Source organism: Phaenicophaeus curvirostris, chromosome 15 (assembly GCF_032191515.1).
Source record: "Phaenicophaeus curvirostris isolate KB17595 chromosome 15, BPBGC_Pcur_1.0, whole genome shotgun sequence".
Classification (NCBI taxonomy): domain Eukaryota; kingdom Metazoa; phylum Chordata; class Aves; order Cuculiformes; family Cuculidae; genus Phaenicophaeus; species Phaenicophaeus curvirostris.
In genome coordinates this window covers 21,048,875-21,157,572 of record NC_091406.1, presented here as the reverse complement: position 1 = coordinate 21,157,572, position 108,698 = coordinate 21,048,875, and the positions used below count along the sequence as shown (strand labels likewise).

Below are 108,698 nucleotides of genomic sequence, written 5' to 3'. Positions count from 1 at the left end.
TGAAAAAGAAAATGCCCCCTTCCCAGTGACTGCAGATCTGGTTGATGATAAGAAAGCAGTTAGTGATGTATCTTTCTTAATCACCATACAGAGTATTTGAGGGGTTGGGCTTTTACGATGCTTTTGTCTAAAACCTCCTTTATTTCACAGAGTTTTCTTTGCTGTGTCCTACTCCCAGTCACTTGTTCCTGGAGAGGCTCCTGTGTCATCAGGTGGTTCATCGTTGGACACCTCTTCTACAAGGTTAGAGGGGACGAATCCTCTGGTGCCGTCGGTCAGCTCTCCCACATACCAACCACCTTCATCCACATCTCCAAAGATGTAAACACATTGTCCGGCAACAAGAGGAAGCTCCAGTTCCGGCTGCTCATTTGGACCATTGAAAGGATCATAGCTGTATCGAGCTACGAACGCTCGAAGCTTTGCTGGCTGTTTTTTCATAGCCTCCAGGAGGATGGACTCCTTGTCTGCTGCCAGGGTATCCTGGGGCAGCCTGGAAGTTAAATGGTTGGATCTTTCCAGCTGTTCCAGTTCCGGAAAGAGCTGCTGCCATTGTTCATTAGGCTTCAGAAAGCAATCATTCAGTTCACTCAGCTGGGCTTGAACCACCGGCAGGGTTTCTTTCTGTTCCCTGCATTCTTCTGTCTGAGCCCTCTGCAAACACACGCCTTCTGATTTCCTCTGGAGTGATAACTTTGTGTCCTCATGCTCCTTCTCCAGTTGTACATTCCTTTCTTTCAAGTCCTGCTCTGCCTCTTCCAGCACCTCTGCCACCTGCATGAGTTTCCTTTTCAGGTCAGCATTTTCAGCAAGAAACTCATCTATCAAATCCATCTGGTTACGGAGATGAGCATTTTCTTCAGCCAGGTGGGTGTTTGCAATTTTCATCTCCATGAGCTGCATCTTCAACATCACATGCATTCGGCGGTAGGTGCTGCCATAGGCGTCCTCTTCACCTGCAGCCACTTGGGCCCAAAGCTCCTGAGGAACCTCCTTTGTGAAATCGCCCTGGTTGTCCTGTGAAGCTCCAGTTGCTTCTGCTCCTACAAGCTAAGGGCAAATATTCTCTTAGCTCTCAAGGCCAAGGCTCACCCTGCATCATTCCTGCAAAGGATCAGGGGAAAAAGGCCAAGGAACCATAGAACCACAGATTCATAGAACAGTTTGGGTTGGAAGGGACCTTAAATACCATCTAGTTCCAGCCCCTGTGCGATGGGTATGGACAGAATCACCTCCCTCGAACACGCTTCTTTTGATGCAGGCCAGGACACGGTTGGCTTTCTGGGCTGCGAGCACACATTGTCAGCTCATAGAATCATAGAATCATAGAATAACCAGGTTGGAAGAGACCCACCGGATCATCGAGTCCAACCATTCCTATCAAACTCTAACCCATGTCCCTCAGCACCTCGTCCACCCGTCAATTAAACACCTCCAGGGAAGGTGAATCAACCCCCTCCCTGGGCAGACTCTGCCAGGGACCAATCACCCTTTCTGTGAAAAATTTTTTCCTAATGTCCAGCCTAAACCTCCCCTGGCGGAGCCTGAGGCCATTCCCTCTAGTCCTGTCCCCTGTCACTTGGGAGAAGAGCCCAGCTCCCTCCTCTCCACAACCTCCTTTCAGGCAGTTGTAGAGAGCAATGAGGTCTCCCCTCAGCCTCCTCTTCTCCAGGCTAAACACCCCCAGCTCGCTCAGCCGTTCCTCATAAGGCCTGCTCTCCAGCCCCTCACCAGATTTGTTGCTCTTCTCTGGACTCGCTCCAGAGCCTCAACATCCTTCTTGTGGTGAGGGGCCCAGAACTGAACACAGGATTCGAGGAGCGGTCTCACCAGGGCCGAGTCCAGAGGGAGAAGAACCTCCCTGGACCTGCTGGCCACGCCGTGTCTGATCCAAGCCAAGATGCCATTGGCCTTCTTGGCCACCTGGGCCCCTGCTGGCTCCTGTTCAGTCACTGTCAACCAACACCCCCAAGTCCCTCTCCTCCAGGCAGCTTTCCAGCCAGACTTCTCCTAGTCTGTAGCTGCTCAGGGTTGTTGTGCCCCAAGTGCAGGACACGGCACTTGGCCTTGTTAAACCTCATCCCATTGGTCTCAGCCCATGGATCCAGCCTGTTCAGATCCCTTTGGAGCCTCCCGACCCTCCAGCAGATCGACAGTTCCACCCAGCTTAGTGTCATCCCCAAACTTGCTGAGGGTGCACTCGATGCCTTCATCCAGGTCATTGATACAGACACTGAACAGGGCTGGACCCAGCACTGAGCCCTGGGGACACCACTTGTCACTGGCCTCCAGCTGGAGTTAACTCTATTTCCCACCACTCTCTGGGCCCTCCAGCCAACCAGTTTTTCACCCAGGAGAGTGTGCGCCTGTCCAGCCCAGAGGTGACAGTTTCTGAAGCAGAATGCTGGGAGAAACTGTGTCAAAGGCTTTACTGAAGTCCGGGAAGATCCATCCACAGCCTTTCCCTCATCCAGCAGCCGAGTCACTTTGTCATAGAAGGCGATCAGGTTAGTTTGGCAAGACCTGCCTTTTGTGAACCCGTGTGGACTGGGCCTGATCACTCGGTTCTCTTGCATGTGCTTCATGATCGCACTCAAGATCACCTGCTCCATGACTTTCCCTGGCTCATGTTGAGCTTCTCATCAGCCAGCACCCCCAAGCCCTTCTCCTCGGGGCTGCTCTCTATCACATCATCTCCCATCCTGTACTGAAATCAGGGATTGCCCCAACCCAGCTGTAGGACCTTATGCTTGGCCTTGGTCGATTGCTGCTGGCACGCAGCTGGCCCGGGCGTGCGCAGGAGTTCCCTGCAGGGCACCGACCTGAGCAGCATTTACCTGAATGTGGTCAGGCTCCTGGTGCGTTTCAGGGAATTGCTCCCACTGAAGTTGGAATTGTTCCTTCTCCCTCTTCAGTTCCTCCGAGGCTGTACGAAGCCTTTCCAGTTCGAGGTGGAAGGAGAACTTCTGCAGCTGCAGCTCCTCTCGATCCCTTTTGAAGTCTGGCCACGCTCTGTGGTGCTGCTCATTTTGCTGGTCAAGGTGAGCCTTCATCGCCACCAGCTCCTTCTCACATATTTCAAGTTCCTCCCTCCTGCTCTCTCTGTGGGAACCGGACACCATCGATTCTGCTGACAGCAGGGAGGTTTTTTTATGACCGTTTGCCTGCTTCTTTTTATGGGAATGGATCCACCAGCAGCCAAGAAGTCCCACTGCTGCAGGTACAGCATAGAGCACCACATTGTGGAAGCAGAAATGCATTTTGCAGACCCTGGGCTGATCTCTGGAAGGAGAAACAGAAACCATGGTCAAACGATCATGCAGAAGGTTACAGGAAGGTTAAAGTTGATAAATGCCTTCAGGTATTTCTGTTTGCATGAACAGGGTGGTTTTCCATCCTCTCTGGTAATTCCTATCTGCTCTCCCAGCAGAACACACAACAAGAGCTCCAGCAATCCCTAGACACTGGTCACCAGGGTACTCATCACTTGCACTTCACCTCACCCTGATGCTGGAACCAATTTCCCCTTCTTTCTGTGAGTTCTCTGGATGTTCCCGGCTTCCTGCACCCAGGAAGGTCTGTTCTGGGGACCATCTGCTTCTTGTCTCCAACAGAAGAGAGATGAAGACAACTCCCAAGTGGCAGCCCCCATGCTCTGCGTGGATAGACCCTGCAGCACTGCTGCTCCCTGCCTCCTCCGCCTCCTCCCTGGAAAGGTTGCACTGTCAAATCTCAGAAGCAGTAGCAGTCGAGGCTGGAGTTGAAGTCCATCCTTACGGATCACAGAGCAAATGAACAGGCAGCTAAATTGGAATGGAGCTTCAGCTGCCAGGCCAGGATGCCTCCGTACAAACCCTGCAGTCAGCAATGCAGCACTTGGGAAAGAAATACGATCGGGGAGAGGGAGCGCCGGGCGAGGCTGGCAGAGTTAAACCAGAAGGGGAAGCCTCTGGGCTCTGCATGTTTCCCAGCAGGATTTATCCAGAAGTCATGAAAAGAGGAGCTGACAACACTGTGAAGAAATAGAGGCCCTTCCATGGAGATTAAAAACCGAGCGACGACTGCACAGAAGCAGACCTGACCTACCCTTCACGGAGACAGACTTTCCGTTCCAGTGGAGCTGGCACCGGGCACTGCAACAGCCAAACCACAGCCAAAATGCTTTGGTTTTCACGCACTGAGAAAGGTGCAGGCAGCTCCCAGTGGTGAGACCACCTGCGTCCTCCAGATCGTCCTGGAGAGTGAATCCAGAGTGTGCTTTGCCCTGGACAGCAGAGATGTCTCCAAGGCAACAGGTCAGCATCACAGAGGATGATATCACAGAGGCCGTAGCCCGTGGCCAGCGTGCCACTGGCCCACAAGCCCGTGCATCCCACACTCCGGATCAGGAGTTGCTGCAGAGAGAGGAGCAGAGCCCCACAGCTCCCAGTCTGCTGGGTTAGAGGCACAGAACAGGCACCGCCTGGCCCTGACCATGCCGTGCGTCCACTACAAGTTCTTCTCCAGGCTGAACTATGATACCGTCACCTTCAGCGGCCTCGACATCTCCCTGGGAGACCTCAAGCGCCAGATCATGTCTCGGGAGAAGCTGAAGGCGTCCAGGTCTGACCTGCAGGTCTCCAACGCCCAGACTGGAGAAGGTGCGTTGGGCGGTGGGTGCAGGGTTCAGGGACCCCCAGCTGGCAGCATTGCAGATGCCCCGCAGCAGCCACAGCTGTGGGAGCCGCTCTCTGCTCTTTGTGGGTCGACCCCAGGCAGCGTGAGTCAGCCTGGGGCCCATCCCACTGGCGGGGAAGGGCACGGGAGGGCAAGTGGTGCTGGGGATTAAGTGCGCTGGGAAGTGATGATGGGATTTGGCCATGACCAGGAGCTGTGACTTGGGCTGTGTCCTCGCAGAGCTGTTCTTTCCTGGTTGCTCTTCTGATCTCCAGATCTTTCCGTTACACACAGGGCAGGCATAGGAAAACACGTGGATGCTGGGCGACGGGGATTGCTCACAAAAGTTTTTGGCTCTAAAGATAGAAGAAAAAACTAGACCAGGAATTTCTACCTCCATGGGATGTTTGGAATTCTTACATGTGGACGTAAAGTGTTGGTTCTTTAGAACTTTGTCTAAAGAGCTGGTGAGATGTTGCGATGACCTAGGAAACCAAATGGATTTTGGGTGAAAGAGGCCAACTTGTTCTGATTGTTGGGAGTCCTCTCACCTGCTCCTTTTCCCATCAGTCACCGCCCTTTCTCCTAGAGTTTGGAACTTCTCTATAGGCCATAGGCAGCTGCCGTGCGATTCCTGAGGGGGAAGAGCAGGAAATGGTTTCATCTCAATGATTACTCAGTTTTCTGAAGAAGCACTCTGTCATATGGAACTGACAGTGAAATGTGCATTTCAGTGCTGAGCTGGTGTCTTCTGTGCAGGGTGTTTTGGTCTGAGAGAGGTTCCTGCTTGTAAGAACAATGTACTGAAAAATGGGGTACAAATTGTGAAGTGTTCATGTTTTGTGTGTGATCTCTAAGCAAGAGCACCCCAACAGCTTGGTTGGAGAGACGGTGCCTTTGGTTTTCAGCCCTTCCTTCTGATTCAGTGTTCAAAGGTCAGAGCTTTCAGTATTCCAAACAGTGGAGCAGATCCCAGGGAATGGCTGCTGATGGTGCTTTCAAATATTCCATCACATCCAGCCCGTGTGATTGCAGCATAAAAACCGTTCTTCTGGAGTGTGCTTTGCATTTCAAGCCAAAGCAGTTTCAAGTCCAAGAGTCTCAGGCTGTTGTTTTCTTTGGGCTCTGTGTAAATACTGTCAAAAGGCTTTCCTCGTGCTGAGATGAAGGTGGTGTAAGCCAAGGCAAATCCTGCAGAGCTTCAGGCCCACACCATTCCCTAAAGGCTTTCAGAGGCTCTCGACATCAGTGATTGCGTTTGATTCTCTCTGCTCTGCAAAATGTGAATGGGAAGAACTCATGGTGTTTAACTGGGACAGCTGATTGCCTGAAGCTCAGAGAACTCACCCGAGGTGGCATCAAATTGTGCTTCTCTGTCAGTAAAGGGGTTCTCTGCCGTGCTCTGGAATTGCACAATAATAGACATTCGTACCACCTGACTGATTTTTTCTCTGTATTTATGTTGCTTTCAGAATACACAGATGAGAACACCCTGGTTCCCAGGAACTCATCGGTCATCGTTAGAAGAATCCCTGCTGGAGGAGTTAAAGCTGCCAGCAAGCCCTCTGTTCCGTGAGTTTCCCTACAGCCTTGGGTTCTTTGTAGTGGTTTCCTTGTTACCTTTCTGTATGGAGATGAGTTTCCAGAGGCGCTCACACTGTGTCTTTCTTGTTAAAGCTGCGGTTAATTGCTGCTGTTATGCGGTGGATTTTAATGGATCTCTACCAAAGCAGACTTACATTTTTAGTCCTGCTGGGGCATGGGGTGCCAACTCCATCAATGGTGACTTTTAAGATGGTTGTGTTGGGTTGGATCTTGGGATTGGTTGTTCTGAGACCCAATTGGTAGATCCTGTTTCCTCTGCCTGGAGGGGTTCCTTATTATGTGTCTTGGCTTTCTTGCTTTTATAGTACAGACAGGACGGCATTTGAGTGTCTCCTTGCTATTTGTTCCCATCTCAGAAGAGTCTGATAGTCGTGTTTGGCTATTTCTGCTCCTGGAGGAGGGGGTAGGGTATGGCAGGTATTCCTACACCCCAAAGCAGGGGAGTAGAGGAAAGACCAAGGGCTGCCAGCTGGTGAACAACACAAACACAAAATTTCATTCCTAAGGCATTCCAGCGAGTTCCCTAAAGACAATATGGTTTAGACAAAAGAAACAGCATCCTTAAGTCTTTTGCCTTTTGTGCCAGTATGATGGAGGAGTAGGGAATTCTGTCCGAGCTTGAAAATCACTGAGCAGTTTAGCACCTTGACAAATACTCCTGGTTATCTTCCTTGGACTTTTTTTACCCTGAGCTGACATCTGTGCTCCAGGTTTTAATTCTTTATTCCTGAGATTTACGGAGAACGGAGAATTGTGTTATTGATTGCAATTACAGATGTTCAGGACTGAGTATCAGATTATTGCTGTCAGTGATGCATTCACAGAGCCCTGTTCTACCTCAGCGACACCAGCAGGGTTTGGATGGTCCTGTTTCCCAGCCTTCTGACAGATCTCCCCTTTCCAACACAGCTGGGAGATATTTTTAGCTTGCGGTTTTGCCATGTCTTAGTGGTGTCGGTTCTCAATCAATGAACCCTAGAGATGCTGGTCTCTGGATGTAAACTGGGGGCCTGTCACTGCAGTGGTTGTTGCAAGGCTTTCAGGCACTCCCTAGGAAATCTCAACACTGCAGTGTTTTGCTTATAAAGAGAGCCTGGCTCTAGGGTTCATTTCAACACGTGTACTCAGCGCTGTCCTGTCTGTGCATCCTCTGGGTCTGGTTGGATGGTCTCTCTCCGGGTCCTGCAGTGCTGCCCTAAAATGCAAGAAGAGGCACTGCTGGCATCAAAGGTGGCTTTGTTCACGTAGCAAACTTGCACTTGGAAGCGTCCAGACCACCACTGCTCCTTCTTAGAAACTAAAGGGCTCTGCCTGGTACCTCTTTGTAATGGTTGATGATTTGAGAACACAAGCTGTCATACAGACTTCATGGTTTCGCTATTAATGTAGCAGAGAGGAAACACTGGAGGGCTTCCTCTTGCACTGTTCTGAGTCTGTCAGTCTCAGAGCCATTAGTGAAAAACCAGAAATGGCACTTGGGTTTGTTTTGGTTTTTAGTTGCACTGAATGCACCAAGAGAGAACAGTTTCTGCATGTGAATGAATTTCCACATTCCCTGAATCATCAGAACATAGTGTTTGATGCGCAGGTTTCATAATGGGTATTCACTGCTATATGTTGGGTACAAGCGTGTACTTAATTTTAAGATCTGATCTCCTTTCTTTCTTCTTTCTAGAAGTGGAACGGAGCCAGTACGTGGAACACCAAAAGCATCACACTTCTCTCCACATTGATTTCTAAATAATGAAGCCTTGTAGGAATTCTCCAAGCATGAACTTATATTTTCCAGTAAAACACAGAATATGTTGTAAATAGAATAGATTGAATTCAGCACCACAGAAATGGAGAAACGCCATCATTTGCACCGTTCACATGTGAATAGTGGTATTTGTGGCTGGCAATGTGACAATGCATTGTATTTCACCCAGACTATGCTGGAATATTCCTTGTATGGCTCTGTGTCACATGGGGAAGGTGCAATTGTGTTTAGGTCTTGCAGGTTCAAGGTTTGCACAGCTGAACACAGTCCCATGCTCTGCGTCTGTCTGTCTGCATCTGTCTGTCTGTACAGCTTCTGCTGTTCTTTTTTTCCTGGCCACTCAGATGGTTTGGAGTGGTCTTTTGCCATTTGCACACTGTATCACTCAGCTTTTGGTTTTCAAGACTACTTTTGCATGATGGTTTTTGAAGAGGATAACAAGCCCCACAGAGGAGCAGTTCTTGCTGCATTGATGCTATTTTGTCTTAGTTCACCAGCGTGTGTTGAAACACCAATCCCATGTCTGTAAACAAATAAATGGAACTATTTTAAAAAATACATTTTAGCTGAAAATGGGCAGCTGCCTCTCTCCTTCGACTCCAACGCTGCTGTGAGCATTTGAAAGGCGTCCCTCTCTGAGCTGTTGTGGAGCAACGAGCTGATCTGAAGCTGGTGTGCTTATTTCAGCCTCTTCTTATTAACCTCACAGCACTCTTACACTGCCGGAGGTTTGGGCTTTGTTGTGAACAAATACAAATGACACCAGGCTGGAAATGCCTCTTTCAGTCCCACGCAGAGGATACAGTGCAGGCTTTCAGAGCAGAGCAGAGGTTCTCTGTGGCTGTGTTTGGGTAGTAGAATTTGACTCTGTGTTTGATTTTCTTGACACAGGCTTATGACTCCTCGGCACCGATGGCTTTGGCCAAACTGATTAAGGTACATAGATAATATTCTCATTAAAGGCTAAAAAGAGTTTTTACTTCATATTTTTAGATCTGATACTGTGCTCTGTCACTGAGAACTACTGCAATGTGCACAAAACTTTTTAAGGATTAAATTTATGTGTTTTAACTTTACAATGAGTGTCTGTTCTGATCCTGCCCTGTAACAAGCAGTTCCCAAACTGGGAAGAGAGAGGGGGAGAACCTTCTCAGCCTCAATGTTGTGTTGCAGTATTCCTCATCCTCAGGACACAAAGCAGCAGCACTGCAGAAGCTGTTCATGGGTCTTCATTAGTTTCATTGATTTTGCGTTGTAGACGAGCCCAGTTGTTACAGCAGAATTGAACTGGTGTGAGTGATGGACATTTTGGGGGCAGGGACACTGCCCAGCCAGAAAGAAGCATTGCTGGAGCTTGGACAATGGCCTGGCTATTTCTGAATTTCTAGTCATGACAGTTCTAGATCCCTTCTTGGAATGTGGCATGATTTCATCAGTTGTAGGACACAAACTGCAGACAAGGCAATGGGATTTGTGTGGCCGTGCACTCTTTGAATGGTGTCCCTGTCCCTCCTTGTTCTCAGGAATGCACCAGTGTGTGTGTGGCACGTAAGCAAATGTGACAGCAGCCGAGTTTTGCTGTGCAGCCGATTGTGGTTTTTGCTCTACAGAGTGTGACTTTGTCTGGGGCAGCACCAGTGATCGCTCTGCAAGAGCAGGCGCAGGGCTGGCACGTTAAATGACGAGTCCGTCGGGTTGCAGAGATGGGAGAAGGCAGAGCTCAATGCAGAGGAGTGTTCCTCCTGCTGAATAGGAAGTTCATTCCAAGACTGAGAAATCTCTTCCCACTGGAAACTTCTTCCCTCTCTCACTGCAGAAATGAATTGGGGTACATTTTGGGGAAAGGAACAAAATTAATTATTTCAGAAAAATATAGGAGCGCAAGGTAAAGCAGCTAAACCCTGTGAGTGCCTCTGCCCTCTCGAGCACGAGCTGGCTCAGAGAGGAAGCAATGGGTTGTAAAAGGCCAATGGCACCTTGGCTTGGATCAGAAACAGTGTGACCAGCAGGTCCAGGGAGGTTCTTCTCCCTCTGGACTCGGCACTGGTGAGACCGCTCCTCGAATCCTGGGGTCAGTTGTGGGCCCCTCACCACAAGAAGGATGTTGAGGCTCTGGAGCGAGTCCAGAGAAGAGCAACAAAGCTGGGGAAGGGGCTGGAGAACAGGCCTTATGAGGAGCGGCTGAGAGAGCTGGGGGTGTTTAGCCTGGAGAAGAGGAGGCTGAGGGGAGACCTCATTGCGTTCTCCAACTACCTGAAAGGAGGTTGTGGAGAGGACGGTGCTGGCCTCTTCTCTCAAGTGACAGGGGACAGGACAGGAGAGAATGGCCTTAAGCTCCACCAGGGGAGGTTTAGGCTGGACATCAGGAAAAAAAAATCACGGAAAGGGTCATTGGGCACTGGCAGAGGCTGCCCAGGGAGGGGGTTGAGTCACCTTCCCTGGAGGTGCTTAAAGAACGGGTGGACGAGGTGCTGAGGGGCATGGTTTAGTCATTGATAGAAATGGTTGGACTTGAGGATCCTGTGGTGGACGAGGTGCTGAGGGGCATGGTTTAGTCATTGATAGAAATGGTTGGACTTGAGGATCCTGTGGGTCATTTAGAATCTAGTGTTTCTGTGATTCTGTTACAAGATTTTTGTTTTCTATTCTTCTCTATTCAATGCCAGCTTTGAATGTGGGTCTATTCCTAGGGTTTTTTTATGGGTTTGGATGTGTTGTGTAAACCTTTTTTGTTCAAACACATCAGTCAAGTACCTTTAAGGACTCCTGTCAGTGTTATTGGAATGATTTCATAGATGTTGATCTGGATTCTGTTACTGCTGAGGGAAAACAATGTCTGTGAACCAACAAGGTGTAAAATGTTGAAAGGTGTTGCTTGCTTTTGTGAGTGAATGTAGGCAGAAACAAAACCCAGAGTGGTGGGTCTGAACGAGCGGTATTTGAATGTCCAGCTGATACGCAGTCACGCCCTTAGACCCTGCTTGTACTTGGACTAGTGTGTAATAAAAACAACTTTTGAATACATAAGCCTTGAAGGAACCAGCTGGCTTCAACAAGTGGAAGACCCAGATCTGCGTAAGGTTCCTGTTACGCTTTGTGTGTGAAAAGGACACACACAGCTGGAAACAGGCCAGGTTCTGTTGTCCGTAGTTAAATTACTGAATAGGATGAAGTTCATAGAGGAGATGTGCGCCGCCTGCAGCACCTGTTGGGCAAATTTCTACTGAAAGGAACTTTTGTCTTGCTGAGGATTGTAAAATGTTTGATTCCTTTTAATGCTGCCGTGAATGAAGCTGAGTTCTGGCAAGGGAAATGACTCCCTCAACTCCTCGGTTGTGTCCTTTGAATGCTGCAAAATGTAAATACTGACACTTGCATGCATCTTTCTGGGTTAAATGGCACAGTGGATGTCTGCTCCCTCAGACAGTCCGGATCTGAACAGTCAGTGTGAAAGTACTGGATGGTACCATGTTCTCCATACGTAGCTCCAGTCCTCTTGGAAGAAACCAGGGTTAGTCACACAAGTCTTTATGGAAGGGGCAAACCCAGCCTGAGGTCCTGAGTGTCCAAGGATTCTCTTTGCCCGTAGGTGAGCAGAAATAGAACCACCATGAAATGGTTTGAGGGCTCCCAGAACATCTTCAGGATATCTCTCTTGTATGTCAGCAGCTGTTTCCACACAACTTCATCTCACGCTGTGCTGCTTTTTACAGGGTGGGGTGAGTTGTGCTGGCTTTGTCCGTGTGGGTTTCAATGTGTGTCTAACGTGTGTCCAATGATTCCTTGTTTCACAGACGGCCAACCTAGCCGGCGCTGACGCATCTGAAGAAGACAAAATAAAAGCGATGATGATCCAGTCTTGCCAGGACTATGACCCCATCAAGTAAGTGTTGATAATGTCCAGTCTGTCCTTTGAAGATGATGTAAAAATGGTAGAGATCTTTGTTTGATGAGAACAGACACATACGTAGCCATGTTTTCTTTTCTTCCCCTAACCTTTTAGTTACGTGAAGACACCTCTGTCATCAGATACTTGGTTCCCTTGTGGAAAACCTGGCCACTCCATCAGGAACGGCCCAGACGATGGGGTAAGACTGCAGGGCACTTCTGGGGTCACTGAGCTTTGGATTTTCTTACCCGGGCAGGGAGGAAACAAACCCATGACCTGTTCTCGTAAGAACTATGTCTCCTGGGGTTGAGGACAGAGGTTACACCGAGATGCCGCAGAGCCCTTCAAAATTCAAGGGATACCTTGAACCTTTATTCCACAGACCGTTCTGTGAGCTGTCATGGGGTTCTTAATCTATTTCCATATTCCTGGAAATATGTCTGGTTTTAGCTCTTTAATTACACTTCAGGGGTTTTAATATTTGTTGTAAAGCCAAGATGTTTCTGTTGACCCTGTGAACTGAATATTTGCATGTTTTAATTACCCAAGTCTCTGGGTGAGTGTTGGTGCCCTTGCACATCAGTCACTGACTGCAAATGCACGAGGTGTGACTTCAGCCTTCGTACAGAGTTGGGGGATATCAGTCCCTCCAGGGACGGATTCAGAGCCCCGGTTTCAGCTCTTGCTCAGAACTGCGCTGTGGAGGAGGAGCGGGTTTGTGTCTCTGCTCTGAGGGGAGGATGAGCTGAGGAATATTTCACCCTTAAGAACATGACATTAAGCCAAGGAACTCGACTGAGTTCAAAACACTGCTCAGGCCTTGGGAACGTCCTGTCTGTTACTACCTTTAGGAAAAGAGGTCTTTCAGTCTCACAACCCTTGTGCTGTGTAAAAGGAGAGGATTAAGGGCCTTTGCTGCTGGCAGTAATCATTGAAATATCATTGGCAGCGTGAGTCGTAAGACGAGATCTGTCTGCACTTCTGTTCTGAACAGGGCAGACATCCTGGGTCTGTTCCCAGAATGAAGAAGCGCACAGGAATTCCGAGGAGTTTCCTGATGGAGGTGGAGGATCCCGACACAAAGGGGGCTATGCTGACAAACACTGGGAAATACGTCATCCCAATCCTTAATGCGTAAGTAGGGAATTGATTGGACTGAGCAAAAGGGGAGGAGAGAAACCACGTGCAAATGTCTGAGTGGGAACACACCCGAGCTGGCCAGCGTCTGTAAACGCAGGGGAGGAAGCATTGGCATTGTCTCTTAACCTGGGAGCCTGGGACACCTTCTGATCTTACAGGCACGGGGGCTGCTGTGGCTGCCCTGGGTGCTGGGTAAACTCGTGGAGCACTGAGGATTATTTCTGCAAAACATGCCAGTGATGCTCACAGTGGAGTCGCTCTCTGGGAAAGTGCATTTTACTTCTGGTTGCTGTTTCAAAGGCATCTTGCAAAATTTAACAAAGGGCTACTGGACTGAGATTGCCTCTCCCTCTGGCTTCTGTCAGATCCCACATTGAAACAGGCTGAACTGCTTTTGCTTCTCCTTGGTGGAGAGTTCTGCAGAGGGAAAACAGTTCCCGGCTCCATGTTCTAGTGCTTAGGCTCTACAAGAGGAGGAGAAGCTGACTGCCTGTGTTTTTGCAGGCTGATGTGGAGGGACTAGAATTCCATCCATTCTCTTCCTTTGATAAATGCAGAGCTTGAGGAAGTTTTCCTTTACCTCTCTAGAACCTTTTTCTTTTTCCTCCCCCACCTCCTCCAGGGAAGCTTATACCAGAGAGAAGAAGAAAAAGCCTCCCTTGTTACCGGTGGAGCCATCCTCCACCTCCTCAGATCCTGTTCCAGAGGAACAGCCACCGCTGACACCTCCACCTCCTGCCCTTGTGGCTTTCAGACCTCCTGCTGCTCTGGTGAGTGTCCCTGGACTTTCTCCATCTTCCTCTCGGTCAGTTGGAAAGGCACAGAAGTTTTATTTCAACACATGCAGTTATTCTTGTATTTCAGCAGAGCTTGTTTTCCAACTGTTTGCATTTATTCCCAAGGGCTCTCCTGTCCAACTCCAACCAGCAGCATCAGCACCAGTTCTCCCAGGCCCCCAAGGACAATCCATGCCCACAGCTGGTGAGTGACCATCACTGCAGGATTGCTGTAAAAACATTATCTTCAGTTCAAATGAATGAGGTCTTGTTCTTTTTCCTCTTCCCAAAGCTCATCCCAAGCAAGGCAGGAGAAGGCGCCCAGCAGGTGGAAGAGCAGGCTGGGAACCGTGAGTACCTACAGACCCTCACTCTCTTACTGTTTGTATCCTGTGACAGGAGGCCATAAGACAGAGCCTCTGCCACAGCTGATTTACAAGGGAATAATTGTGCACAGTTGTGGAGAATGCAAGTGGTGATTAACTTTTAAATGGCTTAACTGGAATTGGCTTTCAAAGAGAGGAGGTGTGCTTGCAGTAAGAGTATTCAAGCTAAACCTCCAGTTTAGCAGGACTGAAAGGAGGGCTCTGGAAAATGAAGGCTTTTTGAGGAAAACGTCATTCCTTATAAAAACTACCTATAATTAAAGGATGAGATGGAAAGCCACGCCTTTGAATACTGGCTTGATAGGGCTGAAGGTATCAATCTCCCGATCAATCACTTGGTTGATACCAATTGAGCAGATACTTGGAAAAGTCAATGCTGTTCTTTTACGAACATTTTTGAATGTCTTCAATTCAGCTGTTTCAAATGGCTAAGGTGCTTTCTCTCCCCTGGAGACAGAGGGTCTGGTTTATCTCTTTATTGACTTGTGATCTCCCCTATGCTAAGTACAGGGGGAGGATCCTGTCCCTGGTCCTGCTGGCCACAGCGTGGCTGATGCAAGCCAGGATGCTGTTTCCCTTCCTTCTCCAGTGAGAGGACACTGGATACGTAAAGAGGAGGACATATTTTTCCCAATGAAATTGCATTGTTGTTCATTTTTGTGTTCTGATAGCGGGTTGGGCTGCAGTTACACTAACATGTGTCTGACATAAGCACAAGCAACTCAGTCTTTTTCCCAAAATTATTTTGTTGCAGAGGGTAAACATTCCAAACTGAAACCGGGTAATTGTTATCCTAAACCTTTCCCTAAAAGTGGTAGGAATTCTAAACTGTTTTTGCTTAAACAGGATCTTCCCCTCTGGCATTTGCAGGCAGGGAACACATTCTCATACTGGCCAGGCTTTTTTCCTTGGTGGCTTTTTGTAATAAAGGTCCAACTTGTTTTAACAGGGAAACAAAGAAGTCCAACCTTGACAAATTTACAAATGAGTTTCATGAGGAACCAATGGAATATAAAAAGATTCCAAAGGCGTGGAAACATTAAGTTTGCAGGTAACTACTTTCTGTGTCCATAACAGAGAGGCAGAGTTTCTGGAAGAATCAGGAAGAGCCCTACTCTGCCTCTCGATCGTGAGATGGAGTGGATGATCCAAGGGATTAGCAGGGACAGGCATTTCCTATGGAGGTTGCCAGCTCAAACGCGGCAGAGATGACGGCTGACAGAGAGTTAGAACATGGCAGCGGTTGTTAAGGAGCAGGCGTCTTCTTTTCCTGAGTCTTCTCTGTAACAACTAGCAGGAGCTGGAACCTGAACAGGGGCAGTTGATGCATTTCCTGTGTCTGCCTATGACCTCAAAGTGCTTTGGAGGAATCACGTGATAGAAATCCTCTTCGTCTCCCTTTATCTCCCGTGGTTCTCTGCTGCTGTGTCTTGTAAGCAGAAACTGAAATGTTATCGAGTTCTTCAGTTGGCAGCAGCGCTACGTCAGTAGCTTTCACAGAGGCACATGGAGAGAATAAAAGATGAAACATGGGAGGAAAAACATGAGGAGAGGGACTCTTTGGAATTAACTTTTTTTTTCTTTTCTCTTGTTTTTTTTTTAAGGTCCAAGACTCCCTCTAGTGTTTCATCTCTCTCCAGAGGTTCATATTCCTACTCTGAGTTCAGACCAGGTTCTCCCTGCAGTCACTCCTACTCCTGAGCTTTCAGTCGTTCTGAATCTCATTCCAACTCACCATCTCCACTGTATCGTTGCAGGGGTAAAGGTCACAAATCTGGCACCAGGTCCAGAACCCATGGTGATCCCTGTTCAAGATCAAGGTCATCCCCCTACAGAAGACACCGTTCACGGCCAAGGTCTCCCCTATTCAGAGGCCACTCTCACCCTCAATGAACAAGACCTCAAGGGGAAGGAGAGAGGAATCATTTTAACAGATATGCAGAAGTTCCAGCACACAATACGAAAGCTCAGAGTGGCAGAGCTGCTGAGTTTAGAGATCCATTGTCAAAGGAAAGATACAGAGAACAGGAATGTAACGATACAGAACGGTACGAGCAGTTTTGCAAGGGCTGGCCTGTTGGTGCTTTAATCTCAGGGATACTTTTTTTTTTTTTTGCATTTAATAAAAATGTTATTATTCAGGCATGTTATTAATTAGGACCTTATTTCAAACAACAAACCACACACAGTAGAAACAAATCGGATTTGGTGTGTTTTTAATTAGCTATGTTGTGTGTGACGAGCCTTGTCATGTCACTGGAAATCAGCTTGTTTAGCCAATGCAGTCAACAGCTTCTTGCACCTTTGTTTTCATCCTCCTATTGGATGCATCAAGAAGCTCAGGGAATCAGGGTGTCCCCGGGGTGGGGGTGGCCATGCCAGGGATGTTGCTCTGTGCGCATCGGCCCTAAATGTGCTCACACCGTGTTGGCCCCACGAGAAGCTGCATTGCTTGGCCCCCTTGGCTCAAGCCTGCATCCTTCTCATTTCCAGCAAGGGGAGAAGGTCTATCTCAGGTATCACTTTGCCTGGAGACCCCGGGCAGTGTGTCACGCAGAAGGAAAATGGCGAGAACGTCAGCTGAAAGAGTTTGGACTGAAAAGGAAGTGCAAACCACGAGCTGGCAGGACAGTGCTGGCTGGAATGAGGCCCAAGCTCCGAGTCCTCTGGAGGTTCAGCCACAGTTGGCAGGGCTTCTCACACAGGTCACCAAGGAGGGGAGGGTGTCGGAGGGAGAGGAGCAGAGCAGAGTTTCCAAAGGCTCAGTCTGTGCCCAGCTGCAGGACTGACATAAAACCCAGAGACAGCCACGTCCCTTGGGCGGGCAGAGCCAGGTCACCAGTGCAGGCGCAGCCACGACACTCTCGGTGCTCACAAGCACAGCCGTGGTCAAGGATCCCCTGAGCGCTGCCATGTCCCCCGGTGCCCCTGCCTGGATCCCAGCCCTCTCGCCCACCCCACGGGTCCCCTGCTCGCTGGCTGCTCCGTCCCGGTGCTCCCTGCAAACAAGCAGCCCTCACGCCTTTCTCCCACAGGCACCCCACGCTCGCCCATCTCCCCAGGGGCCGGCACGGACCCTCTGCCACCTGACAGCCCAGCACGGACCCCAGCCCCCTAGAGCCCAGCTGGCCAGACTGAGGCTGCTGCTGACTGCACACGCTCAGCCCATCCCACCAGTTCTGGGCAAGGGGCAGACCCTCACAGAGCCTCTCGCTCGCCTCACTCAGCCTGGGGCCCCGCACGAGGTGGGTTTTGGAGAAACACCGACCATGACTCGCCCCAGGAGCTGCACTGGGACCCACACCTGTCCCTGACACAAGAAGCCAGGGCTCCGTACACACTCTGCTTGACTTCACCAACTGGCAGGATGAGGCTCCCATGATCCAAGAGGAGGTGGTCAGAGCCTTGCTAGCCCGACTAGACCCACAAGTCTATGGGGCTGGATGGGATTCATCCAAGGGTATTGAAGGAGCTGGCGGATGTGCTGGCCAAACCCCTTTCCATCATCTTCCAACAGTCCTGGAAGACTGGGGAAGTCCCACTGGACTGGAGGCTGATGTTGTGCTTGTCTACAAGAAGGGTCGCAGGGAGGATCCAGGGAACTCCAGGCCTGTCAGTCTGACCTCAGTGCCAGGGAAAGTCATGGAGCAGGTGATCTTGAGTGCGATCATGAAGCACATGCAAGAGAACCGCGTGATCAGGCCCAGTCCACACGGGTTCACAAAAGGCAGGTCTTGCCAAACTAACCTGATCGCCTTCTATGACAAAGTGACTTGGCTGCTGGATGAGGGAAAGGCTGTGGATGGATCTTCCTGGACTTCAGTAAAGCCTTTGACACAGTTTCTCCCAGCATTCTGCTTCAGAAACTGTCACCTCTGGCCTGGACAGGCGCACACTCTCCTGGGTGGAAAACTGGTAGGATGGAGGGCCCAGAGAGTGGTGGGAGATGGAGTTAACTCCAGCTGGAGGCCAGTGACAAGTGGGGTTCCCCAGGGCTCAGTGCTGGGTCCAGCCCTGTTCAATGTCTGTATCAATGACCTGGATGAAGGCATCGAGTGCACCCTTAGCAAGTTTGCGGACGACACTAAGCTGGGTGGAAGTGTGGATCTGATGGAGGATCGGGAGGCTCCAAAGGGATCTGAACAGGCTGGACCGCTGGGCAGAGTCAAATGGGATGAGGTTTAACAAGGCCAAGTGCCGGGTCCTGCACTTGGGGCACAACCAAAAAACCCCTCCTAGGGTGAAGGAATCAAGTTTGCAGCAGGCTCTGGGGTGAAGCACTCCAGCTCCCAGCATACTGTGGGCTGAGGAACTGAACCTTCTGCCGCACTGTAACGGAGAAGCACTCCAGGTCCCAGTGTGACGTGTGGTTAGGACTCCAACTCCCACTATTACACGGGCTGAAGGAATCTTCCTGGATGGAATTTTTTCAGACTTTGATTCTGAAGCATGTTACAGCTTGTTGAGGTGGATCACAGATTTAAAATAGATGCTATCTATTCATCAGTTGATTAACCATTTATTCATCCATTGATTAACAAAGCAATTCAGAGATATTCAACAAGACTTGCTCTACCAGATCTATAACTTCACTTCAGATCCAAAATGGGCAAGGTTGTCTGCTCTGCCCCTCAAGCCTTTCCAGCCCACGGGAACTGCAGGAGCTCCCGCATCAATTTAAAGAATGTCACCAGCTTGCATAGTGGTCTGACATTCTGCCATCTGCGACTCTGCAGCAGTAAAAGTGAAGGAGAAAGTGAAAAATAAAGCAAAATCAAACAGATTTGCATCCTGCAGAGAAACTATTTTCTTATCTGCCTGTCTATGTTTTCCAGGCCCTAAGCCCACAGAACTTTCAAAGCAAAGGTAAGTAAAGGAAACTTGCTGGCAGAGAAAAGAAGAATGAAAGTGGCAAGGTTCAGAAGGCTATGAGAATGTGTTGGCTCTTCTGCTTGTTGAAAACCAGGGCTGAGGACATGGCAGCACATCACCCACAGTGTTAGAAGCAGGTAGAACCAACAGTGACGAAACAAGGACAGAGAGAGCAGGTGAAGGTCAGATCTAGTGTCCTACAGGAAAAGGAAAAAGAAGCAAAAGTGAAAACTAACTGTGACATTCCCAATAGGACCAGGAAGACCTGAGAGACGTTAGAGACAAAGAGCAGATGTCAATGTTATTATTGAAAATGCACTTTGGTATCTGTCCAGAAAAATGCCAGGGGAACACCTTGTGCACTAGCAAAAAAAAGAAGAAAGGAAATATCCAGTGATACCAGGACAACAGCAAGGCAGGAACAAGAAAGCATTGCACCGGCTTTCTGCAGGCTGGTGCTTTTAAAAAGCATCCAGAGAAGGACGCTGTGAAGGTATCCAGCTACACCTACTTAGCAGTGAGGTGTGACCCGAAAGGCACCCTCCCTGCACCTGTACGACCAGCAGCACAGCGAGATGCGCTGCCAGCCACTGGAACGTTCGCTACGAAAAGTCTTCCCATCTCGGGACACTGCACTGTTCCTTTGCGTGCTATCAGAGATCCCCGCTGCTGAGACAGGATCGGGTCAGTGGGTTGGTAAGGAGAAGCTCTACCTTCTTGGCTTTGAGCAAGCTGTTTGTGCAGCTCTTGGTTCTGGGCACTGAAATGGTCCTTCTCAGCCTGCGTCTTGCTCAGCTCCAGCTCCAAGTCCTCTATCTTATTCCTTGCATCGTTCCGGAAGAGGGAAGAAGAGACGTCTCGCCTCACAGAACTACTGCTGGCAGGAGACAGACAGGTACAGTCATAGAATCATGGAATAGATTGGGTTGGACCTTAAAAAATCATCCCGTTCCAACCCCCTACCACGGGCAGGAACACTCCCACTGGATCGTTCTCCTTCTCTCCCCCCAGGGCTTGGCTTGGCCCCGGCAGCGGCATCGCTGTGCTCTTCCCCTTCCACCCTGCTCTGGGGGGCAGCTCATTCCCACCTCCCCGGACGCAGATCACAGAACCATAGAATCCCCAGCTTGGAAAGGACCCACCGGACCATCGAGTCCGACCGTTCCCATCAGTCACTAACCCGTGTCCCTCAGCGCCTCGTCCACTCAGCCTCCCTGGTGGAGCCTGAGGCCCTTCCCTCTCCTCACGTGTTGACTACAACTCCCGGCATGCCCCGCGGCGGACTCGGACTGCCGGATCCCGTGGCGAACTACAATTCCCGGTTTGCCCCGCGGCGCTTCCGGTCACCGCGCCGGAAGCCTGTGTCTCCGCTTCCGGCCCGGGGCGGAGGGTCCCGCGGCGGGCGGTGCCGGGCGCGCTCGTTGCGGCGGCGCCGTGGGGCCTCGGGGCTGGTTCCTCCCCTCGGTTCTGGGGCTCCGGCCCTGCGGGGAGCGGCCTCCGCCCGGCCCGGCTTCGTGCTGCTGCTGGCGGGCGGCCTGGGCTTCGGGGCCCTGGGGTGTTCCGGGCACCCGGACCGGCTGGGGCCCGCGGGCTGCGCTTCCCCGCCTGGTACAGCAGCTCCGCCGCCTGCAGCCCCTCCCGGTGCGGCCCTGGGGCGGGAGGAGCCGGGCCCCCCTCTCCTCCCTCTTCCCCGACCCCGTCCTCATCCTCCCCTCTCTCTCTGCCCTCGTCCCCCCCTCTCTCTCTACCCTCGTTCCCCCCTCCTTCTCTGCCCTCGTTCCCCTTCCCGCCTCGTCCCTGCTCTCTCCTCATCCCCCTGTCTCACGTTGTCCCCCCTCTGCCTTTGTCCCTTCTTTTTACCTCATCCCCCTTCTCGCCTCATCTCCCCTCTCACCTTGTCCCCCTTTCTTGCCTCATCCCCCCGTCTCTCCTCGTCGCCCCCCGTCTCTCCTCCCCGTCCTGCCCTTCTCTGCCCTCCTGGCCCCTCATGCCTGCCCCGTCTCCTCCCTCCCCAGCACAGCCCTGCTGACCGGCCCCTTCCAGACGTGCTCCGGGATCTACCCCAGCATCTTCAACCCGGACTCACGGGGGCTGCCGCTGGCGGAGGTCGCTGTGGCCGAGCTGCTGAAGGCCGAGGGCTACGCCACGGCCATGGTGGGCAAGTGGCACCTTGGCTTGGGCCAGAACGGCTCCTTCCTTCCCACCCACCAGGGCTTTGACCACTTCCTTGGGGTGCCCGACTCCCACGATCAGGTGAGGAGCTGGTGGGCATCCAGCGGGAATGGGGAGAGAGCTTGAAGGGATGAGGGAAAGGCTGGGGATGGATCTTCCTGGACTTCAGTAAAGCCTTTGACACAGTTTCTCCCAGCCTTCTGCTTCGTAAACTGTCACCTCTGACCTGGACAGGAGAACGAGGAATCCTCAACAGGAGAAGGAGATGGAGCTGTTGGAGCAGGTCCAGAGGAGGCTAAAAAGGTGATCAGAGGGCTGGAGAACCTCCCGCACGAGGAGAGGCTGAGAGAGTTGGGTTTGTTCAGCCTGGAGAAGAGAAGGCTCCGAGGAGACCTTAGAACGACCTTCCAGTACCTGAAGGGGCTCCGAGAAAGCTGGGGAGGGACTGTTCACAAAGGCTTGTAGTGACAGGACAAGGGGCAATGGGGATAAACTGGAGAGGGGCAGATTTAGGCTTGATATAAGGAAGAATTTCTTCACCGTGAGGGTGGGGAGGCCCTGGAGCAGGTTTTCCAGGGAAGCTGTGGCTGCCCCATCCCTGGAGGTGTTCAAGGCCAGGTTGGATGGAGCCTTGGGCCGCCTGATCCAGTGGGAGGTGTCCCTGCCTGTGGCAGGGGTGGAACTGGTTGACTTTGAGATCCCTTCCAACCCAGACTCTTCTATGGTTCTATCACTGTGCTGAGCAGCCAGGACTTGCTCCTGGGGTTGCTGTTCCCACACTCAGGTCTCCATTATCACAATGTTCTTGGGCTGCTGCTTTCTGCAGCTTTGCCAGCTTCTCTAGGTCAGGAGCCTACTGAGGAAAACTTCTCGCTCTGTGTCTCCGTGTCTTCTCATGGGGCTCAGCTCCTTTGTGCCATTGCTGAGAGACGGAGCTCAGGAACAAACCTCCTGTCAGCAACGGATACGGTGGAGGGGCTGGAGAACAAGTCTACTGAGAAGAAGCTGAGGGAACTGGTGCTGTTCAGCCTAGAGAAAACGGGGCTGAGAGGAGACCTTATCCCTCTCTTGCTCCCTGAAAGGAGGTTGTAGCGAGGTGGGTGCTGGTCTCTTCTTCCAAGTAACAAGCAACAGGATGAGAGGAAATGGCCTTAAATTCCACCAGGGGAGGTTTAGATTGGATATTTTGGATATTAGGAAAAATTTCTTCGCTGAAAGGGTTCTCAGACGCTGGTAGAGGCTGCCCAAGACAGTGGTGGAGTCATCATCCCAGGAGGTGTTGAAAAGACAGGGAGATGAGGTGCTCAGGGATCTGGTTTAGTGGTGGACACGGACGGTTGGACTCATTGATCTCGAAGGGCGTTTCCAACCAAACAATTGTAGGATTCATCTCGTGGGGGTTGTCACTTCTCTCCACGTCCATGCTGGGCTGCTCACTGTCCCCAGGTGAACTTCTGCGAGCCCGAGGAAGCTCTGGGAGTTTGCGTAGCACTCTTCTCTGCCCTTTTTCCAGCACACACACTACCCCCAGTTTGCCAGCCGGGAGTACGCGGGGCAGTCACAGCGTGGGCCGTTCAGGGACGCGCTCGCGGAGTTTGATGGCTCGGTGGGAGAGGTGCTGCAGGCGCTGGAGGAAAACAGTCTCACCAACTCAACCTTGGTGTTTTTTACCTCCGACAACGGGTGAGTGGCCTCAGCAGTGGATCCTGCACTTGGGGTACAACAACCCTGGGCAGCTCCAGACTAGGAGAAGTCTGGCTGGAAAGCTGCCTGGAGGAGAAGGATGTCGGGGGGTTGGTTGAACAGGAGCCAGCAGGGGCCCAGGTGGCCAAGAAGGCCAATGGCATCTTGGCTTGGATCAGACAGGCGTGGCGAGCAGGGCCAGAGAGGTTCTTCTCCCTCTGGACTTGGCACTGGTGAGACCGCTCCTCGAATCCTGGGGTCAGTTCTGGGCCCCTCACCACAAGAAGGATGTTGAGGCTCTGGAGCGAGTCCAGAGAAGAGCAATGGAGCTGGGGAAGGGGCTGGAGAACAAGTCTGAGGGCCCTGGGGGTGTTTAGCCTGGAGTAAAGGAGGCTGAGGGGAGACCTCATTGCTCTCTCCAACTCCCTGAAAGGAGGTTGTGGAGAAGAGGGAGCTGGGCTCTTCTCCCAGGTGACAGGGGACAGGACAAGAGGGAATGGCCTCAAGCTCCACCAGGGGAGGGTCAGGCTGGACATCAGGATGAAATATTTCATGGAAAGGGTGATTGGTCCCTGGCAGAGGCTGCCCAGGGAGGGGGTTGAGTCACCTTCCCTGGAGGGGTTTAAGGAACAGGTGGATGAGGTGCTGAGGGACATGGGTTAGTGACTGATGGGAATGGTTGGACTTGATGATCCGGTAGGTCTCTTCCAACCTAGTTATTCTATGATTCTATCTCGTACCTCAGTGCTGCCCAGAAGAGCCCAGTGTGGGCCCGCTGACAGGTGGAGGGTTGGTGCCCTGCTCCGTGCTGGACTCTGGTGGCACAGAGATGCTCCATCTAGCTCTGCACGATCCCACCGTGACCTTCCCTGACTCTGTGTCTCACAGCATCCATCAGCTGAGGAGCAAGGTGTCAGAGGAGCACGAGGTCATCAAGAAGAAGGAGCTGGAGACTGATCCCAAGGCCTCCTATGGCTACGGGGGCAAATTTGGAACAGAGCGAGACCGGATGGATAAGGTAACAATCATAGGAGGCTTCCTTGGGCCCTAGTGGGAAGATCTTTTCCTCACAAAGGATAGGAGCATCCCTGAATTGTGTCCTGGAGACCTTCCATGACTTCACAGATTTGCACATTCTAACCATCCCATAATCTGTATTTGCGATTTATTTGAATCCATGGGTGTAATTTATCTCTCCAGCTTCCACTCAAAGTTCCCCTTAGTGAAGAAGGACTTTCTTCTGGCTTGTTTTGAACCTGCTGTGTAACAATTAAATCTGGTGCCTTCCTACGTGTGCTTGGAGAACTAATGACTAATTGCCCCTCAAATTCTCCATTCCAGATCTCTATCATCTCCCCCAGGGTGAAGCCGTACTTCATATTCCCTGTTCTCACATCAAATCTTTTCTAATAATCCTCATTATGCTTCTTCCCATGCCTTTCAGCATTCAAGACTTCAATTTTTTCACAGCGAGTAACAAGGAATAAGGGATAAGACATGAGAAAATAGCCTCAGGTTGCTCCAGGAGAGGTTTAGATTAGATGTTAGGAAAAAATTCTTTACTGAAAGAGTGGGGAAGCATTGGAAGAGGCTACCTTGAGAAGCAGTGATGGAGTTTCCATCCCTGGAGGTGCTCAAGGCCAGGTTGGATGGGGTCTTAAGCAGCCTGGTGCAGATGGAGGTGTCCCTGCCCACGGCAGGAGGGTTGGGACTGGATGATCTTTAAGGTCCCTTCCAACTCAGACCGTTCAATGATTCTATGATTGTATGCGCAGGACCTACATTTTCAGGATGTGCTTTATCAGCTTCCCTGGGTGCTTCGTTCTTTTGATTAGCACAAAGTTTGCCCCAATGTTTGATTTAATATTATGAAATTTGGGCATTGGCAGAGGCTGCCAGGGAGGTGGTTGAGTCACCATCCCTGGAGGAATTTAAAAGATGGGTGGATGAGGTGCTGAGGGACATGGGTTAGTGACTGATGGGAATGGTTGGACTCGATGATCCGGTGGGTCTTCTCCAACGTGGTGATTCTGTGAACTGTTAGTTTGCTTAGTGTGATGTTCAGAACATCACCCTGTCTTGCAACACTTTCTTCTCAGTGCGCGGTGGGCCGCGAGTACGTTCCTGAGGTCGGGAAGCACTCCTCACAGACAGATGCAGCCAAGGGCTTTGGAGGGAAGTGCGGAGTCCAGCGGGACTGAGCTGACAAGGTGTGTTGGACAAGGTGGCCGCAATGTGTCCCTTTGCTTAGTCCTGCTCCTAACTGCTCCTGGAATCCTGTGTTCAGTTCTGGGCCCCTCACCACAAGAAGGATGTTGAGGCTCTGGAGCGAGTCCAGAGAAGAGCAACAAAGCTGGGGAAGGGGCTGGAGAACAAGTCTGAGGGCCCTGGGGGTGTTTAGCCTGGAGAAAAGGAGGCTGAGGGGAGACCTCATTGCTCTCTCCAACTACCTGAAAGGAGGTTGCGGAGAAGAGGGAGCTGGGCTTTTCTCCCAAGGGACAGGACGAGGGAATGGCCTCAAGCTCCACCAGGGGAGGGTCAGGCTGGACATCAGGATGAAATATTTCATGGAAAGGGTGATTGGTCCCTGGCAGAGGCTGCCCAGGGAGGGGGTTGAGTCCCCTTCCCTGGAGGGGTTTAAGGAACGGGTGGATGAGGTGCTGAGGGACATGGGTTAGTGATTGGTGGGAATGGTTGGACTCAGTGATCCAGTGGGTCCTTTCCAAGCTGGTGATTCTGTGATTCTATGACTCTTGCTTTGGCTTTATGTCCTTGCCTGGCTGAGTTCCCACTGTCTCCCCAACCACCCTTGCCGTGTTACGTTTCTTCCTTGCCCTCTCGGCCTCCTCTGTCTCCTGCTGCCACAGCCCCCATGACTCACACTTGCTTTGTGCACCCATTCTAATAGACTCTCATCCTCCATGGTCCTCATGGTGCTTCCTACCATCCACTCTGCCCCTTCCAAACCCCATTTCCTGGCTTTTTCCTCTGTCCCTGCTGCTCTTCCTCCTCCTTGGAGCTCCTCCCCGGTGCTGCTCCCCATCTTCTCTCCCTTCCCTCACCAACCCCATGCTCAGGGCACCATTTCACTCCGTGCACCACCTCAGATTACTCCAAGGGCTTCGGTGGCCGCTACGGCGTGGAGAAGGACAAGGTGGACAAAGCAGCCGTGGGTTTTGACTGCCAGAGCCAGGCGGGGAAGCACGACTCTCAGAAAGGTGAGCTGGGGGAGCCCAGTGCTGCAGGCAATGTCAGGACTGGAGCTTGGGACTCTTCTTAGTGGGGCCGTGGAGCACTTGGGGTTTCCATGAGTGGTGGAAAAGCCACAGGGAGCTGTTGGTTGCTCAACGCTTGGAGCAAGGGGATGGGACAGGTGAGGAAAGCCACTGGATGAAGAGGAGCAGCAGATTTCTATGGGCACAGGGACCTCCTGGGCAGTATAGAGACTATATGCCCAGAGAGGTGGTTGAGTCCCCTTCCCTGGAGGGGTTTAAGGGATGGGTGGATGAGGTGCTGAGGGACATGGATTAGTGATTGATGGGAATGGTTGGACTCGATGATCCGGTGGGTCTCTTCCAACCTGGTGATTCTATGATCCTATAGTCACCAAAGGGAGGGTGCAGGGAAACCCAGGTGGTTGCTCATAGCAGGTGGCATCCCAAAAAGCTATCGCTGCAGCCACCAGTGGGGAAACCTGGACTTGCTCCATGTCTTTCTCGAAGTCCTGGGCAGGGAAAACTGTTACACCTGAGCTTCACAGTGCTGCTACTTCTCTCTTTCCCTCCCTTGTTTGTTCTGTTCCACGCCACGACCCGGATGCCTGCGGCTGAAGATTATTCTGTGGGCTTTGGTGGGAAGTTTGAGGTCCAGAGGGATTGTCAAGACAAGAGTGCCCTTGGCTGGGACCACCGGGAGGAACTTCAACCCCATGCATCCCAAACAGGTAGGACAATGCTGCCAGAGCACGATTTCCTTGGAGCACACACAGACCTAGAGCCAGTGGTTCATACCTGAGAGAGTTCCTCCTGCTGAAAGCCGAATGTAGACACCACGTTGTGGAACCACCAAAACACAAGCATGAGCTTTTCCAGAGAAGGCGCATGCTTGGATCACTGGGGGATATTGAATGCAAGACCCTGAATCCAAGCTTCCTAGACCATATTGTGCTTTCTCAGATAGGTTCGTTCCTGGTTATAAGCTCATCGGACAGGTGAGTACATGGGAGCCAAGCAAAGCAGGTTCTAGGAGCAGCTTGACTGGCTTCTCATCCCAGTTCCTGGAAGCAGATTTGCCAACGTCCAGCACTGAAACCTGTGCACTTCATAGAATCACGGAGTGGTTTGTGTTGGAAGAGACCTCAAACCCCATCCAGTTCCACCCCCTGCCATGAGCAGGGACACTTCCCACTGGATCAGGTTGCTCAATGCCCATCCAACCTGGCCTTTGAACACCTCCAGGGATGGGGTAAAAATTTCACTCAAAGGAATTAAGAATAAGCCTTAAAAGCTCTTGTCCATATAATTTTGCGTCTGTTACCTCTGCTTAGTTCCATGTGTGATAAGAGTAGAATCATAGAATTGCTTGGTTGGAAAAGACCTTTGAGATCATCAAGTCATAGAATCATAGGCTAGTTCAGGTTGGAAGGGATCTTAAATATCATCCAGTTCTGAGCCCCTGACATGGGCAGGGACACCTCCCACTGGATCAGGCTGCTCAAAGCCCCATCTGACCTGGCCTTGAACACCTCCAGGGATGGGGCAGCCACAACTTCGCTGGACAACCTGGGCCGGTGCCTCATCAGTCTTATCAGGAAGTCCAACCTTTTTTTTTTTTTTTCCCATACAGACTATTCCAAGGGGTTTGGAGGCCGCTATGGGGTCCAGAAGGACAGGGTGGATAAGGTAAGACCGCGTGCTGCAGCTTGAAATTGTTTCCTGCTCATCAATGCTCTTTGCGTTGCTACAAGGGAAGAGGCTTCGAAGCTGGAGATGTGATCCCAGCGCTGCGTGTGCACTACTGCAAGGGAAAGGGAACTCGTGTGGTTTAAATAGAAGAGGGTGTGGAGGAGTCCAGTCTGGGGGAACAGTTTTTTTTCCATTCTCAGCTGCTTTTGAACCATTCCACTCTCAGACTGAACCATCACCCACCTCTTTCTCTGGATCACTGAAGGCTGGATCCCACCTGCACTTTCGTTTTTGTATGAAAGTAGATAAAACCACTTGATCCCACTTCTTTTTTGCTGCAAACACCCCAGGGGTCATAGAATCATAGAGTAGTTTGGGTTGGAAGGGACCTTAAAGCCCATCCCGTTCCAACACGTCCAACTAGATCAGGCTGCCCATGCCCAATCCAACCTGGCCTTCAACATCTCCAGGGATGGGGCAGCCACAGCTTCCCTGGGGAACCTCTACCAGGGCCTCGCCACCCTCATCGTGAAGAATTTCTTCCTAATGACTAATCTAAACCTTCCCTCTTCCAATTTAAAGACATTCTCCTTCATCCTACCACTCCAGGCCCTTGTAAGAAGTCGCTCTCCAGCTTTCCTGGAGCCCCTTCAGATACTAGAAGGCTGCTCTAAGTTCTTCACAGAGCCTTGTCTTCTCCAGGCTGAACAACCCCAACTCTCTCTTCTTCATGATGAGGGTGGGGAGGCCCTGGCACAGGTTGCCCAGGGAAATTGTGGCTGCCCCCTCCCTGGAGGTGTTCTAGGCCAGGGTCCAGAGGAGGCCACAAAGTCAGTGGAGGGTTTAGAGGGAAGTCCTATGAGAAGCAGCTAAAATCACCTGGTCTGTTCAGCCTGGAGGAGGCTGAGGGGAGACCTTGCCATGGTCTAGAGCTTCCTCATGAGGGAAGAGGAGAAGCGGGCACTGAGCTCTTCTCTCTGGTGACTGTTGACAGGACACGGGGGAATGGCAGGAAGATGCCAGGGGAGGGTTAGTTTGGATATTAGGAAAAGGTTCTTCTCCCATAGGTGATGGAGCACTGGAACAGCTGTCCAGGGAAGCCATCACGGCTCCAAGCCTGATAATATTCCAGAAGCATTTGGCCAACTCCCTCAGGCTCATGGTGTGAATGTTGGGGTTGTCCTGTGCAGGACCAGGAGTTGGACTGGATGGTCCTTGCAGGTCCCTTCCAACTCAGGACATTCCATGGTTCTGGCCTCTTCTCCCAAGTGACAGGGGACAGGACGAGAGGGAATGGCCTCAAGCTCCACCAGGGGAGGGTCAAGCTGGACATCAGGATGAAATATTTCATGGAAAGGGTGATTGGTCCCTGGCAGAGGCTGCCCAGGGAGGGGGTTGAGTCCCCTTCCCTGGAGGGGTTTAAGGGATGGGTGGACGAGGTGCTGAGGGACATGGGTTAGTGATTGATGGGAATGGTTGGACTCAATGATCCAGTGGGTCTTTTCCAACCTGGTGATTCTATGATTCTACGATCTCAGCACTGTCCTTGCCTATCAAGCTGGACCATTCTTTTGCTTCCCCTTGCAGAGTGCTGCTGGCTTTAAGGAGATGGTAGCTCCCACCTCCTCGTATGAGAAAACAAGACCAGTGGAGGCAGGTGAGACAACTGATAACCAACTCTGGGCTTGGTGGGAAGCTGTGAGCCCCGTGGTCCCCCTGTGGCACGTGCTGTGGTGGGATATGGATTAACTTGCTTGGAGGGGCAGAAGAAGGTGGTTGAGCTGCATGTTTCTCCGGGAGAGGCAGAGATCTGGGTTTCTCCTGGATGCTTGGTGAAAGGGAGCCACTGCACAGGCTTGATCAGCTGTCTTCTCCACAGGAGCTTCCAGCGGCCCCGGCAGCCTGCGATCACGCTTTGAGAACATGGCTAAGTTAGCAGAGGAGGAGAGCAGAAGGCAGGCGGAGGAGGAGCGAGTGAGGCGACGGGCTCGGGAGAGCCAGCCAGCTCGGTGGAAGGTGAGCCATGGCCATCCTGCGGTGTCCTCCAAGGCTTGTGAAGCAGACTTTTCCTTTCAGCTCCATCTCCTTCCACCTGGTCTCTTTACAGTAACCTCCTGCCTGAAGTGCTTCCCTGCAACTGCCAGGGTCTTTGCTCCTCTGCTTCTCTCTTGTGAGTCCTCATCTGGAGGACTGTGTCTAGTTCTGGAATCCTCAAGAGGAGAAGGAGATGGAGCTGTTGGAACTGGTCCAGAGGAGACTCCAAGGATGATGTGAGGGCTGGAGCATCTTCCATATGAGGACAGGCTAACAGAGTTGGGGTTGTTCAGCCTGGAGAGGAGAAGGCTCCAAGGAGACCTTGTACTGACCTTCCAGTACTTGAAGGGGCTCCAGGAAAGCTGGGGAGGGACTGTTGCCAAGGGCTTGGAGTGATAGGACGAGGAGCAACGGGGATAAACTGGAGAGGGGCAGAGTTAGACCGGACATCAGGAAGAATTTCTTCACCATGAGGGTGGGGAAGCCCTGGAGCAGGTTGTCCAGGGATGCTGTGGCTGCCCCATCCCTGGAGGTGTTCAAGGCCAGGTTAAATGAGGCTTTGAGCAGCCTGATCCAGTGGGAGGTGTCCCTGCCCATGGCAGGGGGGTTGGAAGTGGATGATCTTTAATGTCCCTTCCAACCCAGACTATTCTCTGATTCTGTTGAACTTCACAGTTGTCACCAGATTTTCCCTTCCAGCACACAGTCAAGGATGTGCCCTCACCTAGCCATGGTCTCCTGCGCTTTAGCCTAGGCTCCCTCTTGCCTCTAGTATCATAGAATCATAGAGTCATAGAGTCACCAGGTTGGAAGAGACCCACGGGATCATCAAGTCCAACCATTCCCATCAGTCACTAACCCATGTCCCTCAGCACCTCGTCCACCCATCCCTTAAACCCCTCCAGGGAAGGGGACTCAACCCCCTCCCTGGGCAGCCTGGGCAGTCTGTCGCAGATGGATTGTGAATGGTCCGTGTTTATACTGCCAACCTCATCTAGGAAGCTGTGTCTCTAGGTGGGCAGATACTGACTTAGGCATAGTGCTTTCTGAAGTTGTGAGCCCATCGGGCTATGAGTCATACCACACAAAGTTGAAACTCATCTTCTCCTTATTTCTGTGCAGAAGAATGCTTTATAACAAACGTTACTCCGAACTCAGGGGGAACTAAGAGAAGCCTCCCAGCAGCTTAGAGCAGCTCAGGCAGGAGATGAAAGAGCAGCGAGAGAAGGGGCAGGTAAGTCTGACTAGAGGCTAGGTTGAAAGAACAGGCAGGTGGCAATGGGATGTGAGCTGCGAGAGCCAGCTAACAGAGCAAAGGGAAGTAACAAGAAATTGCAATGCGAGTTGTAGGGCTGAGAAGGCAAGGACAAATGCAAGCTGGGCAGGTAATAGATAGAGAACAGCCCTGCTGGGAAGGGTTTTGGGTTGCTTGGGGATGAGAAGCTCAACATGAGCCGGCAGTGCGTGTTTACAGCCTAGAAAGCCAACCATATTGTGTGCTGCATGCATACCCAAAGCATTCTAGGATTCTATGATTGTACTTTACTGCAGGCCCTGAAAGCACAGAGCATGGTAAGCTCCAGTGATCAGCAACAGGAAGGAAAGGTTGCAACAGAAGCAGAGCTGGGTAGAAAAGCAGAAAGAGGTGGCTGAATGAATGTGATGTTGAGACAGAAGGACAAAAATGTTGTAGCTGTTGGCAGGTCCCAGTAACACATTCTCCGCTTGTGTTTATAGAACGTCACAGAAAAGCTGCAGACAGAACTGCAGGGAAGTCAGAGCGAGATCAAGGCCATCAAAGAGGAAATGAATATCCTAGTTCAGCAGAGGAATGCTCTGCAAAAACAAGTGACTGAAATACTGATTGGTACTCCAGTCCTCAAACAGGCAGTCTCTCCCCTTCGTGCCTCTCCATTGCGGAGCAGGCTCATGGGGATAGCCCTCTGACTGCCATCATAGTGTGGTTTCCATCTCAGCTGGTCTGAAGGAGACTTACTGGTCAGCAGCTGCCCTGGACAAATGGGCTCGTCCTTTTGCTTGATCACCAGCAGTCATCAAAATGGATTTCTGCTGGCCAGTTACTGCTAGCCTTCTTTTCTAAGGTGGTTCCTCAGACAGATGTGGTGACCCACTTGAGTTTTTAAACAAGTTGGCTGTATCTGTTGTCAATCTGGTACTGCCACAATGGGGTGAAATTTAAAGCTGTTCTTTTCCTCACAGGATATGATATGACTGACAGTGACAAGCTGTAGTATTTCACTACTTTGTTATGTTTTACTTCAGGTGGAAGAGTTGTCATTTGAGCTTGCAACCTCCAAAGAGTCCCAGCAACTGATTTGCCACAAAGCTTAGCAAGATCTGAATGAGGCACGGGAAGTGTCAAGAAAGAAGATGCTGGAGGCTGTGCACCTGCAGAAGATCCTGGAGGAGAAGAGGAGTCAATGGGAGGAGGTGGAACGTCAGAACAGGGAGCTGCAAGCATGTCTAAAGTCCCTGGAGATGAAGAAGAGTCAAGGGAAGAAGTGGAGCATCACAACATGAAGTTTCAGACTTCCCTAAAGGTCCTTGAGAGTGAGAATGCCAGGTAAATGGAAGCCTGTGAGACTCTCCGTTCTGTTGAATGGGTTTCCTCTTTCAGATCTTTGCATATGTAAGTGGCTCTGGCAGCATTTCCTAAAAAGCAGAGTTCTGAACTCTCCATGCAGATGGGTTTCGTCCTCTTGATGTTGTGTTTCATTTTCTTTTCCTTTAATCCTCCAGTTAGAGTTTCCCTGAAGACAGTGGCTTTTGGAGTAGTCCTAAGAGTTTATTAACTATTATACCATGTAGTAATGAGTTGCGTGCTCTCTCTTTCAGACTGAATCAGTCTCTGAAAGAGAAAGAAGTGAAGGTCAGAACCCTGGAAGAAAACAACCTTGCCCAGCACAAGGAGGTGTCTCGGCTTCTTTCTGCTATTGAGCAGAGCCCGCAGCAATATTCAGATGACAGAAGAGAAATACAAGCACTCCACAACCAGGTAACCTATGCACTAGCATCCTCTTCTCCCGGGACATGGAATAACACCTTCAGGCTGTAGGCCCCTCTCTGTTTCCCCTCCCAACAACACACGCTCCTTCTTATTTTGCCCAGTCTTTGCCCATTGAAGTCAAGGCTGGATCTGCCTCTATTCTCCCCTGTTCCTTGGTGATTCTTGGTATTAAATCTCTGAGAATCATAGAATCATAGAATAACCAGGTTGGAAGAGACCCACCGGATCATCGAGTCCAACCATTCCTATCAAACACTAACCCATGCCCCTTAGCACCTCGTCCACCCGTGCCTTAAACCCCTCCAGGGAAGGTGACTCAACCACCTCCCTGGGCAGCCTCTGCCAGGGACCAGTCACCCTTTCTGTGAAGAATTTTTTCCTAATGTCCAGCCTAAACCTCCCCTGGTGGAGCTTGAGGCCATTCCCTCTTGTCCTGTCCCCTGTCACTTGGGAGAAGAGCCCAGCACCCTCCTCTCCACAACCTCCTTTCAGGGAGCAATGTAGAGAGCAATGAGGTCTCCCCTCAGCCTCCCCTTCTCCAGGCAAAACACCCCCAGCTCTCTCAGCCGTTCCTCATAAGGCCTGTTCTCCAGCCCCCTCACCAGTGCAGGACCCAGCACTTGGCCTTGTTAAACCTCATCCCATTGGTCTCAGCCCAGCGGTCCAGCCTGTTCAGATCCCTTTGGAGCCTCCCGACCCTCCAGCAGATCGACACTTCCACCCAGCTTAGTGTCATCCGCAAACTTGCTAAGGGTGCACTCGATGCCTTCGTCCAGATCATTGATAAAGATATTGAACAGGGCTGGACCCAGCACTGAGCCCTGGGGACACCACTTGTCACTGGCCTCCAGCTGGAGTTAACTCCATCTCCCACCACTCTCTGGGCCCTCCAGCCAACCAGTTTTCCACCCAGGAGAGTGTGCGCCTCTCCAGGCCAGAGGTGACAGTTTCCGAAGCAGAATGCTGGGAGAAACTGTGTCAAAGGCTTTACTGAAGTCCAGGAAGATCCATCCACAGCCTTTCCCTCGTCCAGCAGCCGAGTCACTTTGTCATAGAAGGCGATCAGGTTAGTTTGGCAAGACCTGCCTTTTGTGAACCCATGTGGACTGGGCCTGATCACCCGGTTCTCTTGCATGTCCTTCAGGATCACACTCAAGATCACCTGCTCCATGACTTTCCCTGGCACTGAGGTCAGACTGACAGGCCTGGAGTTCCCTGGATCCTCCCTGCGACCCTTCTTGTAGACGGGCACAACATCAGCCTCCAGTCCAGTGGGACTTCCCCAGTCTTCCAGGACTGTTGGAAGATGATGGAAAGGGGTTTGGCCAGCACATCCGCCAGCTCCTTCAGTACCCTAGGGTGAATCCCGTCCGGCCCCATAGACTTGTGGGTCTAGTCGGGCTAGCAAGGCTCTGACCACCTCCTCGTGGATCATGGGAGCCTCGTTTTGCTCCTCTAGCTCCTGGGTTTGTACACAGACGGAACGACTTTCTTTACAATTAAAGACTGAGGCAAAGAAGGCATTAAGTACCTCAACCTTTTCCTCATCCCCTGTCACTGGTGTTCCTTCTGTGTCCAATAGGGACTGTATGGTCTCCCTAGTCCTCCTTTTATTATTTATATATTTATAGAAAGATTTTTTGTTATCTTTTACAGACTTTGCCAATCTGATTTCTAGCTGAGCCTTAGCCCTTCTGATTTTTTCTCTACACAGTCTCACTTCCCTCCTGTAGTCCACCCAAGAGGCCCGTCCCCTCTTCCAGAGCCCATAATCATTTCTCTTCTTCTTGATATCACTCAAGATCTCTCTGTTCAACCAAGCTGGCTTTCTCCCCCGCCGGCTCCTTTTCCGGAACATGGGGATGGCTTTCTCCTGAGCTGCTAGGATTTCCTTTTTGAAGAGCTCCCAGCCCTCCTGAGCTCCCTTGCCCTTAAGGACTGTCTCCCATGAGACTTTGCCAACCAGCCTTCTGAAGAGTTCAAAGTCTGCCCTCTGGAAATTTAATGCTACAGTCCTGCTAACCACCCTCTTCACTTCACCTAGAACAGAAAACCCCATCATCTCATGATCACTTAGTCCTAGGCGTCCACCTACTGCCACATCCCCCACAAGGCCTTCTTTGTTCACAAACAGCAGGTCCAGGAGGGCACCCTCCCTTGTTGGTTCATTCCCCAGCTGTGCAAGGAAGTTGTCTTCCACGCACTCCAGGAACCTCCTAGACTGCTTCCTTTCTGCTCTACTGTACTCCCAGCAGATATCAGGAAGATTGAAGCCTCCCACAAGAACAAGAGGCATTGATCTAGAGATTAACCCCAGCTGTTTATACAAGAGCTCCTCAGCTGCTTCTCCTTGGCTGGGTGGTCTGTAACAGACTCCCATCACAAAATCTACCTTCTGGTGGGCTCCTCTGATTTTAACCCACAGGCACTCAATCTCCTCATCGCCACAATCCATCTCAATGGTGTCCAAGTCCTCCCTTACAAAGAGGGCTACCCCGCCTCCTCTCCTACCCTTCCTATCCCGCCTGAAGAGTTCGTACCCACCATAGCTGCACTCCAGTTATATGAGTCGTCCCACCACGTTTCTGTGATGGTAACAACATCATAGGCTCCTTGCCCTACGACAGCTTCCAGCTCTTCCTTCTTAATCCTCCAGTTCTCCCAGTCAGATGGGTGTTCAGGCGGACCAGTGACCCGGTGTGGGTTGCAGGCTGGAAGATCTCTCGCCTGTATCTGCGCCCACGAGACACAGAGTGGTGGCTGTTTCCTCAGCAGGTGAATCCCTCCCCCACACCAAATCCCTCTGAACGTGCACAGTTGCCAGCAGATCCAGGCAGGTGTTTTACATTAGCACATAGATTTGAGGACACGCCTCGACTCCTGGGTTTAGTTCTGAGCCCCTCACTGCAAGAGGGACACTGAGGGGCTGGAGCGCGTCCAGAGAAGGGAACGGAGCTAGGAAGGGTCTGGAGAACAGGGGCTGTGGCTTGTGTTTAGCCTGGAGAAGAGGAGGTGAGGGGAGACCGCATTGCTCTCCGCAGCTCCCGAAAAGGAGGGTGGAGCGAGGTGGATGTTGGTCTCTTCTTCCAAGCGACAGGTGATAGGGCAAGAGGAAAGGGCCTCAAGGTGTGCCAGGGCAGGTTCAGGCTAGATATCAGGAAAAATTTCTGCACTGTAAGAGTTCTTGGCACTGTCAGGGGCTGCCAAAAATATCTAGACACACCTACTCAACCGAAACAAACTCTCCTGTGTCCCACTAAGTGACCTAGAACCTCTCATTTATTCTCCCGTTGTCCCTCCTCACTCCTCCTCAGCCAGGCTCCACCTTGCCCTTTCCATGGCTCCCTTCCACCCTTACGAGCCATTCCCCTCCGCAACAACCCCCGTGTCAATCGTGGCCTTTGTTCAGTGGTTGGTACCATCCTCCTGGATGGATCCACCCGATCCACCCAAACCCTTTCCATGGTGATGGAGTCCAGCAGCCAGCCTGCCGTGGGGTGAACAAGGCCACCTCCCAGCCTGCTGTGGAGTGAAGGACACCAGCTGCAACCCTGCAGGGGTGTGAAGGAATCCATCCCCAGCCATGCCGCCAGATAAAGGACTCCAGTTCCCAGCATGCCGCCAGGCTAAAGATGGAATATTTTGAGACCTTGATTTAGCAGCAACTTTCAATTTATTGAGGTGGATCACAAAAGTAAATTAGCTACTCTCGATTAACACTCAATCATCAGTTGGTCGACAAAGTAATTCTAAATTGTTCAGAATGATTGGCTAGAACTGAATCAAAAACTTAACTGCAGATTCAAAACTGGCAAGGGTCATTGCACCAGATCTTATCCATCGTGCTGCTCAAGCGTACATTTCCTTTATGGACTTCAGGATAGCCTGCAGCAGATTAACCAACTTTTTTATCTTCCGTTGTGGAACAGGAGAGGGTGTCTTGCCCGCGTGTGTTGGCTGTGAGGTCGGTGCAGCCGCCCCTGCTGGGTTCATCCCCATCTTCACCAGGATCCAGTCTAGGAAGTGCTGCGTGGAGGTGTAGATCCCCGGCCGACGGACCCTGGCACAGCCTGTTCCCCAGCTGGTCAGTCCCACCAGCCAGAAGCGGTCCGAACGGCGCTTTTTGCACATGAGAGGACCCCCGCTGTCCCCCTGCAGCAGAGGAGAGAGGATTGTGGGTGCTGGGGGGCCTCCGGCAGCATGAGGGCCGGCTCCCCCTCTCCCAGCAGCTGCCAGAGCTGTGTTCCCTCCACAGAAGGGCTCTGCTCCGCTGCAGGAGCTGGCAGAACCCGCTCTGGGAGGGGGTCTCTGCACGGCGTGACCCTGGCTGTGCGGCAGAGGGATGTTCCAGGATTGGCCCCTGGACCTGAGGGCGGCCAGGACCGCTGGGTGGGTTTTCTGGGCAGAGCCTGGAAGATGGGGAAGGGGAGGTGAGCCCCACGAGCAGTGGGATGGTTTGCGTGGCTGTGCCGGGGCTGCTGGTGCCGCTGGGCCCCGACTCGTCGCCTGCTCCTACCTGACAGGTGTCGATGCCGCCCTGCGGGTATCCCGCACACAGGTTGTGGGGGTGGATGGCCCCGCGGTACCACCCGCTGCTGTTGCAAACGCGGGTGTCGATGAGGGGCACCTGGGCCTCCTGCAGCACGTGGGAGGTTCCGGCTGTGGGCACAGACAGAAATGAACATCCAGCGGCGCGTTGCCAGCTCTCCTCCTGCCCTGCCTGGGGTCGGCTTTGCCTCCAGAGAGGATTGTGCCGGTGTATCCCTCCCGTCTCGCCCTGGGGAATGGGGCAGGACCACCCCTCCAGGGGCAGACGCTGCCTCTCGCCCCTGCTGCCGGGACGCCCAACCCACCGCCCCAGGGTGCCAAGTGAGCGCTGGGGACACGAGTACATTTGGGGAACTCACATTCCTCGTCGGTGGCGCCCCAGCCGCTGACGTAGCAGGGCGTGAGCTGCGACACTCGGATGGAGGCGTCAGGGAGGCAGGCGAGCTGCACGTGGGAGCTGCACCGGACGGGCTGGTCCAGCTCCAGCAGGGCAATGTCGTTCCTCTGCGAGGTGTCGTTGTATTGTTCATGAACAACGAGCCGCTTTATGCTCCGTACTTGAGCCTCGGGGCCCAGTTGGGTCAGATCGGTGACACCGGCCACCACACGCCACATTTCGGTGCTCCTGGAAGGCAAATGGAGAGCGGGGTGGGAGGGGGCACAGCCACGCGCTGCAGCAGCCCAGCAGTTCCCTGCTTTCTCCTTTCCAGGTGGGAGAGGAAAGCAGCGCTACGGAGCGACGAACACGGGGCTGGAGGCTGCCAGCGTTGCAGGGGAGTCCCTGTTCTCAGCTCCTCCTTACGTGGTCCCGGTGAAGCAGTGGGCGGCCGTGAGGACCCAGTGTGTGCCGATGAGGCTCCCTCCGCAGACGTGCCCTGTGCCGGCTTGCCAGGGGCTCTGGATGCTGACGATCCAGGGCCAGGCGCCCGGCTGGGCATCTCTGCCCCCGACGACACGCGACGTGCCAGCATCATAATCCATGGGCCGGTGTCCGCAGGTCCTGTGGAAACCAGAGGCTCGTGAGTGCCCTGCCGGGTGCCTCGCCACCGCTGGGGCTGAAGCTCGGCCGCCTTCCCTCGCGATGCGGCCAGGGAACGCCGTGGGGCGGGCGGGCATCCCCCCCTGCCTCAGCTTCAGCCCTGCAGAGGAGCTGTGCCAGCCCTGGGGAGCCGTGTTGTGGCCACGAGGGACCAGCGGGCGCCCTGCAGGGATCCCCACAGCCCGGGACACTCACTCGCAGGTGTCCCCCGTGCCCTGCACGGGCCGGCACAGGGCCAGCAGCACGAGGACGAGGAGGACGCTCATGCTTCCAGCAAGACGTGGCACAGCGACAGGCGAGGGCTTCTTGCCACCAGGCAGCAGCCAACAGATGCCCGCGGCGCTGGCGCTGCCGGCGATGCCCTTGGCCTCGGGATGAAGTCACAAAGACGTGGGCTGCGGGCGCCCGGTACGGTGAGCTTGGGGCAGGGGGGCAACTCGGGATGTTCCAAGCAGAAGGGGAGGCAGGAGCTGGGGTCGGACGCCCCTGACAGACCCACCGAATGGCGGGTGACGGGGGGCAGCCGCCTCACAGGTGGCAGCGAGCAGGGAAATGCCACACACGGCGGCACGGCCTCTCTGGGAAGGGCGCTGCCACCCTGCTCCTGCAGCCGGCTCCCACCAGGTCCTTCCCCCAGAGCATCCAGGACAGGGCTTCTACAGCTTCTCTGCTTAACACATTGCTGGTTTCAAAATGGATTTTTGCAATGTGTGTTTTCAGCCTTACACTGCAATAAATCACAGCAATAAATGATGCGATGACTGAGTTCCTTTTCAGATCTAAATTTTCTTTAAAGATTGTGAGACACTGGGCTTGTGAGAATTAATTGAGAAGTTTTGCTGCAGCTGCTTTGTATGTTGAATTATCTCATCGTACAAAGCTGTCTTGTAAGATGTAGCTGGCTTAGGTGAGGAGATAACCTGAAGGGAGTGCCTGGATGTGGGTGGGTAATTGGGAAAAAAAACCCAAACCAAACAACATTGTTTGATTTACACGGTTCTTTGTCTGAAGTCCTGGGCTGCAGTGTGGGCAGCAGGGAGGGAGTGATCCAGCCCCTCTGTGCCTCTCTGGGAGACCTCGTCCGGAGCGCTGTGTCCAGTGCTGGAATCCTCAGCGAAAGGAGGAGATGGAGCTGTGGGAGCGAGGCCAGAGGAGGCCACGGAGATGATATGAGGGCTGGAGAACCTCCTGTACGAGGACAGGCTGGGAGAGACGGGGCTGTTCAGCCTGGGGAAGAGAAGGGAGACCTCAGAGCAGCTTCCAATAGGGGGAAGGTCTCCAGGAAAGCTGGAGAGGGGCTCCTTGTCAGGGAGGGCAGGGATAGGATGAGGGGGAATGATTTTCAGCTGAGAGAGGGTAAATTGAGGTGAGATCTTTGGGCAGCAGGGGTGGTGTGAAGGGCTGAGAAGCCCCTATCAGTCCAGGAGTGGGCGGGCACCTGTGTGTTGCACCACCAGACGAGGAGCAGGAGCCCATCTGAGCCCTAAGAGGAGGGTTGGTGGGACCAGACTTGTCCCTGAGGACAACTGGCATTCCTTCTCTTCTTCTTCCAGTCAGCGCTGGGCTTTGAATACAAGGGTGAGGTGGAGAAACACTCATCCCAGAAAGGCAAGTCCATACCCTGTACCGTCTGCTGTGGGGCAACTTCTTTTGCTATCGCCCTCCTCCCACTTGTTTCAGAGTCCAGTTCCAAATTGGTCACTCTTGTAGCCCCATTCCCCGCTGTCCCGTCACCACCCTTTTTTACCCTCCACTGGTCTACGTTTGGCTTTGACGGGAACTGTCACTGTCCAGCTCCACATTCTGGTCTCTAAATTGGAGAGATAAGGAGTTGACAGATGGACCACTTGGTGGAGAAGAAATCGACTGGATGGTCCCACTCAGAGAGTTGTGGTCAATGGCTCAATGTCCAAGTGGAGACTGGTGATGAGGTCTTGATGGACCTCTGTATGAGGATAGGCTGAGAGAGTTGGGTTTGTTCAGCCTGGAGAAGGGAAGGCTCCGAGGAGACCTTAGAGCAGCTTCCAGGACTGAAAGCTGGGGAGGGGCTCTTGATCGGGGAGGGGCTCTTGATCAGGGAGTGCAGGGATAGAACAAGGGTGGATGGTTTTAAGCTAAAGTAGGAGAGACTGAGATAAGATCTTAGGAAGAAATGTTTTCCTGTGAGGGTGGGGAGGCCCTGGCACAGGTTGATCAGAGAAATCATGGCTGCCCCATCCCTGGAGGTGTTCAAGGCCAGGTTGGATGGAGCTTGGAGCCCCTGATCCAGTGGGAGGTGTCCCTGCCCATCACAAAGGGGTTGGAACTGGATGATATTTAAGGTCCCTTCCAACCCAAACCATTCAATGATCCTATGAAATGTGGGTTTCAGCCCTTGCTGCAGCTCCCAGAGTCCGTGGTTTTCATGTTTTCATTGTAACAAAGGTAAATCCCACAACAGGTTTCCGATTTCTTCTGTACTTTCAAGGGCTCAATATTCTCATTCACAGACCTTTTTAGAGACTGGAAGACCACAGGTTGAAGTCTTTGATCTGGAGATGCCTGAGTAGGGGGGTGGCCAAGCTGTCATTGCCCGAGTCATCCCCCTCACCACAAGAAGGATGTTGAGGCTCTGGAGCGAGTCCAGAGAAGAGCAACAAAGCTGGGGAAGGGGCTGGAGAACAAGTCTGAGGGCCCTGGGGGTGTTTAGCCTGGAGAAAAGGAGGCTGAGGGGAGACCTCATTGCTCTCTCCAACTACCTGAAAGGAGGTTGTGGAGAGGAGGGAGCTGGGCTCTTCTCCCAAGGGACAGGATGAGAGGGAATGGCCTCAAGCTCCACCAGGGGAGGGTCAGGCTGGACATCAGGATGAAATATTTCATGGAAAGGGTGATTGGTCCCTGGCAGAGGCTGCCCAGGGAGGGGGTTGAGTCCCCTTCCCTGGAGGGGTTTAAGGGACGGGTGGATGAGGTGCTGAGGGACATGGGTTAGTGATTGATGGGAACGGTTGGACTTGATGATCCGGTGGGTCTTTTCCAACCTGGTGATTCTATGATCCTATAGTCACCAAAGGGAGGGTGCAGGGAAGCCCAGGTGGATGCTCATAGCAGGTGGCATCCCAAAAAGCTATCGCTGCAGCCACCAGTGGGGAAACCTGGACTTGCTCCATGTCTTTCTCGAAGTCCTGGGCAGGGAAAACTGTTACACCTGAGCTTCACAGTGCTGCTACTTCTCTCTTTCCCTCCCTTGTTTGTTCTGTTCCACGCCACGACCCGGATGCCTGCGGCTGAAGATTATTCTGTGGGCTTTGGTGGGAAGTTCGGGGTGCAGAGGGATCGTCAAGACAAGAGTGCCCTTGGCTGGGACCACCGGGAGGAACTTCAACCCCATGCATCCCAAACAGGTAGGACAATGCTGCCAGAGCACGATTTCCTTGGAGCACACACAGACCTAGAGCCAGTGGTTCATACCTGAGAGAGTTCCTCCTGCTGAAAGCCGAATGTAGACACCACGTTGTGGAACCACCAAAACACAAGCATGAGCTTTTCCAGAGAAGGCGCATGCTTGGATCAGTGGGGGATATTGAATGCGAGACCCTGAATCCAAGCTTCCTAGACCATATTGTGCTTTCTCAGATAGGTTCGTTCCTGGTTATAAGCTCATCGGACAGGTGAGTACATGGGAGCCAAGCAAAGCAGGTTCTAGGAGCAGCTTGACTGGCTTCTCATCCCAGTTCCTGGAAGCAGATTTGCCAACGTCCAGCACTGAAACCTGTGCACTTCATAGAATCACGGAGTGGTTTGTGTTGGAAGAGACCTCAAACCCCATCCAGTTCCACCCCCTGCCATGAGCAGGGACACTTCCCACTGGATCAGGTTGCTCAATGCCCATCCAACCTGGCCTTTGAACACCTCCAGGGATGGGGTAAAAATTTCACTTAAAGGAATTAAGAATAAGCCTTAAAAGCTCTTGTCCATATAATTTTGCGTCTGTTATCTCTGCTTAGTTCCATGTGTGATAAGAGTAGAATCATAGAATTGCTTGGTTGGAAAAGACCTTTGAGATCATCAAGTCATAGAATCATAGGCTAGTTCAGGTTGGAAGGGATCTTAAATATCATCCAGTTCTGAGCCCCTGACATGGGCAGGGACACCTCCCACTGGATCAGGCTGCTCAAAGCCCCATCTGACCTGGCCTTGAACACCTCCAGGGATGGGGCAGCCACAACTTCGCTGGACAACCTGGGCCGGTGCCTCATCAGTCTTATCGGGAAGTCCAACCTCATTTTTTTTTTTTCCCATACAGACTATTCCAAGGGGTTTGGAGGCCGCTATGGGGTCCAGAAGGACAGGGTGGATAAGGTAAGACCGCGTGCTGCAGCTTGAAATTGTTTCCTGCTCATCAATGCTCTTTGCGTTGCTACAAGGGAAGAGGCTTCGAAGCTGGAGATGTGATCCCAGCGCTGCGTGTGCACTACTGCAAGGGAAAGGGAACCGTGTGGTTTAAATAGAAGAGGGTGTGGAGGAGTCCAGTCTGGGGGAACAGGTTTTTTTTCCATTCTCAGCTGCTTTTGAACCATTCCACTCTCAGACTGAACCATCACCCACCTCTTTCTCTGGATCACTGAAGGCTGGATCCCACCTGCACTTTCGTTTTTGTATGAAAGTAGATAAAACCACTTAATCCCACTTCTTTTTTGCTGCAAACACCCCAGGGGTCATAGAATCATAGAGTAGTTTGGGTTGGAAGGGACCTTAAAGCCCATCCCGTTCCAACACGTCCAACTAGATCAGGCTGCCCATGCCCAATCCAACCTGGCCTTCAACATCTCCAGGGATGGGGCAGCCACAGCTTCCCTGGGGAACCTCTACCAGGGCCTCGCCACCCTCATTGTGAAGAATTTCTTCCTAATGACTAATCTAAACCTTCCCTCTTCCAATTTAAAGACATTCTCCTTCATCCTACCACTCCAGGCCCTTGTAAGAAGTCGCTCTCCAGCTTTCCTGGAGCCCCTTCAGATACTAGAAGGCTGCTCTAAGTTCTTCACAGAGCCTTGTCTTCTCCAGGCTGAACAACCCCAACTCTCTCTTCTTCATGATGAGGGTGGGGAGGCCCTGGCACAGGTTGCCCAGGGAAATTGTGGCTGCCCCCTCCCTGGAGGTGTTCTAGGCCAGGGTCCAGAGGAGGCCACAAAGTCAGTGGAGGGTTTAGAGGGAAGTCTGTGAGAAGCAGCTAAAATCACCTGGTCTGTTCAGCCTGGAGGAGGCTGAGGGGAGACCTTGCCATGGTCTAGAGCTTCCTCATGAGGGAAGAGGAGAAGCGGGCACTGAGCTCTTCTCTCTGGTGACTGTTGACAGGACACGGGGGAATGGCAGGAAGATGCCAGGGGAGGGTTAGTTTGGATATTAGGAAAAGGTTCTTCTCCCATAGGTGATGGAGCACTGGAACAGCTGTCCAGGGAAGCCATCACGGCTCCAAGCCTGATAATATTCCAGAAGCATTTGGCCAACTCCCTCAGGCTCATGGTGTGAATGTTGGGGTTGTCCTGTGCAGGACCAGGAGTTGGACTGGATGGTCCTTGCAGGTCCCTTCCAACTCAGGACATTCCATGGTTCTGGCCTCTTCTCCCAAGTGACAGGGGACAGGACGAGAGGGAATGGCCTCAAGCTCCACCAGGGGAGGGTCAAGCTGGACATCAGGATGAAATATTTCATGGAAAGGGTGATTGGTCCCTGGCAGAGGCTGCCCAGGGAGGGGGTTGAGTCCCCTTCCCTGGAGGGGCTTAAGGGATGGGTGGACGAGGTGCTGAGGGACATGGGTTAGTGATTGATGGGAATGGTTGGACTCGATGATCCAGTGGGTCTTTTCCAACCTGGTAATTCTATGATTCTACGATCTCAGCACTGTCCTTGCCTATCAAGCTGGACCATTCTTTTGCTTCCCCTTGCAGAGTGCTGCTGGCTTTAAGGAGATGGTAGCTCCCACCTCCTCGTATGAGAAAACAAGACCAGTGGAGGCAGGTGAGACAACTGATAACCAACTCTGGGCTTGGTGGGAAGCTGTGAGCCCCGTGGTCCCCCTGTGGCACGTGCTGTGGTGGGATATGGATTAACTTGCTTGGAGGGGCAGAAGAAGGTGGTTGAGCTGCATGTTTCTCCGGGAGAGGCAGAGATCTGGGTTTCTCCTGGATGCTTGGTGAAAGGGAGCCACTGCACAGGCTTGATCAGCTGTCTTCTCCACAGGAGCTTCCAGCGGCCCCGGCAGCCTGCGATCACGCTTTGAGAACATGGCTAAGTTAGCAGAGGAGGAGAGCAGAAGGCAGGCGGAGGAGGAGCGAGTGAGGCGACGGGCTCGGGAGAGCCAGCCAGCTCGGTGGAAGGTGAGCCATGGCCATCCTGCGGTGTCCTCCAAGGCTTGTGAAGCAGACTTTTCCTTTCAGCTCCATCTCCTTCCACCTGGTCTCTTTACAGTAACCTCCTGCCTGAAGTGCTTCCCTGCAACTGCCAGGGTCTTTGCTCCTCTGCTTCTCTCTTGTGAGTCCTCATCTGGAGGACTGTGTCTAGTTCTGGAATCCTCAAGAGGAGAAGGAGATGGAGCTGTTGGAACTGGTCCAGAGGAGACTCCAAGGATGATGTGAGGGCTGGAGCATCTTCCATATGAGGACAGGCTAACAGAGTTGGGGTTGTTCAGCCTGGAGAGGAGAAGGCTCCGAGGAGCCCTCGTACTGACCTTCCAGTACTTGAAGGGGCTCCAGGAAAGCTGGGGAGGAACTGTTCCCAAGGGCTTGGAGTGATAGGATGAGGAGCAACGGGGATAAACTGGAGAGGGGCAGAGTTAGACCGGACATCAGGAAGAATTTCTTCACCATGAGGGTGGGGAGGCCCTGGCGCAGGTTGTCCAAGGATGCTGTGGCTGCCCCATCCCTGGAGGTGTTCAAGGCCAGGTTAAATGAGGCTTTGAGCAGCCTGATCCAGTGGGAGGTGTCCCTGCCCATGGCAGGGGGGTTGAAACTGGATGATCTTTAATGTCCCTTCCAACCCAGACTATTCTCTGATTCTGTTGAACTTCACAGTTGTCACCAGATTTTCCCTTCCAGCACACAGTCAAGGATGTGCCCTCACCTAGCCATGGTCTCCTGCGCTTTAGCCTAGGCTCCCTCTTGCCTCTAGTATCATAGAATCATAGAGTCATAGAGTCACCAGGTTGGAAGAGACCCACGGGATCATCAAGTCCAACCATTCCCATCAGTCACTAACCCATGTCCCTCAGCACCTCGTCCACCCGTCCCTTAAACCCCTCCAGGGAAGGGGACTCAACCCCCTCCCTGGGCAGCCTCTGCCAGGGACCAATCACCCTTTCCGGGAAAATTTTTTTCCTAATGTTCAGTCTGCATGGTTGTACAGGATGATCTTAGAGGCTTTTTTCCAACCTTAATGATTCCATTGCTCTGGACCTCATTCGAAAGTCCTATTTCTCCCAAGTCAGAGGCGATAGGATGAGAGGAAATGGCCTCAAGTTGTGCCAGGGGATGATTAGATTGGATATTAGGAAAAAATTATTTCTAGAAAGAGTGGTGAAGTGTTGGAAGAGGCTGCCCAGGGAAGCGGTGGAGTCACCATCCTTGGAGGTGTTAAAAAAAATAGATGTGTTGCTTTGGGACATGGTTTAGTAGGCACCATGGGGTTGTGTGGATGGTTGGACTTGATGATCTTCGAGTTCTTTTCCAACCATTATGCTTCTATGATTCTGTGAAGGGATTGAGGCAATCTCAACTTCTTTTCCAGCAGGAAATCCCACAAAGAGAGAAGGACCACACAGAGGCAGCGCTGCCCACCGTGCCAGCAAGGAGAGCTGAGCAAGAGAGACCTACGTCATGGGGACTGCAGGTACCGAGGGGGGCTGAGGAGAGCCATAAAGGGAGCAGGCAGAGGGCGCTGTGATTTACAGGTTGTCCTGCTGAAGGAGGAAGCTTGGTGCAGCCGTGGCATGGGAGAGGCTTTGGAAGGATGAAGGAGAAGCATTGGGATGGCGATGGGATATGCTGCTGAAGGGAGTGGAGGAGTCTCCATTCCTACAGACCTTCAAAAACCACGTAGACGTGGCATTTCAGGACATGATTTGGTAGACACAATGATGGTTGGACTTGATGGTCTTAGAGGTCTTTTCCACCCTTAACAATTCTGAATAGGCTGGACCACTGGGCTGAGACCAATGGGATAAGGTTTAACGAGGCCAAATGCCGGGTCCTGCAGTGGTGGGGGAACAACAGCCCTGGGCAGCTCCAGACTAGAAGTCTGGCTGGAAACTGCCTGGAGGAGAAGGACCTGGGGGTGTTGGTTGAACAGGAGCCAGCAGGGGCCCAGGTGGCCAAGGCCAGTGGCATCTTGGCTTGTATCAGACACGGCGTGGCCAGCAGGGCCAGGGAGGTTCTTCTCCCTCTGGACTCAGCCCTGGGGAGACCGCTCCTCGAATCCTGGGGTCAGTTCTGGGCCCCTCACCACAAGAAGGATGTTGAGGCTCTGGAGTGAGTCCAGAGAAGAGCAACGGAGCTGGGGAAGGGGCTGGAGAACAAGTCTGAGGGCCCTGGGGGTGTTTAGCCTGGAGAAGAGGAGGCTGAGGGGAGACCTCATTGCTCTCTCCAACTACCTGAAAGGAGGTTGTGGAGAGGAGGGAGCTGGGCTCTTCTCAGAATCACAGAACAACCAGGTTGGAAGAGACCCACCGGATCATCGAGTCCAACCGTTCCCATCAAACACTAAACCATGTCCCACAGCACCTCATCCACCTGTGCCTTAAACACCTCCAGGGAAGGTGAATCAACCCCCTCCCTGGGCAGCCTGTTCCAGTGCCCAATGACCCTTTCTGTAAAGAATTTTTTCCTAACGTCTAGCCTAAACCTCCCCTGGCGGAGCTTGAGGCCATTCCCTCTTGTCCTGTCCCCTGTCACTTGAGAGAAGAGGCCAGCACCCTCCTCTCTACAACGTCCTTTCAGGTAGTTGTAGAGAGCAATGAGGTCACCCCTCAGCCTCCTTTTCTCCAGGCTAAACACCCCCAGCTCTCTCAGCCGCTCCTCATAAGGCCTGTTCTCCAGCCCCTTCACCAGCTTTGTTGCTCTTCTCTGGACTCGCTCCAGAGCCTCAACATCCTTCTTGTGGTGAGGGGCCCACAACTGAACACAGGATTCGAGGAGCGGTCTCCCCAGTGCCGAGTCCAGAGGGAGGATAACCTCCCTGGCCCTGCTGGTCACGCCGTTTCTGATCCAAGCCAAGATGCCATTGGCCTTCTTGGCCACCTGGGCCTCTGCTGGCTCATGTTCAGTCGCTGTCAACCAACACGCCCAGATCCCTCTCCTCCAGGCAGCTTTCTAGACAGACTTCTCCTAGTCTGTAGCACTGCATAGGGTTGTTGTGCCCCAAGTGCAGGACCCGGCATTTGGCCTTGTTGAACCTCATGCCTGTTCAGATCCCTTTGCAGAGCCTCCCGACCCTCCAGCAGATCGACACTTCCACCCAGCTTAGTGTCGTCCGCAAACTTGCTAAGGGTGCACTCGATGCCTTCATCCAGGTCATTGATGAAGACATTGAACAGGGCTGGACCCAGCACTGAGCCCTGGGGAACACCACTTGTCACTGGCCTCCAGCTGGATTTTGCACCATTTCCCACCACTCTCTGGGCCCGGCCATCCAACCAGTTTTCCACCCAGGAGAGTGTGCGCCTGTCCAGGCCAGAGGCTGACAGTTTCTCAAGCAGAACGCTGGGAGAAACTGTGTCAAAGGCTTTGCTGAAGTCCAGGAAGATCCATCCACAGCCTTTCCCTCATCCAGCAGCCGAGTCACTTTGTCATAGAAGGCAATCAGGTAGATTTCTTTGTCATAGAAGGCCATCTCCCAAGGGACAGGGGACAGGACGAGAGGGAATGGCCTCAAGCTCCACCAGGGGAGGGTCAAGCTGGACATCAGGATGAAATATTTCATGGAAAGGGTGATTGGTCCCTGGCAGAGGCTGCCCAGGGAGGGGGTTGGGTCCCCTTCCCTGGAGGGGTTTAAGGGACGGGTGGATGAGGTGCTGAGGGACATGGGTTAGTGATTGATGGGAATGGTTGGACTCGATGATCCCATGGGTCTTTTCCAAACAGGTGATTCTATGATACTATAATAGGGCTCCACAGCACCTTGCGCTGCGAGATGGGCTCTTAGAGATGCACAGTGTGGTGGTGGGACAGTAAGCTGTAGCTAAGCACGTGGGAGAGGTTGAAATACGCAAGCCATGAGGGTCTTCACGGCAATCCCAGTTCAGCACCGACCTAATGGCTGAGCTGTTGCCTCGTTGTGGGGAGGAGGATGTTCTATTTGTGTCATGGTAGCATGAAAGGCACCTGCAGTAGAGCGGGCTGTGGCAGAAGCTCTGTGGTCATGGGAGAGCTGCTTGCAGTGGATGCTTTGCAGGTGACCTTCCAGTCGCTTTCTCACTTTGTGGCAGGAGACAGAAAGGGAGGATGAGGAAACACCACCCGCTTTGCCATCAAGACCAGCAGATCTTGGTGAAGAGCTCTCTACAGGAGGGTGCTGGTCAACATCAAAGCTCATACAAGGTGTGGGAGCTTTCTACTGCCATCCTGGCTTGGGTGGAGAGACACAAGGACACAGCTGATTGTGCAGCCGTGTCCCCAGGAGGAGAGGGCAGGCTCTGTCTGGAAGCAGCTGAGATACTCTCAGGGCCCCAGAGGTGTCACAAGGCTTCACCAGCACCAGAACTGGACCCCAGACCAACAGGAATTAGAGCTGCTTTGGTTTTGGAGAGCGAACCTGAAGGTGATTCCCGGATCTGCTTCGAGCAGCCTAGCTCTGTGGAGAAGACAAGCTGTCTCCTGCAGATCCTCCTCTATTCCAGCACCAGATCTGGTTGGGTGGATTGCTGTATTTCCCTGTGCAAGGACAGTCAGAAGGGTCCTGCAGCCACAGAAGAACCAAGATGTGATTTTCGTCAGGGTACAACAGCAGAAGTTCATTCCTACTCCATGAAGAAGAGCCCAGCGAAGGGTTGGAGGGATGGGAGGAATAGAGGGATGGAAACTGTTGGTATGGGGCAGGTTTTCTACCTTTCAGTTACGCGTGTTCTTCACCAAACTGTGTCAGATAAGCAGGATATTGTAAATAACCATAGATCAAGCCTGCACACCTCTTAACAAATAATTCACTCCTTCACTAATTAAACTGGAAACCTGTAAATCATAGAATCATGGAATGGTTTGGGTTGGAAGGGACCTCGAAGCCCACCCAGTTCCAACCCTCCTGCCATGGGCAGGGACACCTCCCACTGGATCAGAGTGCTCAAAGCTCCATCGAACCTGGCCTTCAACACCTCCAGGGATGGGGCAGCCACCACTTCCCTGGGGACCCTCTTCCAGGGCCTCCCCACCCTCATCGTGAAGAATTTCTTCCTAGTGTCTGATCTAAATTTTTCCCCTTCCAATTTAAAGACATTCACCTTATCCTACCCCTGTAAAAAGTCCCCCCCCAGCTTTTCTGGAGCCTCTTCGTGTCCTCAAAGGCTGCTCTAAGTTGTCCCCAGAGCCTTGGCTTCTCCAGGCTGAACAACCCCAACTGTCTCTTCTTCACTGTGACGGTGGTGAGCCACTGGCACAGGTTGCCCAGGGAAATTGTGTCTGCCCCATCCCTGGAGGTGTTCAAGGTCAGGTTGGATGGAGCCTTGGGCAGCCTGGTCCAGTTGGAGGAGTCCCTGCCCATGGCAGGGGTGGAACTGGATGATCTTTAAGGTCCCTTCCATCCAACCCAAACTATTCTGATTCTTTATTGGCCCTTTGGTTGAGAAGTTTAGTTGCAGCATGAGTGTGGGTGTGTGAATGTGTATGATCTGTAGGGTGTTGGAACTGAATCATCGTTGAGGTCCCTTCCAACCCAAACCGTCCTGTGATTCTCTGAAGACCTCCAGCCCCTGGAATCACCATTCTCTTCTCCTCTCCCTCTTGTCCAACCAGGCACGGGGTCACCCTTTGGAGTGAGTCTTTCCCTTCGTGCCCGGGATGGAGACCTTGCCTTGCCCAGGAGACAGAATGAGGCTGAAGCAGAGTTTGCTGTGAAAACTATATATTCCTACACAGAGAATAGACTAGAAACAGCATCCTAACCAAACACAACCAGTCACCGTAGGCTTGGATGGGGAGCTTGAGGTGGGAGGGCAGGACCAAGCAGGTTTGGGACCTCAAGGCTGCCTGTGAAGCAGAAGCCAACGGCCCAGCACAACGTGGTGGTGGCATCATTCAGCCTGCCCTGTGTCCTCTTCCCCCTGTTCTCAGGTCTTTTGACCTTTCAGGACCTGCAGGAGCTCCTTCACCTGCGAAGGGACCATCATCCACCCCCAGTGGGTGCTGACAGCCGCCCACTGCTTCGTCAATACCCAGTAAGGAGGAGCAGGGGACAGGGAGATCCCTCAAGCCCTGGCAGATGCCCTTTTTCTGCATCCAGAAGAAGGCTGGCCTTGTGTCACTGCATCCCAGATAATCCTCCACATATCTCTCACTGATGTAAAAATTGTCACAGACATCACAGATGTCACAAATGTCACTGATGTCACCATTGTCACAGATGCCATAGTTGTCACAAATGTCACTGATATCACCATCATCAAAGATGTTACAGATGACACTGATGTCAGAAAAGTGACAGACGTCATCGATATCACTGATGTCACAATAGACACAGACAACATAGATGTCACTGCTTTAAAAATAGTCACAGACGAAATAAATGTCACTGATGTCACAATAGTCCTGATGTCACAATAATCCTAACCCTAATGACCCTAGTAACATGCTAGTATTCTATGGTGGTTACCTGTGATCTATGTCTTTGTTGGTAAAAATGCTGATAATGACTTTTGTACGTTCTTCTTACTAGTTCAAAAGAAAGGCCTGAGTTTTCTGGGGAAAAGACTTCTTCAAAGTCTCAGCATCTGAAAATGCTGAGGTTTCAGCTATTTTAGCTATAAAATGTGAAGTTACTGAATCTGAACTATGCTTACACTAGCTTATGGCAGGTGAATAAAATATGTATGGAAAGCTATGAACTAGGTAGGGCTTTCCACAAAACCAGTTTTCCTGTCTTTCATCGTACGTGAAAGAAGAGAAGTCTCCAAATTGCACAGATATTTTACTGCTCTAGGAACTGCAGGGCATTTTGAAAGGCTAGAACACACTTAGCTTGATTTGTAGTCTAGCGAGTGTACAAGGTAATCACCAGGAAGGTCTGTGCATGGTCTCCATACTCAGTAAGATCTTTAGACATCTTAGCTGTCAAGGTCCAGCAAGACTCTAATAACCTGCAAATGAAAGATTCTCAAGGGTACCTTTAATAGGATCTAGGGAGTCTGCATCCTTGGCATAAAATCCATAAAGCAATTAGGGTTTTGGAAAGTTAACTGAAAGTAGACTCTTGGGAAAGTTCCCTGACACCTTCCATTATAACAGACAAAGCTGTGCAATTCTGTGAGCAGCCTGGGCTAGAAGCTGTGCAAACACTGTGTGATACCAGAGACTCTAAAATCGAATTGTTAGAAGAAGTTGAAATGTATGACACTCTGAAAGGCTTTTGTTGTGGTGCATGTGGTTTTGTTTTTTTTTTTTACTCCAGTCTTACTTGAGGAAATGGTCCTTTATCTTGCTGGTAAATTCTCCTATAAAATAGCAAGCCATGAAAGACCCTGGATGGTTTTCTAAACAGCTACAAAGTGAAGAGCACCTCACATTTCTCAATTTAACAAAATGTACAAAAAGTGAGGAAAAAGAAGAAGAAAAAAAGCACAGAACCAAGTTGAGTAGGATTAAGGACTGATGGTGAGAATGGTCCCTCTGCTTAGCTACAGGAGGTGAAAGGCCAATGGGATGTCACTGAGTGGCATCTAGGTGCTCATTTTTGTTGCACCACTTGCTTCTCTGCTCACCAGAGAAGACAGCAGCAATGGCTGATGCTGAGGAGTGGAGGGAGTGAGGCCTTGATGCTTGGCTGTGATGGAGCTGTTGCCTTCAGAAAAGAGACCTGATTCATTCCAGTCTTATCTTTGAGCAACATCTAAGGCATTGATGAAGAGCTGAGCTCAGTTTCCCACTTTGTACCAAACTGCACTTCATGTTGCAGTGGTGTGTGTAACACTAGCTGTGAGCTACTGCTCTAAAAATGTTATTGTAGCCTGTGTATTTTACATTATATTTAAAATAATGATAGTATATCACAGTAACTGATACAGTATTTAAATTACAAGTAGCTTAATGCAAGGCTACTTTCAAAAAAATGCACTGACTCTTCCCAGCTATTAATGCTCTTTGCTAGGAAAGTTCTTCTTTTCGCACCTGTAGGAGGAAAACAACTGAATCTACTACCCTCTGAATATAGGAAAGAAAATATCTTTTAACTGGAAGAGATTTGATTACTCGGGGCTACAGTAATGATCATTTAAAAGAAAAAAAATCATGTTTCTGGCCCTTTTCTGAGTCCTATTGTAAAGTGGAGGAATGTTTGCAAAGTATTCGCTGTAGACTACAAAATTTAGATATTTCATATGAAGCCTCAGTGCACAGCTATTGCATAAACATCGCTATTACTCTGATCATATGGATATTGAACACGACCATCCCAAGCCCCAGGCTGACGTGATTGTCAATCATCACATTAACTCAGGAGTTAAGGCTACCTGTTCCTTGTGTCATTCATGCAGGCTGGTGGCAGTATCGGAATCTAGTTGAACAGAATAAAGACTGTGTTATTTTCCTTGTGTGGATGTTTGTTGTTGTGGATTTTTTTAATCCAAACCTCCTTCTGCCCTTCGAACAATGAACTGTCTTAAGTGGAAAGGCACGAAGCAAAGGCACAGGTGCTTTATCTAGTCCTAAATTTCCACGCACACAACAAGCCATGTTCAGCTGAATGAGGACTGAAACTGGTATTTAAGCTCCTTCTTGTGTCTCCTGTCCTAAATTAGTATTACCTGTCCAGCGTAAGCTTAGAGACCCCTTCTCTAAGGCAATATTAGGGCAACGTTACCCAAGGGGATAACAGTGACTCCAGAAGCAGCTGTTTTGGTTCCTTGGTGTAATTTGTAAGCTGGAGGCAGGGGATAACCAAAACATAAAAAAAACCAACCCAGCACCTTCTTTCCTAGTTGGTTTTTTTTGGAGAAGGGAAAGATCGAGCTTCAACTCTGAAGCAGCCAGAGGACAAATGTGCAAAACTTGTTTGTGAGTTACCCTGAATTTTATAATATTTAGATGTGTGTGATAGCTCTATTAATGTCAGCTAGCAAGGCGGGACGGCATTCTTCCAGAGTACTTGCTTTTTTTCCTCATTAGCAAGGAAGAACTATCAATCTTTTTTTCAGATATTATGTCCAATTGAAGCTGCAGCTTCTGCATGATGTTTTCATTTCCAGCTCCTCAAAAGGATCAAGGATAAACTAAAGGGCCTCCTGTGACTTGCTTATAACCTCTGGGACCGATTTTGGAACTTGATAGTTGGGGTATTTTTTTTCCTCTCCAAATATCTTAATGCTTTACAGAATAGTGTTTCAGACACAAGCTGATAAGCCTCCTTTCCTTTTTTTTTTTTCTTTTTTTTGGCCTTTTTTCTGATCAAAGCATCTCAGCAGAATCTCTTTGATGTACACCTAGTTCCAGCTGTATCATAATCAGTTTGACACACTAAAAAGGAAAAAAGCACTTGTGGAAAAACTAATTTTCCAAATGAGACTATTTTTCACTCAAGCAACAAAGCAGCACACAGGGCAAAGGCTTAAACAATCGGTGTTGTTTTGATTCCATGCTCAGCCTTCAAGGAAAGGAGCACTTAACTGAGATATTTTCTGTTTTATTCCTGCTGCCTTTTTTCTGAAGGTTCTTCAGAACTTAGGTTAATACTTGGTTATGTTATTAGCCGTAAGGAATCATTTTTGGTCAATGTTTTTGTGGCATATTTGTATGCATTTGGTAATCCAACAGTGAGAATTGCTTGGTTAAAAATACTAATAAAAGGTAGCTGAAACAGTTCCATATCCTTCTTATGCTGAGGATTTTAGAACTGGACACATTACTCCAGACGAGGCCTCACAGGAGAGGAACAGAGGAGCAGAATCACTTCCTTTGACCTGCTGGCCACACTTCTTTAGATGCAGCCCAGGATACTGTTGGCCTTCTGGGCTGTGAGCACACATTGCTGGCTCATGTCAAGCTTCTCATCGACCAGCACCCCCGAGTCTTTCTCTGCAGGGCAGCTCTCAGTCACCTCATCCCCCATCATGTACTGAAAACAGAGATTGCCCCAACCAGGGTTTATGACCTTGCACTTGGCCTTGTTGAACCTCAGGAGGTTCTCACAGTCCCACTTAAGTCAGATACTTGTAGATACTTAGACAAAAAGGAGGAAAGAACATAACTGAGTCTTCTAGTTTTGATTCTAAAGGTTCTACAGCCATGGGAAGCATAAGAGCCAAATCTAAGAAAAGTATGGGCTGAAGAGCACCAGTTAGTTTAAATTGCAAGAGGCATTTCAGGTAAGGTTTCCTTTTTGGATCATACCACGGAGCAGCAAGGAGGGGCTGCTGAAAAATTAAAGCATCACTTGGGGAACAGAACAGCCATGAAAAAACAGCGCTCCGAAAAATTCCAGAGCACAGGATATTCCGTAGAAGAAAGAAAGGAATCCAAGGGAAGAACTTTAGCTCTGGGGAACTTTGATGTCTAGTGCTGCACCATTCCCAATACCTCACTGGGACCAATTCCCATGAAAAATGGGGTGCAATGCAGCCCTAGCAGGATATTCCAGCCACAAACACAGTTTGATTCACTCTTGGCTAAAACCAGCGCTCTCCATGGAAAGAAAATAGGACATTTTAGAACTTGTTCTCTCTTCCACTTCCAGTTGCCAGGAGACGTGTGCCACACGGTGAGGTCACAGTGAGGGGACCAGGCATCACAGTGACCAGCAGGCACTTGCCGTGGTGCTGCCCAGGCACCGAGGCTTCAGACGCCGCAGTCCTTCATCCCACTGACAGGCAGGACTCAGTCTCGCTGGTCAGGGAAAGGGCTGAGGCTCAAAGCTGCACCCGAGCTCAGCCAGGAGAGATAACCTGAAGTCACCATCACCAGACTCATCCTCTGACTCGGATGAACCAGAATGTGCAGGTTCCACAAAGGGCCAGCACCACTTCTCCCTGCACCTTCCTCAAGAAGCTCTGGAAGGTCGTCGTCAGCCGTCACTTCCAGTCAGTCTGGTGGGGAGACAACGGAAACTGCGTGGTGATCGCAGAGAATCTCTTTGAAAAGGGAGTGCTGAGGAAGAAAGGACCCCATGGGATTTTTGAATGCGAGTGCATGGCAGACTTTATCGCCCAGCTTACCCTCCATGGATTCAAGAAAATGGAAGAGGATTCTAGCATCTCCCTCTCTGTTGAGGAGCTGAGAGCAATAACAGCAGCAGGACAAACACTGGGCAAGGTAAGAGAGTTCCTCTCACTCAAAAGAATCCTCAGGAAAGTTGATGGGGTGAGGGCCCCATTCCGATAAAATAGACCTTTCCCAGGCAGCCAGTGAGGATGGGGATGGGAGCACATGGACCAATTTGGTCTAAGGTTGTTTTCAGGAATTCTCCATGCAGGAATTTGCCAGTGCAGAAGTGCTGACCAGAGGGATTTGGTTAGGGATGTGAAACACCATCACGGTCCCATCGCTTGGGGCTCTTTTCATGCTCACTCTGCACCTGGCTGGACCAAGAGTTCCATTCTTCTTGTGGCACTTGCTAAACGCTGACAAGACACACCTCGGCATCATGTTATTCCCGACATGTCCATTGCACGCTGAGAGGGCTGAAAACCAGTGGTATTTGAGGTTCTCCAACAGTTCTCAGGCTTTGGAAAACTTTGTTCCTCTGCTCCCAAAAGCTGAGAATTCCAGTGTGGTCATTCCTTAAAGAAGCTCAATTCAAACATTTGATTCAGCTGAACCTGGAGGTATCCAAGCCCCAGGGAGCCCTTTGTCACAGCCAGGCATGTCTTTCCTGATGCAAATGATTGACTAGGGAGTCTTGGTTTTGCCCTTTCCAGGAAGGATGGCACTGACTCTTCTTCTTTCTTTTCTGCAGCTGCACTGCTTCTACAGCCCCTTCTTCCACAGAGATCACCCTGACCTCCTCAGGATGTGCAGGGAAAGCCCTGGGGAAAGAGAGCGAGCCCCGGCTGCAGCCCCACGGAGCCCAAGGAAAGGGGTCAAATGCAAAAGAAAGAGAAGAGGTGATGCTCTGGCAGCGGCAGGAGGTGCAGAGGAGGACAATGGACCCCAGACCTGTGCAGCCTCCTACCTCAGAGCAACCAATCCATGGGCTGACCCTGACGCCCCAAGCACCAGTGCTGGTCCAGTCCCAGCCAAATGGCACCGCAGCCACAGCCCTGATGGCATCCAGGACGCAGCTCAGGATCCGTCCATAAATTCATCCCAGCCCTGCACACGTCGTACCTCAGCAGACACGGAGTCCCCTCGACTCCCAGCTTTGTGGCTGAGGTCATTTCCTTGGTTGGATGGCAGGACTGACCAACTGCAATCCCGAGCTGCAAAACGTGCGAGGGATGGACTGTCAGCACCTCGTTCCATTCCCATGAGATGGCCACCGCATGGCCAAATGGCAGCAGGAATGGAAGAGGAGAACGACCTCCAGAACTGTGCAACACCCAGAGGCACTGCAAGTGAGCCATGGGCTGACCCAGATGCCCCAAGCACCAGTGCTGGTCCAGCCCCAGCAAAACGTCACCGCAGAAACAGCCCTGATGGAGTCCAGGAGGCAGCTCCAGCTCGTCCTTCACCTCCACCCCAGCGCCGCTCACCTCCTGCCCCACTCTTCATTGGGCCCCCTCCACGACCAGATTGGTGGCCCAATCCCGATGCTGGGCAGGCACCCAGGAATGACCGGATTCCATTCCGCCCTCCAGAGCTGGCGAGGGATGGACCACCAGCACCTGGTGCCGCTCCCCGGCCAACACCACCGCGCCGCCCAGCTCCAATCTCCCACCACTGCCCAACCTGCTTCTGTCCCCCAAACCCCCCGGCTGCCGGCAGAGGGGATGGACGTTAGTCGGGGCTGGTCTAGAAACAGCAGGAATCTTTGGAAGTGACTGATGTAGTTTTAGAGACATGTTAATCTAGGAATAAGTAATGTAATGTAATATTGTTTGGTGTCAATAATAAAGCTTTTGAAGTTCATTTTTGTCATGAGCCTGCATTTCTGTATGGGGTTGTTGTTACCTGAGTACCGGACCCAGTGATGATATGCGTTAGTCCCCATCCTGTAGCCCTCAGCGCATGAGTCCAACCACACCGAAGTCCCTTCAGAGTCATCTTTTCCTTGAGCAGATTGATAGTCCTGCCCAACTTGGTGTCACCTGCAAATGGACTGAGGGAGCTCTCCATAGTCTTTAATATTGATAAAGAGATTAAACAGAAATAGCCCCATCACAGAACCTCTGCGACACCCCAGATGACTGGTTCTGACTTGTGAACCCTGCTCACTCTCTGATCTCCGATTTCAGATGCTGGCAGCTAGACGTATCCATACCTTTGTTGTGTTCCTTATAAATAGGTGCAGAGAAACACCCAGATGTCAGAGGGGTAACAATAGAAGTGACAGAGCAACGAGTAACCTTCACTTCTTCAAGCTTGTCAGATCCATGTCCTAACATCCAGAATAATAACTTCTTTCCAGCCTCGAGCCATTCCCCTCACAGATGTGCACATCGCTGCTGCTAGCACCCTGGGTCCTTTCTCCTATGACACTTCTCAGGGGCCCCGGTCCATGAAACAAAGAGAAGGGTTGAGTTTCTCTTCTGTTCCTGGGCTCTATAAAGCTAATGAGATGGTTTAGCCAGGTAGCTGAACTTGCCTGAATTCTGAGACATTCCTGGGATTTCTGTGGGGCTGGAGAGGGACAAGACTCACTCCCTGCGAAGGGCTGCAGCGATTTTGCAGGCCACGAAGCCAAGCGGTGAGTCTGTTCGGCGTGAAGCGCTAGAGATCTGTCCCATAGCTCACCCACCTACGTCCCAAGCAAGTCCAGAGAAGCCTTCCTGGCTCTGAGGAAGCCTTCAAACCCCTGAACCTTGGCTGGTCCTACAGCACTAATTTTGCATAAATGCCTGATGCAATACGGTGTCACATTCTCCATCCTGTTTTTTGGCTCCGGCTGGCGAGGCAGCCAGTGCAGACCATCTGCACCGTTCTTCCTCCTCGCCCTCTGCACTCATCCCCAGCATGCTTTCTCTTGGGAGTGAAACACCTCTTCTTCTGCCCTGGAGCACCGTTCCGCCCATCCGACCTTCCTGCGAGCCAGGAGCTTCCACAGCTGCTTCCAAGGACACGAAGGCAGAGAGCTCCCAGCTCCTGCTGGCTGTCACTGCCAATCCTCCCGCCAGCAGCCATTCGGGGAAGGAGCGTTGCCATCGCAGGCAGCAGCCAGGGGGCCAAAGCCTTCCAGGAAAATGTAATCGCTTCCAATACGCACAAATGCAATAGAGAGGAGAGCTTTGTGGCTAGAGATTACGAAGCCCAGAGGCCACATGTGCTCAGCAGCTCTCTTCCGTCTGGAGCAGAGCAGGGAGGCTGGCAGCTCCGATCCATTCTGCTGCTCGCCTGGAGCTGTTCCATGCCAGAAGAAGAGTGTGGACCATTCTCTGTCAACACGGCCGAGCCAGGCTGAGCACAGATCCTCAGCCTGTGAGGGCTGCTTGGCTTCTGGCTATCAGCTGGGGCTGGGGACTGAGGGGAGAAGGCTGGATCTCCGCAGCCTTGACAAGAGCAGCTCAAGTTTTCAGATGAGTTGTTCAGCTAGAGACACCTTCACAGCAGCTTTACACTTCGGGTTAATCATCTGCCCAAGAAAGAAGATGTAACAAGCGATGCTGTTGTCCTGCTGCGCACCAGTCACCCACAGGCAGGAACCGAAGGGCCAGCAGCATCGAGGAGCATCTCTTATCCGAAAGGTGCCAGTGAGCCCTTGGTACCCGGTCTTCAAACAAGTATTTTACATTCTGAATTGCGGAAGCTGGGAGCTGACTGCAGCTCTCCAGATCCCTGGACCAACCGCTGCAGTCGGCCCCTAGTTAAGAGCAGCCTCACCGTGTGTGACAGAGCATGGAGGTCTCCTTCCCTTCTACAGAACAGGGTCTGCTCAGGATGGGGTCAACAGCAAAAGGATTGTCTGAAAACCCATCTTTTTGGGAACTTGTGTCCCGCATGTTCCTCCAGAGCTGTTTGTCTGTCGCTGCCAGCTGCTGTCACGCTGGTTCTACTGCTCTGGTCCATTTGCTGTGAACCTGGAAAGAGGAAAAGCTTTTGCCTCCTTGGCTGAGAGATGATGCCAGCTAGCAGGACAAGGTGGTTTTCTCCTGTGTCATCCTGAGTCAAGGTGAGGGAGGTGCCAACGTCTGAGATTTCATAAGGGATTCCACCGGAACTTGTCTTGGAAAGTGAGAGTCTAACGATGCTCATGAGATTAGTCTCCTTTCCAAATCTGATTTCAAAGTATTCATCTTTTTGAAAAGTTTCATGATAATTAGCTTCAATTTCCAAACAAGAGGTCAGTTGAACTGGAAAACAAATTATTTTTTTCTCCTTTGAGAACATCAGAACACTTTGAGCAAAGGGTTTCTGGTTGCCAGTGGCCCTGAAACAGAAGAATTATTTCTTCTGTGAATACAGCGCCTTGTGTGAGCCAACCCAGAGAGAGTAGGATGGTAGTGACGTACTGGGTAAATATGCCTACTCCAGCTGTCCGTGGTGTTAATATAAAGCAGTCACAAACTGCATAATCCATGTGACTGCCTTAAGATCACCCTATGTGTAAGGAGTGGCTGAGGTGGCAAAGAGTAAGCAGTGCAGTGCAGGGTTTTGCAGAGGATACGGACATCACACGACCAATATGATCTAGTGAAGCCGTTTTATTCTGAGTTCACAACACATTTATACCCCTCTTCAGCAGAGGCAGCCGTGGTGTTACAAGCTGATTCGTCAGTTCTCCTTTAGCAGTAAACAATCATTGTTTACATACATTTTTATGCTTTCCCATGAGAAGCGGCTCTGTGAGCGCTCTGGTCTCCAAAGGAACAAGTCAGGGACTGCCGAGGGAAGCTTCCCGTGAGAAACGAGAGGAGAACAAGGCAGAGCAACTTTCTAATGATACAGAGAGGAACCTTAAAGACAACGTGTCCTCTACAGTAACTAATTCTTTTACAAGGCTGGCTTTATTCAGGTGCAGAAGCTGGGTTGTGCACGTCTAAATATCTGTGCCCATTTTGATCTAAAAACTCCTCAACATTTAGAGCTAGCTTCGGGATATGTAAAGTAGAGTTTAGTTCCACTCTGTGAATAGACCCTAAGTTTAGCATAGTTTTGTTTAGTGGCGTTTTGTTTTGTAAATTGATTTGTTCTTCACCTGAAGTGGAAACAGTTCAGCAAACCTCAGGATTTGCAAGCAGATTGTGCTGACTGTGAGGATAAGTTTGTGGACTGAGTTTTGTATCTGCTGAAACTATATCAAAATATCAAACAGCAAGCTAAGATGCTGCTGTTGCTCATTTTACTTTAAGTAAAAGTTCCTGCAGAAGATCAGACTAATTAAGGCTGTCTCCAAGGACCTAAAAAACACACAATCTCGACCTTTTCAGGTGGAAGTGCAACAGAAGTTTGTGCCTGAATTTTCCTTTGCAGAACCAGCTGCGTCAGAGACCTGGTAAGGAAAATTTCAGGTGATTCTATAGGATGGACACAGGAGTTTAAGCAGGAGCTGTGGTCCATCAGGAACCTTGGCTCCCAAAACACTACCGATACAAATATAAATCATCTCTCTTGTTGGCACCACCCCACTTTGTATTAGTAATTGCTTTTGGTATATTTTCCCAAACAGCTTCTGGATATTTTCCAAATATCCCAGAAGAATGTAGTATATACTACTTCTGTACAGAGAGCCACGGAGTAATTTAAGTTGGCTACGATCTCTGCAGGTCCTGCCCCTGCTCCTTTCACAATTTGATTGGGTTGCTGAGTGCTTTGATTATTCAAGTTCTGATCATCTCCAGGCTGGAGACCCCACAGCCTTTCTGGGCAGCTCATTCTCCTGTCTGATCTCCCTGATCAAATAATCTGAAGGTTATTTTCTTCCTCTGTGCAGATGGCATCTCCATTCCTGCAGCTGGTGTCTGCTGCCTCCTGCCTTGGCTGGGCAGCTCTGAGAAGAGTCTGGCTGGGTGCTGACTGCAACTACCCACAAGATAATGGAAGAGCCCGCCAGCTTCCCTGTTTAGCCTGTCTTATTTGCTGAAGGCAAGGGAAGCCCAGCTCCCACAACCTCTCCTGGTGCGCCACGGGCCCCAGTTCCCTGCCCAGTTTGGTGACTTTCCTCTGCTGCACTCCCTCCAGTCCGGCAGCAACATCTCTCCTGTGCTGGGGAACCCACAGGTTCTACTCAAGAGTAAATCTCTTGCTTTTGCTTTCCAACATATGTTTAAATTCTTTCAGCACAGAATTTATTTCTACCTTCACTCTGCATTTCTAAGTGGTTTCTGTCCTTAGAGTGAGGTCAGTAGTATTTTTTATTCCATCTCATAAGTTTGGATTTATTAACAACATAAGGGAAACTATTTTTTCAACCCTTACTCTGGGTTTGATGCCTGGGAAAAGAGACAAAAACTTGTTCTTTTCTGATCCTGTGTGGTCATGTATGATTTGGGCCCCACTAACTCCTGCAAGGGAATCCTACACTGATTCCTCAACCATCAGTGACAGTTGAAAATAGCAATAATTATGAATAGCTTTCAATGCAAAATGTGGGCTGCTTCTCTGTGTTTCAATTCCCAGTCCCTCTCTAATCTGGCATCCAAGCAGCTGTAACCACCTTATTTTCTAAAACTGGGAGATTCAGAAGGTACGCAGGACATCTTTTAAAGGTGAGAAAAAGCAGTTAACCAAGTAGCCCCATAATCTTTAATCATAATCTCCATTATTCTGACACTTTGCAAATATTTTTGGACATTCAGACATAAAATTTATATTGAACTAACAAAGATTAATTTGGTCTTCTGTTAGAAGAGTATAATAAAACATGAGAAAATTTATTTTGATGGGCCCAGGTGTCTTCTAAAACATACAAGGACTCCGTCCTTTTACTGTTACTTTCCGTATGTTCTTAAAGAGAAAGGTCAGACATGAAGGGAAAAGGGAAGAATTAGGAGAACTCCAGCCAGTTTGGGAGATCTGGTTTTAGTGGTGTTTTGTTAGGCTTTTCCCTGGGATGCTGAGTAATTAAAATAATAACAATGGGAGACTGAGATGGCAGCTGATAGTTTGAGCCTGGGGGGAGCACCAGAGCCGGGCAGCTCAGCCTACAAAGCTGGGGAGCAGCCGTGCTTCTAGGGAGGCTGTTTCTTCAGCTCTTAGCGAAGTGTGCTGAAATTCAATATATCTCTTCAATGAAACTTTGGAGAAATAAAGGGCTTGATGCTTCTGACTGGAGATAAATATCTCTGCTAAATGACCTGATCTTAGACGGTTAGAGGGCTGCAGTTTAAATATCAGCACTCTCAGGCTACTAGAAACAGAGACAGCATCATTTTGCCTATCTTAGATGGTCTCAGCTGAGGAAACATAAAAATACAATAACTACTGGAAATCATTTGCTCAGCAGGGAACTACTGAAGGTCGGCTCACTCAGGGGTTTTTCTTTGCGCAGCACTTGTTTAAGCAGAAATCTTCCCTTCCATGGCTGTGTTTAGTTTCCACAGTTGTTAAGGCTTGCAAGTGATCACAATTTTTCCTTAATCGTGAGACAGATTTCTTTTGGGAACCAGTCATGGATTTCCAAACCTGGAATAGAAATTAATGTCTCTGAACATTATCTAGTGTGGTGGTAGTGAGAGTATTGTTATGCAGGTACGGATTATTTATCCAGAATCTCATTGCTACCTGTATTTGTAGTTTTTTTAGCATCTTCTAACAATTACATTCAACAACTGGTGCAAATACTGATTGAACCTAAGGAATTAATGGTGTTGCTTCCACGCCTGTCATGCGAGAGCAAGCCTCTATCTCCGTGGCAGCTTTGCCTGCTCTTCAGCTCCAGAAAGTACCTTAAACTTTCATGTGTCAGCATGAAAAAAATCCTTTGATCTTTTAAAATGTTAACCTAGTTTTGGTCATCCAGGAATACTAGAAAAATACACCAGGGCAGAGTACTGGTCCTGCACGTAGAAATTTAGCCAGGGCTTGTAGCAGAAACCTATCATCTCCTGAGCATGAGATGCTCAGAAGTCCACTGGGCAAAGAGCCCCAGCAGCTTCTTTTGCAACTGGGTGAGCAGTGCCTGTAAACATTTTACCATACTAATTACTGCATTAATATGTAAGTATGCTAGGGTTGGTCAAAGTAATCAAGAGCCTGTAGCTTCCATGTATAGGATTCCTGGAATGCCTGCTTCTACCACAGCTAGATGTCAGCATTAACATTTAGGAGACTCTGGTTCTCTCTGGGCGTAGACTTCTGCCAGGGTTAGAAAGTTACTCTGATGTCTTGGACCTTCTGGGAAGTGGTTTTTGGAATGATCCAGACTAAAGGAGCGTGAGGGTCTGAAGCACTGCAAATAAAGGTCTCCCCAGAGGCGTGTGCCTGAACTGGATGAAAATGGATGCTTCCTGATGCCTCTGCAGTCTGACGCAGGTCAGGGTTACGATGCAGGATTTTGTCCTGCAGAGGCTGACGAATTTGAAGGCTTATTTTCAGAAAGATTGTAAAGCTGAATGGAGAATTGTTTCCAAAGGGTTGCTAAATTTTGCATCTAAGTGGACTCTCAGCATTAATGAAACCATTAAGGTAGGACTCGATCAGAGGAAGGACAGATTTAGGGTGACATTAAACTAGCTCCCACAGAAATACCACAGTTTCAGTCAGGAAGTTCAGATGGCTCATGACTGATCTTCAGATGATTTGAGTTATGGTATTTTTGATCTTTATTTTAGTGCATGACTTCTAGCATTTCAAGGTGATGCATTGTTTTTTAATCTAGTAGAGAAATGAATAAATTAAAATCAATCCGGCCTATCGTTGGATCTGGAGATTGCAGCAATGAAATGCATTAAGTTATTTTTGTTTTCCTATCAGAAAATACTACTGGCTAAAGAAAGTGCCAAGTAGAATTTTGCAAAACTGGTTTACCCAGAAGCTATAAATTTTCATGTATATTTTTTTTGGCTACACAAAGATTGACTTAAGTAATAATATAAAATGAAACAACAATGTGCTTTCTTTTGAAAGTCAGTAGGAAAAAACTGAGTACTGTTTGGCCTCATTAAAAGAAAAAATAATGCTGATGACAGACTTGTGTGGGTGAAATCAGAGACAAGGAAGAGAAGTCACATAAAAACTGCAGATTTTGTCTGTTGTTTTATCTTCAGTTTCTTTGTTATGCCACTAAAACCAGCAGTGCATATTAAGGGAGGATACTGGTGTTTCCTCAGAAACATAGCCTTTAAGGTTAAATACCAGCAGAACATTTATCCAAGACATTCTTATTCCTTGCAAACTTGAAATAATTTGAAAGATCCGTGGCAGACCTGACTGTACTGAATGTCACAGCAACACGGAGCTAAAGCAGGAATTCGGCCTATAAAAATGAAGAACATACACACCATTAGGACTCGGAGTAAGCAATTCACAAGGTTATTATGAAGGCTGTATTTTCCATTTTGTCAGAGAAACAGCAATGTTTTTAAGAGTATTGAAAACAAAAACAAATGTAATTTTGATTTAAGCATTTAACTAAAGAATTTTGGTGTAAGTGGGAAGAAGTATGTCTTCAAATACTTTTCTAATCATTTGTACCAAATAGAATTTAGTAAAGCACTTTCTGACCGCAGTCTGCTTTTTCAAGTCTTCTGGTCAACTAGATAATATTCAAAGGTACTTTGTAAAAGTAAAAGTAAAATGCCTAGAATATGTGCTTTCTATTTCCATGACTTGCATGCTGAATGGCATTTGGTATCAGTAAGACTATTCTTCAGATGAGAGGGAAAAATCATACGGTTTAGATTAAAAAAATACATTGTTTACGCCCTTTGGATGACTCCTGACTTCACTAAACAACCTGATTACTCAAGTAGTTCAAAATGTTTAATTTCTGTTTGACAGTAATTTTCATCTGTCTCACTTAAAGTAAAACCGCAAGCACCTGCCAACAGGTGAGCATGGACTGACAGCCAAATGGCCAAAATGCCACCTGCTGCTGTTTAAATAGATAAAAGAGCCCGCGATGTGTTGATTGTGAACAGAAAATGGACAGACAGGGAATTTTTTTCAACAGAGTGAATGTTTTCCAGAGTGACCAAACATCCAAAGAAATAAATAGTAAGGCATTGCACGAGGGACAGGAGCTCCTGTTTGTTTCATGATGTGAGGTCCGCTGCCCCGGCAAGACAAGTGGGCTATTCCTCCCAGGAAAAAAAGGCCTGCAAAGCCCCATTTGAAAGCTCTGCTGTGCAGCCAGGCAGGCAGCGTGTCATGTATGATAATAAAACCTGTTTGCCCTGGAACATGGTCTGCACAGATGATGTTTTAAAAATTAAATAAATCTGGATGGTTCAGGCACTTGGACTATATATTTACTAGATAAACATTCAAGATGGATTAGAACACAAAGTATTTTATTTCTTGTTATTTCTTTCCGCTCTGTTTGTTGTTTTACTGCTCTTACAAAAAAAGCATGCGCCGTGGGAAGGCGTGCCCTGCGTTTATGCTGACTGCCCCCAGGAACCCTTACTGGCTTGTGTGTTTACCTCGCACACAAATAAAGCACATACAGATTTGAACTCTGTCCCTTGGATACTGCTGGAAAGAAAAAACAAGTCACTTTGGCCCACTCTTCCTCAGAGATTTGTCTTATTTAGGCTCTCAAGCTGCATGCAGTATGTTTTCTGGAACACAGAGCCTGATTATATCAATCATAAGAAGGGCAGGAGGACATACGTAATGCTGTTTGTCTATCTTGCAGCTTGGGAATTGTCACCCATGCTTTTTGCTCCTCTTTCCTCTTGTCTCACGTTTTCTCCTGTTTTTTCCTGAGATTTGGTTTCTGATTCTCTGCAGCAAGAAGCAGACAGCATCCAAGCAGCAGGCTCACAATGGAAGGATGCACATCACATAACAGAAGAACTCATTAACACGGGTTATTGTAGAGGTCAAGCATCTAAATGGATTAAAAAGATTACAGAGGTTATGTCCACTGTGGGCTATCAAATGCGGCAACGTGGTGTCACTTTGCCTTGTAGGTCCCTGTATCTATTACGCACAGAAATGTATACAAGGAATAATCCTTTTTGTGCCATTTCTTTATGCTTTTCTGAACATCTCTATTACTTGTCATTGAGAAAAAGGGATGTGCTTGGATCAATCTCTGCTGTGTTGCAGTAAGCCTCTTTCTCTTGCAGAAGATCTAGTCAAGCTAAATCTGAACTTCTACAGGCAGTCCTATATTCTTCTGTGTGACTCTTTTCCTAGTCATTCCCTATGGTCTGCATAGGACAGCTTCTAACTGAACATGCTGCTTTTGGTAACCTCTGTCCTTAAGTGCTCAGTTCCTAGGTCAAAGCTGAAGGTTTTGCTGGGTGGAAAGATCCCCAGTGTCAGCAAGAGCAGGCTTATTCTGAGAGAGAGGATGAGCTGGGACCCAAGGGTCACACAGCAGGGCAGTCACCCCAGCAAGCAGGACACAATCCCAAAACACCAGGGGACACAGGTGAGTCGCTCTTAGGGTCCACTGACAGTCCCTCACATGTGAGGTAATGCAATAAATCCAGTGCCCACCAAGTGATACCAGTCAGGAGCAGCAGGAGTTGGGGCTCAGGACATGACTACAACATCGGGCTGAGGTTCCTCTAGGAAAACTAGTCATCGTCAGGACAGCAAAGGACAAGGCTAGGTATGACCTTCACCTTCAGCACAACTCAAACCCCTGAGCTTAAACAAGCCATGAGAATAATCTGGATGGGAGGAAGACCAAAGTGAATGTGGCCATAATAACGAAGGTCAGCTGGTAGTCCAGGTTCATTTGCAGAGTTAGCCCATTGTCTCAGGTATTGTATTTTGTTGGTTGGTTTTTTTTTTCCTTTTCCTGATCATCAGTAGGATTCTAATATAACTTGGAGGGGTAGATGAAACCGTGGTAAGATTAAATGACATAGATCACAATCTGAGTAAAAATGATGTGGGTCCTTGTGACACTTGGGAGATGAATTCAAGCTCCCCATGCCCTTTTAGCAGACAGAGTTATTACTGTCTCACTAATCAGTAAAAGTTACATAACAGTGTGTGTTAACAGTCAGAAGGAAGTCTGCAATAACCAAATAATTTTACTCTCTGGGAATTCTAAGTCAATATCTGCAGCAATAATAGGCAAATAGTAACAATTAAAACAAATGGAAAAAAAAACCAATGAAACCTGTAACCAGTCTGAGCGAATGTCTTAAACCAAGTTCTACACTTTTTTGTATTCAAAGGATTTTCAGGCATGTGTGTTAGCTCAAATCAGAGTAAATTTAGCTTGTGTTTCAAAATAGAACACCACAGCATATTTTGACATAAATTCTAACAACACATTCAACATTTAATAGAAGAAGAGTGACTTCTTTGTAATGTCCAGAGAGGTTTCTACATCTGTTGTAAATAAAAAAAAAACTAACATAAATAGCTTCTGTCACGTCCACTACATGATGACTGATTTTTTTTTAACACTAGTTTTAAAAATTAACATGCAATTTTGTGACAATTTCAGAGACCTAGTAACTGCTTAATTTTAAATCTTAATTGATCAAGTAGTTTTCACTCTATCCAGACCTTTCAAAGATCTTATTGCATATAAATAAGGATTTGGTCCTGTAGTGTGGCTGTAGCTCCTGCAGAGGGAGATGGGGATTTGGGGATTTGGACACTCTCAAAATCGGGACCGTTCTCTGGACCCGATTACTTTAATAACTGTCTACTGCTTCGTAAAGGTCTCTGCTAAAGTGGATTAAATCAAGAAGTCCAATGATGTAGAAACACAGAATGGTGTTTCTGAGGTTCATCCAGGAAATCTGAAACTCTTCTGATCTGGAAACACTGCAAATCTTGGGTGAGTGTTTTTGTAAACTGCTTGTTTGTTTTTATAGGAATTGATACCAATGTTTCACATTACAGCCTGGAGAAGAGAAGGCTCTGGGGACACCTTATAGCAGCCTTCAAGTACTTAAAGAGGGCTTACAGGAGGAAAGATGGGGACCGGCTCTTTATCAGGGGGTGAAGTGATAGGACAAGGAGGGGGAATGGTTTTAAACTAAGGAAGGATAGATTTAGACTGAAATTTTTTACAGTGAAAGTGGTGAAACAGTGGAACAGGTTGCCCAGGGAGGCAGTAGAAATCCCATACTTGGAAATATTCAAGGTCAGGTTGGATGGGGCTCTGAGCAACCTGATCTAGATAAAGATGTCTCTGCTTCGGCAGGGGCTTGGACTAGATGACCTGTAAAGGTCCCTTCCAACCAAAGCACGTGAGTCTTTTGTTCTATGATATGGTACTTTTCAGTCATATAGGACTCTTGGTTGTACCATACAAGAGTTTGATAGCAGCTCCTTAGGTAAAGATGAATTCTGAGAATAGGCTTAAGATTAAGCATCCTTTCTGTCAGTTTCCCCTGAAATTTCCCCATGTCAAAATTGTTTTGCTGAAGTCCTTTAGCTTCTGGCATGTTAGCTCTTACATTTTACAAACAACACAGTAAATAATATTTTTCTATAACTTAGAGGAGGAACAAATATATGTAGATGGGCAGACAGCCATACTCAATGAATATCCTATTTTTTTTGCTGAGAAAAGCAAAAGACTGCTGAGAAATTCTGTACATCTGGCACTTAAAACACAGAGAATGTCTTTCTGTGTTAAAAACCTTTCTGAGTGACTTAGAGCTCAACACATAACATTAAAAATAGGGACCAACATTCTCATTATATTCCTGTAGGATTAGGTGCTGAAACATCACTGAAGACCTGGTCTCTCTCGCCTATTTCTTCAAGGCTTTGAATATGTCTTTGAGTGAAGTTATGAACTAAATGTATACAAAATATTTGAGGAATTGTAGCCTTTCCAATTCCCAGTACTGACTTATTGCTCCCTCACCCTCAGGTTGAACCAGCACTTCTGAGCTCACGATTTAAGTCCCTGCAAGGTATAAAAAGCCAAAGCAAGAGAACTAAACAAGATGATCTGAGACTGCAGCTTTGAGGATGAATAAAAGAAGTGTGATAAGCATATACTTCGGGAACTACATGGTAACATACTGTCCTGCCTTGATTTTGAAATGTCCATGCACTTCATAAACACAGTATTTCTAATCACTTCCAGAACAGTAAAGGGAAAAAAACCAGAAGAACTTCTTTCTCTTCTTGCCTGCATAGATCTTAAGGATCAAATCAGGTAATAGTTAAAATATTTCCAGCCCCCAAATTAAATCTTGGAAGGGAACACCAACAGATACAAGTTAAACAAAACACCTGGACACTTTACTTCCCAAGTTACTGTGCTCTATACTCTAGTTCAATAAGTTTAAATAGGAAAGCACTTGTAGGCTGATAACTGAGCTGTAGGGCATATGTGCTTCGTGAAATCCCACCATAAGCACTGTTCAAGCATAAATCTACATAAATACAACAAAGCCTTAATCAGAGTCTTCAAGAGAATGTTGGGAAATGTACTCAAGTCCTGGATAATAATGCTCAGCTATTATTTCACCTTTCTTTCTTCTTATTTTTCCCCTCTACGCTCTCTTCTGGTGAGTTCTTCTCTTCCTTGCTGTCTTCCTCATTTCTTTTGTTCTGTGCAGGGTTTTGTATCACATGTGTTGAAACCACAGTACTTAAGACAAAAAAAATAAAAATCTCTGTCTGATGCTTTAGTCAGCTTTCCTTTAAGTGTTGTCCAGTTACAGTTTTCCCCTCTCACTTCTGCTTGTCATGCTTGTTATTTTTTAGAATAGTGTATTTTGTCCTGCCCTAAAAAGCCATAATTATGCCATTTTTCAATAACAGGACTCAATTTATTTTGCATAATTGTATTTTAAGCTTGAACATATTTAGTTTCCATAGCCTATTTCAGCTAAGAAACACCTACCCGGTTCTAGTTTTATTACTTTAACTGCTACTAGCTCAACCCAACCTTCTCTGACAACACAGAGTCAAAGAGCAGCTGAGATGCACAAGCATCTAGGACATGGAAACAGCTTGTTCAGGGTTCTTTTTGAAGAAAAAAAAAACAACTCATGAGGAGCCAATGAATTAAAACATCTTAAACATGAATGACTCATGCAAAGTTAGAATTTCTTCTCTGAAATACACTGAACTCCTATTTTTTGTTGGGCTTACAGCATGCATGTTCACTAAATAAGCATTCTGTTCAGGTAGATCTAACACAATAATTTAAAATAATCCATGTCTGTGCTTGATAACAGTGGAACAAACAGCAAGAATCCTGCAGCTAGCACGCTCTTTTCTCAGCACACATCTGTAGGAAGCATTATTTCAACAATGCTTCTCATCCTGGACTTACTTGCTAGCAACAAGGCAAGATATTTCAAAACAACCCTACTAGGCAGCTAATTTGTACCAAGATCTGAAGCTTTAAAAAGGCTCAAGAAAACTTGCACAGCCACACAAGTCTGAAACTACTGATGTACTTTGCTGTTACAACCCGTGAGCAAGTAAACCACTGAGATACCCACTGCAAAGCCGTTTGTCACGTACGCAGCTCTCACAGCAGACAAGCAGGGCCCATGGAGCACCAAGGGCTGCACCCTGCAGCATATGTGACTGCTTCCAAGGCTCCCATGAGAGCCACACAACACTTCATGCTCATTTCACTACACGTCCCTTGGTCCTTGCTCTGCACCAGCAGCAGCATCCTCTCCTTGCTGCAAGGGTGCAAACAAAACAAGCCTGCAACAGAGGAGTTTGAAAGCATTCCTCGTGGATACACAGCAGCTCTGTGGCCAGCTGCAGCAGCAGTTACTTAGCGGCTTAAATGCATTTTGCATAGGTCTCTGTCATGTTGCAGACAACATTCTATGAGCAACCAAGGATGATTTTTTATTTTAAAGCCATTAAGGAGCGACATAAATGATGATAATAATGAATCCTCTTCTAGAACTGTTGCATTTGACGGCTAACTGAAATCTGTGGAGCCATTTGCCCAGTGCTTTCAGGATACTTCCATGCACCCGCACCCAGCAGCAAAGCTGCTCCCCAGCGCAGAAGCAGCAGTTCCTGCTACAGCATCTCCGCTCCCCATAGGAGTTTTGGTACTGGAACACCCCTGCACTGAATGCTGTGTCCACTGCAGCCCCTACACAGTGCCCAGAAGATGAGATCGGTCCTAAAAACACAAGAGACTTCAGAAAGGAGAGTTTACTGATCTGCTTAACCCTTTAGGTGACAATTTCACAAGGACAAAAACAGGTTGTCCGGCTTGCCAGAGCACGGTACGCTGAGCAATCACGTGAGAGCAATTAATATTTGTCCAGCATGCACTGCACACCATCTCACTTAGAAGCTTATCAGCAGTCTTGCAAAGACAATCAATCTCATCTAGCTTGCTGAGTTTGAGTCAGAAGCTCCCTTTAAATCCCTCTTAACAGTCAGTAAGATTCCCGAGACTTGTATATGTGCAAACAAGTCAATTTTATTGAGAACAATTGATTACAGCAACTCATGACTAAATAAGGGTTTGGTGGTGACTGGGCATTAGATACTGTTTGCAAAAATACACTGAAAGTCAAGCACCTGAGCACAGATCAGAGCGATATGCAAGTAAGAGATAGGTAGTTAAAGTCAAAGTATAGAGAGATACTAGTAATTAGTTTGATGTAAAGACATACATAACACCACTGTCTTCCTCTAGATGACTCTCTTGTAGGGGAAGGCAAGATGAGGTCCTACCCACCGGCTGATCCCAGAAGTTTAGATGACATTTTCCCCTCACAACTTTCCCCTTTGTTTACATTTTTATAGCAAATTTCACCTTTGGGATGCAACCCTGCTGATTGGTTGAGTTGTTGTTCTCACTTTGCTTGCCAAACCTAACTGTGAATGCTGAGTAGGAGAGGCTATGGGAATGGTTTGTCAAGGAGGAAGGTAGCCTTAAGTGTAGGGGTGTATTTTAGTATGATAATGATATTACAATGATGTTATAATGAACACAGGTCACCTGGAGGGCTGGATTGTCAGAGCAGCAGCTGCAATTAACCTTGGAAAATAACTGGGCATTTGTACCACAGCCCTTGCAAGGGAATCGCAATCCTTGCTGACAACAGGAACTGGCTATGCCTGTCCCCAGACATCCCATCCCCCACTTCACAGAGCGAGATACCCTTGCTACCTTCTTTTCTGACGAACAGTGTGCTGTCCCTGGCTGTGCTGCATCTCCACTAACTTAGCTTTTAAACCCTTGTACTCAGCCTGCTGGGGGATTTGGTATTCAGTCCCATTTCTCCTCACATTTCGCTTTATTCCCACAAGCCTCTCCTCTGCCCAGGGGAGTTTTGGAACTGGAACACCCCTGCACTGAAGGCCATGTCCACTCTACTCCCTTCACATGGCACATAAGACCAGTTCTGCTTTTGCTTTTTCCCTCGTCCAGTTTCAAATTGAAAAAGGCCAGAATTACAGAATTTAATGATGCAGATACATACCCACTTTTTAAGCTGCTAATATTCTCATCTAAGTCACTTAAGGAGCTCAAGGGCTCATACCTTTTATTGATCGATCTCACCAAATGCTGCAAGGTATTGGTTCTTAACACGGCAGCTTCAGAGCTGGATGTGGAATCACACGTGGAAGGCAAAAACCCCTAACACTATAAAAAGTAGCCAGCAATGAAGTCTGGAAATAAATGCTGTGTGGATTCCTGTGTTCAGAGATCAAGCCAGCTCACTCCTGGCACACCTGATCTCAAACCTCCCCCTGTACGTTACTGTGGCAATAATCTTCTGCAATGCTGGGAGTTTGGCATTTGCAAATAATTTGCAGGCAGATGGTTGTGGAAAGATCCCGAGACCAGTGGGAATCCTACAAAAATCAAGAAGTCCAAACTTGGTAGATTGTGGAAAGAACAGTAAAAAAGGAATCTTCTCCAGCACTTCTCCTGAAAGTCATTTCCCCACTCCACTCCTCCGATGGCAGCAGGGTCTCCACTCAGTACTCATCCCCATGGTGGAACAAAGACATTAAGAAGAGCAAAACTAGAAGTTCCTTTTATCTGTATCAGAGAATAAAGGCAACACATGAGAAAATGGCACCAATGAAGTAAGAGCTAAGCTTTTTATTTATTTCTTTTCCCAAAATATTTGAGAGAAACAAACTGAGACAAGATGTTCAGGAATCAAAGGTCAGCTGGCCATTCTCTAGACCAGTATTGCCAGCGTTCATAAAATCCAGAAAGGAGGAAAAAATCTGATTTATTACAGGTCACCAGTGCCTTTGGGAACAGCAGGCTACCAACTGCTTATGGGCATAAATTGACAAAGAAATCAAAGACATGTAAATGAAAATATTGTCTGCAACATTGAAGAATACTCAGCTCAACCCCCCCAACAATTTGCAGATCACCTCTGGTTTGTTACAGGCACGACTTTGTAAGATGGTTGATGTAACTCAATCCCACCATGAACTTCCAGCAGTCTTCAGAGGAGGCAGCTCTGGACAATGGAACAGATTTTAAGCCCTGTATTTTACATAACTTCTGATGAGCACTTTGCCACACTAACATTTTCACTATTGCGGCCACAAAACTTCACTTGAAAAAAGTTTTAAAAACCCAAATACCACCTCTCTTTCAGCCCCTCACTGAAAACTGTTATAGCCACTGTTTATGGCCCCAGGACACACTGAGAACTAAACCCAGGTGAAGCTTCACCTCCTACAACAAACTTGCATGGGTGCCAGTTAGAAGATACATAATTGACTGCATGTATTTGATAGAGCACTAATGGCACGAACAAGTTGTCCATTACCTTTCTTGTGACACATTCATTATAGTTTTTGCTAAAACTTCTTTGAAAGCTGACTTGGGGAGGGGGGCATATCATTAGAAAAATATTGGTTTAAGCCAGAAATCCATACTTGCTGACTTGCAGTGCACTAGAACGTTTCCAGGTACCAGCTCACCAGCAGAAGTCACTGCAGCAGGATCTTACCAATCTGGCCCATATCCTCATGCCCTTTGGGTCTCCGTAGTGCAGTCTGCACCGCAGGCTCTTACTTCAAATTCTAACATCTTCAGACTAGAGCCTGTGCTGTGGAAAGCACCTGCATAAAAAAATGCTTCCAACAGGCTCCAACAATGAACTTCAAATAAAGAAAAAGAAGAAAAGCAAAAAAGCCCATACCAGCACAAACAGTACCGATTGCTATCTCCATGCTAATCACAGCAGAGGAACACAATTCATGAGTCCATCTCAGTTTGCCGAGTTGCAAAGGCTTGCTCAAAATAGCAGCTGAAAGCAATCGTAGTCATTCTCCATACCAATACTTCCCTGCCAGCTCGGCAGCCATGGGGAAGCCTTGGATTCGATTATTCCCTCCAACAAAACTTTTGCAGAGACTACAAGAATTGCTGAGACCTCTCTCTCTTCAAGGGAATTATTCCACATGCTGCTTTGCTTGCAGAAGTCACTTTGAACTTAGCAAGTTTCTCCATCTTCCACAGTGCTTTTGGACTAACATCACCAAGTAAGGAAAATCATTATTTTTCATAGAACTAAGTCTCTTCACCCTTAATAAAAAAAAAAAAAAAAGCCAAAGCACACCCGTCACACACATGCAAACACTGCAAAGAATTAACACAGAAAATAGTTTATTTTCTACTCCAAGGGATCTGAATAACAACATCTCAAACTCATCAGAAACAAGCTTTCAAGTAATACTGCACGGGACACACAGTAAAAGTACACATCTAGCCCTCAAAAAGAGCTGGAGACTCCTGCAGACAAGATGTACTTCCTAAAAACACTGCCGAAGGTGAAAATCCAGTCACAGGTAATATCATAGAATCATAGAATAACCAGGTTGGAAGAGACCCACCAGATCATCGAGTCCAACCATTCCTATCAAACACTAACCCATGTCCCTTAGAACCTTGTCCACCCGTGCCTTAAACACCTCCAGGGATGGTGACTCAACCACCTCCCTGGGCAGCCTGTTCCAGTGCCCAATGACCCTTTCTGGGAAAAATTTTTTCCTAATGTCCAGCCTAAACCTTCCCTGGCGGAGCTTGAGGCCATTCCCTCTTGTCCTGTCCCCTGTCACTTGGGAGAAGAGGCCAGCACCTTCCTCTCTACAACCTCCTTTCAGGTAGCTGTAGAGAGCAATGAGGTCTCCCCTCAGCCTCCTCTTCTCCAGGCTAAACACCCCCAGCTCTCTCAGCCGCTCCTCATAAGACCTGCTCTCCAGCCCCCTCACCAGCTTCGTTGCTCTTCTCTGGACTCACTTCAAACCTCAACATCCTTCTTGTGGTGAGGGGCCCACAACTGAACACAGGATTCGAGGAGCGGTCTCACCAGGGCCGAGTCCAGAGGGAGAAGAACCTCCCTGGACCTGCTGGCCACGCCGTTTCTGATACAAGCCAAGATGCCATTGGCCTTCTTGGCCACCTGGGCCACTGCTGGCTCATATTCAGTCGGCTGTCAACCAACACCCCCAGGTCCCTCTCCTCCAGGCAGCTTTCCAGCCAGACTTCTCCTAGTCTGTAGCACTGCACAGGGTTGTTGTGCCCCAAGTGCAGGACCCGGCATTTGGCCTTGTTAAACCTCATGCCGTTGGACTCAGCCCAGAGGTCCAGCCTGTTCAGATCCCTTTGCAGAGCAAAGGTTTATCAGCTCATTTGGTTTAGCAGTTCTGCAAATGAAGTCTCTGTCCCAAAGAAACTCCTCCCAATACTGAGAGGTTTTGTCTAAGTAAAGATTTCAGGAATCTACCTCATTACAATATCTTACAGTAAAAATATTTGATGCATTATAAGGCATCTTCCACCTCTCCAAAAGAAGGAGAGAAAAGCAGAACCTTCGGATATCCAAAGAAAGTGAGCTGGACTAACAGATGGCACAGGCTTTGTTCCGATCAACAAGGCTCCACCAGATCACTGCCATGCTACTCTTCACGCGTATCAGGATTCAAGTTCACTTTGACACAGTGCAAGAAAGCTACTGATTCCCAGCAGTAGAGATCTTCCTGTATTTGTGTATGAAAGCATCCGTCTTTCCAAGCCTAACCCCACAGACACCATATGGCACCAGAGACCCAAATCGTGTCTGTCTGCTGCTGACAGAAGCTTCTTCAACACCGTTCACTGAGGAGGAAGCGTTCCCATCAACATTCAGGGCTTTTGCAATGGCAGCTTCCCTCGTGCCATCAGAAACGACAATAGGAGAGTCACTTTCGGCATGCTTGGCAATGCCACTTATGGAGATCTTGGCTCAGCAGCAATACAATAGTGCCTCCAACACTCAGCACTCTGGCAATTACAGGAAAAAGAATAGGTTAGGTGTTCATTCTGCCTGACGTTCATTCATCTGTGCAGAACTCAACACTGCTGGCACTTCAGATGGCACTTGCATCCAACAGAACGCTAGGCACGTTAATGCTCAAGGCTCAACTCGATAAACTACACCTCCAAATGGAGTTTAAACTCCCTATCTTCATAACTCTTCCTAAATGGGAGAACTAGGTCCTGTCCTAACTCCCAAACTTTTTTGGCCTCAGGAGTTCTTTCCACTGCATTAGCAGGAAAGGTAGATTCTGTTTTCCCCCTCTTGATAGTATTCCAAGGACTGAGGGGAGTATCGATTTCAAACACTGGTTTTGGGTTGCATAAGCCTCCACCACTCTGCAAAGGAGCAGCTTCCCAGGGCAACAAAAGGTTAGTAAGGCAATTCTGAAGCTGACCTTTCCATTTGGAAACTTTAAAAGGTCTGTTCCTTCTCTGTTCCACTGATCCTTAATGGTTTGCAAACTCAGGAAGCAGAGGAAAATTCATCACTGTGTGTAATCCAGTTTTCACAGTACATGGCCAAACACGACACTTGGCTTTGAAAGAGGGGAGAAAATAGGACTATCCTTGCTCTGTTCACAGCAAGTGGATTGAACAGTCTTACTCGTGGGGCTCTCACAGTAACTGTCCCTTCCTCATTTCCACATTCCCACAGAAATATTTTGCTTAGAGTGGCCCAGCAGAGCAAATAAGAGCAGACTACAAGCAGAATCCAAGGGAGTGCTGGTCACTGTAAGCTGACACAAGGTTGCCCTGCTGTTCTGTGGAGCTACCACACCTTCTCCTCCATCTTCTCACTGCATTCCTGCATTGCGTGAGCAAAATCAACACTGCTGAAGACCAGTCCTACAGAAAGGACTTTCAGCCTTTCAGCCAAGAAAAGAAATAAAGAAGCAGATGGTTTGAACTGCCTGATAGAAGCAGCCTGCTATTAGTTTGGCTGAACTCTGCTACAAAACAATAGGGTGAAAGATGAAAGGAGGCATCGAAAAGCAGACCAGGTGGCCAACTGGATATACACTAACAGAAAGGAAAATTTATACCACCATTTTCTGGTCTGACATCTTTCTTGCCAACAATATAGGCTAGTAAAAGCTTGATTGTGAACCCAAAAGGAAAGCCTATGATTTTATACAAGCCAACCTCAACGGAGACGCTTTATCCACCTGGCCGTGCGTTAAGTTCATCTAGGTGATCCTCTCCTCTTTCTCCTTTCTGCCTTAAGTGTATTTGTGAGTGTGACTCAAACATTTCACCATCATGCCTTGTAAAGAATATTTGCGAATGTAGCCCACACATTCAATTGCCCACACAAACAATGAGACTATGGGTTCTCCATCTCTCAGGATGCTCAGAACTCGACTGCACAATGCCCTGAGCAACCTCACCCAGCTTTAGGGTTAGCCTCATTCCCAGCAGATGACAGGACTAAAGAGCTCCAGCAGTCCCTTCTCACCTAAATCCCATTGTGATTCTATGCCAGCCTTTCCAGAACTGGCAGGAGATGTTTCTTGGACCATTCTTGGATCAACACTTGCAGCACAACAATTTTATAACAATTTTATCTACAAATGGAAGGACAAGTTACCTACAGTCCTTCAAGACATGCAGAAATAACAGCATCTGATCAGTGACAAAGACACCAGTTACTTGTTCAGTGTCAGAAAAGCCTGACATCAAAGTACTGTCCGTTATCCTAGAAGCTAAGCACAATCACAGCTTTTAAAGAAGAAATAATGCTATATATGTTCTTACAAAAAACACCTAATATTTCTTACAGTTCTGATAAGAAATACATTGCAAGTTTAAAAAATATGAACACTTCGTCACCCGGGCACCGGGAAGAACATCCAGCTCTTGCCTGCCGTAAATTTCACAAACGACTAATTTAGATTCAGGCTTTGAGGTCCAGAGTAAGGTCATTAAATTATTATGTTCTCCCCTGATTAACTCATGAACTCAGAGCACGAGCAGGAGAGAGTCTTCCAGGAGAAAGGCATCGTCATTTAAGATACTCGTACTGCAAAACATCAACAAATTGGCTGATCTTAATGCAATTACTTGTCTGGTAAATAGAAGTTACAAGCCACTTTTTATCTGTCCTTGCTGTCTTCCCATAAGACAAAGAATTCTTATATAGTATGTACACTTTGTGGCATTCAAAAATTTACCATTCAGATAGACAACTACTGCCCATGTCTGACAATTATTATTTTCAGTGTCTTCTGCTGAGTATATTCTCACCAAAGTTCCTGGGAGCAGGAGGCAGGGAGGGGAAACCAAAAATTATCCATTCTCTAGAACTACAGTCACTATTTGGCTCTTTTATTACGAGGTGGCTCTACTACACGTAACCTCAAGAGATCCTGTGTTACCTGTGTAATCCTAAAACTACAAAAAGTTTCCAACATGTATCACTTGGAAAGCCTACAGACATACCTTTCACAGAAGCTTTAAGTCAGTCTTATCCATTAAGGCTGCAGTCCTAATATTCTCATCTGCACCTTCTAACTGTGAATCACTTAGATCAGCACCCCAGTAACACGCTTCCTGTTCAGAGAAAAAGAGAAAAGTCACTTTGATGGGAACCAGGTGTATTTATTTTATAAAGGCTTCTCAGAACTGTCTTGTTGCACACCTCTTCCAAGATAAACCCCTTGCTGGGAGATCTACCACCATTATACAGAGCAATACATAGACACAGAGGACAGAGAACTGGGTGAAGTTTGAGCACTCTTGACTCTTTCCATATTCTGGTCTGCTCAAGACACTTGTGACTTACAGAAACATTGAGGCTCTGTACTAACAGCAAGACCCCAGCTGGCTACAAACAGCCATGCTGCCTCTAATAGTGCCAACTGACTGTACCGTCCCACTGACACCTCTGACCCCAGGATAAGTCGAGGCACTTTTAGAAGACCATGTCTGTCTTCCACAAACCCCACGCTTCCTGCGGAGCAATGTTTGTCCTAAACCGCTCTCAACAACTGCCTAGAAAGATCAGTTTGGTTCTTGCTTTACAGTAACGGACTGTGGTATAACGGTTGCACAGATTTTTCCTGATGGAACTACAAGTTGCTTGACAAAGGTCCTACCTGTTGCTACTGTGATACTCACAGGCCACTCTTTAGCAGCTTCCAGAAGTATCGTTCCTTGCCCACACATGGGATCCAGCACAAAGGCACCTGCCTGCGAAAATAAAGGGGTTATTGCATCTCAAGCAAGACAAACTCCTCTCCCAGGACAAAGTTTACTACTGACGTATGGATCGCCTGCATATTCCCACTGAATGCAGGGTAAGTAAACATAAATATTGGTTTTCCAGGCCCAACTGGCCTGCAAGAGAACATAGCAAAACACATTAGTAGTTTCACTAAAGACAATGCATCGATGTATCTAGCCCTGAGGTGATGTTTAGTGGAAAAGATTAAAAGTGGACTGCAGACAGGTATTGGTACCAAATCAATCTGTGGAAAATATCACACTTGCTTCTATTTTCCCTCGGAAGAGCAACCCCGAACAAAACTTGAAGCCTGGACAGTGAAAAAACCTGTGAATCCTTTTCCTCATTCATGCCTTAGAGAATGGGACTCTACAATCACCACACTTCTTCAAAGCTCCCTGCTCCTGCCCTGATAAGCAGCAACCCCTCCATCATTTGGGACTCTACAGCTTTGCCAAGAACATTTGGCTTACCCTGATTTCAGCCAGAGATGCCGTGACCCATGCAACTGCTGACCGCAGCCCTGCTGCTTTGATATACTGTCTGTTTGCCAACGGAAGCCTGCAGGCAGCAAAAAGTCAATGTTAGACAACAGTACAACCACCCCGAAAAGCCCATGCAATATGAAAGAATAAATGACCTGAACAGACCTGCAGACAGACACAAAGGACAGTTTGCTTTTATCCATAACTCATCACAAAGTCTGGCCCACAAGCGCAGAGGAGCTCCAGACAGAACACAAGACTAACACGACAGTGGGATCAGTGCTAGATGGAAAGGGCCCCTGGAAGTCCTCTCAGCCACTACGCTCTCCCGGGGCCAAGATCCACTCCCTGTGACACCTCCCAGGCCTGCACTGCCCTCCTAGGGAACAAATTCTCCCCAATACCCAGTCAGAGCCCACCGACCTGCAAGTTCTGGCCTGTGCCTTTCTCTTTTACACCCTCTGCCACAACTGAGAGGAGTTTGGCTCCACAGTCCTTGCAAGGGCCCTTTAAGTAGGTGCAAGCCAGTATCAGATCACTTTGCAGGCTCCACAAGCCCAAGTACCTCAACTTATCCTCAATAAAAGGCACAGATCTGAAAAATATTCAGGGTATCAGAGCCCAGAAATTAACAGCAACCCTAGCATTTCTACTTATTTAAAATAAATGTAGATTAAGGGCTTTGTTGAGAAAATACAGAAAAACCTCCGGCAGTTTATTATTCTAAAACACACAACACAACTGAAATGACAAATGAAACTACACATCTCCCTTCCCCTTTGGTAAATTACTTTAAAACAGAGATACTTGAGCATACCTGTGAAGTAAGTATTTTGGCAATTGCTCCACTACAGTGACAAGAAACTCTGAAACTGAAACCGAATTCCTCATTTGCAACAGGTTCCTCTTTGCTGCTTTTGGAAGGGTCTTCTAAGGAAGCCTGGCTTTCAGTCCCACAGTTCTGGTCGCTCTTTCTCTTGGGTACCATATAACTCTCCATCTTCTGCCTGACATTCCTCAGACTCTCTCACTTGTTCTGCTTTCTGCCTTTTAGTTACAATATTTGTCTCTTCTTCTGATTTTCTCTTGAGAGGCAATCTGTTTTCTTGAAACACATCTTTTTTCCCCTCGCACCCAAGAAGGTTTCTCCAAGTAGAGATTACATCCAGCCAAGACTTTGGTTCCTCAGTGACAAGGCTTTTCACCTCATGCAGCGTTTTCCCTGGAAGAAAAAGTAGTTTCAGCATAAGTACTACAGTCTCAGAATTTGATTTTCCTACAGATTGAGAACAGCTGTTAACAGACGGCATTCAAATTTTGTTTGTGTGTGAATCCAGGAACCACAGCAGCAGGCATCACTGCCATCGCAGGCACAACTGAGCTCTCAGTACCCACACATGCCACCAGCAGAGACCAAGGCATCCCTCTGATTATAAGCTCTGCAGAACCAAGACGAAATTGTGCAAGGATTGTATTCTGCAGAAGAACTCGGCAGCTCTAAAAAAATTGGACCATTCCCAGGGACAGAGGACCAGCCAACCATGCCATCCTCCCCAGAAAGCACTTGGTCCAGGATTAGAGATGTGAGACACTTGCCAAGAAGCAAAGACACACATTGATTCAGCTCAGAATAAAGTCCACAAGTTTATTCTTTCTGAATGGAAATATCTCTTCGCTACTATCGACCTGACTTCAGTCCGGCAAAGTCTCCGACACACGCCTGTTCTTACACCTGGAGATAACCCTCCTGACCTAGCTAGGACAAGGGACACACACGGAATATAGAGGCCAATTCACTGCAAAACCTCAAAACTGGTCAAGGCACAGGGGACTGGGAGAAAGGGACTTCTTTTCTCTGTTAGAATCATGCTTAAATTTGATCCTCAAAGCCCAGGGCCACCTGTGATCTCCCAAATAAAATCCAACCTGCATGCAGATTTCCATCCATCTTGTTCTTATTCAACACGGGCAGAGAATGTGACTCGAGTAGCTGAGATTTACCAGAAATCTGTGTACTTAACAGATAAGCGACACAGGAGACACGCCTGGATCCACTTTGCCTAAAAGAAAACAACTCAGCCTTAAAAACGCACACAAACTGTCCACAACTGGACTCGTTTCGTTAATCTTATTGTGGTGTGGCCGTGGTGTTACTCACACACATCTAGGTAAAGCGCCAGCACTGCAGAGCCTGGTAAGGTATCTACTGAAACTATTTTTAAAACCATTTTGAGCACAAAATAGTCCCACATTGAGAACACTCCAGGGCAAAAGATACTTCAGAATTTATTACTGTGAATTAGAACTACAGCTGTTGGAATCAACATAAATCCCGTTAATCGATAAAATATTAATTTCCATGCCAGCAGAACACAAGCTGGTATCTACTGAAAATATTTTCAAAGGCATTTTCACAATACAACAAAAAAAAAAGCATTGGGAACACACCTGGGCCAAAGATCCCTCAGAGCTGATCACTGTGCATCAGAACCACAGCTGTCAGCACAGAAATAACAGACTAACTTCACAGACAGGACTTCTAGGAACCTCCCACCACCTGAAAGAAGCCGACAAGGAAGCTGGGGAGGGACTGTTCACAAAGGCTTGTAATGACTGGACGAGGGGAGATGGGAATGAACTGGAGAGGTGCAGATTTGGGTTAGACACGAGGAAGAATTTCTTCCCCATGGGAGCGGTGGAACACTGGCCCAGGCTGCCCAGGGAAGGTGTGGAAGCCCCATCCCTGGAGGGGCTCAAGGCCAGGCTGCACGGGGCCTTGGGCAGCCTGATCTGGTGAGAGGTATCCCTGACCACGGCACGGGGGTGGAACTAGAGGATCTTTAAGGGCCCTTCCAACCCATATCGGTTTATGATTCTATGACTTCCCCCGGGGTTCACGGTTCCAAGTACACCCGAGAGAAGGTGCTGGTGCCGGCCTGACCTTTCTCCCTAGAAACGGAGAGCGGGGGCTGTTTGTGAGGCCGCAGGAACAGCCGCTCTCCAGACCGGAGCTCCCTCAGCTCATCCAGCTCTGCCTCTGTGCTGAAGACCTTTCCAGGGACGCCGACCACCTCCGGGGAAACACAAGCTGCGATCCTGGCAGGAAGATGTGCAGCTGCCCCCCCCGAACAAACGCCCATTTGGGGCGAGCAGCAGCCCCTCCAGCGCGGGCCCCCCCTGCGCCCCCGCCGCTCCCCTCCCGCCTCCCCCCGGCCCCATCCTCTCCTCCCTTCCCTCCCCTTCCCTTCTCCTCCCCGCCCGGCCCGGCTCTCCCTCCCGCTCCAAGAAGGGCTCCGGCCCCCTGCCCGCCAGGCAAGAGCCCCGCCCGCCATCCCATCCCATCCCATCCCATCCCATCCCATCCCATCCCGTCCCGTCCCGTCCCGTCCCACCCCATCCCATCCCATCCCATCCCATCCCGTCCCGTCCCGTCCCGTCCCGTCCCATCCCATCCCATCCCATCCCATCCCATCCCATCCCACCCCATCCCACCCCACCCCATCCCATCCCATCCCATCCCATCCCACCCCACACCATAAACACAACCTGCTACCCAAAGCAAAATGCATCCCCACACGTGCAGCACAATCCCGTGCCGTACCCCGTGCCGTACCATGCTCACAGCACAAAAGGCGATACCATTGCAGACCAAGCAGGTGACAGAAATGCCTTAGCAGACCATTCCTACCAACCCTAGAAAACCAGCCATGCCACACGGTAGAAACCACAGCACCAAAAGGTACCATACACACAATACAAAGCACACCATATTGGCTTCAAAATCCACACCGTACCATTGTCATTACCGTACCACGCAAAATATTCTATCAAACCATACCATACAACAGACAACAGACCATAGTGAACATTTCCATACACACCATATAAAACACCACACTACACCATACAAAGCCCCAAACCATAAATACCATGCCCTACAATACAACACAAATTAAAATAAAATGCAAAATACAATACGGCACAAAACACATTCCAACCCAAGTATATCACAAATACATTACAATACAACATACGCCTGGGGCGGGGCAATCCCCAATTTCCACACAGGATGCAGGATGATGTGATTGAGAACAGCCCTGCAGAGAAGGACTTCGTGGTGCTTGTTTGATGAGAAGCGTGACAGGAGCCAGCAATGTGCACTCACAGCCCAGGAGGCCAACCGTGTCCTGGGCTGCAGCAAAAGAAGCATGGCCAGCAGGCACCTTCCAGTACCTGAAAGGGGCTACAAGAAAGCTGGGGAGAGACTGGTTACAAGGGCTTGTGGTGACAGGACTACGGGCAATGCCTATAAACTGGAAAGGGGCAGATTTAGAGCAGACATAAGGGAGAATTTCTTCACCAGGAGAGTGGTGAGACACGGGAAGAGGTTGCCCAGGGAAGCTGTGGCTGCTCCATCCCTGGAGGTGTCCAAGGCCGGGTTGGATGAGGCCTTGGGCAGCCTGGTCTGGTCAGAAGTGTCCCTGCCCATGGCAGGGGGGTTGGAACTAGGTGACCTTTAAGGTCCCTTCCAACACAAACTATTCTATGATTCTATGATTCTATGATTCTATGACATGTGAAATAAACCGTAGCAAAAAAGCCCTTTTTAAACTTTGGAAAACAGCTTTATGATTTGTTGGTTTTATTCTAGCATGTTTCTGGCATTAAGTCCAGGTAAGATTAAGCCATACCACTTTACTCCAGTTTAGGCTATCAATTCAGCTCTGTGATCCTGAACAGAAAAGAAAAGGTTATTAATTAGCTGGAAACTAGGTTCTTTCTCTAGAACCACAACCTGGTGGCCGAAGGAAACAGTAACTTGAACATCTGTGTGTGACAAATGCAAGTAAACGGTCTGGAGTTTGCTGCTGAGCGCCTTCTGAGAAGTGTACCAGTGCCCTATGGACACCAGGTGGAGAGGTCTGAGAAATGAGCAACAAGTGGGAAATGGAGAAACGCGGAAGTGCAAGATTTTTTTATTTTAGAACATAATGTTTCTGAGATTAGAGAAATGCTGTAATATATTAACAAACTGTTTATTTATTCATTTTGAAGACTTATAAACCGAAAACATCATCCCCAGCTGTTTGAAAACATGAGTCTGTCTGTCTTTTAATCCTACGAATTCTGAAAGAAAGACATAAACAAATTCAGATAATAGTAAAGTTATAGTTTACATATTCTTTATTTGTATATTATAACAATACTGAATTTTAAAATTAAGTCTTTTCTACGTGAGGTGAGGATTCCATTTAAACGGGAGCAGACTACAAAATTGCATTAAGGCAACAGAGTTCTATGAAGAAGCCTGCAGTGAAACTGCTGCTGGGATTTCACTCCCAGTAAGCTGCTACTGACATGTTATCTGACACGCTGTTGACTGCCTCTTCACATCTTGTGTTACTAAACTAACAACTAAGGAAAATCAGACAATTCATAAATTGGTAGGTGTGGTCTAATACATGAGGTATTTTCCTGGAAATGTAGAAAATCATATATATATCTCTCTAATGTATCCATTTAAAATGAGAAAGGAATAAGTAGAAAAGTCACTCATTAAACCCTTTTTATTAAAGAAATGGCTCATTATCCTTTTGTGTGACTCATGAAGTCACTATTAATCAGCTATGTAATCTGTAATTCTATATAGCATTTCTCTGCGAACATGGGTGCAAAAATCCATAGCTAGAATTTTATTATCTCTGGCTCAAGGGACTGACAGAAGAGAAAATTATTAAACAACAAAATTATGTGTTTCTTAGCACCACGAGCTGACAGTTCCCTTGTAATAAATACGTAGTGTAACTTCGTATTTTCATTATGTACATGTTAACCCTGTTTAAAAGCACGATACATTGAGTGAAAAATTAAAATTCTTTTTTCTGTCCTTAATTGTTTGCTCTTTCAGATGCATTTTCATCTGTTTACTTGGTTCACTGACTACAAATGAGCACACTCATCTTTTCTTTTACCACCTATTTTTTTTATATTCTTTTACTACTCCTCACTCATTTTTTCTATTTTTTTTAAATACAGAATTAAAGGACATTTGATATTAAGTTCTCTGCTCTCTCCAAAATGTGACTTCTACTGTTCTCTCACATCCCGTTCCCTTAAACATCTCCTCTAAATGACTCCCTCTCCCTCCCCAACCCATGCCCCCAAGGGAACCTTTCACATTTCTATTTCAATATCTGATGACAACATGAAAAGCAGAATGCAAGATAAGCATAGAACACTAATTGATATAAATGTGAGATGACAGTAATGGTCTCTGTTTGGACCATGTCTGGAGACTTCAGTATAATGAAAAATCCTCCACAGTCAGTATTTTTTGTCCCTCTAGTAATATTAGCTATGATAATGTTGTAAAAGATGTTTTAACAGAAAACTTGGTTCTGCTGCACAAAGTTTGCTTCTACCAATACCCTGAAGATTTTTTTTTCACCTTTGAAGCACTTCTAGAGTGGGATTTCTTTTTTTCCAAAAATGGGGAAGAAACAGATATTGGTAACCTTCACTGTAATTAGTACATTTCAATAATCGCTTCAGTATTATTCACTTCTGGCCTCTCAAGAGATTTCAGAAGTTTTATTCAAAGTTAGGATATTGTTCGTGAATAAGATTTCATGTGCATATGTCGGTAATACAGGGAACTGACAATTACCTTTCCTTTCCTGAGTCAAGCACTGTGACTGTAATGTGAAAAGAAAGATGTTGCAATATTTATTGGTTCTGTGGTAAGAAGAAGACGTTCTGGTGAGGTGTGCAGTGTTGTCTTTTGCTTTACATACTGTTAGAAATGTTAAGTACTCTTAGAATCTTGCATTTAAAAATGTTCATGTTCTTTGATGTGCTACTCGTTAACCATGTCAAAGTAGCAGATGTTTCTGCTGTGCAACTCCAAGATTTGAGAAACCAGAATCACATCACATCACGCAATATACAAACCCCCACCACTGGAAATCATCATCAATGAAGATAAGAATAGAGAGAACAAATAAGGGAAAGGGAAAGTTGCCAAGAGTCCTCCAGGTGACTTGCCTGGCTCTGGGTCTTTCTGCTGCTTATGGATCATCCAGGTGACTTTGGAAGAAGCAGCTCTGTTGCACAGCAGCTGGGGCAGGGCTCTGTCTCCCCGCATGGGCTGGCCTAACCGCAGCTTCCCAATTGCCTCTCTGGAAGATGCTTAATTATGCTTTTTTTCGGGCAGGAGAAAGGGATAGCTGCTTCGTAAGTGGAGATTCATTTAAAGTTCTGAAACAAGAAAAAAATATTGGGCCAATTATAACGTGCTAAAGGCATTTATACACTTGCAAATCATTCTAAGAAGCATTTGTCAGACTACATTTCAAAAGTTTAGGTTGCTTTGGAACAGCTAGAATTGAGGCTTTCAGATACAAAGAGATTGGTCAAATTTAACAATTATTTAGATTGATGACAAAGCCCACATTAGCTAAAAAGGAGATGATCTGTTGTCTTGCCAAAGCTGAAGTTCTGCTTAAAAGTTGCAAGAAAAACTAAGAATTTTCAGCCTCTCTAAGATGACATATTTCCTTTCTGTTGTTGGATATCCAGAAGAGTTTGCAGTGTTTTCACTTTCCAAAAAGAGCCTAAGGAAGAAACACAACCTGGGAAATTTCAGCCTAACTGCCTGAAGACTGGCAAAACCATCAGCAACTGGAGAACAGCATCCTGTAAAGAACAGAATCAGGCAACATGAAATTACAGATATCGTACGGGCATTAGCTGCTCTGGAAAAAGCCACGTTCACTAGTTAGTGGTATGGAAGGTTTTGCCAGATTCAACATGACTTAAAACTTACTATTAAAGCTCAAGGAATCTAAAACGTGGATAAGGCAGGTGCACTGTTGGAGAGGAGGACGAAAACCACCAGCTACCCAGTGAAGCTGTGAAACTGTTTCTCTTTAGTTTGAAAGCAACAGTCATTCATAAAACTCACAGCCACGTTTACAGAATCACAGAGCGGTTGAGGTGGCAAGGGACCTGTGAGATCAGCTGGTTCAATCCACCTGCTCAAGCAGGACCACCCAGGGCTGATTGTCCGGGGCCACGTCCAGACAGCTTTTGAATATTTCCCAGGGTAGACACCCCACAGCCTCTCTGAGCAATGTGGTGCCAGTAAAGAAGTGATCCTTGATGATAAGAGGGAACCTCATGTGTTTCAGTTCATCCTCATTGCTTCTGATCCTGTGACTGCGCATGCTGCCAAAAGCTTGGCTCCATTTTCTTTGTACCCTCTCTTCAGGTGTTTATATCCATTGATAAGATCCTCCGCGAGTCTCCTCTTCACTTGACTAAACAGCGCTGTCTCTCTGACTTTCCTTATAAGAGAGGTGCTCCACTCCACACTTAATCACCTCTGTGGCCCTTTGCTGGAGCCTCCAGTAGCTCCATACCTCTCTCATATTGAAGAGCACAAAACTGGGCACAGCCCTCCAGGTGTGGCCCTGTAGTGCTCAGCAGAGGGGCTTCCTTGACCTGCTGACAACACTCCTCCTAATGCAGCCCATGATACCATTAGTCATCTTTGTGCCAAGCGCATTTTTTTGGCTCGTGTTTCCAGCTGGGTGGCCCCTAGCATACACTGGTGTCTGGGGCTGTCTGCCCCATGTGCAGGACATCGCAATTCTCATGCTGAACTTCACGGCGTTCTCATCAGCCCATTTCTCCAGCCTACGGGAACGGTTGGACTCGATGATCCGATGGGTCTCTTCCAACCTGGTTATTCTGTGATTCTGTGATACTGAAGGTCCGTCTGGATGTTTCTAAACATCAGTGAATAAAAATTGACACAGCAGAGTTTTGGACTCTACAGCAGTGAAGTAAGGTAAGTTCACAGCACAACTCCAGCCTGATGAACAGTCCTTGACCAATGAACAAAAGATATAAATGAGTTAATGTTTTAGGTAAATTTCTGTGTTACAACCTGTGCCTTAATTATGTCGTACCTGACAGTATGTGCAGCTATTAACTGGACCTTCAGCCTGCTGTACAGCGGTGCCAGACTGCATAGCGGTCTGACATAAACGAAGCTTTGCTAAGTCACTACAATCTAACCCTGTTTGCCTAGGACAGATTGCAGTCTTAGGGAAGAGATTTGATTAGTGGCTACAGCCCGTGCATAAACAGAATATGACTTAATACAGAAACGTGGACAGCTTTAGCTGAATAACTTAAATGCTGAACACAAATGAACATTGCACAAAAACTCAAGGGATTTTCAAATCACACTGAAGCCTGCAACAGGGGCATTTTTCCACTGTCCTGAATTGCAAAAAAGCCTAGGCTTTCAGAACAGATGTGTATCATGAAACAGCCCCGCGCTGTGGACACAGCATGTACTAGCAAAATAACACATGCATTTACCATCCTTGAGCTGTCTGTTGTCTCGCCCAGCTCTGCCAGGATATACCGAAAATTATTAGGTTGCGATTAATTTAGCACTTGTTTTCATATTAAATTTGTCTAGAGTATTGGGAAGAGCAAGAACTTTTCAAAAAGACAGTAGGTTGGGAATTTTTTTAATTTTTTTTTTTCAGTTTAACAGGGGAAAAAAAAGCAACTGCAGGAAAATCTGAAAGAAAAGCATTGAGTGGCATGTGGTCCTGGCAGCCCTTTGGGGAGCAGAACTCAGCACTGCTCTGTACCAGGATTAGTGGACGTCCCACACTTTGTAACTGAGAACAAATGCTATTCTGTAGCATAACATAACCACAACAATAATAATCATCACCTCCCCAGACTTGTTGAACACAAACATGAGAAGGCACCGGGAAGCAGCCTTTCAAGTCCTTAAAGGAGGCCTACAAGAAGGCTGGGGAGGGGCTCTTTATCAGAGCGTACGGTGATAGTATGAGGGGTAATGGTTTTAAGCTGAAAGAGAAGAGAGTTAGACTAGATATTAGGGATTTTTTTTTTTTTTTACTGTGAGGGTGGTGAGGCACTGGAACAAGTTGCCCACAGAAGTCATAGATGCCCCATCAATGGAGGTATTCAAGGCCAGGTTGGATGAGGCTTTGAGCAACCTGATCTGGTGGAAAGTGCCCCTGCCTATGGCCAGGGGGCTGCAACTGGATGATCTTTAAGGTCCTTCCAACCCCAACCATTCTATGATTTTAAAACTTATTTTCTAAAAATTAAGGTTTTAGGAATTTCCAGGGATTCAGCAGACTTGGATACATAGTTCTTTACAGGGCATTGCAGAATCTTTCTTCCCTTCTAGGAAGCTGCTCTTGACCTGAACACGGATCTATCGTCTCCTTCCTTTCATGGTGGAAAAAGGCCTTTACAGACATGTCTGCTAACATCCCTTTTATGTCGCTGCAGGGTGGATCTGCAGGAACACCCCTGGCAGCCATCCACTGTGCAGCACTGCATATGGAGCTGAAAAGAAAGGTTGTTTCCCAATTAGCAACCAACAACCATATGCTCAAGAATGAAGAAATGCATACTCCACCTAATCCCACGAGCTTCCTCTCTGCCCAGTGGCCTATTTAAATTTATCATAGTACTCTTTATTGTAGTCCAGTTATTTGGTGAATACCTTCAAGCTTTAGACCCTCCAAGCTAAGTAATTGTAAGCAAAGCTGGGGGAAAACAAAGTACGCGCTATTGTTCATAGTGATTCACAGCATCACTTCCCAGCAAAACTATATTGGTGAGACTCCAAGGCTCCTCCCTTTAGAGCAGATGGTACAAAATTTTAATTTGACATTATTAGTGTGTAACACCAGCGATCCAGATGACAGTTTACAGAAAGATAGAGACAAGATCCCTGTCACAAAGTTGTCACGTTTTGTGAGAATACAAGTTAAAAATAATGGATAGGGACTTTAAATTGCTGAGGGGCCCCCCTCTTCCCTCAAATATGCAAAGTGACTTTCACTTTAAAATAGTTACTTAGGCAATAATAATGTAACACACTATATCATCACCGCAATTAAATGATTATTCACTTCCAAAACATTCAATTGGTTTTCTAAACCAGATACTATGAAAAATAAAAAGAACAAAGTCTGACTTTGGCTTGATATAAACAACTAAAAATATATCTCAGGAACAGGTGTCCAGCCATTCTGTACTGTTGCATAGACTGCTGCGCTGCATTTAGTGTTGAAGTAAGTGATTGGAGAGGAGCCTTTATGGGGTGGTGCAAAATCTCTCCCACACTATGTATCTGCTGAGGAGGCAGAGAAGGAATTTATTACTTAACTTCCTTTGGCTCCTTTGGGAGCCAAATTGTTTCTCAGGTAATAAACTTAGCAAAACAGATACCTGGCAAACATGCCAAAGAATAGCAATTCCTTCCTAAACTTGTATCTTAAGTAGCTTAAGGGCAATCATGCCACTGGGAGGTGTCTCTCAATACAATTTATACAGCAGAATTTGCCTTCTTGTGAATGGAGTCATTAGCTTCTTGGCTGGAAAACAGGACTCTCCACAAGAAAACTGTACTCATCAAAGTGCATGAAACTCTTCCTTGTTCTTTTAGCTTGAATTATTGCAATTAAAGAGATTAAATTACAGTGTGCACCACCACATAGACAATAATCTGTTGCACAGGCCTCCTTATTTCCTGAACTGTGTGATCATCACTCAGAAGCATGTATCTTTAATTCTGATGTCTACTTTTTGCATAGTGCCACATTTTTGACTTTTTCTATTAATAAACAAAATTAGAAATCAGCAACATAGAGTCGCTGTATTTACCAGTATTGTATAACGCTGATGTGATGTGTGCTTTGAAATAAGCTTGTGATTTTTTTTTTTAAAGTGATTGCAAACACGTACTTTAATTGCAACATCAAGAGAAATGGTCTTGAGAATTTGCCTTAAATGGTTAGACTAAACAAGAACTACATTTTGGAAGCTTGCTTTAAAAACAATAGAGGCACCTAGTGGAAGTGTTCTAGGACTGCAGCTGTCAGAGAATGCCTCAATACACAGCTGATGTTTTGCATTCCTGGATTGAATTTCATGAATCACCAGACAAATGCCAATGCCGTGTTTTATTTTAGAAAAGGCAAATCTTAAATTTAGTGGTGTTTAGGCATGATGAGGCAAACATGAGTTAGGATCCTAAGACATGTTTTCCAAAAGCGATCGAAGCAAGTCATGCCACAGAAGCATTTCTATGTCCAATGCTTACAGTGCCGTTTCTTTAAGACACGTGGACAGTTGCTGTGCAGTTTATTCTCCTTAACTACTTAAGCTTTCAGATTCCTTATAAAACATGCTTGAATTAGATACGCAGAAAAGTGATCATTCAGTCAGCTGCCTGACTGAATGAAGAGACGCTCAAAATGGGATGTGGGAAACACTGAGGAGAGGTGCAAGGCTTCTGCACTCTCTCCACTGTGGTAGGATGAAAGGAATGGTTTCCAAGCATGATCCACAGCCTCAAACCCTCTCCGACATGAGTTTCTCTTTCAAAAGCTGACATGTTAAAGTAGAGAGTGTCAGTCTTCCTTCCAAATACAGGAAAAGAAATATCCTGTCCCACTCTCTTATCCAAAACTTCAATAGTTAAAGGACTCTCTTGGGACATAGGAGAGGAAGTTCAATTTCCTCCTTTGTCTGATAGCACACCTAAACATGTTTTATTTTCTATTATATACCCTGGAGAAGCAGAAGACAACTTAGCAGGAATCTAAAAGCATTAAGAGCCAAAGAAGAAACTCAAACTACAGCCAAACTACAAAGCATTGAAAAAGCAAGAAGATCTAGGGCTTGGTGACACATTTGGCTGCATTTTAATCTTCCCTCTCCCTTAGGCTGTAGAGCAAAACACATGTGTCTGTAGTAATACTCAGAACACATTACAAAAGTATTCATAGGCTCCCTACCCAAGCTTAATAAGGTGAATACACCGGGCTGGTAAGCACGTGAGCCCCACAAGCCTAACATGGCTGGGTGTTTCTCTGGGGTAGTGACAGGGCTATGTGTTTCTCTGTGGGAGCAAAGTAATTTCTCTAAAATACTTCACTGCCTGGCAAAGATATGTGCATAGCTTAGGTCAATCAAGTTTTATCATATGACTACAGCAACAAAACTTGAATTTCCAAGCTATGCAAGTGAGGAAGCAGCCAGGTAACTTCAATCAGTTTATCCCTACACTAAATGATGTCACTGCTACATTATGTTCAAAATATAATATTTGAGAATGCTCCCTCTCTATTCACATGTACTTGCAGAAAATCATGATTAAATTGGGTGCAGATCCTCGCAGTGGGTTTTCAATCTCTAGGCAAATTTCACTTAGAGTAACTTAAACCTGAGTTTCATATTTGCTTATTCCTCTCAAGTATAGGAATTGATCACAAAGCCTACCCTCACAACTTTAAACCACAATTTTATTACTTCATCTGCTAACCACACTGTTATTTATTTCCTCCTTGGTGGGTCAGAAGGCAGAGCCAATACTGGAGAAGGAAAGTTTAAGATCTTCCACTGTGATGTCTGTTTCATAGAATCACAAAATGAATTCTGGAATGTTTTGGATTGGAAAGGACCTTAAAGCCCATCCAGTTCCACCCGTGTGCCACAGGCAGGGACACCTTACACTGGATCAGGCTGCCCAAAGCCCCATCCAACCTGGTCTTGAACACCTCCAGGGATGAGGCAGCCACAGCTTCTCTGGGCACTGTGCTACTGCCTTAATTTTGAGTGTGTCCTTGTCACTTCAGATCCCTGCTCAGGGTGCAGGCCTGTCCGTGTAAACATGTAGATGAACCCGCTGTTGCCAGAAAAAAAACACGCAGGGAGAACTCACTCCTGGGTTTTGTACTCCACGAACACTGGAGAGCATCAAGGGTGGGCGTCTTACTGGGCAAGGCATGCAGAACGATTGTGCAGCCTGACAAACAAGAGCAACACGTCATTGTGCCCATCGCTCCCAGTCCCGTGGGGCTGTAGGAAGAAAAAACCTCCAACTTGAAAGCCCAGCTGGGAAAGTCCTGTTGCTGAGGTTAGCCTGGAACACTGGTATGTGTTTGCCTCTCCCACTGATGCAGAGAAGTGATGTGAATAGACCTGGCACGGTGTGCGTATGCCAACAGGAGGGGTGGGGATGGAGCAAACACCTCCTGGAGGCTTCTCCATGCTGGCAGGGGCCACAGCCCCACAGGGTGGGAGTCTCCCCCAGGGATGAGCACTGGCAGCCAGTTGGAGGAGGCGTCATCCTGCCATGGGCAGTGCACCCAGACTGGCCCCACGATGCTCCCCCTACTAGAAGAGCTCTGCCAGGTGCCAGGAGTGGGGACAGGACACACGGTCATGGACACTGCAGGGGACCAAGCTGGAGCAGCACCGGAATGTCGGGGATGGAAACAATGAGCGATGTTTTTGTGGTTTTCCTGTTGCCATGCACCTGCAGGGTCGGAAGGGTCGTCATGGCATCACCGAGTGGTGGAGGTGGACATCAGTGCAGTGGACTGTGATGTCAGAGAGCCGTGGATTGTGACCTCGCATCCCTTGCTGCTGGTCTCCGGGTGCCAGCAGAGCCTGGCCCAGTCTGGCGTGTGCCTGGACTCCCGCTGCGTGTGCCTGTGAGGTCTGGAGCACCGAGCCAGGCTTCTCCTGGTGCTGGGTGGTGCTTTGTGGCTGCTGCTGGCAGCTCCTTGTGCCCATCCCTAAGCCATTCGGAGTTTCCCCGGCCCTGCCTGGCTCAGGCAGCCGGGCACCGCGAGGTGCTTGCAGCAGCAGGGTGAGCTGTGTGGGCAAACGTCTCTGGGGTGGCTGGGGGGCAGTGGGGCTTGGGGAGCCAGGAGGGTGTCCTTCTCCAGGGGCCTGGGTATTTCTTCCTTCTCCCTCCACAACAGTGAGTGACCTGGACTCTCTCCATTTGCAGCACGTGACGCTCTTTGGCAGCACCGGTGCCAGCGATGGAGAACAGATCCTCATCTTCAGCTCATCCCAATCCACCACAGTGTGCCAACACGTCCGTGGAGACAGAGTGGAGCTGCCCCATCTGCCGCAGCTCTCGGAAGAGCGTGGCTTTTGCTCAGCCGTGCCAGCACCAGTTCTGCCTGGGCTGCATCCTGTGCTGGACCAACAGGACATCCCTCTGCCCGCTCTGCCGAGGACGGATCGAGAGGGTCAGGATTGCTGCGCAGGGAGATGACTCCTTAGAGGTGCTCGTCAGGAGCCCGGCACAGATCCCAGTCATCAGCAGTCGGGCAAGCCGACCTCCTGGACACCAGCGCAACATCAGCCCCCGTCATCCCACGACATCCCTGGAAGAGCAGGGGGCTGCCGGGACAGAGGCTGGGGCTGCTGTGGGTGGCATCCTGCCGGAGGAGTGGGCGGCGCTTTTCCAACGACACCAGCATCTCCTCGACCCCATGCTGCCCTGGCTGCGCCGAGAGCTCGAGGCCATCTATGAACAGCAGTGGCTCCTGACCATGGTAGCAGAGAAGCTGATCCTGTACGTCCTGTGCCGCGTCGGGCTGGACGAGGAAGTCCTGCTCCAGGAGCCCATCTTCAGGGAACACACAGCCTTGCAGGTCCATGGCCTCATCTGTGCCATCGTGGAGTCGTGCGGCGAGGAGGCGCAGAGGCTGCTGCGCTTCTACACTGCTGGGGACGAGGCGGACGGCCCTGCAGGCAGCCCCGGCCCCACCACCTCCCAGGGGGACACTGACACCCACCCCCCAGCCTCCTCCAGCAGCCCTGCCAGCTCCGACACAGAGGAACGGCCCAGCACATCCCAGGAGCATTCCAGCACACCAGAGGCCCAATGGGACGAGGCCAACAGCCCTGCAGGCAGCCCCAGCCCCACCACCTCCAATGGGAACACTGTCACCCGCTCCCCAGCCTCCTCCAGCAGCCCTGCAGGCTCCGACCTGGAGCTGCCCAGCACGTTACAGGCCACCCGCCACCAGGGTCCCAGCCTGTCCCCATCTGCCCCCATCCCTGCGGAGCACGAACAGCCCCACGAGGAGGCGGCAGTGCCAGGGCCCTCGGCTCCCGGCCGGGACAGGAGCCGCTCGGCCAGGGGTCCCCGGCGCCCCACAGAGAGGAGCAGCCCTGGCTCCCCGGACTCCCCGCAGCCCTGCAAGAGGCCACACCGCCGATGGCGCTAGCAGGGCTCTCGAGACTCTTTAATCAAGAGAACGGAAATAAATGGCTATTTCCCTGGCACAGTCTCTGGCTGCTGCTCTCTCCCCCGTCCCCTGCTGTCTTTCCTGGCCCCTGTGCCCCACTCCGCGTGGCACCAGCACGTTCAGGGGCACAGCCGTGCGCCCCTGGAGCCCCAGCCCGTATCGTTGGAGCCTCCTCCTACAGGAAACGTGGCTGCAGCCACGCAATGGCCATGGAGTAGGTGCTGAGGGCAGAGCAGGCAAGAGGGGAAGCTGGTTTTCTCTCGGTCCGATGCCCTCAGCCTGCATCCAGTCCTTCTCTCCGCCCAGCTACCAACAGTTCTGCTCCGGTTTCTCTCCTCTCTCTGGCATCCGCCAGGGCAACCTGGCTGGAGGGTCTCTCAGGTGGGTACGGGCAGCGGGCAGGAGTTTCCGAGCCAGAGATGAGCCTTGTGGTCACCATAATCGGCAGGCACAGAGCGATTCCTGCCAGCTCCTTCACTGAGATAAACAAACCCTTCAGCTTCCCCCTGAGACAGCCCCGCATTTCACTCCTTGTTTTGCCAACAGAGAAAGTGGTGAGGGATGAAGGGGTCATTCCAGATCCCAAATCGGCTCCTTGCTAGAGCTGGCACTCAGTTTCTGCCCCTGGGCCCAGCTGCCTGTGAGACCATTCTCAGCCACAACACTGGGACACAAATCCCTGCAGCCAGCCCAGAACACACCATGAAAGCCCCCGTGTGCCAGCACCAAGTGCTGAGAGCAGCAGCCCCAGCCAGGCAGCGCTGGGGCCGTCCCACAGCTCACAGGGACCAGCAGCCCCACCGCTGGTAGCCAAGCGGCATCAGGCCTGTTCCACAGCTCCCCAGCACCACAGACCAGCAGCCCCAGCAATGGGGGGTCAGGGCTGCCCCGTGGCTCCCCAGGGCTGGAAGGCAGCAGCTCCAGGCCCCCTGGGCCCAACGCCTGTGAAACACAGCTCGGCAGCCCCAGTCCCAGCAGCCGAGCGGTGCTGCTGCCATAGAATCATGGAATCATTGATGTTGGAAAAGGCCTCCCAGCTCATCCCGCCCAATTGTCTGCCCAGCCCCACCATGCTGACCAAACCCTGTTCCCAAGCGCCACAGACACACACGTTTTTAATCCCTCCAGGGATGGGGGCTCCATCGCTGCCATGGGCAGCCTCTGCCAGGGCCTCACCACTCTCTCAGTAAAGAAATGTTTCCCGATATCCCATCTAAACCTCCCCTGGCACAACTTGAGGCTGTTTTCTCTCTTCCCAGTGCTTTTTTCTCGGGAGAAGAGACCAACACCCACCTCACGATAACCTCCTTTCTGGGAGCTGCAGAGAGCAATGAGGTCTCCCCTCAGCCTCCTCTTCTCCAGACTAAACAGCCCCAGGGCCCTCAGCTGCTCCCAGAACCCCTGGGCTCCAGCACCATCCCCAGCTCTGTTCCCTTCTCTGTACATGCCCCAGACCCTCAATGTCCTCCTTGGAGTGAGGGGCTCAAAACTGCACCCAGGATTCCAGGTGCAGCCTTCACTGGTGCTGAGCACAGCGGGACGATGTCCTGTACCCTGCTCCCATGGCCTGTCCCGCTGGCCCCCCCATGGCTGATCCGAGCCAGGATGCTGTTGGCCTCTAGGCCTCCTGGGCCACTGCTGCCTCAGGCTCAGCCGCTGTCGACCAGCACCTCGGGTCCTTTTCCACCAGGCAGCTTTCCAGACACTGTTCTGGTTGGCAAAGTCCCATGGGAGACAGTCCTTAAGGGCAAGGGAGCCCACGAGGGCTGGGCGCTCTTCAAAAAGGAAATCCTAGCAGCTCAGGAGAAAGCCACCCCCATGTTCCGGAAAAGGAGCCAGTGGGGGAAAAAAACCAGCTTGGTTGTGTAGGGAGATCTTGAGAGACATCAAAAAGAAGATAAATGTCTATGAGCTTTGGAAGAAGGGACAGGCCTCTTGGGTGGACTACAGGGAGGAAGCGAGATCGTGCAGGGAAAAAAACAGGAGGGTTAAGGCACAACTAGAAATAAGATTAGCCAAGTCTGTGGAAGATAACAAAAAATCTCTCTATAAACACATTAACAATTATAGGAGGACCCAGGAGTCAGAGGAGCAGAATGAGGCTCCCATGATCCAAGAGGAGGTGGTCAGAGACTTGCTTGCCCGACTAGACACCCACAAGTCTATGGGATCGGATGGATCCACCCAAGGGTATTGAAGAAGCTGGCAGATGTGTTGGCCAAACCCCTTTCCATCATCTTCCAGCAGTCCTGGAAGACTGGGGAAGTCCCACTGGAACCTTCCCTGGAGGTGTTTAAAAGACAGGTGGATGAGGTGCTGAGGGACACAGCTTAGAGATTGACAGGAATTGTTGGACTCGATGATCCTGGGGGTCTTTTCCAACCTAGTGATTCTGTGTGTGTAAAGAAGCATTTTGGTTTCTCGGTTTCTTCACTCATCGCTGAAGTGTTTTAATTCCTGTGTCTGTTTATAGAACAAAAGTAACCAATTTTCTTGTTGCTTTCTTTGGTATCTTACTTTTATGACATATTGGTTTCCATGATATGGAGATGCAAAACCATCAGTATAAGGAGTCTCAATTCCATCCAGATCTCCAAAAAATGTAAGTTAACATTAAAAGGTTCATTGACCCTCTGGACCCAGCACATGTACAAGAAGGGTCGCAGGGAGGATCCAGGGAACTACAGGCCTGTCAGTCTGACCTCAGTGCCAGGGAAAGTCATGGAGCAGGTGATCTTGAGTGCGATCATGAAGCACATGCAAGAGAACCGGGTGATCAGGCCCAGTCAACACGGGTTCACAAAAGGCAGGTCTTGCCAAACTAACCTGATCGCCTTCTATGACAAAGTGACTCGGCTGCTGGACGAGGGAAAGGCTGTGGATGGATCTTCCTGGACTTCAGTAAAGGCTTTGACACAGTCTCTCCCAGCATTCTGCTTCAGAAACTGTCACCTCTGGCCTGGACAGGCGCACACTCTCCTGGGTGGAAAACTGGTTGGCTGGAGGGCCCAGAGAGTGGTGGGAGATGGAGTTAACTCCAGCTGGAGGCCAGTGACAAGTGGTGTCCCCAGGGCTCAGTGCTGGGTCCAGCCCTGTTCAGTGTCTTTATCCGTGACCTGGATGAAGGCATCGAGTGCACCCTTAGCAAGTTTGGGGATGACACTAAGCTGGGTGGAAGCTGGATCTGCTGGAGGGTCGGGAGGCTCCAAAGGGATCTGAACAGGCTGGACTGCTGGGCTGAGACCAACGGGATGAGGTTTAACAAGGCCAAGTGCCGGGTCCTGCACTTGGGGCACAACAACCCTGAGCAGCTACAGACTAGGAGAAGTCTGGCTGGAAACTGCCTGGAGGAGAGGGACCGGGGGAGGGGTTGGTTGACAGCGACTGAACATGAGCCAGCAGGGGCCCAGGTGGCCAAGAAGGCCAATGGCATCTTGGCTTGGATCAGACACGGCGTGACCAGCAGGTCCAGGGAGGTTCTTCTCCCTCTGTACTCGGCACTGGTGAGACCGCTGCTCGAATCCTGTGTTCAGTTCTGGGCCCCTCACCACAAGAAGGATGTTGAGGCTCTGGAGCGAGTCCAGAGAAGAGCAACAAAGCTGATGAGGGGGCTGGAGAGCAGGTCTTACGAGGAGCGGCTGAGAGAGCTGGGGGTGTTTAGCCTGGAGAAGAGGAGGCTGAGGGGAGACCTCATTGCTCTCTACAACTACCTGAAAGGACGTTGTAGAGAGGAGGGTGCTGGCCTCTTCTCCCAAGTGACAGGGGACAGGACAAGAGGGAATGGCCTCAAGCTCCGCCAGGGGAGGTTTAGGCTGGACATTAGGAAAAAATTCTTCACTGAAAGGATCATTGGGCACTGGCCGAGGCTGCCCAAGGAGGGGGTTGATTCACCTTCCCTGGAGGGGTTTAAGGCACGGGTGGACAAGGTGCTAAGGGGCATGGTTTAGTGTTTGATAGGAACGGTTGGACTCGATGATCCGGTGGGTCTCTTCCAACCTGGTTATTCTATGATAAGTGACTCCTCCTGCCGTCTAAGTGACTCCCCTGCCCCAAAAGTGAATCCCTAGCCCCATAAGTGACTCCCCTTCCCCATAAGTGACTCCTAAGCCCCATAAGTGACTCCTCCTGCCCCATAAGTGACAGAATGGTGGCAGCAAGCAAAGAGACCGTGGGCTGAGGAGCTTTGGTCAGATGCTTCTTGAACATTGTCAGGCCTGGCACTCACTTTTCCATTTGTCTAACCCACAGCTGACCCTGCACTTCCTTCTCCAGGCTCTGTCCCACCTACCTTACCCCCAGAGACCCTCCTGGCACAGGGCAGGGTTTTCCTGATACTGACTCGTGGGAAGAAGGAGCCCTTGGCAAAAGGCAGCGGTGCTCTCGGCAGTCGGCAGTCGTGCTTGGGGCTTGACTGTCTGGGAAATCTACTGATCTCCTGATTCAACTTGGTAAACTTGTCCAGACATGAGAGACAATGAAATTGGCCATCACAAAAAAGAAAGGATTGATTCCTGTATTTCACATCCAAACAGACAGAAGCAATACTCTCTGCCCCATTTTACGGGCCTGTTTGTTCTGCAAGGTTTTTTAACCCATTCGCTGACAGCCTGGACAATGTCAGCCACGAAGTCCCGGGCCTGACAGAGCTCCTCCGTCTGGACAGGTCCCTGTCAGGTGGAGAATCTCCAGCCTAAATCAAAATAACATGCGTGACAACTGCTACTATTTCTCTTACAAACTCTGGTGATGCAGGCAGTAGATATTGCACACACCAACACAATATAATATATCAAGGGATGCGTTCACCGGACTGGAAAGGGACTCAGAATAAAAACCTTTCATCCTCTTCACTTTTCTCAAACACAACACCGAGTGCCCAACCTGACTGTGTGCTGTTGTGAAATATCTGATGACGCCTGTTAACCCAACTGATCGTCAAATCAAGTCCTGGTTATATTATCCTGATGCCAAACTCAGGCAGCATCAGGATCGAGATGCCGGCAGGATCAAGACACCTTTAACCTGGTCCAGATCAGCTCTCACTTGCTCATAGGGGAATGCAGGGAAGTTGGAAAATAGCTACTGTAGCAGCCACTGAATTTTCACAGCAACATCTTTGGCTGCTGAGCTGAGGGAAGGCTCTGATTCCCATTTTTTTTTCAATTTTTGGAAAGAGAAAAACTTCAGAGCAAGCCACACAGACAGGCAGCTGCACACACCCTGACTCTACCCCAGGCCTGTGACACCTTTGCTCACATTCGTTAATGACGGCGTTGCAGATGGACTGACTGCGCCCGAGCCCCCTGAGCACTACGGGAGCCTTGTGGGAGCCCCACAGGCACGACGGCATCATCAAAGCCTTCAGGTCAATTCTAATCAGGTGCTTAAGGAATAAGAAAAACTCTGGGGGCTCCACCCACGGGAGCTGGAAGATCAGCTGGACTCGATCATCTAATGTACCAGTTGTGACACGAACAATGCAACCGTCGCCAGGCTGCGGGAAGCAGGGACCGTCAGAGTCGTCGCCATGGGGACAGAGGCTTTGTTGCCTCAGACACCCCCACTCTGACCACCAGCCATGGCAGGTACAGCAGCTCCTGGTGGTGCTCCTGTCCTCCGGGTAAAACCCCAGCCCGCTCTGCCCGCTGAGATTTCACCCCATCACACCTCTTTGCTTCCCCCAACAGAGAGGATCCCTCTCCAGATGCTGGTGGTATCACAGGCGCCCAGCGTGAGCTTCACGGCTCCAGCTGTGCCCCCAGCGGTCACTGCCTGGCTGCTGCCCTCTGTCCCGGGGCTGCCGGTGTCCTGTGAGCCTGCCCAGCTCCACCCTGGCACCCACCAGCTGGACCCCGCCAGCACCAAGCAGGGGAAGCCGGGGCCCGTGGGGGCCCTGGGGCATCTCCTGACCATGGACCAGGTCCCCCGGGGGGTGCAGCTCCCTGTCGGGGCTGCTCCCTGTCACCCTGCCTCTGTGTGGGGACGGCAGGAGCTGGTGAGGATGTCAGTGCCCCACCAGCTGAAGGGGCTGGGGCCATCAGCCGTGGTGGAGGGAGAGGCACTCTGCCCCACAGCCATGCTCCAGCAGGGGCCAGGCACCCTGGCCAACGCCTTGGCGTACCAGGACAATGACACCAACACCAACGCTCCGCTCTCCGGGCTCAACACCGCGGATGGCAGAGACTCTGTCCTCCGTGTCCTCGGCAGCCCCAGCTCGATGGCCTTCGCAAACGAACTCCCCAGCCTGTCTGAGTACGTGGTGAAGGGCAGCTGCCCCAAAGAGGGAGAGGTGGTTGTGGGACTGGGGGACAGCGAGGACACCGTCCCTGCTGTCCCTTATGTCCCCGGCTTGACCACCACCTCAACAAGCTCCATCGTTTCTCTGAGTAAAGGGCAGACAGCGGCTGCACCGTGGCAGGAGCGTCAGTGTCTACACTGGGAGACGTCGACCCCTTCTGGGCTGGGGGGCCGATGTCCCCCTTGCTGGACACGGACTGGAAGCAGGGTGGAGTGGCGGCGGTCCTCCCCTCCCTGCTGCCAGGGCGTCCCGTGGAGCCTTCTCAGGAGATTCCCGCAGAGAGACCCCGGAAGGATCCCCTGGAGGCTCCCCTGCAGTGGCCCTGGCTGAGCCCCCTGTGCCTCCCACTGCTGAGTCCCCTGGCCAGCCCCACAGCTGCCCCTCAGCCTCTTCCACCACGCAGGGACCAGCTGGGAGAGGAGGAGCTGGGGAGGCAGCCCCAGGTGGGTTTGACCTGCTTGCCACTGCCTCCAACTGTCGCCTCCGACCAGGGGGAGCTCCGACTGGGCAAGGCGGGTGGCAAACAGGGCAAGCGTCCCGCACCAGCCGTCACCCTCGAGACGCAGGAGACCTCTCCACACGACAACCTCCCATCCAAGAAGAAGAGGACAGTGTGCCAGGCAGCAAAGCCCTCCCAGGCCCTTCAGGAGGGGAAGGCAGACAGGGCTGGGGCAGTGCTGGGGGGCAGCGGGCAGCCTTCAGGCAGCAGAAAGCAACAAGCCGTTGGCAGCAAGCACAGGGCATCTGAGGACACCAGGGTGCCCCACGGGGACCTCAAGCGAGCCAGAAGCTCAGAGGACAACGGGGGACAAAACGCCCTGCATTTGACAACCACCAGCCCGCCGCGCCCACTACTGACCCAGAAGCCACGGAGCACGGATCCCTGTGAGCTGCGGCCCCAGGACAGGCTGCTGAGCAAAAAACAGCGGGCCAAAATGCTGCAGGGGCCAGCCCTGCCCCCCAGCGAACTGAAGGCGCACTTGCTCAGCTCCATCCAGAGCTTCCACCAGCTGGGGCAAAGAGTGAAGGTGGCGGGGCCGGTGCGCCAACCACCCCCCCTGCAGCCCCAGCCTGGCCCCAGAGCGCCCCCCAGACTGCCCCAGCCCCTGCCGGCTGCCCCGAGACCCAGCGCGAGGCCAGCTGCCTCCAAGCCCCCGGCCGATGGACACAAGGGCACGGCCCCTGCAGTGACATCGAGCAGCAAAGTGCTCCCAGAGCCTGCCACCCAGCCCCAGCAGCCCAGCTGGAGGTGCTGGTCACCCACGGGGGGCAAAAGCCCACAGAACAGGCTGCCACAGCCGGCGCGCATGGAGCCATGGCTGCCTCAGCCTCCCGCCGACTCCATGAGACACGTTAAACCCCGGTGGGAACGGGCTAAGCCCACCCCGCTGGAGGAGCAGGAGGAATCGGTGCCCATCACAGCTGAGCAGCGGCCTGAGCGGGAGCTCATGAAGCGTCTGGCACAGCAGGAGCGGCAGCGGGCAGCCCTGATCACTGGGTCGAAATGGCCGGACGATGACAGGTATGGACGGTCCGCGTCCGACACGGAGACTGACGACATGCAGGGCACTGAATAACCCAGTGGTCAAGTCCAATCTTCTGCAGCACAACACGCAGACGCAAGGACCTGCAGCCTCCCACTGCAGCCCAGCCCTCTCCCAAACCCCCATTTCTTCCTGAATTCATTAAAAGAGTTGAGTTTTTGCTTGGCAGCGCCTCTCTCTGCCTGTGGCTGTTTGCACAGTGGGAGGGAGTGGGTGTTCCCGCAGCCTCTGCCCACCCGACGGGTACCTTAGCTGGGCTGGAGATGGCCACCGAGAGGATGGGGAGATGGGGCATCGCTCCAGGTGGTGGGTGCCTGTGGGTGATACCACCTTGATTGGCATCAACGCCAGCAGGATGGGGACCTCCATCACTGCCCCACTGCCAACATCACTATCATTGCCTAGCACCAGCACCACTGCCCTTGAGCTGGATCCGGCCACGGAAAGGAGCTGCGGCCACCCTGGGAGGCCAAGCTGGGACTGGCTGAGAGCTCGCACGCAGCCCTCAGCGGGCAGCACTGGCCAGGGCTCACGTGCCCAGATCCTATACCTGGCAGGGCGCTCACTGCCCAGGTCACTCCACCCCCTCTACAGCCTCATCTCCTGCTGTCTGGGCGTCATCCGGAAAAACCCTCTGCCCATGGGAGAGCCCTGAGCCAGAGGCACAAAAGTCCACAGCCTTCCCAGGCCAACCGAGGCGAGAGGATGCAAAGTACAGAATTGCAGAGGTATCCTTTCTCCTTCATTGACAGCTCTGAGCTTCCCAGAAGCCAAGTCCTTCTTCCCAGGGCCAGGCTGTCCTTGTGTTTCTTTACTGCAGCATGAACAGGAGTTGAGCGTCCAGGAAAAAAGCACTGCCTCATCCCGTTCTGTGATCCCAAAGTCTGTTGTAATCTGACAGTCAGCGCTACAAACAAGCAGCCAAACCCCTCTTCCCTCAGAGATGGGAACCTGCAGTCACAGACAACGCCGGCACCAGGAGAAGCCTTCGGGTCTAGGATAGGATTAAAAAGGGAGGACTTGCAAGCACCTGTTTTCCACAAAATGACCCCATCCTCCTGATCTGAGTCACTTAGGGGAACTTTGTTCTGGCAGCCAATAGAGAAAATGGCAGTGTGACCACAAACCATCCAGGCTGGGGGGAGGGACTCCAGCCCCCAACGTGCCTTGAGGGAGGAAACCAGCCCCCAGCATTCTGTGGGGTGAGTGTCTCAAGCTGTCCCCGTGCTTTGGGGAGAGGGTCTCAAGCAGTCACCGTGCTTTGGGGAGAGGGTCTCAAGCTGTCCCCGTGCTTTGGGGAGAGGGTCTCAAGCTGTCACCATGCTTTGGGGAGCCAGCGTGGTGGAGGGGGAGCCGCGCTCAGGGGGGAGCGGGCCCTGAGCCCAGGGGAGCAGCTTCTAGGGGCAGGGGCACAGCAGGGACCGACCTGCGGTGCTTGAGGGGTCTGTGCTTCCCAGGGCATCCTGCAAGGATTGGGGGGAACAGGCTTCCCCAGGGCACAAAGGTGCTTCCCGAGGCCCTGCCAGGAAGGAAAGAGCCCGCTCTACAGTTTCCCCTGTGCGTAGAGCGAACCCGAGCCCTCGTTGACCCCAGGGATGGCCCCATGGGGCTCAGGGAGGGCTGAGGGGCAGGGGGGCGTCACTGTCGCGGTGTGCAGTGCTGCCCCATGGGGCACAGGCGTGTCCTTGCCCAGCTGTGGGGCCGGAGCCCTGACGATGGCCCTGGTCGGGCAGCACCGCGTGGCATTGACCCCAGCCCGTCCCAGCAGCGTGATCCCCTCGGCAAGGGGCAGGGGAGGCTGTGCCAGGGTGTCCATTGTCTCCTCAAGCACAAGACTTGGTCCTGTGCACATGATGGGGTGCAACTGGGTCTGTATCTGTTTATTAAAGGTGTAAATGCTCCTGTATAGTATTCTCCTTCAGCTTATTCTGGCTGTGGGCTTGTTCCATGCAGAGGCCTCTCCAGAGGGCAAGGAGGCGGCAGGACTTTTTATTATAAACACTTTTTTTCCCCGTGGCCTTATAATGCAGTGCAGAGGATCTGTAGCAAATAAAGACCCGGCTGCACTCAGCCTCCTGTGCTCTCTGTGCGGCTCAGGAAGGGCAGGACCCACTGTCTCCCACCACCAGGCTGAGTCCTCTCTCCAGGTTGTCTCCCCTCTGCTCCTGAGCAAGGAGAATATGACAGGCTTGCCTGGGGTGGTGGTGGAGGGCATTGTGTGACAAACTCGCCAGCTGAACAAGGAGATGTTTGTGATGGGCAGCCTTCTAGGAGCTCATGCCGGGCAGCTGGGGTTAGGCTCGGCATTTTGGAATGATGTAATTTGTTAATTCAATGATATGAAAGCTAGGTCCCTTGCAGCGATGGCTGGGAGATCTCATCCACAAGTTGACACGCTGTGTGGGCTTCCCAATTGCCTCTCCAAATGCTCACTGTGAAAAAGAAAATGCCCCCTTCTCAGTGACTGCAGATCTGGTTGATGATAAGAAAGCAGTTAGTGATGTATCTTTCTTAATCACCATACAGAGTATTTGAGGGGTTGGGCTTTTACGATGCTTTTGTCTAAAACCTCCTTTATTTCACAGAGTTTTCTTGCTGTGTCCTACTCCCAGTCACTTGTTCCTGGAGAGGCTCCTGTGTCATCAGGTGGTTCATCGTTGGACACCTCTTCTACAAGGTTAGAGGGGACGAATCCTCTGGTGCCGTCGGTCAGCTCTCCCACATACCAACCACCTTCATCCACATCTCCAAAGATGTAAACACATTGTCCGGCAACAAGAGGAAGCTCCAGTTCCGGCTGCTCATTTGGACCATTGAAAGGATCATAGCTGTATCGAGCTACGAACGCTCGAAGCTTTGCTGGCTGTTTTTTCATAGCCTCCAGGAGGATGGACTCCTTGTCTGCTGCCAGGGTATCCTGGGGCAGCCTGGAAGTTAAATGGTTGGATCTTTCCAGCTGTTCCAGTTCCGGAAAGAGCTGCTGCCATTGTTCATTAGGCTTCAGAAAGCAATCATTCAGTTCACTCAGCTGGGCTTGAACCACCGGCAGGGTTTCTTTCTGTTCCCTGCATTCTTCTGTCTGAGCCCTCTGCAAACACGCGCCTTCTGATTTCCTCTGGAGTGATAACTTTGTGTCCTCATGCTCCTTCTCCAGTTGTACATTCCTTTCTTTCAAGTCCTGCTCTGCCTCTTCCAGCACCTCTGCCACCTGCATGAGTTTCCTTTTCAGGTCAGCATTTTCAGCAAGAAACTCATCTATCAAATCCATCTGGTTACGGAGATGAGCATTTTCTTCAGCCAGGTGGGTGTTTGCAATTTTCATCTCCATGAGCTGCATCTTCAACATCACATGCATTCGGCGGTAGGTGCTGCCATAGGCGTCCTCTTCACCTGCAGCCACTTGGGCCCAAAGCTCCTGAGGAACCTCCTTTGTGAAATCGCCCTGGTTGTCCTGTGAAGCTCCAGTTGCTTCTGCTCCTACAAGCTAAGGGCAAATATTCTCTTAGCTCTCAAGGCCAAGGCTCACCCTGCATCATTCCTGCAAAGGATCAGGGGAAAAAGGCCAAGGAACCATAGAACCACAGATTCATAGAACAGTTTGGGTTGGAAGGGACCTTAAATACCATCTAGTTCCAGCCCCTGTGCGATGGGTATGGACAGAATCACCTCCCTCGAACACGCTTCTTTTGATGCAGGCCAGGACACGGTTGGCTTTCTGGGCTGCGAGCACACATTGTCAGCTCATAGAATCATAGAATCATAGAATAACCAGGTTGGAAGAGACCCACCGGATCATCGAGTCCAACCATTCCTATCAAACACTAACCCATGTCCCTCAGCACCTCGTCCACCCGTCCCTTAAACACCTCCAGGGAAGGTGAATCAACCCCCTCCCTGGG

The 108,698-nt window shown here is 49.7% G+C and overlaps 5 protein-coding genes, 1 long non-coding RNA gene and 1 pseudogene across 6 annotated transcripts; 5 read left to right on the top strand and 2 right to left on the bottom strand.

Annotated features, from left to right (window-relative positions):
• Window positions 1-4,474: 4,474 nt before the first annotated feature.
• On the top strand, window positions 4,475-7,994 carry LOC138727016 (E3 ubiquitin-protein ligase RBBP6-like). The gene is made up of 3 exons (XM_069869131.1): window positions 4,475-4,640; window positions 6,129-6,228; window positions 7,937-7,994. The coding sequence occupies exons 1-3, from the start codon at window positions 4,475-4,477 to the stop codon at window positions 7,992-7,994; spliced, it is 324 nt and encodes a 107-aa protein (XP_069725232.1).
• A 37-nt stretch (window positions 7,995-8,031) lies between these two features.
• On the top strand, window positions 8,032-16,361 carry LOC138727015 (E3 ubiquitin-protein ligase RBBP6-like). The gene is made up of 10 exons (XM_069869129.1): window positions 8,032-8,049; window positions 8,879-8,956; window positions 11,815-11,903; window positions 12,024-12,108; window positions 12,904-13,043; window positions 13,672-13,819; window positions 13,952-14,030; window positions 14,118-14,175; window positions 15,161-15,262; window positions 15,969-16,361. The coding sequence occupies exons 1-9, from the start codon at window positions 8,032-8,034 to the stop codon at window positions 15,252-15,254; spliced, it is 789 nt and encodes a 262-aa protein (XP_069725230.1). The 3' UTR covers window positions 15,255-15,262; window positions 15,969-16,361.
• Window positions 16,362-20,351: 3,990 nt separating this feature from the next.
• LOC138727014 (arylsulfatase A-like) lies at window positions 20,352-32,244 on the top strand. Its single transcript, XM_069869128.1, is given in 13 exon segments — window positions 20,352-20,661; window positions 20,664-20,724; window positions 21,099-21,336; window positions 21,490-21,558; window positions 22,769-22,938; window positions 23,827-23,956; window positions 26,046-26,156; window positions 26,771-26,881; window positions 27,784-27,839; window positions 29,430-29,499; window positions 29,722-29,858; window positions 30,999-31,110; window positions 32,160-32,244. Coding segments are annotated over 10 exon segments (1,284 nt in total). The 3' UTR covers window positions 29,458-29,499; window positions 29,722-29,858; window positions 30,999-31,110; window positions 32,160-32,244.
• Window positions 32,245-35,567: 3,323 nt separating this feature from the next.
• On the top strand, window positions 35,568-38,329 carry LOC138727032 (uncharacterized). Its single transcript, XR_011338512.1, has 3 exons — window positions 35,568-35,679; window positions 36,834-36,988; window positions 38,163-38,329. It is a non-coding gene; the product is annotated as an uncharacterized lncRNA (long non-coding RNA).
• Window positions 36,567-38,909, bottom strand: LOC138727031 (acrosin-like). Its single transcript, XM_069869165.1, has 5 exons — window positions 38,687-38,909; window positions 38,255-38,452; window positions 37,812-38,077; window positions 37,421-37,563; window positions 36,567-37,056 (listed from the first exon to the last, which is right to left on the bottom strand). The coding sequence occupies exons 1-5, from the start codon at window positions 38,755-38,757 to the stop codon at window positions 36,754-36,756; spliced, it is 981 nt and encodes a 326-aa protein (XP_069725266.1). The 5' UTR covers window positions 38,758-38,909; the 3' UTR covers window positions 36,567-36,753.
• Window positions 38,910-41,617: 2,708 nt separating this feature from the next.
• On the top strand, window positions 41,618-50,892 carry LOC138727013 (src substrate cortactin-like). The gene is made up of 7 exons (XM_069869127.1): window positions 41,618-41,871; window positions 42,774-42,829; window positions 44,419-44,488; window positions 44,711-44,847; window positions 46,256-46,354; window positions 48,948-49,030; window positions 50,802-50,892. Exons 1-7 carry the CDS (start codon window positions 41,745-41,747, stop codon window positions 50,890-50,892), a joined length of 663 nt encoding a protein of 220 aa, XP_069725228.1. The 5' UTR covers window positions 41,618-41,744.
• A 29,436-nt stretch (window positions 50,893-80,328) lies between these two features.
• On the bottom strand, window positions 80,329-89,865 carry LOC138727011 (THUMP domain-containing protein 2-like; annotated as a pseudogene).
• Window positions 89,866-108,698: the final 18,833 nt, after the last annotated feature.

Excerpts from the sequence above, each read along its gene's own strand:
- LOC138727031 (XM_069869165.1), bottom strand. The coding sequence starts at position 38,757 with ATGAGCGTCCTCCTCGTCCTCGTGCTGCTGGCCCTGTGCCGGCCCGTG. Across the intron at positions 38,078-38,254 it reads CACTGCTTCACCGGGACCAC|GAGCACCGAAATGTGGCGTG; the intron begins GTAAGGAGGAGC and ends TTTGCCTTCCAG. Across the intron at positions 37,564-37,811 it reads GGGCGCCACCGACGAGGAAT|CCGGAACCTCCCACGTGCTG; the intron begins GTGAGTTCCCCA and ends CTGTGCCCACAG.
- LOC138727013 (XM_069869127.1), top strand. The coding sequence starts at position 41,745 with ATGCCTGCGGCTGAAGATTATTCTGTGGGCTTTGGTGGGAAGTTCGGG. Across the intron at positions 42,830-44,418 it reads AGAAGGACAGGGTGGATAAG|AGTGCTGCTGGCTTTAAGGA; the intron begins GTAAGACCGCGT and ends TTCCCCTTGCAG. Across the intron at positions 46,355-48,947 it reads CTACGTCATGGGGACTGCAG|GAGACAGAAAGGGAGGATGA; the intron begins GTACCGAGGGGG and ends ACTTTGTGGCAG.
- LOC138727015 (XM_069869129.1), top strand. Across the intron at positions 11,904-12,023 it reads CAGGACTATGACCCCATCAA|TTACGTGAAGACACCTCTGT; the intron begins GTAAGTGTTGAT and ends CTAACCTTTTAG. Across the intron at positions 14,031-14,117 it reads ACAATCCATGCCCACAGCTG|CTCATCCCAAGCAAGGCAGG; the intron begins GTGAGTGACCAT and ends CTCTTCCCAAAG.
- LOC138727016 (XM_069869131.1), top strand. The coding sequence starts at position 4,475 with ATGCCGTGCGTCCACTACAAGTTCTTCTCCAGGCTGAACTATGATACC. Across the intron at positions 4,641-6,128 it reads CAACGCCCAGACTGGAGAAG|AATACACAGATGAGAACACC; the intron begins GTGCGTTGGGCG and ends TGTTGCTTTCAG. Across the intron at positions 6,229-7,936 it reads GCCAGCAAGCCCTCTGTTCC|AAGTGGAACGGAGCCAGTAC; the intron begins GTGAGTTTCCCT and ends TCTTCTTTCTAG.